Genomic DNA, 144,179 nt, shown 5'->3' with positions numbered 1-144,179 from the left:
AACCTGTTTGAACCACAAGGAGAGGCAGGTAAGAAAAAATATCACCATCGTCATCATCATCATTATTATTATCTAGGGAGTTCGAGGTGATACATTATAACAATGCCAATAAAACAACTACTTTAAAATGCCCTCACAATTGACAACATTAAGGAAAAATATAAAGAAAAGCACAACAGCCATCAAAAATATTTTATCAAAAATATACACTTTTCCTTTTATGACACCCTAATTTCAATTCTGTGTGCTCCCAGGTGAAAAGTTCCCCAGATTGAAAAATGTATTTGTCTGAGTACTTGAAGACTTGACATGAGTCACCATAGATTATACTGTGCTGGGGAAAATATTTGTCTTGGCAACACTGGGATGGTGGTGGCATATTCCCATATTGGCCAATGGGGATTTCCTCCCCATATAATTTGCAGCATGTAAGGACAAATTTCAAGCATCAGGAAGATTTTGTTTTTTCCTCCATATTTGTTGTGATCCCCACCTACCCACAGAGCTAATGTAGACTAGATGTATATTAGATATAAGAGCACATTTAAAGGTCAAGTGACACAGCCATTCATGAAAATAGAGAACACATTTCAATTGGCAGATGCCAGTTCCTCCTGAATGCCCATTGCTAGTGGAAAGAGCTGTCCAAGGAACCTTTTACACATGCAGCTAAAATACTTTGATTCACTTTAACTATTTATGGCCTTATCCTATGGAATTCTAGGATCTGCAGTTTAGAGAGGGTCATTTAAAATTCTGAGCCAGAGAGCTCATGAGACTACAAACTCCACAATTTCATAGGCAACTAAAGTGAAATTATTGCCACTGTGCTATTAGTCACAGTGAAAGGTGTAGTTTTATCAGCAGCAGCCAAGTAAGATTTAGTTGGGGTGTCCCATCAGGATCTGTATCTGGAATACAGGTAAGTTTTGTTCTTTCAGTCACCAAAATGTCTCCGGACAGCTCTGATTTAAGAGAGTGTACAGCTTGGCTCCAAGGTAGTTCTGAAGGCAAGCCTGCAACACAGAGTTTAGGAGAAATCAAAAGTCTGACTGTGGCCCAAGTCACGAGTCTCTCAGGGCAGTTTAGATGTGATCAAGGTTGGTGCCCTATAATAGAGTTTCTTGAATTTTATCCACTTCACTTTAGACACCTGATCTCGGATATACAGGTTCAAAAGCAAAAACTTATAATAAATCAGCATTTGCAAGGCCTGCAAAACAGGTTGATTTTCCTTTTTATTACTTATAGCAGTAAACATTGCACATATTGCTAGCAGATTTGTGTAAATGTCTAAGGACCTCATCAAAAAGGCCCATGGATTTGCCCCATATCAGGGACAAATCATAGAGAAGGGGCTGTAGTCAGTGCTTCAAACTATAGTTCTGATTTTTTGCAGAGCTGATAACTCTAAAGTTGAGTAAATCCTCGCCCCTCTACCTTCTTTTTCTTCAAAATGAACTTGGGTCATGAAACCGGTGCTTCTATGCAGCCCTTCCCTTTTCCATCTACACTGATGGTGTCAAATCAATCAATCCATACAGTAGGAACCAAAGGAGCCCTGATCAAAAATATGCCACTGAAAATCCAAGTCATGTGTCAACTCTGTTCCTGAAGGACATCAGAGGAATTGTGTTTTATCAACACCTTTTAATTCAATAACAATCCTAGCCATTTATGGTTAAAGAAAGCAGCCTGACAAAACCAGCTCAGCTGGATAACTGAGGGCATAAAATCCTCTTTTGAAAGTTTATTCACCTGTCTCTTTATGTCTCCTCTGGAAACCTCAAGTTGTCAGGTTTTTGCACCATGTCTTCCCTGAACATTGAAATGGAAATGCTGAGAATTATAATTGGTGACAAAGAGTTCTTCCGATCAGTCCCAGCCCTTTTATTAGGCTGCAAGGGCAGACAGGCTCTTTCTGTCCCAAGCAGCACCTTTAACAATGCTTTTAAAGTTCAGGTTAAAGTCAAGAATGTCTTCCACTTATAAGGAAGCCACCAACAGCCACCAACACTAGCGCTTTTGTTCTTCCTCTGTGACTTCAAGTCACTTCCAAATTACGGCAATCCTACCACAGTGTTTTGTTCGCATTTTTTTTCAGAGGAGGTCTTCCCTTTGCCTACCTTTAAGGCTGAGAGAGTTTGAGTTGTTCAAAGTCACCCACTGGGTTTCCATGGCCAACGGGTGCTGGGTACAGGGAGCACACCACTCCGCTGTTACACAGCTCCACTGGCTGCCAATTAGCTTTTGAGCACAATTCAAAGTGCTGGTGTTAACCTATAAAGCCCTAAACGACTCCGGCCCTGTTTACCTCTCTGAACGTATTCTCCCCTATGAACCATCAAGATTATTAAGATCGTCTGGAGAGGCCCTGCTCTTGGTCCCACCGGCTTCACAAGCGCGTCTGGTGGGGACAAGGGACAGGGCCTTCTCGGTAGTGGCCCCGCGACTCTGGAACTCTCTCCCACCAGAGGTCAGAACTGCCCCGTCTATCCTGACATTCAGGAAACAGGTGAAGACCTATGGAGACAAGCTTTCGATGAATGAGATAACACCCTAAGATTTGGATGGAAGATGATGTATATTTGATTTTAGTATGATGACTGACCACTGTAGTTTTAAATATATTTGTTATTTTAATGTGTTACTGTAATTGTGAACTATGACATTTTTACTGATTGTATGTGTTTTTATGGTTGGAAACAGGGCTGAGTCCCTCAAAGAGGTGAGAAGGTCGGTATAAAAAACTTTGAAATAAATAAATAAATAAATAAATAAGTGGGAATTTGAACTCTGGTCTCCAGAGTCACAGATCGATACACAAACCACTATACCACACTGGTTCTATATATGGCTTCAAGTCTCATGATATTAAATTCATGGTGTTTTCTTATGCAAACAGTACTCAAAGGTACTAGTTTCCCCAGTTTCTCACTCTAAAATACAGGCTACAGCACCTGTTTCGTTGGCGGTCTCTTTTCAAACAACGAATTAAGCCTGATCCTGCTTAGCTTCCAGGATCAGATGTGATCTGGTGCCTACAAATATCAGGGTTCCAAAGGAGGCAGCTATGGTAGTGAAATTGGAATCATAATGCTACAGTATAATTGTCCAGTGTGAATGTGCTTGCATTTGTCCCAATGTGATATAGGATGATAAGTTGCTACTTTTTGGACAACCTGTGCAAGTTAATTTGTAGGTACTGGGAATGCAATCTTAGTAAAGTTATAGCAGGAATAAGCAATGCAGCTTGTGGCCCTCCACATGTTGTTAGACTACATCTCTCATCACCACTGGATATTCCACTTAGGGCTGATGGGTGTTTCAGGCCCCTTGAACACTGCCATATAATCCAGTTCAAATAAGATAATCTGGATTTTATACGGCAGTGCAGAAGGGGCCTCAGTTGTCCACCTCAGAAGTCTAGAATGAAAGGATATATATATGGAAATCGTGTCCTGAAGGGAAAGACATATATACCATAAGGTCCCTTTTTTCTGAAGATATTCCTCAAAACAAAAAAAGCAGGGAGATGATATGCATACATTCACATTCCATCTTATTTCCAAGGAGTTTAAGGTAGTATATGTTAGCAGTGTGTCACAACAAATCTGAGAGGAGGGTTAGGATTAAAAGTGGCTGCAGGCTAAAGTGAACTCCCTGCTTCATGTCTGGAACAACTCACAGCCCACTCACTCATATTGCACTCATAAGTGATGTGTCTCAGATTCTGCATGAATTAATAGTAAGGATGGTTAAATCATCCCAGGCTCCCCCTGTTTGTCTTAAGTTCCTTCCCATCTCTACTGGGGTGTGTGTGTGAAAGAAACAGGAAAAGACATAGGGACTGATAGATGAATTAAGTTGAAAATTTGTTAAAGGAGAAGGCAATGTAATTAAAATAATTTTTTAATAAAAGGGATTGAGTGTCAGAATTTCAGCATCTTTTCTTCATAATTACATTATAAATTAATTCAATGAGACACAATGCTAAGGAGTAAACAAATGTTTGCTTGCCTATTTGGTTTGTTTACCCAAAGCTTTGCTTGCATGGAGTTTTGTAAAGCAACTTCTGCCTTTAAAAAGCCCTTAAGGGTTGGAGAATACAGTGTTCGGGTCAGAAACATTAAGGGCAGATTGGAAGGGCCATTGGCCTTTTCTTCATCCAAATGCTACTCCTGCCTTCTACAGCGGTCACAGCTAAGAAGGTTCTTATCTGTCCCAGAAGACTAAATTCTGAAGCCTTTTGTTGATGTGTGCCTTCAAGGTTTTTTTTTTACCTAGGATGACCCAATCATGGGGTTTTCTGAGATTGTGTGACTTATTATTTATTTATTTATTTTTATTTTTTGCATTTATTGACCGCCCCTCTCAGCCCGAGGGCGACTCGGGGCGGTGAACAGCAACAAAAAAGGACAGAATACAATAAATCTAGACAATACATACCAGACAATACAACATAACATATACCTATACTAAAAATCCGCTTCGTCGTGTCCTGGGGTCATAGCCAATTTCATAATCCTAGTCCATTCCAGTGTCGTTCAAGATACTCTCAGTTGAAGGCCTGCTCGAAGAGCCATGTTTTCAGGCCTCTCCGAAAGGCCAGCAAGGAGGGCGCCTGTCTAACTTCAACAGGGAGGGTGTTCCACAGCCGGGGGGCCACCACCGAGAAGGCCCGCTCTCTCGTCCCCGCCAGACGTGCCTGTGAGGCAGGCGGGACCGAGAGAAGGGCCTCCCCGGATGATCTCAAGGCCCTCGTGGGCTCGTAGGCCGAGATGCGGTCTGCAAGGTATTTTGGGCCAGAACCGTTTAGGGCTTTGTAGGATAATACCAGCACCTTGAATTGGGTCCGGTAGCGAATCGGCAGCCAGTGGAGCTGGGACAGCAGGGGCGTTGTATGCTCTCTGCGTCCTGCTCCCGTTAACACCATGGCTGCCGCACGTTGGACTAGTTGTAGCTTCCGGGCCGTCTTCAAGGGCAGCCCCACGTAGAGAGCGTTGCAGTAGTCAAGGCGGGATGTGACCAAAGCGTGTACCACCGTGGCCAAGTCAGACTTCCCAAGATACGGGCGCAGCTGGCGCACAAGCCTAAGCTGTGCAAATGCTCCCCTGGTCACCGCTGAAACCTGAGGCTCCAGGCTCAGCGATGAGTCCAGGGTCACACCCAAGCTGCGAACCTGCGCCTTCAAGGGGAGTGCGACCCCGTCCAGCACAGGCTGTAACCCTATACCCTGTTCGGCCTTGCGACTGACCAGGAGTACCTCTGTCTTGTCTGGATTTAATTTCAGTTTGTTCGCCCTCATCCAGACCGTTACAGCGGCCAGGCACCGGTTCAGGACTTCGACGGCCTCCTTAGTAGCAGGTGGGAAGGAGTGACAGAGTTGGACATCATCTGCGTACAGGTGACACCGCACCCCGAAACTCCGGATGATCTCACCCAGCGGCTTCATGTAGATGTTAAACAGCAAGGGGGACAAGATGGAGCCCTGAGGAACGCCACAGATCAACGGCTGTGGCGCTGAACAGGAGTCCCCCAGCAACACCTTCTGAGTACGACCCTCCAGAAATGACCGGAGCCACTGCAAAGCAGTGCCCCCAAGACCCATCTCTGCAAGGCGCCCCAGAAGAATACCGTGGTCGACGGTATCGAAGGCCGCTGAGAGGTCCAGGAGCACCAACAGGGACACACTCCCCCTGTCTAGCTCCCGGCGCAGATCATCCACTAAGGCGACCAAGACCGTCTCGGTACCATGTCCCGGTCTGAAACCAGACTGCGCCGGATCCAGAATATCCGTGTCTCTCAAGAATACCTGGAGTTGTGAGGCCACCACGCTTTCCATGACTTTGCCCAAGAAGGGAAGATTGGAAACAGGCCGAAAGTTGTCCAATTTAGTGGGGTCGAGTGATGGTTTCTTCAACAGCGGCTTTACAACAGCCTGTTTTAGGCTCGCTGGAATCTTGCCTTCCCGAAGGGAGGCATTAACCACCACCGTTACCCACTCGGCCAATCCCCCTCTGGCCTCTTTCAGAAGCCAGGATGGGCAGGGGTCTAGGATGGACGTGGTGGGTCTCATTCCTCCAAGTATCTTGTCCACATCCTCGGGTTTCACAAACTGAAAAGAATCCAACAAAATCGGACAAGCAGGTGCTTGTGTCACATTCACAGAGACTGCATCTAATGCGGTGTCCAGCCCAGCGCGGATCAAAGCGACTTTGTCTGCAAAGAACCGAGCAAATGCTTCACAGCGTGCTGCCGAGTTGTCAGGGCTCCCACCTGAAGTTGGGGGAGTTAAAAGACCTCTGACAACCCGAAACAGCTCCGCCGGACGGTTTTTTGCAGACGCAATAGTGGCCGCAAAGAAAGTTTTCTTTGCTGCTTTTATTGCCGCGGCATATGCCCTTAAAAAGGACACAAACCGTGTTCAGTTTGACTCGCTTGGGTCTGAGCGCCACACGCTCTCTAGAACCCTCTTCTTTCGCTTCATCGCTGCCAGCTCCTCAGTAAACCAAGGGGCTGGTTTAGCTCGGTTACTCGAGAGGGGACGTTCCGGAGCGATCTTGTCAATGGCCCTGGTCATCTCCCCATTCCAGAGAGCAACCAAGGCCTCGACATGATCACCTACCGCGGCGGCGGGAAACTCCCCAAGAGCCATCAGGAATCCACTCGGATCCATTAGCCTCCTGGGGCGGACCATCCTAATGGGTCCTCCACCCTTGCGGAGGTTAGGGGGCGCAGTGAGTCTAAATCTAATCAGGAAGTGGTCGGACCATGGCAACGGAGAGCTAGACAACTCCTCCACACCGCCACCTTGCTCCCATCCCTGACAGAATACCAAGTCCAATGTGTGTCCAGCACAGTGGGTGGGGCCAGTTATTCGTTGGGACAGCCCCATGGTTGCCATGGCGGACATGAAGTCCTGAGCCGCACCTGTGAGGGTTGCCTCGGCGTGGATGTTGAAGTCCCCCAGCACAAGGAGCCGTTGGGACTCCACCGCCAGGCTCGAGACCACCCCCGCTAGCTCAGGTAGGGAGACTGTAGTGCAGCGAGGTGGACGGTACACTAGCAGAATCCCTATTCTGTCCCGGTCACCCACCCTCAGGTGGACGCATTCAAAATTTGTGGTCTGCGGGATGGGGCTCCTGGTTAGATGGATGGAATCTCTATAGACCACTGCGACACCGCCTCCCCGTCCTCCGGCTCTTGGTTGGTGTTGCACGGAGAAACCTGGAGGACAAAGCTGGGAGAGGTTTACGCCCCCCGCTTCATCCAACCAGGTCTCCGTGATGCACGCCAGATCTGCCCGCTCCTCCAGGATTAAGTCCTGGATCCAAGATGTTTTTCCGTTGACAGACCTGGCGTTCAACAACACCACCTTCAAGCCAGAGGGCCCGCTCACCTGGTTACACCAATTTACCTTCGGAGACCGATTGGGAATAGTTAATTTGGGTAAGCGGTCCGAATTAGGCCGAATTCGAGGTCTCCGTCTCCCGCATCTCCTCCTTCCCACCACGACCTCTATGGGGGCCCCACGTAGTCGCCAACTAGATTTCCATGGCCAAATGGATAATTGAACCCTGGTCACCAGAGTTATGGTTCAATACTCAAACCAAAGCACCTGGAATTTTGCCAGAATGCACCAGAAATCAGTGAGTTAAAAGGATGGGAACGAGAAAGAGGAAGCAAGAGAAAGTATTTAAAGTATTTAGAGAAATGGGATTTTGAAAAATTCATGAATCCATTTTCTTCTTGTCATATTTAAGTGCCAATTTAATATTAACTTGCCATTTTAAAGGTTTCTCTTTTGAATTTATCATCAAATATGCCATTGATTTGTACTTTTCTAGTATATTAAGAATTAGTTTAACAGGTTAACTCTTTGCCATGAATGTTGCTGTTTCTGCTCAGAAAATGACCTGAACCAATCCAAGTGGATCAGAAGAATCAGCTAGCCTGTCTCAGCTAATCTAACCACTCTCTCAAGCTAATCCTGCTATGTCAACCCTTAAAGATTCAAGTGAAGAATGGGGAAAGCTATAGTGGCAGTGACTGAGGAAATGAGAACAAGGAATCTGGTCCTGTCTTCTTGTTTTTCTCCATTTCTTTTAAGCCCTCCACACTGAATGCAGACGCAGTACTTAATCAGACAAAGTTTTTTCCCCGTTCTAGGATGCTGCTGAGGCGCAGCCAAGACGGTGTAATTGTGTATTTTACAGAATGTTTCCTATTATTATGTGCTTTTAGCAATGTTGTAACCTGCCTCAAGCTATGAGGAAAGGCAGGTAAGAAAGAAGAAGAAGAAGAAGAAGAAGAAGAAGAAGAAGAAGAAGAAGAAGAAGAAGAAGAGACACACAAAAATACGGTGGGACTTTCGAATCCAGACTGACAAAGTTTTGGAACACAATACACCAGACATCACGATTGTGGAAAATAAAAAAGTTTGGATAATTGATGTTGCCATATCAGGTGACAGTCGAATTGACAGAAAACAACAGTAAAAACTCAGCTGTTATCAGGACCTCAAAATTGAACTGCAAATGCTCTGGCATAAACCAGTACAGGTAGTCCCAGTGGTAATTGGCACAATGGGTGCCATGCCAAAAGATCTCGACCGGCATTTGGAAACAATAAACATTGACAAAACCATGATCTGTCAACTGCAAAAAGCCAACTTACTTGGATCTGCATTCATCATTCGAAAATACATCACAGAGTCCTAAATGCTTGGGAAATGTTCGGCTTGTGATTTTGTAATATGAAATTCAGCATATATTTCTCATTTGCTGTGTCATGCTTTGTTTTGTGTCAGTAAAATAATAATAATGGAAATAATAATAATAATAATAATAATTATTATTATTATTATTATTATGGAAAAAATCTCAAAAGTGAACAGAATGTAACAGAACTCTTCCTTCCTCAATTATCTACATGTTTCATGTTGTACCACCACTAACTTGATACCATCCACCTTTGTTAGGAAACACTCAAAATGAAAACGTTCTGGAACCTCTGTTGCTGTGGAGGGCAAACACAAACTCACCTTTGCATGTTAATCAGATTTCTGCTGTGAAATTGTTACGAGGTCAAGGTTGCTCAGTGTGGAACATTATTTTAAAAGCTAATAAAAAAGCCGTGATTGCTCATTCATCTGTAATCATTAGTTTCCTATGTCAAAAGAACAAATAGCAAGGTACAGCTTGCCAAAAGCCAGGACTAACCTTGAAAGGATTTTCCGGAGGAACAGAGACCAAAAGCAGGCAAGTTATACTTTGCTTTTCCTCCTTTTCCCATTACTCTCCATCTCTGTCCACACACACTTTCTGGATAGTGACCTGCTATAAAAAAAGACAAATGACTCTTATGAGATAGCTGACTTGACTAATTGCTGAAGGCATATTAAATTAAACAGAGAGCTGGACAAGATGAGGCCAGAATCTAGGGCCATGGGGCGCCCAAACTGGTCTACCTCCACATTCTTTTAAAAAATCCATTTGAAAGGATAGAACCTAAAACAAGCAAGAAATACCAATTTCAATTAACAGGCCATTGATTAGTCTGCTTCCTTGGGGAGAAATGCCTTGCTCAATATGAAACCCAATATAGGCCACCAAAGGCAAATATTTGACAGAAAACACAGGAAGAACACCAGCTCTCCAGAGCTTTGACCTCATCAGGTCTTTCTCAGTTCTTATCTCCGCCTCCTCACTGGGGGAAATGCTATGTATAGAACCTGACACCTACTACATTCAAAGCTGTTTTGCGATGGCCCTTCCTATTTAATGTTTCTCAGACTTCTCAAGAGAGCTGGTCTAACAGATGCACCTGGGATGTTATAAGAGAGATAGCAGCAGAGGTCTGTCTCTGAATTAAAAAATGGGACTGAATTTTGTAGCCTTCACAAAACTATCAGTCCTAGTGCAATTTAGTGTTAGGTTAGAATTAATCATAGTCAATATATATCCTAAAGGCTCCATATCTTGGAAGCTAAGTAAAGTCAGTCCAGCTTACTACATGGATTAGACAGCCAGTGAATACCAGGTGCTGGGGGTATATTTTAGGCAGGCCTCCACAACTTGTGACCTTCCAGGTGTTAGGGACTCCAACTCCCAGAATTCCTCACCAGCTGGTCCAATGGTCAGGAAGTCCAAAACACCTGGAGGGCCACAGGTTGTACAAGTCTGTTTTAGAGGAAGGGACTAGCAAAGAATTCCTTGCTTAAGAAAATTCTATGAAATTGATGGAGTTGAAATAAGTTAATAGGACTTAAAGGAATTCCTGAAAGCACATGCTGAAATAACAAACTGAAAGGTATTATAAGACTCCTACACATTAAAAACTAATTTATTTTAGCATTGACTTTTTGGTGACTCCAGAAATGGAGTTCCTGAAAACACATGTTGAAATAATAAACTAAAAGATACCATAAGACTCCTTCCTTCTTTTCACTGGGATGAGCACTCTTACAACCAGCACATCACTGACAAGTATTTTTGTAAAACAATAAAGAAATAAGCTCATACAAAAAATACACTTCCTTTTGTTTACTCTTCCCAACACCAGTGCGACACGTATATATGTAAATAGAAATGTCATCTGATATATTTTTTTCTGCTTTGTTGTAAAGATTGCCCTCAAGGGAAGTAATCTTGTTGTTCTCCCTGTGCTTGGTCAATAGCATTCATCAACAATAAAACAATTACCTTAATATAAAAGGCTTGTGTGGAAGACACAATACAATTGAAAGGTTTGGCAGATATTCTCCAGCAAACATTGTTAATCACCAAAAGCAAGGATTAGTCCCTTCTTCTTACAAGCCTTGACATAAAGCAAGCATGTTATTAAACTAATCCTCACTTATGGGATAACTATTGCATCCTCTGGGAAATTAAACAGTGTCTTCAGCCTCTCCAGTTGCATGCCAACAAACTGCGACCGTTGTGCCTGACAGCCTCAGAAGAATGACAGTAATGTATGATGGGTATTTTCAGATGCAGAGTAGCACAAAATAACAAAATGATAAATCAGACCTAGATTACTAGGAGTTCATTTAGACTGTAGCATTAATGCAGTTTGACCCTACTTTAACTGTTAGGGCGCGATGCTATGGAATCGTGATAGCGGAAGGGTTTTAGCTTCTTGGTCAAGTAGTACTGGTGTCTCCCAGGATTCCATAGCATTGATTCATGGCAGTTAAACTGGGCCCAAACTGCATTAACTCTTTTACGTGGGTGCACTCTCTAAGAGTCAAACTACATGTATATCATCTGTGTTTAATCTTTTCCCCATCGACAATGTAATTTGTTCTGAGGTGCATGCTTCAGCTACCAGACTGTTAATTAAATACCTGTTCACTTCTAAATGACCAATCACAAAGTATGCAATGTGTACAGCACAAAGAGATGCCTTGCACCACTTGAGGGGCATGTCTTCCAAATGCTCATCTGTTTAACACTGAGAGTTATGACAATGGGAGAATATCTCTTAGGTCCCTTCTACACTGCTGCATAAATCCACATTGAAGTGAACTATATGGCAGCGTGGACTCAGATAACCCAATTCAAAGCAGATATTGTGGATTACCTAGCTTGATATTCTGGATTATATGGCTGCATGGAAAGGCCCTTAGTCAGCAGGATGATAGTTACTGACAACACTAGTGATTGTGCACAGAGGTCTCCATTAATTTTATTTGTGTTAGATTTATTACCTGCCATGTGTCCAGAATGATTAAGGTGATATATGTGGCTTCCCTCCTCTTCGTGCACTTTTTATCCTCATAAGAGCCCCATGAGATTGTCACACTAAGAGAGGAAAGGTGGTCCATGGTCATCCTATGATCTCCATTGTTCAGTGAGTACTTGAACCTGGACTTCCCAATTCCCTGTCAAACATTTATCCTAAATGCTTTTAGTGAGTTTTTGCTCACATGGTCAATGTTTTATAATAAAGAGTGGACAAAAGATGGGATTGTCTTACTCCTGGAAATATATACCAAAAACCCAGATTGCTTCTAATAAAAAAATTAATGTATCATGGCTAAATATGCAAATTTTATGAAGGTCCGCAAGGACAGAATTGTCCATATCATGTTTTCCCACTACTTCTCCCATCTTTTTTTCTTAGTACAGAACATCTGTTAGGGAGATAATAGCAAAGCAACACAATTTGTTTTGCAACAATGGCTAGAAAGTATAGTGGGAAGAGGTTGCTCTACACTGTTATCTTGATGGGTGGTCTTCCTTTCTTCATGGCTTGACTTCCATTTTCAATTGCACAGCCAATGTAGCCCCATTCACTGGGCTGGAAAGGACATTGTAGGATGTGTCCACTGTTTCTTCAGCAGTCAACACAGCCCCACAGCTATCCTGCTCACTGATCCTGTGGAAAAACATTGACTGAAGAGAAGGGTAAGTGTTTCCCTCATTTGTAAAGTCTCAGAGCTAAATCAGATCTGATCACAAGGGTGGGGGTGAAAAATTATTTTGCCACAAATATAAAATAATACACACAAAACAGCACACATACAGAGATAACAGAAAACTAGGTTGGAAAATTTTTAGGAGAAAGCTAGTATCCCACAGTATTGTGTGGATTCATGGTGGCAGAACAGAGACATGCACATTCACTGTAGACCTAATTGCGTGCTCAACAACTAAAGACATAGGCAATGAAGGGAAGCAATAGTATCCGGGAGGATAGGAAAAGTGTGGTTGAATTCCAACTTCACTTTGTTATTTTCCCCAGAACAGAGTGGCATTTGACTGCATATTTTTCCAAACTGTATGGAGAGTCCACAGTAATACTACTTGTGATTCATTGTGGCAGATGATTGGTGGAGCTAGTACAATCCTCCATTTGGAGGCAACAACTGGCCCCCCATTGCAATGTCACTGATGCTATGTGGCTAATCAGATGCAGTTTATGGCTGGGGACCATAATTGCCCAAGTCTCATATTATATTGTCCAAGTCTTTGCTGTACAGCGTGTTTTTTAAAATGTCAAAACACTGGTTTTGTAGGAGGTACCAATAAATATGTTTATTTTATCAATGAGTTATTTTTATTCTTGTGAGTGGTTGTGTAGGCAGAGGCTAGTGCACTGCTTTGCTTGAGGCCCTATAATGCTGTTAAGATGGCCCTAGTTGGAAGAGGCCTCAAGGGCCATCCAGTCTAACCCCATTCTGCCATGCAAGAATCAAAGCATCCCCAACAGATGGCCATCCAACTTTTCCTTTAAAACCTCCAGAGAAGGAGACTCTGCCACACTTCAAGGCAGCCTACTACACTGCCAAAGGCTTTTACCACCAGGAAGTTCTTCCTAAGGTTTCGGTAGAATATCTTTTCCAGTAGTTTGAATCTGTTTTTTCAAGCACTTCTCCTCATCTGAACACATAAAATAAAAAGGTCTTCATGTTGTTTTTCTACAGCAGCAATTTGTTATGGTCTCCATAGTTTTATGTATGCATTTCTGACAAAGTGTTGCCTCTCCAGGCATTTTCTAGGTCCTCCAATACAGCCCTGTTGGTATTCCTGGGCTGGAAATCCTTCCTTTCAATGGGTTTAACGGTTATTAATAGTTTCAGGTATCAATGTGAAATCCACTAAAGTATGCCCCATGTACAGTACAATTATGAATATTTTTAAAACCTGAGATACATTGATTGATGAAAGGAAAATAGCAAAAAGCAGATCACGCACACCTGACTCACACAGGCACACACACTGTTAGCCCCTACTGTGCTAGGAACTTTGGTCATAAACAATATATACACATATGATTATGCACAAAGACACACAATGTTTATGTTTGGCATGCCTTAGTTTTTCTTGAATCAATTATTCTTTTGTTGTTTGATAGTGACATGTTTACTTCTGTATTGTTTCTAGCTGATGCCTGAAAAAGACTGATTTTTATAAAAAAACAAAGAATAAGGCTATCATTATTGAAATACATTTTGCAAGAAAGCAAATTTCAGGGGGAGGTGTTAAAATATCAGACATGAGGAGGAACCATGAGTAGGTTTTCAAACAAGTTTAAGTGTGAGGAATAGTGCATATTTATGGAATTTGCTGTCACAAGATGTGTTGATGACCATCTGCTTCAATAGTTTAAGAACAAAAATAGACATATTCAAGGAAGACAGGTCTACTCATAAATTGTAGTCATTGCTATGGCTATATGGAATCATGGAAGATCAGCAACAGAAGGCTATTGCCTCTAAGCCCTGTCTGTGGGTTACTGGGATGAGGGGCATGTGATATTTTCCAGTTTCCAGTTATTTTCAACTTTCTATTTTTTCCAATTTTAAATTTGTTTCATTATGCTTCCACAGCAGTTTGAATATTTCTTTAAGGGACCTTTATTATGAGCCCTACATGCAATCCCTTGTGGGACTAAATGGCAATTTAAAGGGAGCAATTTAAATTAGGAAAATGGAACGCTTTCCCAGTGTGGCATGTTCCTGGTTTTGTTTGAAGTCATGGGTGGTGGAACTGTTTTCAGTTATAAACAATTGCGGGAGATACTAAGCACAAAACCTCTATTTTTGAATCTTAGTAACTGAAGCTCAGAAGTAACTATGTTGCCTTACTTTTTGGAGTAACCAGGGGCATAACGAGAGTGACCAAAAGGATTTGAATAATTCGGCAATGTATGTATCTTTTTTATAAGTATAAGGGGTAATGCTAAGTTTTTACTTCTAAAATATTGTTGCTGGCCATTGTTATGTGATTTCAGCTTCTGCAAGAACTCGGGGTTCAGGGGCCTGGCATGTCTAGCTTCCCAAAAGGCTGAATTAAACACTGATGGGTTGAAGGCAAAATCAGATATTAATTACACAATAACCAGAGAGGATGTCAGTGAAGACAGCACTAAAAAAAAAAAAAACCTTGTACCATAATTATGAATACAGAGCATATTTATTACATTATGATAGCTATTCAATATTCCTGCACTTGCTTTTGATTGGCTTAAAAAGTGTCCAGCTAGAATCTGCTGCTTTATGGTTGGTCTAGGATTCTCTGTGATGTCATTGCTGGTTGGTCTCCTCTGTGGTGGGAAACTTAAATGAACTTTTATTGATCTGCCTCTGAAGTCTATGATGCAGTTAGGCAACATTCCTGGAGAAATTTATGAAAAGGTTACTATAGAACAAGCAGAGAATGTAGTGTGCTAGAACTCTACCTGAGGGGGACCAATAGTTTATAATTCTGTTTTATTGTGGCCAGTTTTATTGTGTCCTGGTGTACTGTTTTATTGCTTGTTGTTTAATATTGCTTTAACTGTTTTAATTTGCTTTAGGTTATGTATTGTTATGTTGTGTTTTGAGGCCTTGGCATTTGTAAGCCGCATCGAGTCCTTCGGGAGATGCTAGCGGGGTACAAATGAAGATAATAATAATAATAATAATAATAATAATAATAATAATAGGGTGTCCAAGGGTTCAATTATAACACCACTGTGGATTTGGATAAAGTTATGGAAGCAATCTAAATTAGGAAAATGAAATTAAAAGGAATTTATCTCTTATTTTTTAAAAGAAAGGAGAGAAATCTAATAGGACCTTTGAGACTAACTGATATTTGAGCTTGAGCTTTCATGGATATCAATCCAGCTCTTCAGATGGCCTGACAGAATGAAGCAGTCTTCAGGGCCTGGTTCGCATCTGGTACACAGGTTTTCCAAAGTGTTGATTCATTTGCTCCTGTCCTTGATAAGAAGTTGGTTGTGAAAAGGTTATTTCTTTGCCATTTCCTTTCTTGGCCCATAGATCAGACAAGGTCACTTCCGCAGCTGGTCACTGATTAGACTTTATTTCTGTATCTCATGGAAAATGATTACCTAAATAGTCAATCATTAGTGGAAATCACTAACTGGCTTCCATAAGTGATTGAGTAGATCTTACATGGTTCCCTGAGGAGAAAGAAAAACTTTGTGCCAAGCAGCTGTGCATTTAACAAGCTAAAGGCCAAGAAAAATAATAATAATAATAATAATAATAATAATAATAATAAAGATGTGACTCAGTAGAGTTCTTATTTCTTATCAGTCCTGAACTTGAAACTTTGGCTTTTGGTCTTTGGTGCTACACTTGAGAAGGTCCAACAAAATAAGGAAACAGGGAAAAAAAGACCATTCCGGGGGGGGGGGGGGGGGGTTGATCCATGGCATTGCTCTGCAAGGAAGTTTTTTTTTTTACTGTGGAATGATCTGGCTGTAAGAAACTTCATTTCCTCACAAGGGAAAAGTTTGGCCTGACCCGGGTTTAAAAGTCCAATCTGACCTGGGTTTAAAAACTTCTGTCCCCACCCCGGGCAGAAAACATACACTTTCCTGAGGGAGGGTGTCCACCTAGACAGCAAGAAAATCCCCCCAGAAAAGCCTTAAAAACCTAAAAATTACTTACCTGACCATCATTACCCTGCTGCTGGCCCTCTCCTGGTGTGTAGAAATAACACATCAGGAGAAGGGGGTGGCAGGAGGAAAATTGCTCCTTACCCTCCCCACTTCTCCTGGTGCACCATTTCTACGTGCTAGCAGAAGGACAGCAGCAGAATAATAGTGGCTGGGTAGGTACTTTTTAGTTTTTAAGATTTTTAAGGGGTTTTGGGGAGGGGATGGGAGTTGTCTTGGGTTTTCTGTGTGGATTGGGACTGGAAGTCACATGCCACAATCCTCGGGTTCAGTCGACACAGGGCCCATAGCTGGAAAGCCCTCGGCCTTCCGAAAGACCTGTGTATTTCCACGTGCTGAATTAATTTGCTTTTACCCAAGGCATCGTTTAGATGCCCCAGGTAAAAATGCGGGAGCTCACACATTCTGCAAGCTTTCTGGATGTCCCCTCGGACAGAAAACATGTCTCTAAACTGCTTTAAAAATCAATTGATGGAAGCTAGGCACCCTGCTCTTTTATCAGTTTTACACTAGATGTGAAATAGCAGATTCTGGATTTATGTAAAGGCAGCAAATTCCTTATCGTTCCAAGAGTCATTGAAAATACATATCTATTAAAAACATCTCCGAAGAAGCTCCTTTTTACAAAGTATTTTCACAATTGCCCATCCCCATCTTCATATTTTAGTCTTCTATCTTGCTGGATCTATTTAGCAGTTACTGCATTAGGAGGATAGTGAAGTAGAACTGGATAAACAGACTTCCGGTATCTGGTTCTAGCTGTGTATCTGCTTGACCAGAGAAAGAATGGGATACTGCTCTAACCAATCCTACCATGGGTTTGTGTACCTTGACTACAATAGGCAAGGTTAACAGCAGCTGCCTCAGACTCCCTTGCTGAACATGCAGGAACAGACAGTGTTGTGACTCAGGATAGATTCACCTTGCTCAAGACACCACCACACACCAAGGCTGTAGGTTTTGTAGCTGATTCAAGAAAAAGCAAAATCAAAAACATAGAAGTAAAGTTGCAAAAGTTCAAAAGCCCAAACAGAGTCTTAAATGCAAAGGCAAAATTCCCAAGATCCAGAGCCAAATAACATGAAATATATTCCTTTAGCATTGGTTAAACAGGAATCCATGGCATCATGACAAAGTCTCCAAGAAATCAAGAGCAAAACTAAAGTCCCAAAGAGCTAGAAGCTTTCCCCAAAAGCCGAGGAATTTCAGAGAAGTTAACAGGGTATAAGCAACATTGCACTGACAACAGACAGACTTCAATCAGATCATTAAATATGTTTCCCCAACATGAAAGCATTACATTGACCTCGAATTTCATGTTTGTTGGCAAGGAGCCCACCTTGGCGAACCCTTAATTGCAAACGGTCTTCCCTAATCAAATCTCCATCTTCAAGGCCAGCTACCTCATTATCCTGGGACTGGTCACCCTGGGAACCGAGAGGCCCTGAACTCCCAGATGAGGCCGACTCATCCACCTACAGCTGTGAAGTTTCACTATCTTTATCTAAAACAACATTCCTTTCCCTGGGAACAGAAATGCCGTCTCTTCTTCAGAATCAACACTGTCTGCCTCAACAACAGGAACAGTTTCAGAAATCTGTAACCCATCATTCTCCTCATCCCGAGGAAACTCAGGCTCAGAAAGCTCAGGCTCAAAGTGAGCCACAACAGACAGAAAGGAGAAATCAGCCTGTTTCACCACGTACTCCCACGTGTTAAAAAAAAAAAAACCCACAGAAATTTGTGGTTGGCTACCAAAACAGAAATATTAAGAAAATCTGAAGTTGGTGGAAAAAAGTCATCTCTGACCTTAATTTGGGGCAATGAAGTGCAATGAAGTGCAATTTCTTGCTAAGACTCTGAAGCAAGATGTCTTGGTGTTGTCCAATGAGAATAGCAAATGTGGTTAGGAAATCTGACTTACTCTAAACCACCTGCAACAAATAAATTTGCCAAATCTCAGGGCCTGATGGCTCATCTGCAATACTCAGAAAGAGGAGGAGAAATCTCAGGGTGAGAATACTGCTTTCAAAGTATGTGTATTGCTTATTTGTTATACTTGCAATTTAAAAAAATTGCGTGACAAACTCCCTGCAGTTGTGAAGTTTGTTTCCAAAAGGTACCAAATCCATCTGAAGCAATTTTACAGGAACTGAAAAAAACATGTGGAGGATATGTATTCTCTTGCTGTAAAATGCCATTTTCCAAGCCCTGTGCCAAAGTGATTTGCTACATGTTTTGATCTGAACATAATATTCTACTCCTAGCCAACAATGTACTGCTGCCTATAACTTATTTTTCAGTTTTGGGGATTTGATAAGAATCTTCCTCCTTTAGACTGCTTTCCTCTATTGAGTTTATTGAGTGCACACTGCTTTGGCATTCGGAATTCATTCTGTACTAATTGAAGTAAGACTAGGACAAAGGGAGAAGAGAAGAATCTGGTACATTTTAAAAGCAACTGAAAAGTGGGATGCCAGAGGATTAATGGAGACTGTCTGCCAAATTGGGACAGTTGGCAGGCATGAAATTATTAAATTACATTATTACATCGTTAATGGGGTGATTAATGCTTAATATTTCAACTTGGGAAATTCTTTTGAGGGCAGTTAGTCATTTGGGGGCGTTTTTAGTCTTTTTTATTGATAATTTAAAATTTAAAATTAATGTGGTGCTAACACAATATTAATAATTAATACAACAACAATAATTCTTTACTGAAATGTTTAAACATTAATGATTTCATTTCGACATTAGTGCCAACACTAACAAATTAGCTTTCACATTAATGTTTTCAAGAACTGTGTAGTTTCAGAGTCTGGGAATTTATTCTAAAGTATTTGGTGTATGCTCAAGACATGATGCTGTGGGAATGGGATAGTGCCTGGGCTCCCCAGTTTAGGTGGAACCCTTTACAAAGTGTATATTCTTGGCACACTCCCTAGTTTTGAGCATACAGGAAACAGCCCGTGTGCTCGATAGACATGCCAAAGGCAGATACCCCTTTACTTAAGAATCAAAAGGGGGACGCTGTTAAATGATAATAAACACAGAAATGCTATATGTGTTTTATAAAAAGTTAACCATAATCAAGATTGTTGGTTTGTTTGTATGTTTTGTTGTTTTCTGTCTTACAGATAAGACACTGCCAGGTATAACATCTCTCTTAACCTTTCTGCCCAAAGAAGCATGAAACTGATTTTGTTTCCACTCCCAAAGCAAGTCTCGACTCATGCTGAGCACAAAGTTCCTGTAAATGCATGGCTTTCAGGGCAGCTCCTCCGCTCCCTGAAATTAGACCCAAATCCTTCACATGGAAATTCTGCTATGATAACTAGTTATATAAATAGGCCATCATCTGACCTGCTGAGAAGCATCAGGCAAAGTAAACCTCTGCCATATATGCCAATACTGAGTAATAGTCCTGAAACAGTGCCAAAGAAGTGACTCTAGGCTTAATACCAGTGAGAAAGAATTGGTTATTATGTTCATTTGGTACTATTTGTATATGTTGGAATATTATTTCAAGGTCAATTCACTAGGCAACAATTTTAGCACAATTCCTGTTTATTTTGATTTTTCAACTGTTTTAGACTTAAATAGGCATGATAATTTCAAAAGTGCAGTTTGTTTTCTTCTATCACATCAAGTTTTTTTCTCTACAGCTTATCTTAATGGCAATGGCACGACCTTTCCATGGTGGTGTGATTGTTTGCTCCTGTGAGGCAAGGGCTATGTTGCTGGTAGTGCTGCTTCTGTATAACATGGAGTCATACCCAATGTGCCAAAAAAGCTACTGGGCATCAGCAGTGGGTAGAAGGAAAACATTAGTGGAGAATCTCTCAGACCACAGCATTGACATCACAGCTAACATTTGTTCATACTGCATAGAAGGAGGACAGCACATGCTTTTTGAATGTCTTTTCCTACAAAAATTCTAAAATGAAACAGGAAACTGCGCCAAAAAATGAAGCTCCCAGATTGAATGGCATTCAGTGAGCTACTGGGAGGTCAACTATGACTAGGTCCTGAATGGACTGCTATGAAGGAACTAGACAAGATTCTGAAGTGTAAAGCTATATCATTCAGTATTAAAGTTAGAATTTTTGGGCCATTTGTATGTAGAGTTGTGAAAACTGGGTAGTAAAAAGAGCTATAAGAAGAAAATTTAAAATGTGGTGCTGGAGAAGTGTTCTATGGAGACTGGGAACTGCTAAGAAGACCAATAAATGGGTCATAGAACAAAATCAAGCCTGAACTCAACCTAGAAGTCAAGATGACTGAACTGTTGTTCTTGGCCATATAATGAGAAGACATGACTCATTAGAAAAGACAATAATGCTTTGTAAGATAGGAAAAGGAGTACTGCATTCCAGATGGATGGACTTAACCAAGGGAGCCACAGCCCTGACTGCAAGACCTGAGCAGTGCTATGAATGACGGAGTGTCTTGAAGTTCTCTTGTTTATATTTAGCTAGATGGCAGTTAACAACAATATGTGGAAAGTCTATACAGTCCTTCCCTTTTCAGGTTTATTCATTAGTATTTAAAACATCTTGCTATTTCTCTGGATGGTGTTTTAAATTTGGGCCTCGATATTTCTGGTCAAAGTGTCTCAAGAGAAGGAAGGCCATCTCCACAAGGTTCTGTAGAATTGTGGTTGGCAGCAGTAGACATTACTTAAGTTAATGGGATACTGGTCTTCAGTACAAGACAATTTCTTGTATCAGGCTCCCTTCTGATTATATATCTGAGAAAGCACTGTATTTTTAGCACTCCAGATGGTGCTGATACCGACAGTGGAACAATAACATTACTTGGAAATGTTAAGTGGTCTGTGTATTTTAAATGCAACCAAAAATGTCTCTGAAAATAGGATTGATGTTATATCTTTAAACTGGAATAAAAACTGGAAAACGTGAGTGTGAGCAATAGTGAGAAGAGGGTGAAATGAAACATCAGTGAAACCATTCATTTGTTTGACTTATGCAGGTTGATAACTATTGTTGATTGATTAAAGAACAGGAAATGCAAATTTCAAAATCTTTCCATATGAAACTACTCATTTTAAAAGATCCTGTCTATAGTGAAAGAAACAAAATTAGCAGACATTTGGGTGCAATTCAAAAAGACATTGTGTTTCACACAACATTCATTTCAAAAGACACTGCATGGAAATACTTCCCCTGGAATAGATACTTTTTTAGCCAGCCACTTAAGTGTAAGATGGCACAAAGATCATTTTTGTGTATTTATATTGCTGTTGGTGATGTTAGCTTTACTATATCTACCTAGTTTATTTCTATGTTCATTCCAAATCCTGAAATCAGCCAGGACAGAGAAACAAGCTTCCCAGGTTGAAGGCAAAGCCACAGAGGTTTATTATGATTTGGCCAATAAAAGAAAGCAAGTGCAAGCTCCTGCTGGAGGTGATTTCCATGGTGGGAAGAAAAACTCCTGATGGAGGTGATTTCCATGGTGGGAAGAACAGTAGTTGGTAGTTGGTCAGTTCAAGGAATCAATCCATTGCAGTGATGCCCCGGGAAAGCCCAGGCCATGAGAAAATGGTGGTGTGGATATGCTGAGGAGTCCTTGATTAATTAAAGTGTACTGTTCAATGCAAAACAAAGGTGTAATACTCAAAAGGCAGTGGTGAAGATTTTAGACAATCAAGGCTGCCAGCATAGAAAGTTTATAAGTTCATAGCTACTAAGCTTCCTCTTCTGTAGGGGCAGCAGACTCTCAGCCTCAAGTTAAATGGACAAACATCCTGAGTGTATTTTGTTAAAAAAAAGGATCCTTTATCTACTTACATATACAAAGAATCTGATAGCTATCTGGATTGGGAAATTGCTGGAGGGATCCTGGCCATCATCTTCTTCCCAAGGCATTATGTAAACTGGGGGCACGGAAAGGTGGCTGCCTTCAAAAGACATTTTGATACATGCATTTGATACAATTCATACTGTTTATACTTTTAGGAATTGACACACTACACAAAAGATACAAATTATACAGAAATAATCAAATTGATACATTTTATTAAAGAGTAGATAGAGTTTGGAGGGTACAACTGCTGCTAGGTCCGTTCTGGAACTTCTAGTGCTCCGGCATTTCACAACTCTGGGTCCATAGAGAACTGTTTTAATAAAAAAGGAAAAATCATATTATTTTCTTGAAGTCTCGTGATGGACTATAAATCTTTATTTTTGGAGGGAAGGTAGAATGGATCAAGAACAATATGAGAAGAGAGGATCTTTCAGATATTTTCACCCCAAGTCATTTAGGGTTTGTAGGCTAACATCACCTTGAATTGAGCTTGGAGGCAAGTTGTAAATATGTAACCTCCAGTTTCCCTGATGTACAGAAATTGTAACATCATGTGTTTGCACACACACAAAGTAGAGCTTAAAAACTCATGACTATTTCAACTTACAACATGATTAAAAATTAAGGGGTATCCTGGAGAGTAAGAATGCTAAAACACACTTTGTGGAACAAGGTGCAGCTTTGCCACTCCTTAGAATAAAGATCTCTCATAGCCTTCAAAACAGTTGTGGGGGAAGTGTGGCCCTCTATATGTTGTTGTACCTCAGGTCCCAATATCCCTGACAATTGACTGTCCTGCCTGAGGCTGATGAGTGCTGGAATCCAACAACACCTAAAGAGCCACAGATTCCTCATCTCCACCTTATATGTCAAGGACAGTAAAGACTGTCTGAAATGCCTAGCTACAGTCTTGAAATCCAACTGACTCTCTCTCTCTCTCTCCCCCCCCCCCCCCAAATAATTAAACATGCCCAACCAAAAGTTTCATTTGTTTGGAAAAGAACTGTGGAGAATAAAATATTTAGCTTACTTCATTATTTCGCTTTCCCATAAACTTTGAAACAATAGGAGGTAAGGGGGAACCTGTCAAAATACAGAATAATTGTGTGGGGGAGGTTTCAGCAAAATAATTGGTCAATTTTAAAATATGCCAGGGCAGTAAAGTAGCAGATCATTTAAATTTCTGTTATATCTTTTCTACTCTTACAGTTTAATCACAAACCACTTGAATTATTGTGCCACAGCATGAATAACTTTGCATATAATACTAGAATCTACATGATCACAACAGAAAAAAATCCTTGTTGTATTACAACCAGTGCCATTTTGTGGCTTTCTAGATAGCACTGGTTGTAATGGGAAGCTGAATCCAGGCTTTTGTCTGAATTTTAAAGCAGCTATCTAAATGGTGGGTCGCACTTGTAAGTTCAGACTGAGGCTGGATCTACACTGTCATGTAATCCAGTTTCTGAATTCATATTGCATGCTTTGAACTGAATTATATTAGTCTACACTGCCATATAATCCAGTTCAAAGCAGATAATCTGGATTTCAGAAACTGGATTATATGGCAGTGTAGATGGGGCCTCAGGATGCATCTGTGGGTCCTGTTGCATAATGTAAAATAAACCACGTGTAGTTCACGTTTGATCAGCCCACACACTGCCTTGCCAGAGAAAGAAAATATGCCACACAGATGAACAATGAATAAAAAGTAGTTTACTCTTCATAGTTTAGAACAACAGATGTACAATGTGATCAGTTGTATCAACTCATTTAATGTCATTTTATGAGAGATTTAAAATGGTCTTTGTCCATGTAGAATAATTTGAAGTTGCAACTGTTTTTGACCTTTCTTTTACTCCATGGTTCTGTTTTTACTTTTGCTTTATTTTTGAAATGATTACTTTGCCTGTGCTCTTGGTATATTGTTCTTGTATCTGAAAGGATGGAGGCTAGTTCAAAAACTGAGATAGATGTGTGGATTGGGTCCAAGAATCATGTGACGTGGTCTCTGGATCGAATTCTCACAGGGTCCACACTTGGTAAGACCTGGATCTTACCTTAAGATCTGGATCTTACCAGGTATTTAATTAATTCATTTAATTAGTTCTGAATGAATGCATTGTTACTGGAGGCATCGTTTGCATACCTCTGGTAAAAACCAAGACAGGCCACAGGATATGAACCTGTCTGGATGGGCCTTAGGTCTTCCAATGTAACTTCTGCTAGAGGTTGCACATAAAGGTTCCTAGAGATTCTTAGAGAGACCACATTAATCAAACTGGCAAATGATTAAACCCACAAAGGTTAAACTTGCAAATGCAGAGGACCAACTTTACTTATGGAAATTTTTGCATAATTGATTATGTGATTTTGTACTATTTGGTATCATCTATTCTGGTTCTGTGGAAGCACTGAGGTATAATCTATTCTGGTTCTGTAGGCACACACAAATACACCTTTCCCCTCCTGGAAACAAATGAAATCCTGTTCAACTATCTTTCCATGTTCTGAAACTGCAGGCTCTTTGTCCACAATTATAAGGGCTGGGACCTGATCCTTTTAAAGATACAAAAATGGAAACTCTCCTTATGATCATTCCTCTTGACTGCATGCAGTTCACATGCCACACTCCCATAAAATCATAACTTACTGACAGCTATGATGCAAATTCAGCTGCTACATAAACCCTGTAGGTAGTCATGAAATGGTTACATTAAGCTAATACTTTGAAACAATGCAACCTAGTGTGAAGTGTTTCCTCCCCTTTTTTTCTAATCCAAGCTACCAGTTGGAGAGGATGAGAAATATGTAAACGTAGGAAGTATGAAAGGAGAGGAGATGGCCAACTTCTCGAGCTTCACGCTGTAAACAAATCTCGGATACACACATTTCTATGGCTTCTTTAATGCTCTTCCTGCTATGGACTGCTCATTTTGGATGCAGTGCCAGAACTGCAAATTGCTTTAACACAACTTTGCAAGGAAATGTTCTCCCACACAACCTTGCAAGATCCAAATTCATCTGGCACTATAAATATTTCAGATATGTCACATTAGGGTGATTTTTTGTTTTTTGTTTTACTTTGTTTTATTTTAAAAGAAACACTGCTGAAAGAGTTTGTGGGTGAGAAAGAGAAGGACACAAAGTAAAGAGCACAATTAGCTTTACATATATTTCTGTGATTTGCAATCTGAACAAGAAATTAACCCCAGTAATAAGGAAAGGTTGCTCATGTTTGTTGACTACATCGGTATAAAAATGGTACAGGAAAGGCAGTAGTGATATTATATTTTACAGAAGAAGGGTCACAGATGTTAAGCATAAATTGAATACCAAATGGTTGTTCTTAAGCTGAGAAAAATGAACCAGGAGTTAATTGGTTATATTTCCATTTTACTCTCCCTCACAATGCTAAAATCAATTTTTGAGCCAGGGAGAGAGCAAACTAATATAGTCAGGTGAGCTTCATGAATTTGGCAAGTATTTTGACAATGGTTGTCTCAATGTTGTTTTTAATAGTATGCCCCTATCCCTTCCACCAAATCCACTCCTTCACACAGAACAAAGTCTTTCTTCCCCTCTCCTGTTTATACTCTTTTTATACCCTACACACACACTTAAATATACCACATCTCCCTATGGGTCAAGGTGGTGAACAAAAACAGATTAAAATTCAACAATTGATTAGACAAATATAGCACCAGTTCAAATTAGAAAACACTAGTTAAAAGAACATAAACATCTTAGGACTTCCTCACATGTGCCACCAGAATCACTGAGGATCGCAGTGGATTATTGCTCTGGCGCCTACCCAGGCGGCATGGAGACCTGTTGCCCCTTGCCCCACAACATCCCAGTTTCCTCCCTACCTCAGCACACATGGGGAAGTGTCAAGCAGCTGAAAATCTCAGTAGTTTTCTATGGAAATATGGAATGCTTTCCATCTTTTTGCTGCTGTCTATTTTTCAGTGGCAGCAGGAATTTTTTTGGCTATTTCTCAATGGAGCCACCCCAGAAATACTCCTACCAGGTTCCGCGACAAAACCACTAAAAACCTGTCACTGCTGCCAAAAAAATAGCCCATGTGAAGAGGTCCTTAAAGTGGCATACCATAAGAAAATAAAAGAAATCAGTGGGGATGATGATAATGACGACGACAATCATGTTGATAACAACCTACAAGAAACACAGTATAAAGAAACAAAATCAGCAACAACCTAACAGAAGTTCAACAGAAACATTCAGCAATTCAATGATGCAACTATTCAAATCACAGAAAGGGAGATTCTGACTAAAAAGTAACAATATGGTTCAGATAATATTTGCCTATAATTTGATGGGCATTTGGGATGAATCCCTGTTTGAAATAAAAAAAACTACTTACAAACTTGGCATTTTCCCCTTGCTTTTTTTTTTTTTTTTGGTTTACTGTGCTGGCGGTGCTTAGGGACTTGTCTTAATAGTGAAATGAAGCATTTGTGTGCTTATAACTCACTGACAAATGTATCCAATTTTGAAGCACTACAGGGTCCTCACCCAAAGGTAAGAAAGCAGCCTTGAAATACGTAAGATGATCTTCTAGACAAAGGTATGGGACACAACATGATGAGAATAATTTCCTTTTCATACAGGATGGTGATAAACGAGGAAACAGGATCTGTACCCTTTCCATTTTTGCAGTTAGCCGGCTGTCCTTTCTGTCTCTGCCACCCTCACAGATGGTTCCCAAAATGCACAGCTGGTTTATATATTTTCACAGTCTTTGTGATATTTATTCTTATGTCTCCACAATTTAGCAACCCATAAGAATGTACATTTTTCGGTTCGTATACAGACAAACAGAGGTGTGTCTATTAATATGACAGCTGTTTTTCTTGGGGCATCACCGGAGGAGATATTAACTAATTTCTTGATCAAGGGGCCACCTGTTCTTCAGTTCCTTAATTTTCTCTGGCACTCAATTGAGTTGTTAACTATTTTATATAAGGGATGTCATTTTACTATGTACTTGTAGATAATGGGACCTGAGCGTCCGGTATCCACAGGAGTTCTGGGACAAGATCCTAGTGGATATTGAGGGCCCACTGTACATGTAACATTTGTCAGTTGAGGGCAGGCTGGGTTAATATTACTCAGCATAGAGGCATAACAACAGGATATTCCTGAGGACTAATTCCAGATGGCCCCCTCCCTCTCTCTATATCTGAAGTCAGGGGAGAGATTGAGGCATCTGGTACACCAGCATTTGATGCCAACAACTCAGTTTCAGTGCTTTTCCAGACCCCATGACTGAAAATTTTCCCAAAGTAAATAAGCTCTGTGGTTTTCATGAAAGAAAATTCTGGAGAGCAAAGCTTTCATAATTTCTGGTGCATTGTTATGTAGAGTATATATTAGGATTTGACATCAGAATCTAATGACAAAATATGATACAGGAAGCAGTTCTCAGAACTGTGGTGAACACACTTCTGTTTTAGTCATCGTCATGGGAACAGACCATATCTTCACGGTTATGATGCCCTTATCAAAATGCATAAGAGAGACAATCATCCTCCTGGAAGTTCACTCAAAGGTCTCTGAAATTATCAGCTAGATCACACTGTGTGCCATGTCCCATTACTGGAGGAAAGGTACAACATGTATGTAGAACATCACTCATTTTCTATAAGTTTAACACATGCTTTTTATTAGAGTGCATTCAACTGTTAGTGATCTTGCTTTAAGGAGCAAATGGCTTGGAGAAAGAAACAAAGAACTCAATTTTTACACTGGAAAGTTACTCAAGGTGCTGATCTAACCTAGCTACATCTTGGAAGGTCAAGGGAGGACTCAGAAGAAGGAGGAGAGGTAGAGAACAATCCTTAAAAGTATCTGTTTACATCACAGACATGTCAGGATAAGTAGACGTGGAAGGATCACTCAACTTGCCTAACCTTATTACTACTGCCCACTGTGAGGCTTCCGTTACTCTTCAGTGCTGTTGCATTTCTAACACTTTTGATGCATGGAGTAGGGATGAGATGATGGATTTGGTCCCATCTCTCAATGTTCACATATTATTGGCTCATTCAGTTTAAATCATTTGTGTGTACAATAGGAATGATGCATTGTTTTCCAACAGCTCAAAAAAAACTACAAAAAGGACTTGATAAAATTTTCTGTACGCAAATATGTTGATTCCCACACCTCAGTATATTACTTGCACAGTAAGCCTGAGAGTCTTTTTATACTGTAAATGTGTTTTCTGTGCAGGAGACAATGTGTTTTCCACAGATGATGGTTTTCTGCACACCGAGAAAAGGATCTATACAGAAAAACAATTGTGTACAGTATGGCTCCTGTATCTGCAGAACCAATATAGTTTCATTTATTCATTTCTGACTAAATAGACTCTCTCTAGGCATTTTCTAGACCTTCCAGTGCATTGCTCTGGTATTCTTGGGCCAGAAACTTTTTGATAGGGTTTGCTTTCATTTGTGGGTTCATGTATCCACACAAAGTCCAGAAATGTATCTTCTGCAGATACTTTATCTACATAAAATAATTTCCTAAAGACTCTGCAAGATGCCAATGCACCCTGAGAAATCAGTGAATGTTTTCTGCAGTGGGGAGAATACCATGGGGAATAGTCATCCTTCCATACAACGTTTGAAAAACGAGAGTTGAATCCCTCTATTGCCTTATTGAGGTGTTTGAATGCAGACTCCTAGAATGTGGAGGTGGTAGCAAAAGAGCACACTAGCTCCACCTCATTGTTATCACTTCATGAAAACTGATTATAGAAGAGACTACCTATATGTGACTTAGAATTTTAAAATTCCAGTATTCAGAACTGCATGGCGAATATTCATGCATGGAGAAAACTTTTTTCTTTAGACAAGAGTAGATAGAAATGAAGGCAGGAAGGTTCAGAATACCAGACTAACTTTCTTGGAATGCTTATTTATCCTGTTTATAGAACAATAAGGCTGATTATATATCACATTTGTTCCATGCAGTTGGGCAGTCTACTTTTCAGGTTTTCCAGTCACATGGTAAGAGACCCATGTATGTAAATGCATAAATGATTGTACATGCATTGGCTCTGTTTCAATCTTACAGTGACAATGGGTGAAGGCTGGAAATTATGTTGGTGAATGATGTCTGAAAGAACATCTGGGCTCTTTCTGTCTTCTAGCTGCCAGGCTGTAGGACTCATCCCTAAAATTCATCTGAGCCCTTTCCATACAGCAGTTGTTCTCAACCTGTGGGTCCCCAGATGTTTTGGCCTTCAACTCCCAGAAATCCCAACAGCTGGCAAACTGGCTGGGATTTCTGGGAGTTGTAGGCCAAAATACCTGGGGGCCCACAGGTTGAGAACCACTGCTATAGAGCTTGTAGAACATTTTGGACTTCAACTTACAGTATGCCCTGGCCATCATAACCAAAATGTCAGAAGTTGATTGAGTTTTCCTGTTGTTCTGACAGGCCTTTGCCCTGAGAAATGCTTGGACTTGTTACTTGACTCTGCCAGGATGATTCTGTCTCTGAGTAATTGCTTTTATAATATTGATATTTTAATTGATTACTGATTAGCCCCATCGGAATGGAAAGACAAAATTGAACTTGAAATTGAAAGAGCGGATAGACATGTTTTAAATAAGTGGATGACAAACAAACAAATAATAAATAAATAAATTCTAGGTGATGATAAGTGTATCTAAGGTCTTGTTAGATCAATAAGACAGGATGTGTGTGACTTGACCTACAGAAAGCTTTGAGTTGACCCACCACTCATTCAATAGCAAAACCTCAAAATTCAGCCAACCTTCTTATACTTGAGAAGGAGATGCCAGAAACACACATGCAGCTCACTTATGTGCTTTATGTGCATGTATACATGTTGTCTTTTTTTTGTCTTGTTTCCTGTCTTTGCCCTGTGAGCACACACACAAATAGCCTTCAAATTAGGATGCTTTGCAAAAGAAACATCATTGTGATTGTAATATTTTTACAGATGGGAAGAGATAATTATGGGATTTCTTGCCTTATGTCCTGAAAAAAAACACTGCTGACTTCAGTTCTTCTTATGGATGAGTAGATAACACTATTTTGTGTTCTGCTTCAGATGGCAAATCATCTCTGAGGAGCCCACCACTTATCCAGGCACAGAAAAAGGGAGATAGTTTTGAAAACAACTGCTTTTCACTTATTTAAGAATATGTTGTATTCATTTTCTTTTTCTTTTTCACTCATAACAGTCAAAATAAGTTGAGACAGTGTGTTTCTAGAAGTTGTGGGAAAATGGCCAAAGTATTTTTTTAAGAAATGTGAATCTTCTTCTATGTTTGAAATCTTTTCAGGATCTTTTTACAAAGCAAGCACAGAGTTAAAGCTTAATCCATTCTACTGCCTGATCAAACATTAACCTGCCATTCTAAAAGTGGAAAAATGAAGCGGCTGCCAAGGCTGAGCTGGTTAGTGCAGGTTCCATGAATCATCCAACCAACTCATAGGCTCATTATCCAAAGAAAGCCTTCAGCAAACTGACACAGAAAAGGGGGTCAGGGATGCAGGAAAGGCGGAAGGGGGAAACGTGACTCATTTCTCGGGTAGTTACCTTCAGGTTATGGAAACTCTGGTCAGGGAGAGCCAGAGGAGGCCAAAATGCATTCACTGGAGTGAAGAAAACAACCAAACATGGAATGTGTGAACAAACACACAGGGAGAGATGCTCCAGTTATGTGCCAGGTCCAGTCTTGTTCATTGTTCTCTTTCATGTCTGATCTCTTCTTTCTCCTTTAGCTGAGAGGAGGAAATGAATTAATTGGGGTTGGAGGGGGGTTCATTGTTTTCAAATTGAATTGCGACTGAATATCATGAACCCCCTGCCAGCTGTGCTAAGACTGATTTCAAATTATGTTTGTATTTATATATCTAGCTTAAGCACAGAGACAATTTCCAGATAGCAACATACGGCAGTGGACTAGCTTTCCATTTTTTTCCTTAGATAATTTAGTACTGGCATTTTATGATAACAAAGCAGGAAAGCCATACAAATGAACTAGTATCTCACTCTAGGAGTGCACCTACACTATAGAATTAATGAAGTTTGTGCGATGGAAAAATATGAACTAGATGATGTAGAATTCAAGAGCTGTCCAGAATCAGATGAGTAGCATCAAATACATGAGGACGCACCTTGAAGCATTCCAAGAATCAAAGGAGTATCTAAAAGGCAAAACGAGCAGTGGCAACTTTTCTTCCACCTCTCAACTCCATGAGAGAGGAGGAAAACTTAGGGTAAATCTACCTTCTAGAATTAATGCAGTTTGACACCACATTTACTGCCAAGGTGAAATGCTACGGAATCCTGAGATCTGTAGTTTGGTGAGGCACTGGCCATCTTTGTAAAACTAAAATTAAGATGATTCCCCTGAAAATCAGTATAGACAGCATAAAGGCAGATGTAATGGAGCCTCCACTCAATCTAAGGCAGCTTCCTCTGGTTCTATGGTAGCTACTAGCTGTGGAGTTCTATGAACCACAGCCATATTAGGTTGGCTCTTGCTGTGAAAATTAATACAAAATGAATGAAATAAAAGGCTTTACATATGGATGCAAAACAGAGTAGAGTGAACTGTTCAAGATGTTTTTGTTTTGATTTATTAAGTGGCCCAAAATATCATCAACATGCTCCATTGAGGGGGCACTCCAGTCTTTTCAAAGGGGGTACAAAAGGTCACACCTAACGGCCATGTGTTACAATGAGTAATGTTCCAGATGCAGCATGGCAGAAGTGGACAGGGCAAAAGCCAAAAAACCCCAAAAAAACAGTTTACTATTGTATTTGTGCCATCACTTTATGTCCCCTTCATTAACCACCGGGAAACCAGGAACATGCAACTGACAGGCTAGGAATAAAAATGAACTGGACTGATGAAAGAAAGACTGATGGATTGCCAACCAGGGAAGACAACTAAAAGGTTTTCTTCTGCAATCCTTGCCACAGAAGTAAGAAGGGGACGCGTATAACCTTGTCCCAGTGGCTCTGGTGGCCCTTGCTCTCTAAAAGAGGAAGAGCTCGCCCACTTTGTCTTGCCCTCTTTCTGTGAATGCTGAGAAAAGGGGGTGTGCCTGTACCAGTGCATTCACAGTGTTTGTTAATCAGTTCAGTGAATGCTTCTTGTAAATGAGCAGCCCTCCCCCACTCCCCCTGGGACAGTGGGGACAGCAGGGAAACAGTATCATTTCTACTATTTACCCCTAGACACCTCATGAAACTAAGAAACCTCTTAGTTTCATGCTGAGGTAGGTGTTTTAGATGATCCTGCTGAGCTCTTCTTAAGTCCTTAGGATGTGTTCGTCTCTTCCTCTGTTAACTTTTTGCATTAAGACATCAGCTGTATGGTAAAAGGTCAGAGAAATGATCGGTGTCAAAAGCAAATTCTTCCATGGTAATCCCAGATGGATAAACAATTGATCACCAAGCTATAATATACCACTTGATAAAGAGAAGCAAGGTTTTTCTGGCTGCCTGGGTTAGCAAAACCTTAATATCATGATGAATGTAGTGATCCTGAGCCACGAAGAAACCACACTCATAGTATCGCAGAATCTTGAGTTGGAAGAGATCACAAGGGCCATCCAGTCCAATTCCCTGCAGTGCAGGATCACACAATCAAAGCATTCCCAATGGATAGCCATCCAGCCACTCTTTAAACTCGACCACACTCCAGTGTTGAACAGCTCTTACCTCCAGGAAGGTCTTCATAATGTCTAGGTTAAATCTCTTTTCTTGTACTATGAATCTATTGATCCATTTCCTAGTCTCTGGAGCAGCAGAAAACAAAATGGTTTCATCTTAAATATGACATCCGTTCGGCTAATTAAACATGGCTATCATGTCCCCTATCAGCCTTCTCTTCTCCAAATTAAACATATCCAATTCTCTAAACCGCTCCTCATGGTATATAGTTTTACCATTTTGGCTGGCCTTCTCTGGAGACGTTTGAGCTTGTCAATATCTTTTTTAATTGTGATGTCCAAAATTGGACACAGTATTCCAGGCAAGGTCTGATCAAAGCAGAATAAAGTGGTGTTTCATTTTTACTTCCCTTGATACAGACACTATACTCCTATTGTTTTATGTTTGAGTTATATATTTAAATTTCTAATTTTGTTATTTTTGAGTTGTTCTATAAGTACACCTGATGTTGTTTATTTTACTGTTTATGATTTAATCTGTTTGTTATGTTATGCTGGCATTGAATGCTTGCTAATTTTCTGTTGTAAACTGCCTGGTGATAAAAATAAAGATTATTATTATTATTATTGACATAGCTTAGAATTGCATTGCCCTGTTTAGCTGCCACATCACACTGTTGACTCATGTTCAGCTTGTACTCTACTAAGAACTACAAATCCCTTTCATAAGTACTGTTGTCAAAGCAGGTGTCACCAATCCTACATCAATTAAGAGCCCATATGGTCACTTATTCTGCTTCTCGGCTACAAGCATAAATCCAGACTCCTAGTCAATGTGTAACTTAACATAGTTCTGTTCTTTGTGCACTTCTTCACCCTTTCTCTACATCTGCTGTAAGTCAAAAGTAGGCCTAATGAATATTTTGAGTGTCTGTGGCTTGGTGTGCGGCCAACCTTAATTTCACAGTCTTTTATTGATGAGGCTGTTCAAAGGCTACATTCTGATTTATGTCCTTCCTCGCTGATTAGCAGACCCCTCATGTATCTCACATGATGCATTTGTAATTTGCTGTATGATCTTTTATTCTTTGATGCTTCTGGAGCCTTGCGGGTAAATTCTGTGGTCTCAAAAGAACAAGGGAAATCCAGGAAAATGTGGACAACTTCTGTCTTAATGACTTTTATCTTTAGTTGCTAACATCTGCTGCTCCTATGGTGTTGTTTCTATGCTTACACAAACTCATTTCAGAAGTTATTTCTTCATATGTTGTTGATACCATCACAGCATCCTGAACCCAACCAACCTGATTTGATTTTGAGAGCTAAGTATGGTCAGATCTGATTAGTACTTGGAAGCAAGACTGCCAGTGAATACCATACATTTCCAGATAGGACCATCAAACAATTCTGCCTGGGACCCTAGGAACTACAGCCAATCAGTGTTGGCAATCCTGGGCTAAATATACCAACAGATTGACATGAAACAAGGCAACTTCCTATATTCCTTCCTACCTTTCATGACCAAAGAATGCATGGAGGAAGAGTGGAGCTGTAGTATCTCCAAAATCCCTTCTTCTGGCTATTTGTTGAAGAGAAAGATCTACAGGATAACATTTTGTGTTTTTCATTGAATGCACTTAGAATTCTATATATCATAAGGCTTCTCAGGATAACTAGAGCAAAGACCAGCCTGTTCCACTCAACATGTCAAAGACAGGGATGGAGTCATAGAAGATCATGTTATGCAGATGACAGCTGAATTTTGTAGCACCTCTTGAACTCCACAGATTTTCTGGACATATGAGAAGAATGACTTGTGAAAGAAGCACAGTAGAAGTTGAACATTTTATAGACTCCTTTTATAGAATGGCTGAAGGAAAATAAAATAAAATAATTAATTAAAAAAAGAGAAGGGAAGATAGAAGATACCATCGCTAGGAAAGCAGAAAGCAGAGGCAAAACAAAGGACTATAATGAACTTTATGGCACCACTATAGAGAAGAACGGAAGCACAAATTCCCTTTTCCAACCCCATTACCCTACTCTTACCTTCCCTACTACATTTAAAGTTTTTTTAGTTCTGCCCTCCCTCCCTTCCCCTTCTATCACTCCTAACACTCCTAACACCCCTTTCCCCTCTTTCCCTATCTTTCCCCTATAATTCTGCTCAATTGTTCTATCCCTATTTTATGTAAACTTGCCCATTTGAAAATTACAATAACATTATCTTTAAAAAAAAGAAGTTGAACATCTTCACAGTGGGGAAATTCACCTTAAATTTCATGTCTACTTAATAAAATTCCAATTTTCACCTGACAGTTCCAGTGAAGTAGACCTGTCTCCCAGTTTGTGTGATTACTCAATTTATTCTTTCACAGATACATATTAGAAACACATCACTAACTTGGATCACAATGAAAGGCGAGGCAAATCTTTAGAAAATGTAAAAATCAATGGCATTTTTCTTGTAGTACATTATTTTTAATGAAGGACAGAGGGACTGAACTGCAAAATAGCATAAAGAGCAGCTATTTTTTTTCCTATGCAGGTTATTCAGTTCATAAAAATTCTAGGAACTATTTTTCCTGAGGCACCGTGATGACTTTTCTTTACAACACACCCATGTTTGTCTAAAGCTGTGTCACCCTTAAGTGCCACTTATGTGTTTCAAAGGTTCTGTTTGTGCTCAGTGCTTCTCAGCTTTCAAACCCTGAATCAGCCTTGACCATACCTTGTTAGACAGATTATTCTGCTGTCAGAAATGATAGGGAAAGTCCAAGTGTGAAGAAAAAGAAAATGGGTTGTTTTCCTGAAACTGAAGCTTCAGATGACTGTTCAAAAGACTATTGAGAAAAATCACTTCCTTGATGAATCATTTGTGATTCCTACACAATAGTTATTGGAAGTCATGTCTCAATCGTATAATCTTTCGCTTTACAAAAAAAGCCCCACATATTTCAAAATAGAAAATACATGTTGCTCATTTTACCAACTTATTTTTTTCAGTGGAACTTGCACAAAGAAATTAGGCATATCTTAATTAATTGTAGCCACAGGGCATACATTTTCTAAATACAACAATATTCTATACAAATGGTATATAATATACCATTTAGGTGAAATTACCAACGTATCAATGCATTAGAAAAAACACTAAAACACTGTAAAATATATCTAGTCTTTAAATAACACAATTTCTTAATATATCTTATATTCATTACATTCCCATGCTATTTCTGATTCATAAATGTAAAACAGTTTCCAATTACTGGAAGATTTACTCCCTTCTTCTTTTTTTCTCTTGTTTACATATATTTTGTTGACATTGCCATTTTCAACATAGTTCCTATACTTTCAGTATTCAGTTTTTAATAGTGGGCACGTTGTTCCATTTGGAAGCTATACATGTTTTGGCTCTCTGAAATAAATTCCAAGCTAATTCTACCAAAGCTTAGAAATAACATATTTCAAGTAATATTACCTGCAACACAGTATTTTCATGGAAAATAAGTTCACAAGGCCTCCCATACAGTAATACCCCTTAAAACTGGCTATTGCAAATCCCCTATCCAGGCCTTGCAGTTCCAATGTTGGGCTCCTATCACCCACCATTTCCCCTTATCCTTAAGATTCCTTGATGGATCTGCTTCTCTGACCTCACTGTTACCATTATACAGAGGATCCGTTTGTTGTTGGGCTCAGTCAAGTAAAGCATGACAAGTCTTCTCTGTTAACTATTACATTATTGAAATCCTGATTTGACAGGGACAATTCGCATTAGCTCTAGTTGTCCCACTTTTTCAACTACTTTCAAAATGTACCCTTTTCTCTCTCTTTTACCCATTTTGCTCATTTATTCTCAACTTATTTCAGTTCACAGTCTAAAATCAATCTGTACTCAGTTAATTTTGCAGGCCAGAGAGGAGAACACAGCTCCCCAAAACAGAATCCGATTTCCTTAATTCTCCTTTTTCTACCTCAGCTTACCCTTATCTCGATTCACACCTAGACATGTCTCTATTTCTCACTGGCACTATCTAACCGTTTTACAGACTGCTTTTGGCTTTCATAGTTGGCACTATCTAACCGTTTTACAGACTGCTTTTGGCTTTCACAGTTGTCTCTCCATATCTTTCTCCTTCCCAGCATTCCATGAGCTGTGTTTGATTGGCTTTATCCAGGCTTGCCCAGTTTTTCATGTCACAATGCCCTTCCCTTTGTTCTTGGTGTGTGCCTTCAAGTAGTTCCTGACCCATGGTGACACTAAGGGAACCTTATCATGGGGTTTTCTTGCAAGATTTGCCTGTATGGACTCTCTTATTTTTTCCCCATTAACCTAAATTCAGACAGTCAGTCAAACCATGTGGATGCACATGACTTCTCAGAAAGGTTTCAGGTATTCTGGGAAGTCTCCTGAAAATGCCAATAATTTAATTTCCTCATGGATCCCTTATAGAGCTATAGTTCAAGAGTATTCTAGCAATATAGATTGTTCTATTATTTTGTTACAGTAAGTTTTAACAGGATCAAGTATGTGTGTGTGTTAAAGAAAACCTTATACTGTTGATTATTATGTGCAGCTGCTAATGTAGGTCAACTAGTAAGTTTGGTCCACACCCAGTGGGGTATAACTGTATGGGTTTTAGAATACAGTTCAGGTTTTGCTCTGAGGAGCCTTTACTCGGGCATTTTGCTCAACCATTTCTACTGCTCTCTCATTTGGATGAAGATGAAGAAGCCTTATTCTGTACTGCTTACAAGGACTATGTTAGTTTGTTGCACTGTTTATTTTTGTTTGCAACATTAAAAGTTTATGTTTTAACCCTGCTGATAAGAGTAAAGTTTTTCTGTTCTTTTCCCTCTTGCCTGGGTGCAATGTTAATGTGTCTTCTGCACTGGACCTGACTGAAACACGCTATGTGCAACATTTTTGTGTTATGGCTTTAATATGCTCTACAGCAGTGGTTCTCAGCCTGTGGGTCCCCAGGTGTTTTGGCCTACAACTCCCAGAAATCCCAACCAGTTTACCAGGTGTTAGGATTTCTGTGAGTTAAAGGCCAAAACATCTGGGGACCCACAGGTTGAGAACCACTGCTCTACAGCTATGTCTTTGTAAACTTTTCTAGAAGAAATTATATCATTATAGTTTCAGAGGAACTTCCTGGAGGCTTTCTAGAGCATCAGTAGCTTATTAGGGAAATATGCCCCACAGAGCATGGATATTAGAAAAAGAAAGAGACAAGGGAAGGGGTGGGGGGAGGAAGAAATTAAAAGCAAGAACCATTTTTAGTTGAGGATCCAGCCTCCATTATGTTTTGAGGAAAGCAGAGAGAGATATTTCTAAATTATGAAATGTTATGTTATTGTTATGTTATGAATTACAGTTGACATGGAGGCAAAGATAATGGCAATGATATCTTACAATGGTACTGACTAATGTTTGAGAATGGCAATAAATCTTATCTGTTGTATAGTCATTTTCATTGTGATGCCTGGTAGTCAAAATACATGGCAATACCTTTGAAAGGGGTAAGTTCCAACATTAGATGCTATAAATCAGAGCTTAAAAACATTCCTTTGGGGGACTACAAACCCCAATGGTCATGCTGGTTTTGGATTCTGGGAATTTGTGATTGAAAATATTTTTTTTCTCAAGCTCTCTTTTAAAGCTGGAACTTTTGGGCATGCTTTATCTGTATATACAAACTACAGCTCAACTGGTTGAGACAGGACTAACCTTTGCAGGACCAGTGCCCAGCCTTTTAGTCCCGACGGGGTCAGGGCTGCCAGAAACAGCAATGGCCCAAATCACAAACAGCCCCCTGCCTGTTGAAAGGGCTTGGCGGGGTGAGCCAACATCAGAGTCTGGGAACCATTTCAAGTGCAACATTCTCCGTTGACTGGGCAGCTTTTGGAACAGTTCCTTTGGAGATCCACACATGGCAATGTAATACCAGAATGGGTCATTCATGCAACTTGTTCAGGGACAAAACTATAAGATGAGGCAAGCTTCACTGCAATCGAAAATCCAGGCCATTGGGGTAGTCTCGGTAGAGCAAGAAGAATGAATACCATATTCAGATGAAGAGATTTTAGTCTTTTAAAAATCTGTTTGAATAAATTGAAAACACAGTTGATGCGTATATATTAGATAACATTATATCAAAACTAGTCCTAGAGCAGATTGTAGGACTTTCACAGAATGAAGAAAGCTTTGTGTAACTATAATCTGAAGAAAACTGTAGGACTCTAGGAAGGCAGGCATATAAATAGACAGGAGCCTTGGTGGGAACAGGGTAGCATGAAAATACAAATGTCACTTGATGCATGTGAGCGTTTGTCACACTGATGAGATTAGCAATGAACCAATCTGTTATCATAAATATTGTGCAAAAAATGATCTCAACCATGAACTAATTGAGTGAGTGTTGGTCAATCTGTGGCTGAAATGTAACAAAGGAGGACAAAATGTCAGTTGCATATGTCCACACCTGGTTATGCAGTCTCCATTATGCTCCAATAATCTACCCCATCTCATTTGGATATGGTGGCAGCAATGTGGAGGCATTTTTCTTAATACAAATAATCCTGGAAGGTTTGTATACAAGACACGCACTCCCTGCACCCTTGTTTTGTGCAGGCAACGTCTTTGGAGATGGGACACTGCTAAAAAAAATGTAAAGGAGACAGACATCCAACACAGATTCATTTTGTTTAGGTCCACATATTTAGTGCAATTAAATATATTTAAGCCTACATTCAGGTTCAAAGGGGCAATGTTTCCACCTCATTCAGATAAGAGAATTTCCCATTCCTGAATGTAGGCTTAAATATATTTAATTGCACTAAATAAGTGGACCTAAACAAATTAAATCTGTGTTGGATGGTGGCTACTGTTTCTCAGCCTCTGCAAAGTACAAACATTTTGAAAATTATTTTAAAAAAAAAAGACAAATATATTGTTCTTTCAAAATGTGAACCAGACTGTCAGAGTACATCTGGATGTAACTTGAAAGGCTGATTGTTCTCTGTGTAACCACTGTAAGTATGAAAGGAAGGGTTTTTAGTGGTAATTCCAGACCATGGAAATTCTTCTCTTTGGAAGACCCACTGTTGTAGTCAAATCTCTTGGGAAGACAGGTGGACAAATGTCAGCGTGCTGGAAGAAGACCACCAGCACTGAAGCAATACTCCTACGCCAGCAGCTCTGCTGGACTGGACATATTGTCCAAACGCCTGATTACCATCTCCCAAAGCGGTTTCTATACTCCCAACTCAAGACGGAAAACAGAATATTGGTAGACAGGAAAATATATTTAAAGTTGGGCTTAAAGCTAACCTTAACAATTGTGGCATATACACTGAGAACTGGAAAGCCCTGGCCCTTGAGCGCTCCACCTGGAGGTAAGCTGTGACAAGTAGTGCTGTGGAATTTGAAGAGGCATGAATGGAGGGCAAAAGGGAGAAATGTGACGAAAGGAAGGTGAATCAAGCTAACTCTGACAAGGATTACCTTCCACCTGGAAACTGATGTCCTCACTGTGGAAGAATGGGGCTCCACAGTCACTTACGTATCCACCACCAAGAAACTACACTTGAAAGGCCATCATACTTGGACAATGAGGGATTGCCTAAGTAAGTTGTAGCCATTGAGTCATTTGCAATACTCTTCGGGGAAGTGAGGAGAGCTTGTATTTGTGGCTTTCCTTATTCAGCGTATCAGAAAGGATTGGCGAACTGGAGCAAATGATTTCATTGACATACACACAGTTGGGCACAGTGACTCAGTGATGATTTTTCCCCTGTGAAATTTGGATTGTCATTGTTTTAATAATATAGAGAGGTTGATATTGAAGGCTTTATTGAAACGGATGTTTGCTGGTTACCTGTCACTCTTCTGACAACAAGGAAGAACAGGAAGAAGGGAAAGGCAAATGACTGTCTTATGAAATATCCCTCTGTAGAGAATGATCAACTGTTGGAGAAGCTTTGAAGGACCATAAATAAATTCAGTGCTTGGAAAAGTTACTTTTCAGATGATATCTCCTGGAACACATCCCTTTTCCATGGCCAGCACACACTTGAGTGAATGTGCAAAACTTCTGTGGGATAGAAAGATACTTGTCAGGACTATAAGCAGGAGGAGGAGCTAATGGTTTAAGGAAGAACAGGACATTGTCCCAAAATGTTTAAGATGAAGCAGCAGCAGCCCCTGAGCAGATCATGGGCAGCTGGTAACCTAGAGACCAGGCATGGGATAGGATTGTTGTGTTTGTTGTTGTTGTTGTTGTTGTTGTTGTTGTTGTTGTTGTGTGCTTTCAAGTAATTTCAGTCTTAGGTTGATCCTGAGTGAGGGCCAGATAAATGACCTTGGAGGGCCATATCCAGTGGCGGGTTATAAAAAATATTATTATTATTATTATTATTATTATTATTATTATTAGTGTTCTGTTAAGCCACTCTGAGTCCCCGTGAGGATGAGAAGGGTGGGATATAAATACTGTAAGCAAATAAATAAATACATAAATAAATACATAAATTTTGTGCCAGTGTGGCCCCAGAAGTATTTTTCCAGGGTGTGATGGGAGCCATTGGGCTCCGTGGGTAAACAACCAAAAACCCAAATTTGGGCCTGTGTGCAGAGGTCCCATGATGCAAATGTGTGATAGAGCATCAGCTGTCAGCTACCCTCATGAGACTGGCTGGAGTGGATTTCAAACAAAATTACACAACATAAAGGACTAGTGTGATCAGGCCCTTAACTATAAAAGTCACTTTCATTCACATTAAAGATGATGTATTGCAGTCTTATACTGCTTAGATTGTGTATTTGAAGATCAATCAACAAGCCAAATGTCATTAGAACTGACAGAATAAATATACACCAGGGAACTGGAGTGACTGGTAGCATCTGCTCTGCTACATCTGAGCTGTTCTGTGTCCATTTACTCCTGGAGGTGTTCTTACATTATGACAAAAGGAAGATAGCCCCTCTAGTAAGAGATCACTCAACTAATAGCTGTGTCATTATTGTAAAATTCAGGGTGTCCTGTCTTTTTCACATACAGTCCTTGTTTCTCATACTAGTAAATCCAGAGGTGCACCTATACTTTGCCCAGTAGATAGCACGTCTGGTTTCAACAGCATCCCACATCCTTTACCCTTCAAGGTACATCTTTCCCCCACTTTCCCCAATTTTCCTCAATTTAGAGTCAGGTAGCATAAATGAAAACATATTTTGGACTCCATTTCCATGCATTGCAGAAATGGAGTCCCACTGGAAGTGTCCATATATCATATCTCTGTGAGACTCCCATGGGATCCCATTTCAGCAGCGCATGAAAACAAATCTCTCAATCTCTCAATCCATGGGATGAGGTCCTTTAGCTCCATGTTCTAGAAGATAAAAAGCAGTAGGCATGAATACTTCAAAGCAAGTCCTACTATAAAAATAAGACTACCCCTCTTCCAACACACACCTAATAAAATTTTTAAAAGCATCAGATTTGATTTCAATATGGTAATTTTCCTATTACTGTACCTCCTTCTCCACCTCGCAGATCTCGCACATGCACACCTGCACCTCTTCACTGCAGTCTTCAGGAGTGAGATCTGAAAGGCAGAGGAGGAGGTACAGTAATAGGATACAAGGACGGGCCAGACAGGTAAAAAAGTTGTGTTTTTCTTGGCCCAGAGCCACTCTATCTCTTTTTTCCATTCCCCCGGTGCCCCGGACGCCTGCAGCTTGCTCCGCCCTTCACTTACACCTTCCTGGTGAGGCGCCCCTTCACCTCACCATTGGGACCACATTAAGTCCACTAATCCTGATGAAAGGATTTTCTTCTACCGTACTTGTACAGCATCTCCCTTAATGCTTTCATACAGTCATTGAATATGGCAGGGACCCAGCCACTGCCATTTTTGAGCTCCCTCCACAATATGGAGCAACCACAGATTCTCCAATCCAGATTGGAAGTTTCAGCACCCACTCTATAAGAGGACTCCCGTCGTATAAGACGACTCCCGCATAAAAGATGACTCCCTTGTATAAGGCTACTTCAGTGGATAAGACGACCCCCGTGAATAAGACATATAAGACGACCCCTGACTTTTGAGAAGATTTTCTGGGGTTAGAAAGTTGTCTTATACCCCAGGATATACGCTAATTTAAGTATATTAATTTTCTTTCTATGCAAGGCACCTTCTCAGCTAGACAGCAGCATGAGCTGAAGAGAACAGTTGAGGGAAGGAGACAGGATGCAATGGGAGTGAGGCACCAAGTTCTTCTCCCCCCTCCAGTCATGCAGTCAAAATCAGTCATCCAAGCATACCTATCAAGCCTGTGTGCATCCCCCCACTTTTCCTCAAATGTTTTTCTCAGTCTAGGCCTGTGCTTAGTCAAAATGTTCTCTCACATAGAATATATATCTACTGAGGGTAAAGGTAAAGGTTTTCCCCTGACCTGAAGTCCAGTCATGTCTGACTTTGGGATGTAGTGCTCATCTCCATTTCTAAGCCGAAGAGCCGGCATGGTCTGTAGACACCTCCAAGGTCATGTGGCCGGCACGACTGCATGGAGCGCCGTTACCTTCCTGCTGAAGCGGTACCTATTGATCTACTCACATTTGCATGTTTTCGAACTGCTAGGTTGGCAGAAGCTGGGGCTGACAGCAGAAGCTCACACTGTTCCCCAGATTCAAACCTGCAACTTTCTGTCAACAAGCTCAGCATCTCAGTGCTTTATATATTCTTTAAAACTATTTTTGCATTTGAGCTCAGTTTGCAGCAACTGATAGAAGCCAAGCACAAAGGTTGGGAGGAGGGAGAGACAGAAGGAGAAACTGGGACATTTTTAAAGTATCTAAAAGAGAGAGATGGTAGAGGATTAAGCAGGACTGCCCCAGCCAAATTGGGACAGCTGGAAAGTATGCTAGATGAAGGTATGCTAGATAATCACTAGATAGGGCTTTGCTGTTTGAGTCATGTAAGTACAACCTGACCCTGGAGAAGTCATTCATACAGTACACCCAAACATACTTTCTCATTCATTTCATAGGAGAGCACAGATGTAATGCCATATGGAAAGAGGAGTGGGTGGGATGGGTAGGTGGGTGTGTGAATACATCCATGTGCACACACAACAGATTTAACAATTTTTGCATTCTGTCCAGAATACAACATTTCCTAGTCTGTTCTCTGCTGATGAGAGCTCTGACAACAACCATCTGCTTTTCCTTGAATCCACCCAGTAGGAGGTTCTGAAAGTTTTAAAACCTTTGGAATCTGTTTCTAAATGTGCCTGTTATCTGCCACATGCTGAGTCAGCTCTGAGTCATATCTGTCAGGGTTAAGTAACATCAGTATAATCCTGCCGCAGGCTTGTTCTGTTTGGAATTCCTTATTTGTTGAGAGGGTTTGAATTTCCCTTTTAAAATGAAGTGCACATAAACTTCGTTTTATTGTTTAATTTCTCTAAATCCACAGCAATGCATGTTTATTCCTTTGACTTTGCTAGAGAGAGAGAGAGAGAGAGAGAGAGAGATGTATATGAATGTTCTGTAACACATGGATCTTTGTTTTCTACTTTGATCATCCATCACTCCAAGTTGAGAGAACCTCTGGGGAAAGTATGTTGATCAATCTGTGGAGTGGAACTATGGGATCCCATAAAAGACAAATGCTATGCCCCCGATGGCTGAGTGAGTTCAACCGCTGAGCTGCTGAACTTGCTGACCAAAAGGTCGCAGGTTTGAATCTGGGGAACAGCATGAGCTCCTGCTGTTAGCCCCAGTTTCTTTAGAATTCTCCCATTTCTATACACTTTAAAGATGGAGTCCCATGGGCAGCCCATTGAAGACTCTTGCATTATTTAATGGGCTCCTTGGGACTCCATTTTTAAAGTGTATAGAAATTGAGAGGACCCTGCATCTGGGTCATGCCAATTTTTTGAGCTATGGTTCCCATTTGCCAGTCAGGCTGGTGATTTCTGGAAGCTATAGTTCTAAAAAGGTAATGTGCTCTCAAGTTCTGATCTGTTCTTTGAAAAAAGTAGGAAACCATTAGCTCCTTGTCCTAGCACAGTGGTTCTCAGCCTGTGGGTCCCCGGGTGTTTTGGCCTACAGCTCCCAGAAATCCCAGCCAGTTTACCAGTTGTTAGGATTTTTGGGAGTTGAAGGCCAAAACACCTGGGGACCCACAGGTTAAGAACCACTGTGACCTAGCACAAAGCATAGGGATAAGAGCTGATCTAACAAACAACATAATCCAATTTTGGATCCACTCCCTTTGTTGTTTGATTGCATTGTGCAGAAAGCACAGCAATTATTATGAGATATATGGACAACCTTATGCATGTTTCAACATGATCACAAAAAGCACTGAGCTGCCATCCTTATATGTTGACTTTAGTGGGGATGCTCCAATATGGAACTGCTGTCTTTCTTTATGATTTGCTGCATAGAAATACAAAAGTGGTCAGAGCTATTCTCCTTGAGGGCATACATGAATGTTTTTATTATGTCATCTGTTGAATGGCCTCCTTGCAAAAACAGAGGTCAGTTTGTCTTAGATCCCAGGAAATATTAGCAAAGGGTCAAATAGAGTCTCTAGGTCAACCAAGCCACTTGATTCCAAAACTCGAGACAAAACATGTTAGCTGATGTTACAGGAAGCATGAACATCTTCCCAGATGTTTGCTGTGAAGGAACTCAGTTATGACTCTGGGTACAACAGAAAAGACCTGCAGGGAATGTTGATGGGGATTCTGTAACATCATTAAAAGACCACAAATGAAAACTCTCTTGGAGCAAAATGTAAATACAGAAAAGACCAACACAAGGCAATCTGACTTTAAAAGGAGAGGAAAAAATTTCTCTCTAGCAAAGTCAGACAAAGTTTGTACCCATAGATGTCAACAGGCTGGTTTGTGAAGGCCGGCGAGGGGAAGTTCTTTTATACAAACTAGGGCCTGGTGCTCATCAGAAGTCAGTTTGGAACAGCTTGCCTTTTCCCGGCAGTTCTTCTCTTAAAATATGCTATCTACATTTCTTGTCTGCTTAACTGTACTTCATATGTTAACTGCACTTCATATGTTATCTCCATGAGATTACAGGAATCTGTCTTATACTCACTTGTCAACATAGATTGTTTTTTTCCCCCTTAAACAAAAATAATTTTTAAACAATTGGGGAAACTTCTCAGCCTTTATAGGGGTCTCATACATGTGTGCGTGTGCCTTTTAGTCAGGTATGAAATTATGATGACCCATGATTTTATTAGGGCTTTCTTATGCAATAAATATGCAGAGGTGTTTTTGCCTGTTTGTCCCTTTTGAAATATAGCATATTCATTGTAAGTCCCCCATCTAAGTACTACTAAGGGTTGCCTCTGCTTAGGACCCTTCTACACGGGCCCAAAACATGAGGATGGATTGTGGCTTTACCTGAGGCTTCCAAACAATACCTAAGATTAATCTGAATTAATTCAGATTAAACGGGGATTTCCCAATTTAGTCTGGATTAATAAAACATCTGGAAAGATCTGGACCTTACTGTAAGATCCAGATCTTTCCAGGTGCTGGGTCTGAAGGGATTGACTCCAGGGACCACCTTCCACTATCCTGGGAATCAATTCCCATTGCCATCCTGGTTCTTCAGGCTCTAAGAGCACGAAGGAACAGGACGGCATTCCCGCCCTCCTCTCCCAGCCCACCATTTACCCCCAAAAAGTGCATACCAGAAGCTTCCTCTGAGGGGCCTGAAGATGTAGTCAGGTAGAGATTTGGGGGGGGGGGGGTTGGGGTTGGCTAGATGCCCTCCCATGTTGATCTCTGGTCGACCAAGGATGGCAAGTTTTCACCACCCCAGCAAAATCCTGGGGTTTGGGGCTGGTGTGGGGCCTCAATCCCGAGAGGAACTGGGATATAAAATTCCAATTCCTCCAGATTTGGGCCTGTGTGAAAGGGCCCCTAGTTTGCAAGATCAGATGGGATCTGCCTTACAGAGTAACTAGGATATATTACCAGTATTATAATGGAAAATTTGGGGCTGCAAGTTGCAAGTCCCATAGCCATGGCCTCAAGGACAGTCCAAGAAGGCAGGCAGCTATCTTGATCCTTATTAGTGTCATATACTCCACCAGGATTTCAGCAGGAATAGGTTATTTGCAAAATGGTTGCCTATTGAAGACCCAGCCACATCAAATACATTGGAATGCAACAGTGGTAGGAGGGATAACACTGTTGCAAAAAAGTCCACCTCACTCCCTGCTACTGTAGACTGTTGAGTCCAGAAGGAACAGGGAAGAGATGAAACACATCTTCATTTCTTCTAATAAAAAAGCAGCCCACTTTCACCCTGAAAATCCCACCTCCACAACACTATGGTACATTATGCAGTGAGAACTAAAGCTGGGAGATGCCATTTAGTTTAAGGATACCATCTGAATTTGTAGGTCATTTCAGATTTTTACCTGAAGATTTCTTGGCTCACAGCTATGATGGTGCTGCACTCTCCTTCATTAGAGTGCGTGTATGTATTTTCTGTGAGCTGGGAATGCTACCAATAACATAAGTGAGTAAAGCCAAGAGACTGACATGCAGAGAAGTATGTTTGACTTCTTGCGGTCATCCTACCCACCAGGTAGGGCTGTTTAGGTTTGTTTCAATGACATCTGACTATCCTTAATTGCTTTGCTAGAACACTGTGTCCATGAGAGACCTTATTTAGAAAGAGGTAGGGAAGTGTTGCCGCGGCTTTTGCGGTGCACTCTGGGAGACAGCAAAACATTTACTTGTTTTCAGTGTACCGTGCATACATTTATTTACAAAAAGCCTGTTGTAATTTGATTTTATAAACAGTTGAAATCAACCAGCTGTTATTAATGAACTCTTCCACACATCCTTGGCCTGCTGCAGACTGCGCAGAGTGAGCTCCCATTTCCCTTTTTCTATAAAAGTAGGCTAATTTCATTTTCTTTCTTTTCTTCCTTGTGAAAGCTTCCCTCCCTTCCATGAACAGTAGCTAATTCTTTCAATTACAGTTCAAAATTCAGGATACAAAGTGATATCTAAAGTGATATCTAGTTTAACAGAACAACATTGTAACTGAGAATATGACATAAAACGTTTATGCATGTTGTTTATTTATTTAATTTATTTCTCACTTTATCCACAGAATTTCTTGGAAAGAATTAAAAGCAAAGTTGCAAGCTTTCAATAAAAATACCTATAAAAAGTCTTCAAGACACACAGCTACACAAGACAGAAATTAGAAGTCTCCAAAATGGAACACTTTTTGGTGTTTGGAAACAGAGCTTAGAAGAGTTATGAGCATGATATTTACCCATAACTTTGAGTGGACTGAGGACTTGTGTACACCAGTCAATTATTTCTGGGGCAGATGTTTCTACAGTTCATGTCCAGTGCACAGAAGTGTCTGGATGGAGTCTACATGGTCGAGACAGGCCAAAACTGATTCGGCCTGGCTTGACCATCATTGTACCTTCTCTGTCACCATTGCTTTGCTACCGTTGGACGGTTGCAGAGCTCCAGGAGAGTTCCTGGCTGTCATGCATGCCCTGTTTTTGCATCAGCAAAGACATCAGAGAGAAGGAGAGGGTACTTTACCTGTTAACCGCACAAAACAACCCATTACTACAAGTTCAACCATTTTAATGTGGGGGGAGGGGGGCAAAATGGTGACCCTTTCCTGTCTTATGTAGAAATTTAAATTGGATTACACAGTTGAATCATTCAAGCATCACCATTTAATTTGGTCTCTGTGTGTCTATCGCAGGCTCAGCCTTCAGGAACAGGCAACAAGGCTGTGGTCAGATTGCAATGGATAAATTAGATCAAGGACCACATGGCCCTTTTGGGTTGTGCCGTTGGGCCGGCAATTGCCGGTGAAAGAGAAGGTGTGTGGGGCGGCTCGTGGTGCCTTAGGCACCCTCTCTCCTCCCCTCATCACATGAAGGGAACTGGAGAGGGTGCTTTGGCAATCTTCTGCAATAATGGTCGAATGACTGGGGAAAACTGGAGATGGTTCTATGAATCAGAGGAGTGGAACTATAAGAACGATGAAATCGATACATTGATTACGGGCCGGGTTAATGATATTCTATATAACAGTGCAATGCTAGACTGTCGGGATTTGAAGAATTTAGGGGTGGGGGGAGAGTTCCAGTCCTCGGGGGGGGGGGCATAGAGGTGATGATGGGGAGGGGGAGATACGGGAAAGGGAGAGTTAAGAAACTAATTCGGACAATTCGTGAACAAACTTTGAGGAAAATTCCAAAATGTTCTCCTGACCTGGTAAACATGGGTTCCAAGGTAGACGGTCCTCCTGGATTGAAGGTGGTGCTGTTGAATGCCAGATCTGTCAATGGGAAAACATCAACCATTCAGGATTTAATACTTGATGAAAAGGCAGATCTGGCGTGCATCACGGAGACCTGGTTGGACGAAGCTGGAGGGGTTAATCTCACCCAGCTTTGCCCTCCAGGTTATGCTGTGCAGCACCAACCGAGTCCGGGGGGTGGAGTTGCAATAGCCTATAAAGATTCCATCTCCTTGATCAGGTGCCCGGCCTTGCAGTCAACTCTGTTTGAATGTGTCCACCTGAGGTTAGGAGACCGGGACAGAATAGGGCTGTTGTTGGTGTACCGACCACCCCGCTGCACCACGGCCGCCCTACCTGAGCTTGCAGAGTTGGTCTCGGGCCTGGCATTGGAGTCCTGGTGGCTTGTAGTGCTGGGGGACTTCAATGTCCATGCAGAGTCCACTCTTTCAGGAGCGGCTCAGGACTTCATGGCCGCCATGGCCGCCATGGCAACTATGGGGCTGTCTCAGTTAGTATCTGGCCCTACCCCCTGTGCTGGACACACACTTGACTTGGTCTTCTGTCAGAGTTGGGAAGAATTTTAATGTTTTTAATATGACGACTGACCACCGTAGTTTTAAATATAGTTGTTATTTTAAATGTGTTATTGTAATTATGAACTATGATATTTTACTGATTGTATGTTTTTATGGTTGTAAACCGGGCTGAGTCCCTCTAAGAGGTGAGAAGCTGGGTATAGAAAACTTTGAAATAAATAATAAATAAATTTTACTCTTATCATCAGATGGCAGAAAGGGCGGCAACACATTGCCAAATACACAGTTCACCTACAAGATGATGAAGGTTAAAACAGGAGCAACCTTCTTTGTGTCCCACAACCTTAACAGGCCTTCTCGGTCTCTGAAATTCTCTTTCAAGTGAAGTTAGATTACCACTATCTCTAAGTTTTTTCCATAACAAGTAAAGACTTCTATTATTTTCTATTGATGAATGACTATGTAATGACACCAGAATAATATGCTGGATCTTGCAAACTGTTATGCTGCAGTCTGTGTGTATGTTTCACATTCCGGTCCCAATTCAAGGTGCAGGTCATAAACCGCTTTGAGTCCCCCTCGGGGTGAGAAAAGCGGTATACAAATATTGTAAATAAATAAAATCACCTATAAAGCTCTGAACAGTTTGGGACCCGCCTACCTTTGTGACCGCATCTCCTACCATAAACCTGCACGATCTCTTCAATCTTCTGGAGAGGCTCTCCTCTCGCCCCTTCCCCTTTCACAAGCATGACTTGTGGGCACAAGGGAGAGACCCTTCTCCGCTGTGGCCCACCGACTCTGGAACTCATTACCAGGTGAGATTAGGCAGGCTCCCACCCTAGAAGCTTTTAAGAAAGTGTTAAAAACTTGTCTTTTCTGATGTGCCTCCGGAGAGTGACCACCCAACCCTTTTGTTAGTTTCCATCTACAGTTTGTTTACACTATGCACTTTCCCCCACCCCAATGAAGCCCATAATCCCACTGCTCCCCTGTCTTGGGCTTCTCCTTTACAAATACACTTCCTCTACTTCCTACCTCACCTAGGGTTTTAATGTTTTAAACATTTTATCCTGTACATTTGGCCCACCCTCTGTGGTTGATTGTATTATGTTATTTTGTATTGTTTATTTCATTTTGTTGCATTGTGTATTTTGTTTGTGTTTAATTTTTAATTTTTTAATTGTTTTGTATTGTTCTGGTGTATTATTCTTGGGCTTGGCCTCATGTTATCCGCCTCGAGTCCCCATTGGGGAGATGGTGGTGGAGTATAAATAAAGTTTATTATTATTTTATTATTATGTTTAAATATGTTATTTTTTTAATTATTTAAACAGTTGTATCTTGTAGATTTTAGCAGTACGTTTTTCAATTTGTTATAAACGCTTTGAGTCCCAAACTAAAGGGAAAGCAAGACAGAAATAAGAATAAAGTGAGCAGCATAGTGGTGACTGGCATGGCCTTGATCATCCCGCAGTCTGACCATAGCGGTGTTTCTTCAATAATGGTGATGCTTCATTAGGGTTCTCAAGGCATAACTGGGAGATGGCCTTTCTGCCATCTCCCAGTATCTGTTCCCTGAGAGGTTCTCACTCCTTCTAAAGATAGGGCGAGCCCCACCAGCTCTGGAAAAAAATCATTACATTTTGAAAAATGAACTCCTATTCAGTTAGTAAGAAAATGCTTTCTTACACACTGGACAAAACATTCTGGAAAGATTATTACATTATGTTCAGTAATAAAGTCCTCTCCCTACCCCATCCTGGTGCCTCCAACAAAGGCAAAGTCATCTAGGCATGATGGTAGTTACATCACAATTCAAACAAAGAATGGGTGTATCATGTTTGTGCATCAATACCAGCTCTTTGGAGCAAGTCATCTCTGTTGTTTGTGCTGTAAGAAAGTTAGCAAGCCATTCTTTCCTGAATGATAAATTCCTCAAGTGTTCACCCTTCGAGACAAGTCATGCCATTGCTGCAAACTCTGGGTGGAGCATTCCTGATGTGCACCTGAATCCTTCTGTCACTGTCCATCATAACAGCTCGTTGATTTCTGCCTAGGGCTCATCTAATATTGGGTGGCAGATGAAAAAGTGAAGTGGAAGAAAGCAATCTCAGGGTTAAAATCAGGCACAAGGCACAATAGGTTGGCTTTTAGTTGGCAACACAAGCACTGCACGCTTGACCTCTCCCAGGCTGTTCTTTGCTGACTGGAGGCACACCTTGTTTGGTCATGCTCTGCAAACAGCCCAGCAGTGTACAAACACCAGGAGGCATGCCGAGCAGGACTCCTGACCCTCCAGCAGTGACCGTCCCTAGTGTCACTTCCTCTTGCGGACTGGTATAAGCCAAATTTCAGGTTGTGACATCGGATTCTTCAGAGCTAATCTTCTGAAATGAAGCTTTAGCAAGCACTAACTCATCCGTTTTCTTTAGACACAGCATGCTTTCCTGCTGAGAGATTGTGGAGCTGGCAGGACATCACTGTCTGCAAGGAATGGCTTCCATTTGGGCTCTTAGCCAGATCAGAGAGGAATCCAAACTATTTGCTCTTTGGCATGTATTGGGGCAGCAAATCTTAAATTGTTTCCCCCTGTTTCTCCCTCCCTCCCTCCCTCTCTCTCAGAGAGGGGACAGCTTGAACAAATTTATAGATGGGTGGATGGCAAACCAGGGAAAACAAATCACCACATAATCCATCCTCATTCTCAAGATTAATTATTGTTTGTGTTGCAGCAGCTCCTACAGGCAGTAGGCCCCACCATGTTAGGCACTGAGTGGATTTATAGGGAGAAACCCAGGCTGTGCTCCTCCAAGACATTTATAACAGATAGAAAATGGAGTGAGATGGGAGTCAGGGAATAAAAGCAAATCTAGGGAAAAGAATCAGTCTTAACTACCAGGTCATGTCTGACTGCTGCCCTTGGTAATGTTCAGTTTTATTGTATTATTTTCCTTTGCTTTGGTTTTCTCATATAGCAGCTCCCTGAAGAACATGCTGTTATTTTAGTTCAATTCAATACTGTTCCCATTCAGGATTGTTCCTTTCCAAGAGCATAATGAGCACTACTCAGATTGTCCTCCTACATCACCCTATATACTTTTCTGTTGCTCATAGCAATCATCTTATCTTCCTGGGTCATTGGCAGTCTGATCTAAAAAAAAATGTTGGTAAATTCTGGCTGATCTTGGAAGCTAAGCAGGATCAGACATGGTTAATGCTTGGAGACTGCGAATAAATATCAGGGGCTGCAGGCTATATTTCAGAGGAAGGAAAAATTGCCTAGAAAACTCAAAATTCCTGGGATTACCATAGGTTGACAAGTGGCTTGAAGGCATATACACATACATTGCATAACTATTTTTTGTTGTGTCCAAATATAAAATAACACCTTAGGCCCTTCTAGGGTGTGTTTTTGGCATCTCACTATTTGCCACCCCCCTCCACTCTCCACACATTCAAAGACTTTTTAAGACATCTAAAACGGTTCCTTCAGTGTATATTTTTTTCTTCAAAACAGGATGTGCCCAGAGCAACAAGTCTGGCTTGAGCAAAAGCCAAAGGAAGCCTTCTAGCAGCCTAAAAAAAGATGAGGAGGCCACAAGAACATCTCAAACAAGGCACAATGGCCAACAGTGCCCCACAGAACCTTAGGGCACTACTGACTATTTGGCATCAAATAAATGCCCCCTCAAATTTTGGGATGTGTGTGGGAGACTGCAGAAATAGCTTTGGGGTCCACATGCAGCCTATACCATCCGTGATACAAAAAGTAGTGTGGACTAATTCCAATTTATCAGATTTTTCAGTGCCACACATTCCAGGTTCAGAGATAAGAGACAAGATTATAAATTGCCCACAATTCTCTTAAATGTCACCAAGCTATAGTAGCCAGGCAAGCATTTAAAGAAACCTACAGATGGAGCATGGGGTTGCAAATATGATGTCTCCTGATATTGTTCAACTATATTTCCCATCATCTTTCAACACTAACTAGGTACCTCTTCACATGGCGTGCTGTTTCACTGGCTGTCCCTATCCACATCAGAAGGGTGAAAGGATGGCAATGCGAGTTGCCCCACTGCCCTTTCTCCCATTACATGGGGAAAAGGAAAGTGCGGGTAGCTCCATTGGAGCTACCGGAAAAATTTTCCTCTCTGTTGTGAGAAATGTGGGTGGGGCCAAGCCAGCGTTGTCTGATGAAGCTTGGCAGGCCCCATCAACAAATGAAAAAAGAGGCCGAAAATCCCCTTGTGAAGAGGTCTCAAGCGATTTAAGAGTTGCAACCCAACAAACTCTGATGGGGTACATCACCTTACTACTGATGTGGAGCTATGTCCCAGTGCATTGTCTGTATTTTCCCTAAAGGTAAGATCACTGAGATTTAAAAAATCCTTGTCTTCTTTATAGAATTCCATTTCTATAGGAGGGCAAATTATGGTTAGAGTAGATTAAGTAGATGAAAGCAGTGTCAAGGAGATTTGGCTTTTAAAAAAAAGCTTTTCAAAGGAAATGGTTAAAAATGATGTAGAATAAACATATATTTATATAAAATGAGACTCCTGGAAGCATCCCTATAGTTTCTAGCCACATAGCAGATATTTAGCTGTCTATGATAATGTACTCAAGACTGGGAGGTATGTTAGTAGTTGCTCAAGATGAAGTGGATTCCAGGCTTTTGGAAGAACTAAAGGAGGCACTCAACCTGGATTAAACTTCTGTTGATGTCATGTTGGTAGAAGACAACTCCACATTATACCCCGATGTATATCTCTTCCAAGGGGTGTGTGATGGTGTAGTTAGAGAAAGGAAGCTTTCAGTTTTGCAAGAGGAAGGAAACTTTCAAGGGAGGTTAATTTTGCTTTCACAGTAACAGAGAGTTCTCTCTGAGACTGAGATTTACAGAAAAAGAAATTTACAGAGAAAGAAATCCAGAGTAATGGGGTTGCAGAGCAGGTTAAATTGAAGTATTGTTTTTTTCTTTATTTATTTTTCTCCCGTTTTTCTCCCATGGCTGGGACTCAAAGCGGCAAACAAATGGTTAAAACATATAAACTACATAATACAAGAGCACAACATCATCCCACAACCCAAACAAGTAAACAATGAACAAAACACATTGCATAAACACATTACATAAGCCATATCAATTAGGCATAATAAATAATAACATTTATCATTATCATTCAAAATCCCAAATGCTGGGAGTTTACTGGATATGCCTATCAGTAATAAAAGTGCAGAAATACCAGGAAACAAGCAAATATTAAAGACTGAAACATCTTCTTATCTCTTGTTATCTTTGCATTGGAAAATTTTAAACATGGGTGGACTGCAAATGAAGAAAACTCTGAACTGTAAATAGTACAAAGGACCATAATGTACAGTATGTTTTGCAAACATATTTTCCCTGCACTAAAGAGCTCTCAACCCATTATGGAAAAAGATTGAAAATAATATGCAGAAACTGCAGGGGAAAAGAAACCTTGATGTCGGTTGACTCAAACCTAACTAATTCAGTTATGCCTAGTTGACTAGCTGGGGCAAAATGTAGATGAAGATGCACGTAAGAAAGGGAAATTTTGCACATGGATTCAATGTGCATATGTGCATTTGAATACACATACCCATTTGTACCAATCAATTCCATGAGCATCTAGTCATATCATTAATATGTGAGGCTTGAGTAGAATCTCCTTCTTTCCTTCCCTCCCTTCTTACCTGAAATATATATTTTTACTCTGTTTAAAACTATTTGAAAATTTGAATAAACAGACCACAAGCATATTAAATAAATTAATGCAAGGCTAAGTAGTTAAAGCTGTGTGCCTGTACAAATTGGTTAAAAAGGCTTTAATAGAAAGTAATGAAGAGATAATGAGTTGCTGTGTTTTCTTTTTTCCAACTACTCAAGGGTGTTTTTCTGGCTTCACCTCATGGAGAAATCCTACATTTTCAGGTGGGCTAGTATAGTTTTATCCACCAGACCAGGGATATAGTAAAAACAAACAGACAAAAAAATGAAACAGAAGATTGTGACCAACCCTATAAAGTTGACTGGAACTTGCCACTCTTTGAATATTTTTTTAGATATATCCAAAAGATGCAGCATAAGAATCAGATGAAGGACTTAAGAATCACTCCTGGTAGCCAAAACATTTCTTCTGCATTTAATTAGAATTGTGAAAAGTTATTCACTAATGCAGGAATTTGACTCAAATTTGGAATGAAACCAGATATATGAATGTAGGCTGTTTCTCACAGTACATGTTTTTTAAACAACTTAACACAGCAGGAAAAATTCTCAAAAGATTTAATGAAAATCAGAAATGATTCTTACATGGCTTCTAAACTGGAAGGGAATAATTACCTTTCACTGATCCGAGAGAAACTGGAGAAGTGAAAGGGCTTTGCCTCTTCCTCCCAAGGAAGTAAACTGCCCAAAGTAGTTCCTGCTGGAACTACTTTGGGGGGCGGAGCCTGGAGGGAAATAGCCTCCCTCCGGCTGAGTCCTTTCCTGACGGCAACCCACCTCACCCGCCCATTAACAGTATAATGATTGGTTGCTTTAGAGAGCCGGGTAGGAATTTTTTCCCCCTCTATGTTCTAGAAGGGTTTTTTCGCCTACCCTATACTGTTGCTAGGAGGCAGATTGGGTTTTGGTGGTTTAAATAGGTTTGCGGAAAAACAGCTAGAAAGAAATACATTTGGTGTTCACCCGAAGCAGCCCCCCTTTTGGGAAAAGCCATTAACATTAACATCACCGGTTGTTACCTTGAACGAGATAACTACTGGATAAATGGCTTACAAATGGGGAGGGTCTTACCTCAATATCCTTGAGGAAGATTCCTCCAACATTGGCTAAAAGGTTACCCTGGTTTAGGTCACCCGGGAACCGGGTGCTTCGCCCTATTTCGCCGAGGGGTAGGCCGGGAAGGGACACCACCTCGGCTTTATTTACTACATATTCATGCTAGTCTGATTAAGAGATTCTGTGGCTGAGTTAATTAGGTAACAATAAAGTTGCCCAGTTTTAAATCCATAACTGTTGTCTGGTGTCTTCTTTTGGGGGGTTAGCAGGCAAATGACTTTTATGTTCTTTCCCTTCAGGGATGGGTTTCTTGTTTTGCTTCATGTTGATTTTAGATGTCCATATGATATTATTTGTTGCTATTGGAGGGTGCGCATCCTTTGTTTTCTTTTCCTTTCTAATTGGACTCCTATTTTTTACTCTTGGTTTAGGTGGGAGAATAGTAAATTATTGAAACTCTGGCCAACTTCAGGCAGACAGTTGCTGCTTTGTTATGATCCATAGGAAATTGTACCCGGCAGCCACTAGAATTGGTGGATTACTGGAAATTCCTGCATTTCTGCTCTACATTTTAAAGTATTGGTATAAAACATGAAATCTGCTTGACCTTGCAGTTTGCTATTAGAGGCAATAGGAATCAAGAAGAACTATATATTAACTAAATATTATTGTATATGTATTATTAATCAAGACAATGTTGACAGTGAATTTCTCTGAAGAGTCGCACATTTCTGCATACAGAAAAATATGTAAGGAAACTTTACAGAACAGTAACTTTGCTGAGTTTGTCACTAGAAATGTGCCTTTGAGCACATACTGCCGGGGAAAGGAGGGAAGGAGCTCATCAAGGAAGTTCCACAGGTGTGGCTTTTTTTGATTGCATACATCATTGTTACAGTGATAGTTACAATGTCCTGTGGCAAAGACACATCTAGGGGTCAAATCTGACCCAATTAACCCTATAGTGCTCTTTCACTGTAACACTATGATTGCAATTTAATGGGCTGCATCGTGTGGAATACTGGGATTGGTAGTTTGGTTGGAGTCACTGGAGGAGTGTGCAGTCTGATAATTCCAAATGCTTCTCTCTAAACACAAACCCAGGATTCTATAGGACTCTTGGTACTATGTGTCGTGCAAAAGATCCTTGGTCGTCCAGAATAGACATAGCCCTTTCCCAACATCCTGTGCTTTTGCCTTTGTTCTTCATTCTTTGCTGCTTACCCATATTGTATTCTTTTTCTTAAGATATCTTTGTGGCTCATTCTTTTTCTTAAGATATCTTTGCTGGCTCATTCCAATAATTTGGAAATTTCATGCATTTCAGATGACCCACAGTAAGTTGGAACACATGGAGGAAAAAACAAACCATGTTCCCATCATATCACTCTTTGGTTAGGTCTTTCTGGACTGCTCCAGCCATTTCTAGCTCAGCAGAAGGCTATTTGGAGCTTTCTTCTACCTATCGAGTCATGGCTAAGGCCGCTTCTACCCGGCCCTATATTCCAGGATCTGATCCCAAATTATCTGCATATCCCAGATTATTGGGTAGTGGAGGCTCAGATAATCTTGGATCAGATCCTAAGATTTAGGATAGTTTAGATCCAGCCTAAGTATAACTAAAGAAAGAGATGTTCTGAGTAAAACTAGGGGAGCTAGAATGTGATCTTACTTGCAGGTCTAACTTCTAGTGAACCAGTCTAATCTGGTGAAATTAGAGGGAGTAAAGACATCCCTACATCAACTGGAGTTCAAAGGCCACAACATTTTTTACTGATATATGGTGTAGGCCTGACATGAAGCATGTACTATCTAGATATTGGATAAACTGCCTCTTATCTGATGGACATACTCCCTCATACTTCTTGATGGAGGGATTTCGGAATAGGCCCATATGGAATCCATGCATCCACAAAGTAACTGATTCCTGTCCTTCTTGGAACATCAACTCTCATGCTATGCCCAACAGAGCCAGTTGTACTCTAATCCTAACCCCCAAGGTACAAGAGGATTGAAGGACCTGCAGATCCTGGTACCTCATCTAGATTAAGTACCATGCTATGTTGCCAAAGTTGTAACAGACTTCTTAGAGCCCATGTAAGCACATGAGTTTCTAGGAAGGAGTTTGGCATGAGGAGGGAAAAAGAGGTAGCTCCCTACTGTGCATCCCTGTGCATCAGGACTTGCAAATCAGCCTTCCCAGTTAAGTCTAGGAACAAAGCTTCTTCAGCTTGTTGAGCATAACTAAAGTTCTGTAAAGCTTTATGAAACTCTGTAACTTTTAAGATGAAGAGAGAAGGGTGGTTTCCTATCTGTTTTTCCCTTTGTCTACTTGGGCTTTTGAAATGTTGAGTTGGGTCACTAAAAAGTTGCTTCTGCATAGACTGTCTGATTTATTGGTTCTACCCCAGGTTACTGCTTCAAAAATGATCATTTGCTCAGTCCTCAGATATGATCAGCTTCAGTTAGAGTTCCAAATGCAAGTGAAGATTTCAAAATCCAAAGAATAATGACTATTTTCTGTTTCTCTCTCAGAATGGGATAGTATAGCAAGCAAGCATAGTAGTCTATTAGGAGTTGATTATATCTGCAAAGTTTTATAGAGTGGGTGCTTTTGTGCTACCTGCTGTGTGTTTTACTTGTGAACAAACAAGGACTGTTAATTCTACTGGGGCGGTGAATCTGAGTTTTAGTCTAAATTTGGAAAGAGCTAACCAAAGTGCTGAATCCCATCCTCCCAGAAATTCAGGCTCAAACTCAGAGCAGATTTACTACCCTATTGACACAGGAGCCACTTTCCTTCAGTGATGCATGCTACTGAGCTACACTTTGTACAGCTGCCTGCTTTTATTTGTGCCCCGCAACAAGGTTTGTTTTTGCAAAGATATGCATGGCACTGAGAATAACTTGCTGTGGTGTATTGGAATATGTATATCCTGTCCTGTGTACTGAGTGATGTCAGGTTTTTCTAGTAATGGAGTATTTATTGAAGAAGATGGAGAAGGAAAAGACCTCAAACAAAGTCTCCACCTCCCTACTCCATAATATGGGTATTTGTGATTGCAGTCCTTTAAGTAAAAATATAAAAGCCAAGGAAGCTCTGGATCTTCTGCTTCCTTTGACCCCCCCCCCCTTTTTTTTTTTTTGCCAATGTAAAATCTGACCAGTTAAATCTTGAGTGGGAAAAGTAGCACCAAAAATAACATTAGCGTGAATCTGAAATGTTATTCCCTGTGGCAGTATTAACATCGTGTTGGAGACTGGGGAAAATAATAACAAATAATGTATTCATTCAGAGAGAGATGCCAGGCAGCATTTTGCAAGTGGACAATTTTGCACAAAGGACTCAAACAACATGTATTCATATAATTTCAACTCAGGGTGAATGGGTGCACTTAACATTCTTGTTTGGACTAGTTTTCTCGTGTCTAAAATTGGTGAATATATCATGCCAAGAAGTGTGTCAACCTCCTCTCACGACTTTTCCACATTCAGTTTCAGGGAGCAATCTCTAATGAAAAGAGTTGTTACCAGCATTGTCTTTTTTGTCATTTTAAAGTCTCAGCTGTGCTGCAGACTGAACTTTTCCTTCCAGCACTTCAAGGCCTCTGGCAATGTGTTTGAAACAGTTACTGATGGAAGCCCACCTTGCCATTGTTCTGTACAATCCACCTTGCCATTGTTATTTACAATGCATGAAGGTGGAGGAGAGAGATGTGTGGACATCTTTGGCAAGGCTTGTATCTAATACATACAGCATTATTTCCCCCTTACCTATATGCACATTAACAATAATAAATAAACTTTGGAGTTTCTGACTTCCCAGAAACCTGTTTTTCAATCTGAGAATGAATAGTGAATATTCTGTCCATCCCTATTCCATCACCCCCACTTCCATGTCAAGCAGGTGACATCTAGTGAACCGCCTGTGGGGCCATTGATTCTCACAATGGTGAATGAGCCAAAAGAGATAATTCATTTCTGATCCATTCTGGAGAGACATTAATTGGAAAATGGGTCTGAGTTTGGCCCCTGAAATAGGAGGAGGACACCCTGGCTCCCTTGAGCAGCAGCTGGTTCATATCTTTCAAGTGTCAACCTAAACATTCTGCTAGTAGAAAAAAAAATAGAAATAAGCAAAGAAAGAAATAGTGCATGTAGTAGCAGGGGAAGGGATTGCTTAAAAATGGCCCATTTGGCAATGTGTCAGACTTATTAATAGCACCGACAGTGCCAGTTCAGTAGATATCTTTAAAAAGTAATGAGAGTGACAAGGAGACACTTTAGAGTCATTCATCTTTTTGGTGATCATGTCATAGCCTGAGAATAAGCTATGCTGGCCTTCTGGTTCCACTGGGAAACACCACATAACCATATTATTATGGCTTTATACTTGTTGTACATGATGCTCGACTCCTGATCTCTGCTTGTGGCACATTGTAATCTGCTTTTTTCATTCTCCTGGAGTAATGTCTAGAAGAAACTGCTTCAAGATAAGTTGCTTGACATTTTGGTCATGCAGTTTTGCCCAGCATTTTAAGGATTCTGATCTAAATGTAATTGTTAGTCCCAAATAAAAGAGACCCAATGAATCAACTGCATAATGGGATATCTACACTTAATTCCAAGCCATTCCTATTGATCCAAAGTGTTTACTCAAACTTTAACTAGCAATTAGATTTAGACTTCTGTGTTTTCTACTTCCCTTTTAGTTGTTCATTGCTGAGTAATAGGGACGGGTTTTTTTTTTTTTAAAAAAAAATGTGAATCCAGTAGTTCTGTGTAATGTTTTAACAATACTGGATGATTTCATTGGGATAATTTTGTATTTGCAAATAAGCAGATATCTTTTTTTATCTGAAATCAATCTGCTCCAGCATAAGTCAGTGTCCCCTTGTATATGTACAATATGCCCGTGTAAAAGTAAGTGGTGAGTTGTTGGTGGTTTTTTTGTGCATTCATTTATTTACTTATTTTTAACAATCTCTACCCCACTTCATTTTTATGGTTTCTGAGTGGCTTATAGTAAAATCATTTCAAACTATTTAAACAATCAAAAAATTCAAAAGAAGTAAACATTCTAAAACAGATTAAATAATTTAATCATTTTTAAAAGCCATCAAAACAATTTACAACCACATTTATGTATATATCTAAAATCTTTCTAGTGTTGGATGTATCCACAGATTTTAAGTTTGCAAAACCCATCATTTCTCTGAGTGCAAGCTTGCATTGGTCTGTGCTCATATTGGTATGTAAACATGGCAAAATGTTGTCTACATAAATCTTGTTTGAAAATATGCAGTTTTCTTAATATGCACATTGCTGTATTGTGTATACTTTTTAAAGCATCTTTTCCTAAACATTTTAAAGTATTTATTTTCTCTATATATGTTTGTTCATTAAAATATGTACATTTCTTTTTGTCTGCATATTATTCTTTGCTTTTTAAATTCTGAACTCAAAATTTTGGAATTTTAGATTTGCTGTACCCAACTTATTAAAAAAAAATGACAGGTCCAAATCCAGTTCAGACAACTCCTCTTACATCCTGTGTGTATCTATCATTAACGTCTCCCAGCAATTTGGTACATCCTAAAATTCTATATGCTAACAGCAGAGGGTAATTTAGTTAAAGCTTCATGGAACATGTTTCCCAATAGAAACAGGCTCTCAGCAGTCAATTGAGGCTCAAGTCCTACATGGTTATTCTGTGACTGATAGGCTATGCCCCTATCTCGAAATGCAGACCAAGGACATCCTCTGCTTAGATTCCACTGAGATTCTTGATCTGCAGCTGGAAAATGCCATTCATTTTCCGAGCCCAATTCAAGGTGCAGGTGCTCACCTACAAAGCCCTGAACGGTTTGGGACCACCCTACCTGCGTGACTGCATCTCCATCTACGAACCCACACGCTCGCTCCGGTCATCTGGGGAGGCCCTGCTCGTGATCCCACCCACGTCGCAAGCGCGCTTGGTGGGGACACGGGACAGGGCCTTTTCTGTGGCGGCCCCCCGACTTTGGAATGCCCTTCCAAAAGATCTTCGACAGGCCCCTACTTTAGCAGCTTTCAGAAAGAACCTAAAAACTTGGCTGTTCCGATGTGCCTTCTCAGATTAGGAATCCCCCATCCCAAGTCCTAAGCACTTTAGTACAATTAATATTACTGCATACTGCACTATTTTAATCCTACGTTCCTCCTGCCATTCCAGCACTTTTAACCCTGTACCCCATTGCGCTGGCCGGCCCAGTTTTAAAGTGTCTTGATGTATTGTTACTGTTGTTGTTATCTTGCTTAACTATTTGATTTGCTTTGTTTATTGTTGTGTTATGTTTTTTACTGTATTGTGTTCTGAGGCTTCGGGCTGTGTAAGCCGCATCGAGTCCCTCGGGAGATGCTAGCGGGGTACAAATAAAGTTAATAATAATAATAATAATTATGAGGACATAGCCAGATACTCCACTAATTCATTAACACCCCCCCCCACACACACACACACAACACACAACCACATACACACAATCCACCAGCAACAGAATGGCAGGGAGGACTATCCCAATTCAACTATGAGATAGAGGGGAGGATTCTACTGAAGTGGAGAATGGAAGAGCATAACAAACTCTGCCATGACCAAACCAAAAATAAAAAAAGAAAAGAAATATGCAGGTGTAAGCTGGGGTAAGACCTGCATTTTGTCAGTAACAGGATGCCAGCCATTGGTCAGTAAAAGGATGCCAATCAATATGACATTTTTCTCAACAGAATCAATGGTAGCCGAGAAACTAAGATGGACATGTTGCCACAACCCATCTGCCACCACCCCCATGCAAGTTCCATTTATTGATATACAAGAATATGATTAACCTAGTCAGCATAGCCAATGAAGAATAATTATCATAGAATCATAGTATTAAAGAGTTGGAAAGAGACCACATGAGCCATCTAGTCCAACCCCCTCCCATGCAGGAAATACACAAAGCACCCCCGACAGATGATCATCCAACCTCTCTTTAAAGGTTTCCAAGGAAGGAGCATTCTACTGTTAAACAACTCATACTGTCAATAAGTTCTTCCAAATGTTCAGGTGGAATTTCCTTTCCTGTAATTTGAACCCATTATTCTGAGTCCTGGTTTCAAGGGCACCAGAAAACAAACCTGCTCCCTCTTCCTCATGATACCCTTTTACACATTTATACATGGCTATCATGTCTCCTCCCAACTTTCTCTTCTGCAGGCTAAACCTACATGGTTCTTTAAGATGCTCCTCATAGGGCATGGTCTCTAGACCTTTGATCATTTTAGTTGCCCTTCTCTGGACACCTTCCAGCTTGTCAATAACTCTTTTGTACTGTGGTGCCCAGATTTGGACACAGTATTCCAGGTGAGGTCTAACCAAAGCAGAATACAAAGGCACCATGACTTCCTTTGATCTAGACCAGTGGTTCTCAACCTGTGGTTCACCAGATGTTTTGGCCTTCAACTCCCAGAAATCCTAACTGTTGGTAAACTGGCTGGGATTTCAGGGAGTTGTAGGACAAAACACCTGGGGACCCATAGGTTGAGAACCACTGATCTAGACACTATACTCCTTTTGATGCAGCCCAAAATCCCATTAGTGTTTTTAGATGCTGCATCACACTGTTGGCTCATATTCAACTTGCTGTTCTGGTACTGAAAAATCAGTTTCCAAGCAGATAAGCAAGCATATTAATTTTTTTGCACAAAGCTAAAACAACACCCACCTCAAATTAAAAGGCCATCAATTCATTTTGCTCTTTTTTCCTTCCCATCTAATGCACTCTTGACTTGAAATGCTTCTGCCAGCTCTATAGTACAAGTAATGCATGTGATATAGAAAATAATCACAGATGTACAAGTAGCTTCATCCTTCACAACAAAGTACTTCATTGTCTTTCACAACAAAGAGCACAGTAAATGGAAGTCATTACTGTTGCCATTAGTGTTGTCAACTGTAAAGGGAATATTTATTATTGGGAGAAATTTGAGTTTAGTCTTTGCTGAATGGGAAAGTGAAATGAAAAGCATGGTTTATCCAGCCTCTCCTCAGACTCAAATGCACCTGTCGAGATGAGCATAGCTCCAATCTGATGTAGCATTCCATCTTTGGATGGAAGACAGAACATCCTTTCTATAAGCCTGAAACAGCCTGTCTCCCCATTACATTCCACAGATTCAGGTTACCTTGCTTGTCAGCCTCATCCCAAAGTACATGAAATTACAGCAGGAAAAAGAAGTCCTGACAGAGACTTTTTGTTCTCTTTTGGCTTACATTAAGCATGTTTCCTCAGAACGCTCAGCCATTTGGAAGCTACTGCCAATAAGCACTGAAAGAACTCCAGAGGCTTCATTTTGACTCATTATTAGCTAGTGTCATGATTGAGAGAAATGAATAAAACAACAATAACAATATATTGTCGAAGGCTTTCATGGCCGGAATCACTGGGTTGTTGTAGGTTTTTTCAGGCTATATGGCCATGGTCTAGAGGCATTCTCTCCTGATGTTTCGCCTGCATCTATGGCAAGCATCCTCAGAGGTAGTGAAGTCTGTTGGAACTAGGAAAAAGGGTTTATATATCTGTGGAATGACCAGGGTGGGACAAAGGACTGTTGTCTGCTGGAGGTAGGTGTGAATGTTTCAACTGACCCTCTTGATTAGCATATAATGGCCTGACAGTGCCTGGAGCAAACTTTTGTTGAGGGGTGATTAGATGTCCTTGCTTGTTTCCTCTCTGTTGTTGTGTTGTTGTAATTTTAGAGTTTTTAAATACTGGTAGCCAGATTTTGTTCATTTTCATGGTTTCCTCCTTTTTGTTGAAATTGTCCACATGCTTGTGTATTTCAATGGCTTCTCTGTGTAGTCTGACATGGTGGTTGTGAGAGTGGTCCAGCATTTCTGTGTTCTCAAATAATATGCTGCGTCCAGGTCTGCTATGCCTGAATCTGCTATGCCTGATTTCTCTGGTTGAAGTAGTCTGCAGTGCCTTTCATGTTCCTTGATTCATGTTTGGGCGCTGCGTTTGGTGGTCCCTATGTAGACTTGTCCACAGCTGGTACATGGTAGACTCCTGCAGAAGTGAGAGGATCCCTCTTGTCCTTTGCTGAATGTAGCATTTGTTGGATTTTCTTGGTGGGTCTGTAGATAGAAAAGAGTTAGTTATAGTTAGCATGTAACCCCCTTGTTGAAACAGCTTAGCTTGCTTCTGGTTAGTTTCTATAAAGCCCTAAAGGCTTAGGTCCAGACTATATGAAAAAGACTTTATCTTCTGATACAAACCTTCCAGATCTCTATGATCTTCAAGTGAAGGCTTTTTCTTGGTCTCATCACAAATGAGGACACAAGAGAGGTCATCTCATACCTTCTGGAACACTGTTCTGCAGTAGGCTAAACTGCCCCTCTCCCTGCTTTCTTTTCACATTTTTGTTTAAGTAGACTTGTAATGCATAAACAGGGAAGCTTTACATTTATTTCATTGGGCTGCATTATCAGGAGGCTTTTAGGGGCTTCTGGTAGGCTACAAAAGTAGGAATTGTAGGGCCATTGTGTCCCACAGATGATACTTTCCTCACATTCACAAAGAGGAACATGTCTAATATCTTAATGTCGAAGAAAGGTGCACGGGGAACCAGAAGACCCAAGCTATTAAGGTCTTTCAGTGTGAGACGAGAATTGTGAAGTAATTTGAATTATATATAGTGAGCAAAGGGGGAAGAAACACAGAAACAGGCAGTCTCAATCTTTAACTGAACCTAACTCCTTTTGTAGTTTTTCTAACAAACAACAGATTTTTCTCTGTTTGCTGGCAATGAAGTTGCAGAAGCTAAGAGAGGAAGCGAGAGCTTCTAACTTGCTGGGAAGCATGTTTACCACACTATTTAGTGTTCCTCCAGGAAATACTTTCAATTCAGACCTGCACCTTGCTGTGATCTCAATCAGGAAATTAAATTGTTGTATTGTAAAACACACAGAGCAAAGTCGTTTTCCTTTTAAATGTCACACAAGTCATTCAATATGGATTTGAAATTTTGTTTCTGCAACATAAATCCAACCATTTTAAAAAGAATAATATATCAGTAAAGGAAATCAGAATATATTAGTTGGAAGGAGAATGCATTTTCATAATCCAAATCAAAAGTGCTCAGGTCCTGTGTAATCATAAGTGTGAGTGTGTGGATGGTTCTATATTGAAGTAGAAGCCATCTTTACACAATTTTTTCACCCATTGGGGTAATGCTGCCAGTACAGCTCCTAATAAAATGTAACTCCTATCTCTTGTCTTTGGACCAGGAAATCAAACATTTGACTATACTAACCTTTTGTAAGATAATTCCCATTGTTTCCTCCCTATTGTGGGAGCAAATGAAGATTTCTGCACAACGTTCTCCTGGTATTTGCTTCCTAGAAAGCAGTCCAGAACTGAATTTTTGCTTTTATAATGTTGGAAACCACTTTGGATTCCCTAAGGGGGAGAAAAGTGGTATATAAATGTAGTAAATAATAATAATAACAAATTATCTACACTAAAATATAAATTGTTTCCTTCATGTAGAAAATACTTTTTCTGCTCAAAACATTTTCTTTTTTTATCCTCAGTAAGCAGTGCATTTTGTATGCAGAAACATGCCCATTTCCATAAAGAATGGTTCCACAGGACAAAGCTCAAAGTATGAACACTATACACACATCTCATTGCTGTGTTATTCTTCCCAAAAGGTATTATATTATCCTCTGCATAGAACAAAAAACCCTTTAATACTATTTCCATCAACAGTTTGGATATTTATGGAGCTTCATCCTGCAGTTGTCAATGGTCACTACATGGATATCTTCCATTTCAAAATGTGCAAAGGTCTTTAGTTGGATTCACCTACGTGGCTTGGCAAAGTCACTTTTTTTGCATTACAGTTCCAATAAAACTCAAACCAACAGAGTTAAGGAAAGAGTTTTGGAGCTGTAATTCAAAAAGTAACTTTTGCTAGTTCTGCCCCTGCCATATAAGCTGTGGTACATCAGATGGTTGTTAATTGTAGCTTCTTGACTATGGACTCACATTCTATGACCGCATCATTCAGGCTTCTCGTATTGCAGAGGAAACAATGAGCAGAAGCCAGTTGACTACACTTCCCACCATGGGATGAAGTGAAGGGCAAGGCGGGTGATGTAGGGCATGGAGCAACGGGTTCCCTACACCCTGCAGCGGACCCTCTCAGATTTGCCACTATGTGTGGCATATCCTGGCTTCAATGACATGAGGTCCCTAGTCTTCCACCAGGGACCCTTGAAATATTTGGTTCCTACTTGGATATCAAATACCATAAAGGCACCAGATCCCAAATGCAGTACGCTATATTTAAGAGGAAAGAAATGGAAAAACTACCTGTTAGTATTCCTTGCCTAAGAACTTCATAGAATTGCCAAAGTTGTCAGGTGCATGTACACACACACACACACACTTTAATTTCAGTGCAAGACAGGTTGATTTTTCTAAAATTTCCCTGTACCTTTTAATCTCACTCTTTAACTTCCTCACTGATTTTATGAAACTTTTTTAAGTTGTGTTGTTTTTGAAGTGTTTTCAGTTTTCAGTTGCTAGTTGATGTACAAATCTGATCTGTAAATCTAACCTGCAAGCTACTTGGAAACATATTGAAGGGTGTAGTAGAAATTCCTACACTGATGTAAAAAAATGAATGGAATTATCAATTTGGAATGGTACTCAAAGCTTTTCTATGCCAGCTCCATATTGATTCAGGAAATCCACCACTATCAAATCCCTGGGAAGTGTCCCATATAATCTCTATATGAGAACTTCTGACCAAGGAAATCCACCACTTTCTGAGGCTGTCAGCTACGTTGCCTAATGGTTCATAACATTACAATTTATTTTCATGACAAACATTCAAAATCTTCTTTCTTTTAATATAAATATTTACAGTAAATGACTTCTCTGAAACTTTGTACTTCTCGGGAAAGTTGAAAGTTGCAAGTGTGTCTGTTACAACTCTTTTAAAAAAAATCATTTTATTCTGGGCATGTGGCCTGCCCATTGTCACTGTGATTGTGTTATTGTAATTTTATATTGCTAATGTATTCATATGTTTTTATATAATTATGATGTTGTTGTTTGTTGCTTGTGCTTTTGGTTTTATTTTGCTGTAATTTGTTGCTTGGGCTTGGCTTCATGTAAGCCGCCCCGAGTTGGGGCAAGATCGTGGGGGGTATAAATAAAGATTATTATTATTATTATTATTATTATTATTATTATTATTATTATTTCTCTATAATAGTATTTTGCTCCTTTGGACTAGACTTGAAGATGTTTTTATGGAAAACATAAAAGAGTAAAGCATAGAAAAAAACCAGAACTTTGTGGTCAATGGGCCAGTGATCACAAAAAGGTAACTTATCTAAACTCTTGGTAAGTCCTAACCAAGTTCAACTGAATGATCAATCCCTAGGACAAATGGTCAGTATTAGATAATCATTTTGTAAGCTGGCTATAGCAGTTGTAGATTAAAATCAAGAATACATTGTTTTATCATACTAAGTAAAAGGAATGAGATCTGATACCTCCTTCTGGGTTGTGTTGAAAGTTCAAGGAGGAAAAGGATCATGATGAATTGACTCCTGACACCTAAACAAGCCTCTTGAATGAGGTGACGTGGCCTACAACCAAGCAATGCCTCCCAAGTCATGTATAGCCCTGTGGCTCCTGCTGACATTCTTACAGGGTTGTTTGCATGTGGGGTGGGTTTGTTTTGTTCAGTCTGAGAGGAGGATTTGTGTATTCAGGGAAGGAATGTACAATGCATGTGTGTGTGTGTACATATCCACAACCAGAAAGTAAACAGGAGGAAGCAGGGAGGATGATGGGTAGAGCAATGAGATAGCTTAGATGGAATGTTAACAAGGTGCATATCTCAAGAGTAGTCATGGTCTGAAGTCATTAGTAACAGTTGTTCTTTTTCTCTTTGGTTTCCACATTCTTTATGTTCCCCAAACATTAGGCAAGAACTTGGACATATGTTCTTAAGAAGAATTAAAACTAGCCATAACGGAACAGGGCTGGGATGGATCCCAGAGCATTCTCCTACTATTCCTGCTCTGTTATGGATGGGTTCAAGATGACCTTATATTCATTCTTTTTAAAAGGAGTTTCCCATGGTTTGTATTAAAGAAATTATTCTCTTCAAAGTTGGACAACTTACAGAGGAATAAATAAAATGCATTTGTGGCAGAAGAGGTGGTGAAAAGGACCTTGAAAGCTAAACCTGGTTTGAAAATAGCTAACACACCATCTGGCCAGAGAAGATGAGATACGTCTTTAAAATGAGTTCAATCTAATATATTGTTCAGACATGGTCCTATGCTAAGGCATAGTTTGCATCTCAGTACTTACCCATTCACATGCTGGTTTTCTCCTTCACTCATACTCTCCCTCTCCCTCCCCCCCCCCCCCTCTCTCACACACACGCACACATACAGAGTCCCATTGGAACAGTGGCTTTGGATTATTATTGTCTTTTTCTAGTGGATGATTCTTCTTTTAATAACTAAGTGGTAGGCAAAAATTCAACAGCAGAGTCAGATGCCATTGTACAGTTGTAACTGTAAAGCTTCATTTTCTGCTTTTATCACATAATGCTGAAATTACTGTGGATCTACTCAGAGAAAAAGTTGATAAATGCAGAGTTGTTTGTTTAGGTGTATCTATGGCGTGATAATGTAAAAACAGTCTTTGCTGAATTGTTTGCCCAGAAAGTAATGTCTCTAAAGCACCTTGTGAAAAGGAGTTCCAGCATCTGCCCTGCAGTCCTGCTGGGTTTGAAATCCATCCCTTCCATCGTATTTTAAAAGCAGAGAGCAAATTGTCTGCAATTTGTTGTCCTTTTCTCTCAAGTGCTTCTGTTCTTAATGATTGAATGATTTCTGCTGCACAGATTGTCTTGCTGTTTGGGTCTATAGAGAGAGGCAGATTGGGGACATGTGAGGTGGAGAGGTGACTGTCAGGGATAACTTCATTAGTAATTTATAATGGGAAATCATCTCTTCTTGGTTTCACAGAGGGCACCAAGTCATGGTGAAAGAAAATAACAAATCTGGGACATTTCAGTGACTGTTGCCAAGGTTATTGGTCCAAAAACTACCACAGAAAGGCTTTCACCATAATTGGCAGAACCATTTTATCTCAGCTGGAGGGTAGAGTGCTATCTTTTGAGGGGGAAAAGGGCCTACCTGTATTGTAGATTAGCTCATTTAACTCAAATGTAAATTCTAATTATATTTGTCTTTGACCACATGTTCCGCTCCTGCTTATCAATCTGACAGTAACTTGATTTTATAAATTTTTGGTATTCTGAGAAAGCTGAAAAATAAATATTGAATTATTGAGTTCTGAAGAAAATAATTTTGAAGATAACTAAAATTGACTTGGGAGAGGCACCTGTTTCCATATGTGTGTGTATTCTTTTTGATATACCTTTTCCTTTGATGAAACAAGTTTTGCAAGATTGTGGTAGGGTTTTTTTTTCAAAGCGCATGCATGCACACACACACAACTGCAAAATGATAATAATCTCCTTACTGGAACAAATGAGAGATGTGTTCAGGATACAAGTAGCAATTTTCTTTTCCCACTCACTGCCAGCTATCAGGGTTTAGCTGTTTTTAGTTGGCCTGCCCTCTAAGCTCAATTGCCCTTTCTTCCTCATAGTCTCTTCTCCTTTCTGATGGAGAACTAACACAACCAGACAATTTTGGAACCATCAATTTCTTCAACAAGAAACTTTTTAATTTTGATGCCACCTTAGATATGAATTAAAATCTATGGTAACACATGTCTTTAAATGGTTCTCTGGATATATTAGACATCTCCTAGCAAACATTGTTTCTCAGCTAGTTCCTAGCCTAAGAAATTTGGTACCGAAGAGAACTTAAATAATATTTTAAAACTCTCAAAAAGGTCTTTGATAAAACTCAATTTCTCCTGTACTCAACGGTAAGGCACTAGAGCTAATTAGCAGAGAAGTATAAACACCCCTGCCTAAACTACAAATCCTAGGATTAAATCTTAATGGAATCATTGCATTATAATTGTGTGCATAGCATCAAAGAATCACAGGGTGGAAAGAGACTACAAGGTCTTCCAGTCCAACCACCTGTCATGAATGGCCACTAAGCCTCGGTTTCAAAACTTCTAGAGAATGAGACTCCATAATGCTCTGATGCAGCATATTCCACTGTCAAACAATTCTTATCATCAGGAAGTTTTTCCTAAATTTTAGGTGGAATCTATTTTCCTGTAGTTTGCATACATTGTTCTGTGTCTAAGGGCAGATCCAGACAGGCACATATCCCAGGAGAATCCACTTTTTAAAAAAGAGGATTTTCCTGGGTGCCTGTCCACATCCACCCCAGAAAGCGCACACTTTCTGGGGTGGGTGTCCAGATGTTCTCTTGGGACTAGCCTGAGAGAATGTCCGGAGGCCCTAACCCTTCCCCCCGAGCCCCCTCCCCCTCCCCCCAAGCCCCCAGAGCCCTTCAAAAAGTAATGTAAACTTATGCAGTGTCCACCACCCCCACCACCCCGCTCTCCTGGCGCATCATTTCTATGTGTTGGGAGAACCAGCTGAGGCTTCTAATGGACACTGCGTAAGTTTACATTGCTTTTCTAAGGGCTCTGGGGGCTTGGGGGGAGGAGGTGGGTATTTCCACAACAGTAAGAACTGACCACGGAACAACAGACTGGTTCAAGATTGGGAAAGGCGTACGGCAAGGCTGCATACTCTCACCCAACCTTTTTAACTTGTATGCAGAACACATCATGCGATGTGCGGGGCTTGAGGAATGCAAAGCTGGGGTGAAAATTGCTGGAAGAAACATTAACAACCTCAGATATGCAGGTGACACCACTCTGATGGCCGAAAGCGAGGAGGAACCGAGGAGCCTTCTAATCAAGGTGAAAGAAGAAAGCGCAAAAGCTGGGTTGCAGCTAAACATCAAAAAAACCAAGATTATGGCAACAAGAATGATTGACAACTGGAAAATTGAGGGAGAAAATGTGGAGGCCGTGACAGACTTTGTATTTCTAGGTGCAAAGATTACTGCAGATGCAGACTGTGGCTAGGTAATCAGAAGACGCTTACTTCTTGGGAGGAGAGCAATGTCCAATCTCGATAAAATAGTGAAGAGTAGAGACATCAGACTGGCAACAAAGATCCACCTAGTCAAAGCCATGGTATTCCCTGTAGTAACCTACGGATGTGAGAGCTGGACCTTAGGGAAGGCTGGGCGAAGAAAGATGGATGCTTTTGAGCTGTGGTGTTGGAGGAAAGTTCTGAGAGTGCCTTGGACTGCGAGAAGATCCAACCAGTCCATCCTCCAGGAAATAAAGCCCGACTGCTCACTGGAGGGAAAGATACTAGAGACAAAGTTGAAGTACTTTGGCCACATCATGAGGAGACAGCAAAGCCTAGAGAAGACAATTATGCTGGGGAAAGTGGAAGGTAAAAGGAAGAGGGGCCGACCAAGGACAAGATGGATGGATGGCATCCTTGAGGTGACTGGACTGACCTTGAAGGAGCTGGGGGTGGTGATGGCCGACAGGGAGCTCTGGTGTGGGCTGGTCCATGAGGTCACGAAGAGTCGGAAACGACTGAATGAATGAACAACAAGGGAATTAATTTAGGACTGTCCCCTCCTTTATTGCAGGAGTTCCCGCAATAAAGGTCCTGTCTGGATGGGCCTCAATCTCTGAAGCAGCAGAAAAAAAGCTGGTTCCCTCCTTAATATAACACCCTTTCAAATATTTAAACATGGTTATCATGTCACTTCTCTTCTCCAAACTAAACATATGCAGCTCTCTAATTCGCTCTTCATAGGAATCTAGCTAATCGTTTTATTTTGCATATTGGATCAAAGCATCTGATGAACGTATTTTGGATGGGGCTTGGTCAGTCCTAGGAGTGCTAGGTCAAAAATGTAATTAGCCATCAACATTGGATTCATCTTGCTTTATCTCCAAGAAAAACAATAAACCTTTCACCACTGAGCAAATTGCTGCAGAGTCAGAAGTATATGAATTCATGTTTCCTTTTGCCAAGTTAGATTTCCCCTCAATTTGTTTAAACATTCACAGAAGAACTCGTTGTCTCCACTTGCACCCTGAGGACAGCTATGACAAAGGTAAGAAATTACCATGTGTCCCAGCAACTGAAAATTATTGTATAATTATCTGTAGAGAAAGAGTTTTAATTGTGGAAAATCACTCTATGCAATAGTTCAGCATGACGCCAGGCAATTTCTAGAACATCCTGTACAGACAAGACAAAGAACACCATTGCCAACTGTAAGGCACTTTAAAAAATCAAAACTGATCAAACTATTTGCTGATTTGGTGATCGGCATTATACAAGGGAGGAAAAACCTTGTTTAGTACGATCGTCTAAATATTATGATCAAATGCAACAGATACATACATTTTCTTGCAAAAGTATTAAATACCGTAGTCTAACTCACTAAAATTGCAAGATGTCTTTGAGAATAATAGCATTGGAAAGGTGCATTTTCAAAGTATTTGACAAATTAATATGGAAAAGGTGATAGAATCACAGTGTTCAGAGGCTACCTAGTCCCACCCCATCTTCTGACACAGACAATTCCATTTCCAAACAGGTTATTCCATCATCAAGTTCCTGGTGACCAGAATAAAGAATAATTCAAATGAGTTGATTTTCTTCTTATCCATTTTCTTCACAGGATTTGATTATTTCAGTCCAAGTACCATATTGATTTTGTTAAACAATAAGGGGTTGGTTAATTTATGCTTTTAAATAAACAGGAAATAAGGCTACGGACCCACGTGATCCCTTCGATCTTCTTTTGCTCCCGCCCGCTTCACAGGTGCGACTTGCAGGGACGAGAGAGAGGGCCTTCTCTGTGGTGGCCCCCCAGCTCTGGAACTCACTCCCCAGAGACATGAGACAAGCCCCCACACTGGCAATCTTTAGGAGGAATTTGGAAACCTGGTTATTCCAATGTGCCTTCAGTGATTGAATGTAAGATTCTCCCTGACTTTGCACAAAATGTCCTTACATGCACTTTATTTTATGGGTTGTGCAATGAAATCCGTCCTCATTCTTGGAGCCTCCTCCTTATAAGTTACACTGTCCTATCTCCCAATGTTTTTTTAAAAAAATTATAATTTTATCCATGCATCTGGCCCTGCCTAATGAAATGTCCTATGTTTTTAATGTTTGATTTTATATTGTTGTGTTGTACATTATTTTGATTTTGCATTTTTATGTATTTTGCTCGTTTTATTGTGTTTTGTGTTATATTGCTTGTATTGTATCGATGGGCGTGTGGCCTCATGTAAGCCGGACCGAGTCCCCCTGCGGGAGATGGAGCGGGGTATAAATAAAGTGTATTATTATTATTATTATTATTATTATTATTACTATTATTATTATAGTTTTATATTATCCAGCTAAAAAATCTATCTTTCATAAAAATATATAAGTATTTCATATGTAAAATCGGTTATAATATAAAAAGCAGACATTGAAATGGTATAGGAGAGCAGAGTGATGGCAGGAGAAGTGAAGTGATCTCTGCCTCTCTTGAAGAAAGACTTGGCCACAAATGGAATTACTCAGTTAGTCGTCCTTGCCCTCAAGCAACTGTAATTAACATGTACCTATTAAATTAAAATCATTGAACCTATTGTTTGTTCAGTATCTATATCTAACTTGCTTTTAATTGGATTGGATATACAGCAAGGTTGAAGTGATACTTAAAAGTAAGTGGGGGGAAGTTTTAATGTTCTCCCAGACCATTTAGATTTCACTTGGTTATCATTCTGTTATTGGTTCTGATGGTGATATTGTGTGAGTGCATTGCTGACAATATTTGAAACTGTGTATGTTTATCACATTTGTACTTCATGAAAGGTCTGTAAATGGTGCTGGATTAGTTATGTATACAGGCAGTCCCCAAGCTACAAACATTTGACTTACAAATGACTAATAGTTAAAAAAAGGGGGAGGCAAGTGAGAGAATTCTACTCATAGGAAGAGAAATTCACTCCTGAAAGAGTTATTATGGGAAACTAATATCTCCACTGAACCTGTATAATAAATAATAATAATAATAATAATAATAATAATAATAATAATAATGTATTTATACCCTGCAACCATTTCCCAATAGGGACTCAGGGCGGCTTACAAGGTAGCACATGATGGTGCCACACAACACATAAAATACAATACATCAGCATATATAAAATCACCAATCATTGTTTCCACAACAAGCCAAATATTTTAACTGTATTGTCCTAAGCATGGAGGAAGGCAAAGTGTCTTGGGTTAGCTTTGCTGATTATGGATTACTTTTTTCTACTTCTAATGGCAGGTTGCACTGGCCACTTCGAGTGCCTCTGGTGTTGCTGTGAGAAGGTCCTCCATTGTGCATGTGGCAGGGCTCATACCATGTGTGTGCTCATATGTGCTCTCTCAATTGTTCATGCTCTCTCAAATGCTTCACAATAAGCACAGCTCCGTGTTATTTATAGTTTTTTTTTTCTAATCTTGGCAGGAAAAATATACCGTATGCCTGGTTATCCTCTGAAAAAAGAGGAAATCCATAGTTTTTCTTTAAGCTGCAAAGAGTCTTTTTTCATATCTTGCCCTGTTTTTAACCTGCTTCCCTTGCCTTTGTCAGGGAAGCAAGAAAGCCCTGACTTGCAGGAGCTCTCTTTGATGTAAACAGCTGTCTGTGTTCATTTGTAATGCAGTTTACCATAATCAAGATCTGATCTCTTTGTTTAAAAATGGTTTCATGGCTTCATTTTATAGTTGTTGTTCAGCCTAGCTGTGCTGTCTCTCTCTCCCCCCTCTCAAGAAGCGATATGTCATATTTAAAAACAGGAGGGAATTCCCCTCCCTTTATTCATAAATATACAACAAATCCAGAGGAGCGACATTGCTCATTGATTCTTCAGGCACCGATGAGAATGAAAAATTGCTGGCAGAACACAGTCAAGAGGGATCCCCTCCTCCTTCATTCCTTTTTATTCAAGAAAACAAGAAATAGTTTGATATGAATGAGGAGCAGAGTCTCATTCACAGGATGAGTGGATAACAGACACGGCAGATAATACCAAGAATTTGCTTTCTTGCTTCAGAGAAGCCTGGCAAGCCCCAAGGAGGATTTTTCAGCCTGTGGATGATGCAGAGACTACATTGCTAAAATATTATGATATTAGGGAGCCAAATAAGCATGCCAGAAACAAAGGCAGTGTGATCTCTTTTGACCAGTCTGCCCCTCTGAAATGCCGTCATGGGAAGGCTGAGTGTACAAGGTTGCTAGTGCAATGATGTGCATAATTCTGCATGTGCTTGACTTTGTGCCTCTCCCTTATGGCTTCTGAAACACCCTGAATGCTAACCAGGCGAGAGAGGCCTTCAGGTGTCAACTGCTAGAAAGTGTGTGCGCCCAAGTGCTTTGTTGAAGGGGGCCGAAGGGAGGGAATCCAAGGGGTTGTGTCAGTGACTCTCACAGCCCTCTGTCAAGTTTGGGCTCACACGTAAGACAAAAGAGGGATAGCAACTGTGCTTAATGTTGTAATTATTCATTTAGAATATGTGCAGCTCATATCCCCCCCCCCCCAATAAAAGCACTGTCAGATTGTATAAATACAACACCAACCTCTCCTCCTTTATGCACATATGCAATGGTATCAGTCACTACAGATCCCACAATTCCCAACAGCTGATAAGCTGGCTGGAATTTCTGGGAGTTGAAGTCCAAAACAATTGCAGTACCTATATAGCCCTAAATGGTTCAGGACCTGCCTATCTGAGTGACTGCATCTTCCCCTATGAACCAGCACATACTCTAAGTTCATCTGGAGAGGCTCTTCTCTCACTTCCACTACCATCGCAAGGGTGGTTGGTGGGAACAAGGGAAAAGGCCTTCTCTGTGGTGGCCTCTCAGCTCTGGAATTATCTCCTGAGGGAGATCAAACAGGGCCCCACTCTCTCCATTTTCTGCAAGGAATTAAAAACCTGGTTGTTCCATTGTGCCTTCGATTAGACAACTCATCAAAGAAGTTCCTGACTTTATCTAAGCTCTTGCACTTTGGTTTGGTCCCTTCTAGCACTTCTAACACTTTAATAATGTAAGGGCATTTGCCTCTTAGCCAAGCCCTCCATTTGCCACACTTGCCCTTGCCGCTACATAGGAATAACCGCATCTAGGAATCATGACCCCGAAACCATTAATTGTTTGTTCAGCCATGATATTGTTTTATGATGTTCGTCTTATTATGATGCTTTATTGTTTTTAGATGTTGACTGTATTTCTGTGCTTGCATTTAATCTGTATTTGCTGGGCATGTCCCTTGTAAGCTGCCCCGAGTCCCTTTGAGGAGATGGAAGCGGGATAAAAAAATAAAATTGTTGTTGTTGTTGTTATTTCTGTACTACATCAGAGACAGTTATTGGATCATATCCTGAAGGAAGAGAATATGGGCAGTGGGGTGGCAATGAAGCCTTCAAAGCACCTTTCTCTCCAGCCCCAGGTCACAAGGCCCAGGTGGGCCATTTCATCTCTCTGGTTTTTGCTGGCAAAAGGGAAGGCACATGGGGCAACTCATGGCACCCCAAACACCCTCCCTCTACCCCATCACATGACAGAAAGAGTGGAAATGTGTGGTAATGTGCAGCAATGCGTGTTGCCCTGCCACCCTTTCTGCCATCACATGGGCTTTTGGGGCCAAAAGTGCAGGTAGCTCTATCAGAGCTACCCACACAACGCTTTCCTCCCCCTAGTGATGATGTTTTGCCTCCATTTTGGGAGGAAAGTGGGAGGAGCCTGCCATGTGTCTTGTGATGCCACACAGCAGACTCCATCAAAGCCGTGCACTGGGCATTTTGACCCCATATGTAGAGGTCCTATGTGTCCTGTGAGAAGGGTCTTCATACTAATTTAATGCATTTCTGTTCTAGTTTACCTTCTATGAACCTAAGGTGGAATATAGAGTGTTCTTCCTTCTTAGCAACAATGCTGTGAAATAGGCCAGGCTCAGGCTGAAGGAAAGAGGGTTGTCTGAATTTCTTGGCTGTGACTGTGAACTTGAACATAGCTCTCTGAAGTCACACCCTAATAGTCTATCCAATCAGAGTGATATCTTATTATGTTGTGATATTGTATACTTGCAGTGGATTTCTTGGCTTGTTCTTCTTCTTCTTGTTAGAACTGCTTTCAGACATCTTGGATGGATTTATAATCTGAAAGGCATGTCAGTAATTATAATTTAAATAAACAACTGTTTTGCAATTATCAATCTCTTAAATAACACTGTGGTACTATTGATTAAGTTGTCCCCTGATCACTCCCCCAATTAAATTGTATGAAACTTTTTCCTATTCTTCGTAGAACAATGGGAAATTGATATATGCTTATCATCAAACCAGCACGAGGTAAGTTACAAGAAGTGAAGATTCATCTCTTTTCTTCTACCCTTCCTTGAGCATAGAAGGTTTCCATTTCCTTGTCATAAAAGGAAATGTAATACTATCGCTGGCCTTACTCCAGTGGCATAAGTAATGGGTGCATATGTATCTATGTATGTATTTTTCAAGATGGTTCCCCCTCCCAGAGAGCCCTGTGACTCCCACAAACAACGGATCTGGACCAAACTTAGCACACAGACCCCCATACATGACCAACAGAAAATATTGGAAGATATGAGGGGAGGAATGACCCAGAGTGATGGAAATTACAGTGCACTATGCATGCAGGAAGAATTTCCAGAGTACTGTAAACCTCACTGATGATGAATCTGGACCACACTTGACACACATGCTCATCATTACCAACTTTAAGTCTTGACAGTGTTTGGAGGGGATGGACCAGTGAAGATGTGAGTGGTAATTTACTTATATACTTATGCATTTTCTAATGGGACCATTCATAAAATCCAAAAACAAACAATAACTTTTTCTAATAAATAGCATTACAAATTACCTAACCCAGAAATCGCTGGGTACCAAAGCTACTATATGGATAAAGTTTAAACTGTATGCTAATTCACTTTCTCAGACTACCTTGGTGCTGGATCACATATGACAAGGATTTACAATATGATCCTTTTATTCACAGGCACAATATTAATTGTTTCATCTATCCATGCTGCAAACAATATTTGCTCCTGGAAGTATTTGTGGGTTTCTCAAAGTCCTCCAGTGCTATTCTGTGGTTAGCCTCCAGCTCAAGTATAGTTAAGGTTTCAGGTGCCCATGCATCTGAAACTTAGAGGGTTGGAATGAATCCCCAATTAATAAAGGGATTATACTGTATTGTTTGTGTTGGATTTTTCAAGGTTTCAATCTATATCTACTTCAAAGCAGACTGTTTTCAAAGCCTAGATGAAAACAGATTCAACAGGCACCGTGTGAATAAGCATGGTTAATACACATTGTACAGACCCGTCTCAAGAGTCTAAGAGGGAAACAACACAGTGCCTGAGTTCACAATATAACACACCACATAAAGGTTGAAGCAGCCTGCTTCCAGACCTTTTCTTTGAAAGTATTGGTTGTGTCATCTGGAAACATCATGCCTAGCTTGCCTGAAATGTCACAAGTCTCATTCTCAGAAGCCTTTGGTGCTGATCAGGTTGCAAGTAATCTGCACCAACTTTATCAAATGTTAAATGTTAACAAAAATTCAAACAATACTACCCTGATCTCAAAAGTTTCAAAACTTTACTGTTCCCCATTTTACCCCCCCCCCCCTCCCCAAATCTTGATTTCTTTCTATAAAAACCCCGTGGTTCTTTTCTCTTAAACCAAATGACTACAGAGGGAATGTGGGGGCGAGCAAGAGGAACAGATAATGACAAGAGTAGAAGGAAAAAGAGGCAGAAGAGAGAATAGCAGGTGGCAAAAAATAGAGCTGTCATACCAGCCCTGATTCTGTCCACTTCTGATTCTGTCGGACTGTCACCTTGCCGTGGTGAGGGGGCTTGCGTGTTCCGATGAACCTGTAGGCACAGCAACTGGAGTCGTGCACTCCCAGGAGTGGCTGCGGGGGAGGTCCCAGACCAAGAACAGTCCGAAGACCCAAAGACCTCAACGGCGGAGCAGGCGGAGGATAACATGGCACATGTTACAACGGCTGCGAAGGCGGAAGAAGGCTGCAACAGACTGAGAAGCCACGGTCATTGTGTTAAACTACATCACCAGTGGAACCTCATCTGTGAAGACTGTGTGTTGATCAGTTGTGCACTGACCTCCACACATTAAAAAAACCCACGCACAGGCGTCTTCCAAAGAAAATAAAAACCAACCAACCAAAGTCCCATGGCGATTAGCGAGTGGCGACGGGGGCAGGACTGTGAAATCTGGAAGCCCCTAGTCACAGACTGGCACATGGGCGGTGGGTATGGACTCAGTCGTTCTACCTCAAGGACCGAGGCAGTTGAGTAGTTCGGCAGCTGTATCCGCGACTGAGCAGCCCTTTTGAGGATCCACTCTGCTCACCCCACATGGGGAGGGGGCTAGAAAAGGTGCCCTAAACATAGTCTGCCTCTCTCATCCCTGACTGGACTGCCGCGTCCAGTGGGGTCACCACCCTGCGGCCAAAAAAGAAAAATGAACTTTGGTACGTGGAACGTACGGACTCTGATGGACAACAGTGGCAGTGAACGCCCCGAACGCAGAACTGCCATCATTGCAAGGGAGCTGGGACGCTTCAACATCGACATAGCAGCCCTTCAGGAGACCCGGAGAGCAGGAGAGGGACAGCTGAAGGAAGAAAAAGGAGGCTACACCTTCTTCTGGAAGGGACTGCCTGAAGAAGACCAAAGAATGCACGGAGTCGGCTTTGCCATCAGAAATGATCTGGTGAAACATCTGTCCGAAGCACCCACTGGCATCAACGAACGTCTCTCAACCCTCCGAATCAATCTTGCCAAAAACCAACGGGCAACCATCATAAGTGCCTATGCACCAACACTAGATGCTGACAAAGACATCAAGGAGAAATTCTACTGTCAGCTGGACACCGTCCTATCGGGGATACCTAAGGAGGACAAAATCATCCTCCTGGGGGACTTTAATGCAAGAGTCGGGCGAGACTTCGACCTGTGGCCAGGGACCATCGGAAAAGACGGGGTTGGAAACAGCAACCCGAATGGCATCCTGCTTCTCACCAAATGTGCGGAGCACAACCTTGTCATCACCAACACGCTCTTCCGCCAGAAAAACAAGTTCAAGACATCATGGAAGCACCCCCGGTCAAAGCATTGGCACCTCTTAGACTATGTAATCACACGTGCCAGAGACCGCCGTGACGTGCTCCTCACAAGAGCCATGACAGGTGCTGACGACTGCTGGACTGACCACAGGCTAATCCGATCCTCGATGGCCATCAAGATCGCCCCCAAGCGCAGACTCCAAGGCAGAAAGACAAGGCGCAAAATGAACACCCAAGCCCTTCAGGAGCCCTCCAGACGAGCCCATCTCCAAACAGCACTCAAGAACCATCTACCCACAGAACACCCCGAAAATGTTGAGGAACATTGGAACAAACTGAAGACCTCCATCATCCAAGCCTGCGAAGAAACTATTGGATACCAAGCCAAGAAACATCAAGACTGGTTTGATGAAAATGACATCGAGATCCAACAGCTAATTGACAAGAAAAGGAAAGCCTTCCAAACATGGCAGAGAAACATCAACTGTGCTGCTAAGAAAAAGATCTACGCTAGTGCAAAAGCCGAGGTCCAAAGAAGGACAAGAGAACTCAAGAACATCTGGTGGACAAAGAAGGCTGAAGAAATCCAACACCTGGCAGATACCCATAATGCTCAAGGATTTTTCAAAGCCACAAAGGTCATCTATGGGCCAAGAAACCATGGCATACAGCCTCTACGCTCATCAGACGGAACCAAACTCCTGAAGGACCAAAACTCAATTGCACTACGTTGGAAAGAACACTACCAAAGCCTCCTGAACCGCAGCTCCAATGTGGCCGAGGAGGTCCTCTCACAAATCCCGCAACAACAAACCAGGGATGAGCTTGCAGCACCGCCTAGTTTGGAAGAAGTCAGCAATGCCATCAGCCAGCAGAAGAATAACAAAGCCAGCGGACCGGATGGGATCCCTGCTGAAATCTTCAAAGAGGGAGGACCTGAGCTGACACACCAACTCCACCAGCTCATAGAAAAAGTGTGGGTGACCGAGAAAATCCCAGCAGACTTCAAGGATGCCACCATCATCACCCTCTTCAAAAAAGGGGAAAGAACAGACTGCGGAAACTATCGAGGTATCTCCCTTCTAACCTCCGCTGGGAAAATCCTCGCAAGGATCCTTGCAAACCGCCTCCTGCCCCTCTCAGAAGACACCCTCCCAGAATCCCAGAACGGCTTCCGCCCCTCCAGAGGAACCGTGGACATGATCTTCACTGCACGACAGCTCCAAGAAAAATGCAGGGAACAAAACCAACCTCTGTACATGGCATTCATCGACCTTGCCAAGGCATTCGACACAGTGAACCGCAGTGCTCTCTGGACCATCCTCCACAAAATCGGATGCCCTAACAAATTTGTGAACATCCTGCGGCTCCTCCACGATGACATGATGGCAACAGTCTTGGACAGCAATGGCTCCCAAAGTGACCCATTTAAGGTGGAATCGGGTGTCAAACAGGGATGTGTTATTGCCCCAACTCTATTCTCCATCTTCATCGCAATGATACTTCACCTTGTTGATGGGAAGCTTCCCACCGGAGTGGAAATCATCTATCGGACAGATGGCAAGCTGTTTAACCTCAGCAGACTGAAAGCCAAAACCAAAGTTACAACAACATCTGTTATAGAACTCCAGTATGCTGATGACAATGTCGTCTGTGCGCATACAGAAGAAGATCTACAAGCCACTCTAAACACCTTCGCAGAAGCATACACGAAGCTTGGCCTGTCACTGAACATTGAGAAAACCAAAGTGCTCTTCCAGCAGCCACCAGCCAACTCCTCCCCAATGCCAGAGATACAGCTTAATGGTGTAACATTAGAAAATGTTGACCATTTCCGCTACCTTGGCAGCCACCTCTCCACCAAAGTCAACATCGACGCTGAAATACAACACCGCCTGAGCTCCGCAAGTGCAGCATTTTCCCGAATGAAGCAGAGAGTGTTTGAGGACCGGGACATCCGTAGGGAGACCAAGGTGCTTGTCTATAAAGCTATTGTCCTCCCAACCCTGCTATACGCCTGTGAGACGTGGACTGTCTACAGACGTCACATGCAACTCCTGGAACGATTCCATCAGCGCTGCCTCCGGAAAATCCTGCAAATCTCCTGGGAAGACAAGCGGACAAACGTCAGTGTGCTGGAAGAAGCAAAGACCACCAGCATTGAAGCGATGGTCCTCCAACATCAACTCCGCTGGGCTGGCCACGTTGTCCGGATGCCTGACCACCGTCTCCCAAAGCAGTTGCTCTATTCCGAACTTATCAACGGAAAACGGAATGTCGGTGGACAGGAAAAGAGATTTAAAGATGGGCTCAAAGCCAACCTTAAAAACTCTGGCATAGACACTGAGAACTGGGAAGCCCTGGCCCTTGAGCGCTCCAGCTGGAGGTCGGCTGTGACCAGCAGTGCTGCAGAATTCGAGGAGGCACGAGTGGAGGGTGAAAGAGAGAAACGTGCCAGGAGGAAGGCGCGTCAAGCCAACCCCGACCGGGACCGCCTTCCACCTGGAAACCAATGCCCTCACTGCGGAAGAAGGTGCAGAGCAAGAGTAGGGCTCCACAGCCACTTACGGACCCACAAGAACATTGGAGGACCATCATACTCGGAAAACGAGGGATCGCCTAAGTAAGTAAGTAAGTGTCCACTTCTGACTTTGGTCTTACTCTGGCTTCACATATCCCTGATGTGAAACACCCAGAAAACCATTGTTCAGGAAATGTGGCATTTACCATAAAAATGTTGGATTCTGACCACTGCTGCTGCACACCTACAGACATAGGCTAAATTTAACTGTTAATGCCAAGAAAAGCAAAACCCTTGAATTTTTGGAATTTATATAGGTGGAAAGATCGGGTTTCCTTCATTTTTCTGGAAAGCTGATTTTTTTTCATAACTATGATTCATTCACCTAACTAACGAAAGCCCATATCCAGCATCTGAAACCCTGTTAGAACCATCATGTAGGTCAACCACATGCACTGAAATGAAGATCTCTTTTGACAACATACTTCTTAATTATTTTTCATTTGAGATCCAAATTTACTTCTGCTTTCCAGAAACTGGTTATTATATCAATTTTATGTCCCTAAGTTACAGACTGAAGTAACTGTAAGCAGGTGGGCATAATTATGAGCATATTAGGGTATCATGGAACTAGGTTCTTGTGGGTTTTTTCGGGCTATAGGGCCATGTTCTAGAGGCATTTCTCCTGACGTTTCGCCTGCATCTATGGCAAGCTTCCTCAGAGGTGAGGTCTGCTGGAACTGGGAAAAAAGGGGTTTATATATCTGTGGAATGACCAGGGTGAGACAAAAGGCTTTTGTAAGTTGGGTTGGGTGTGAATCTTTCAACTGACCACCTTGATTAGCATACAATGGGCTGACTGTGCCTGGAGCAAACTCTTCTTGAAGGGTGATTAGATGTCCCTGCCTGTTTTTCTCCCTGCTGTTTTTGCTGTTGCAATTTTAGAACTTTTTAATACTGGTAGCCAGATTTTGTTCATTTTCATGGTCTCTTCCTTTCTGTTGAAATTGTCCACATGCTTGTGGATTTCAATGGCTTCTCTGTGTAGTCTGACATGGTGGTTGTTGGTGTGGTCCAGCATTTCTGTGTTCTCAAATAATATGCTGTGTCCAGGCTGGTTCATCAGGTGCTCTGCTATGGCTGACTTCTCTGGTTGAAGTAGTCTGCAGTGCCTTTCATGTTCCTTGATTTGTGTTTGGACAATGCTGTGTTTGGTGGTCCCTATGTAGACTTGTCCACAGCTGCATGGTATACGGTAGACTCCTACAGTGGTGAGAGGATCCCTCTTGTCCTTTGCTGAACGTAGCATTTGTTGGATTTTCTTGGTGGGTTTGTAGATTGTTTGTATGTTGTGTTTCCTCATCAGCTTCCCTATGCGGTCAGTGGTTCCCTTGATGTATGGCAGGAACACTTTTCCTCTGGGTGGATCTTCATCTTTACTCTCGTGGCTTGTTCTTGGTCTTGCAGCTCTTCTGATGTCTGAGGTGGAGTATCCATTGGCCTGGAGAGCCCAGATGAGGTGGTTCAGTTCATCTTGGAGGAGGTGGGGTTCGCAGATTCTTTTTGCACGGTCTGCCAAGGCTTTAATGGTGCTTCTTTTTTGACTTGGATGATGGTTGGAGTTTTTATGTAGATATCTGTCTGTGTGTGTGGGTTTTCTGTAGACAGTGTGACCCAATTGCTGATCTGGTTTGCAGATAACTAGGACATCTAGCAAAGGCAGTCTTCCTTCATTTTCTTTTTCCATTGTGAATTTGATTTTTGGGTGGATGCTGTTAAGATGGTCCAGGAACCTGTTGAGTTCTTCTTCTCCATAGCTCCAAATGGTGAAGGTGTCATCCACATATCTGAACCATATCATGGGCTTTTTGGTTGCTGTCTCTAGGGCTTGTTTTTCAAAGTGTTCCATGTAGAAGTTAGCTATGACTGGGCTGAGAGGGCTCCCCATAGCTAATCCATCTTTCTGTTCATAGAATTCATTGTCCCACTGAAAGTAACTGGTGGTGAGGCAATGGTGAAACAGAGCCGTGATGTCTTCTGGGAACCTCTGGTTGATGAGTGCCATGGTGTCTGCTACCGGGACCATGGTAAATAGAGATACCACATCGAAGCTATCATGGCAATGTTTTGTGGTTGGTAAAATATCCCTCAAGACCTTGGATGTTATAGAAGAAGGGAGAACATTTCATTATACAGTATATGTGTGGGGAGATATCCCTCCCTCCAGGCCCGTAGCCAGGATTTTGTTTCGGGGGGGGGGGTGAGTTTTTTTCAGGGGGGGTTTCGGGGGGGCTGAGTTTTTTGGGGGGCTGAGTCTGAGTGAAAGAGGGTCTACCCTAGCAAACCTTTTGTATCATTACCTCAATACCCCCATGCATATGGGATATATTGAGTATGGTGATCAGATCATGATATGAATAAACATAACAGTTTAAATAATGCACCAGTAAGGCCTTTTCGCGAACCACCATGATAATTTCGAGGGGGGGGCTGAAGCCCCTCTAGCCCCCTCCCTGGCTACATGCCTGCCTCCCTCCCTCCCTCCCTTTCTTCCTTCCTCCCTCTCTTCCTTCCTTCTTTCCTTCACAAGACTTGGAACTATTTATGTTTGTAGGAATTTATGTTATTATAGAATTTTGTCTGATTACATGTAGTTTAAATTATTGAGGTCAGATTTAAATTCTTCATTTGATGTTAGGTTTTAATGTTAAGTTTATAAGTGGGTGGTTTCTGGGATTTTATGTTAGTATCATGTGTGTTATGTAGGCATTGAATGTTTGCCATTGTTATGCTGGAATTCGCCCTGAGTCCCCTTGGAGAGATAGAGCAGAATACAAATAAAGTTTTTTTTTTATCTTAGGCTATAAGACTATGGGGAATCTTCATTCATACATATTCCCAGGGCTAACACCAGACATTTTAACTGTTGTGGTATGTTTTAAGGCACCATGGAGGTGCGATTGTAAGCCACTTTGAGCCCCCCTTGGGGTAAAGAAAGGTGGGATATAAATAAGGTAAATAAACAATAAATGAATAAATTTTATTGTCTAAAGTGGGATAGCAAATTATGTCTTCCCGGTCAGTAAAATAGCAATAAAACCAAAGTTCACAACTAACAATTTGTTGTCTTTTCATTCTGCCAATCAGATGTTTAAAATATCCATCTCATTCTCCCTTATGGTAGGGACAGCCCTGTCCATTCATTCTCTCCCTCACTGCCTTGTTCTCTTTAGGACCACATCAGATAGCCCTTTGTAAACCAGGGAACAACAGGGGAAATCATGGGGCAGGCTAGGGAATTGTCATGATGTCTTCCATATTGTTGGGGTCCATGGCATCCCTTCCCACGTCTCCCTACTTCCCCTGCTTCCTCTTCAGCTTGTCTGCATTTTTTCTATGAGGAACTGAGTGTACCCCTGACTCCTCTGGGCTCTGCTGCCACAATGCTGCCAGCCTCAAACCTCACAGAGTCCCACCAGAAGCATCATGTGTTGGGCTCTGGGTGACTCCATGCTGGCAGACAGGAGAAGTGGGGAGAAAATTCCTCTCTCCCTGCATGTGATGAAGTGGTAAAAGAGATATACAAACTGTGACACAATAATTGTATTCTTCTTCCCACTTTTCTTTATAAAGTCGTGATTTGCTTCTTAGAGGACACTGACAATTTTCTTCATGTTGTCTTCAGTCTGTGATTTGGTGTTTTCTACGTAGAACTAGAGTAAATCAACAATAAAATTAGTGGCCCCTGCGAATGCTGCCATAATGTTAGAAATTACTTGCCTTTATTATCTTTCTCATCAGATCAAGATCTTACCTCAAAAGTAACTGGATTATGTATTTATATGATTTGTATATGAAATTGAAGTAAAATAGTTCAACAATATATTTCACTATGGTTGAACTCTATTGAAACCTACCTGCCCTAAAATTTTAGGGGTAAAACCAAGAAACTTGAAGCAATTTTAAAACCACTTTTAAAAAACCATATTGTATATTCTAAAATAATTGCTATACAGTCACTGAGGGCATAATTCTAAAAGCCACATACACGAGTGCCAAAGAGTGCAACACATCACTTGTGTTGACTAAATTAAAGCTTGTTCTGTAATTAGCCATGGGCATTTTATCTTGTTAATCCTTTAACTGGTGGAGCCACAATTATTTGTAATGATATGATGCCAGTTCCAGGAGAATAGATTTTGTTCTCCTATTGACGCCTCTTTTTTGGAATGTTCCTTGGGTGTACTTGTGAGCACACCTGCAGCTAGCTGTAGAAAAGATAAATATTGTCTCATGAAGTTCATTGATATTGTTTCGGACCCTGTTGACCAGAACTCTGGAGCACCAAAAATGTAGGTATGTCCACAAAGATGTATCAATATTCTCCTCCCCCACACCCTCTTTTAAGAAAAACAACAGCATCAAATTCTTGATCTGCCCACCATATTCCTGGCTCTGGTTATTGAGGTTTGCTTTGATTCATTTTAATGATTTTATTTATTTTAATGCTTTTAATTGTTTAATTAGATTGCTATATGTTTTTTATATCTTTAAATGTATTTTTAGTTGATTAACTCTGTTGATGGGCTTGGTCCTGTTTGTAAGCCGCCCCATTTCCCTTTGGGAAGATGGTAGCGGAATATAAAAATAAAGTTGTTGTTGTTGCTGCTGCTGCTGCTGCTGCTATTACTACTATTACTACTACTACAATGTGTATTTCTTGCCTGCCTCTCCCTAGAGATTGAAATAGGGAACAATAACAGATTAAATGTGACAGATTAAATGTGACATTAAATGTGTAAGATATAAACATATGACATCATTTAAAAGGGCACCTAAAACCAACTCTTACTAAAACAATCAATCCATACTTTAAAATCAATAATTTTAAAATTAATGAATTAAAAATCACCTTGATTGGCCTGCTAGAAGAAACCAGTTTTTAGTGGTGTTTTCAATTTAGACATTTTTTTTTGTAGCTAATTGCCATCAAATCGACTTTCTTATGGCAATCCATATGTGGAAAGTGGATTGGTTTGGATTAGAGACGGTCCAGCTGTTCACACTAAACCCAAACTGCAGGGTTGCTTCAGACTTTTGCCAGAACATTCCCAGACCTTTTATAATACATGGTAAAAACAATTTAGCCAGTTTTGCCTCATATTATGGACATCCAGGATCAACTTCTGGTCTGATGTGAGGTATTGGGGCAGTGTAGATAAGCCCTCTATGAAGAATTACATCTTTCTTTAAACATCTCACTATACCTCCACATCTACCCCTGTAAATGTAGGCAGCTGCCATTGATCCAAAGTTGCCTGTGGAAGAGTTTATTTCTGACATGAACATAGTTCAGAACAGGCCAAGACATAATAATATAGGAAAGGGTTCTGCTGTAATTTATGTGATTACTCTTGGCTTACTTCTTCTTTTTTCTAGAAAGTTCTGGGACTGTAGCAACAATTTGGGGGCATGGATTCATCACTTTGGCAGAAGGAGAACTCTTACCTAAAGATAAATTGTATGCTCTTATCTCCAGAGTTTCACTCAATCAATCATGCATTTGTTGTGACTTAGTTCATTTGCCACTCCTAGCTGTCATGGTGTCAGTCAATGCTGGCATACCTGGGTGTGCTCTATTCAGTTGCCTAGACTATTGGCAATTTCTGAAAGTACTTTATAAGCTCAAATAAAAGGACGGAGTGTTAATAAACAGTCGCGGCAAGAAGGAAGAGAGGGAGGACATTTGCACTGAAACCAGGAATGGAGGGGATCAGTGAATTCTATCCCCCAACCTACTTCAGCAATAAAGGCATCTCTTTCCTCATGGCATCAAGGAAGGGAAACATCATGAAGAAATTTACTATGATAAGGCTAAGCTGGCTGAGGGATTCTGGAGATGTAGTCAAAGAACAATACGTATGAAAGAAACGAAGAGGGGATAGCAGAACAATAAGGAGTCAAGAAAGGATAATGTAAACTACAGTGGATAAGATTGGAAGTCAGTTTGTTTGTATATTCTTCCCTTTCATAGCTCCCTTTCCTTTCCCAGATCTACCCCTTAGGATTTTGTGTGTGGGTTTTTTTTTTTACATGTGCACTTGCGAAGTAGTGTGGGGACAAGTGTACATAGTTACCCTTCCAGACTCCTCCTGATTATCCCCATCTATTTTAATCTTTTTTATATTGTAAAAATAGAACTCTATGTTTGTAATCAATACAAAATATTGAAAAAAAGTACAATACGAATGAAAGTGGGGGTGGGAATTGGCACCAAGTTATATGTACACCTTTGAGAGCATGCTGAAATTCTACAGCCCTAGCACTGTGCCTCTCTGAACACACCTTTTGGAAGCTAAGCATGCTTACAGATGGGAAATTATGTAACATATCACAGATGACAACCTGGGTGCATGTGACATAATCACAAGCAACACCAGAGTGTGGTCAAAATGGCAAAGATCACTCATGAGGAAGGACCCACAAGTTAGTAGAGGCTACAACCATTTTTATTTTGCTTGGAGATACAGGGACGGGTGAGATCTGTCCTCTTTGAGCTCAGTTAGCAGCAACTGGAGGAAGCTATGGACTAAAGGGGAAAATGGCAGGAGAAGAGGAAAAACTGGGACACTTTAAAGGAAGCTGAAAAAGGGGGCAACAGAAGATTAATCATGATTACCTCAACAAAATTGGGATAGTTGGAGAGTCTGAGACTAGCGACGTTGTCACATGGCCACCGGAATCATCACGCATTGTGGCAAATCTGGTGACCCTCGTTGTGGGACATGGGGAACCTGCCGCCCCATGTCCCACATTGCCTGATTCAGTTGATCCCATGGGTGGAAGCATCGACCTCACATCATTTGATGGGATCTGGCAGACTCTGTGGATGGCCTAGGGCTTAACCAGTGTATGACGTCAGAATTAGGCCTCTATAGTGAGGTGGCTGTAAAGTCTGCCAGAGATCACCAGTTAGAGCTAGGAGAGAACACTGATGGAATTGTGGAGAGTCAACTATTGACAGAGTTGGCAATACTGGAGCTGATTTCAGTAAAAGTCTGATTTCATAATAGACAGCTTCCCTTGTCCCTGCGATCCAAGTCTCATCCCAGCAACTACCTCTTCCTAGACTATATCACCAGTGCAGATATATCTTCTTTCTTGCTATTTCATTGGTTGTTCTGGTAAAGATGAAAAGTTCTGCTTTCATTTTTATTGAAAACTCTATATTGCACTCTTATAATTTCCATAGTATTTCCCTCAGGCAAAACAGGCCAATATCTTCAATTATCTGAATATATTTTAAGCCCTTCATAATCTATTTGTTCACCTCTGAATCTGGTTAAGTTTGCTTATATCCTGAAGAGAGAGATAGCAGGTTTCTAAAAGAGAAAATTGATTCCTTTGGTTAGAGGGAAATTGCTCACACACAACAGAGCGAAACAGCAGATCCAAGCAGTGTGCAGCTTTTCTTCCCTTCAGCTCTACCTTCCTGAGATTTAAAGCTGAATTTTATCTGAGAATCTGGATGCTTGTCTGGTCATGGCCACTAACCCATATACCAAGTAATCATTAGAGCACAGCAGCGGTTTTATCAGGCTGAATTTAAATGCATTAGTCTCTGAAAGGAGACATACCCTAGGCAACTGCAGAGTGTATCAAAGGGGAAAATAGTAGTGATTCAAGTAATGTTGAACTATGCATGGGAGATCTCTTCCTAAAGGGGGAATCAGCTGCAGGGTTTCCCTACCTCCCACAAGCTTATTCTGCTATTCTTTCCCACAAGCAATGAATAAAGTATCTAGAGAGATTTAAACATCAATACTCTGCAGAAGTGGGTTTTACATCACAGGCAGGAAAGCTGTTGCACAGACACTTATTTCTAAGAAGACACAAAGATTTGGGTGAAGTTTTATGTGTTTGATAGGAGAAAGTTCAAATTGTAAGTATTCCCTCTAGTGTCGTATACTGTATTTTATCACATAATAGTCACACTTCCCCCTTTCCCCTTCAAAAAAGAGGGATGCAACTATCATGTGGTGAAAAACTAGAGGTCTATGGGGCTTCGTCCAGCTGGCAGTGGAAGGAGACCCTATAGGCCTCCTCCATAAGCAGCCGAGAGAGGCTATATAGTTCTCCCCAGGAGGCATGTGGGTGGATGAAGGCCCACCTACCCATTCACCTGCTGGGCAGAGCTAGGAGGCTTTTCTTGGCTGGTGGAAGCTGAAAGAAGCCTCCTAACTCTCACACCCTTCACCTGCTCATGTGTGTGCCCTCAGAGCTATGGGGCTGCTCCAAGGGACAAATGCATGGGCAGAGGAGTGAGATTATTATATTACGCAAGGAATCCTTAAATCCCCAATTTGGAACCCCAAAAGCAGGGTGCAACTATTATGCATGGCAACTATTATGAGATGAAATATGGGTATTTTGTTCCGTGCCTCCTGGCAGTGTCATTTCTTCAATGGTATACACTTAGTCCCCTTCACTGCTGGAATGCAGCCTCCAAGACCCTTCTGAAAACAGAATTCAGCTCCTAAACCAACAAATGATCTCCAGACCTGGCCTAAATGATGGTTTGATGCCATCTGATGCTGTTTCTACACTGTAAAATTATAGCGGTTTGATACCCCATTGCCATGGTTCAGTGCTATGAAATTCTGGGATTTGCAGTTATGTGAGCTGTTAATCCTCTGCCAGAGAGCTCTGGTACCATAACAAACTACAAATCTTAGTATTCCATAAGATGAAGCTATGGCCATTGAAGTGGCTTCAAACTTGGTGACTATGACGAATTACACAATCTCAACCTCAGAAGAAGACAATAGCACCCACCCCACCACCAAAACAAATCTTATCAGGCAAATTTTGTGATACGGAAACCTTAAGGTGGCCATAAGTTGGAAATGACTTGAAGGCACACAATAACCAACCAACCAATAGCAATACTATGGAATTTGGTCAGTGCAGATGGATGAGAATTGGCTCATTTTTTAGAGAAACTTAACAAAAATCACACATTTTCTCAAAAAAGACTTGATGGAAAGAAATTAAGATATAAAACACAGCTGTATACAGCTCTGGCTGTACAATTAGGAAAAGGGGAAACAAAAACCACACATTTCTGCCACACATTTCAGCCACTGCTTGAGAAAAATTCAAAACAAAAAATTGTTTTGGACAATCAGATGGGCTACAAGGTTACCATACTGAAACTTAAGAGAACTTAAGAGATTGGAGCCCCCGGTGGTGCAATGGGTTGAACCCTTGTGCTGGCAGGACTGAAGACCAACAGAACAGCTGACCGATAGATCAGTGGTTCAAATCCTGGGAGAGTGAGTTGAGCTCCCTCTGTCAGCTCCAGCTCCCCATATGGGGACATGAGAGAAGCCTCCCACAATAATGGTAAAACATCAAAAAAAAATCCAGGCATCCCCTGGGCAACGCCCTTGCAGGCAGCCAATTCTCACACACCAGAAGCGATTTGCAATTTCTCAAGTTGCTTCTGACACAAAAAAATCCTTGAGGGATACTTTCGAGTAAGCCATCCCTTGTGTGTGTGTTTTTTTTTAAAAAAAACACACAAAACCTTTTTTATAGTGTTACATTTTCACAGTAGATGCTTTTGTTATGTATCCAGCATTCCTTGACAAAAAAAATCTTTAGGACTTTGTAGATTGTTGTTAAAATGAAATAAAAAGAGGAACTAGATGGTTTAGAAGGAAGGCTTAGAAACTCATGCCCATCCCTATTTTATAATACAACTATTTTTATTACAGTGGAAGAAATTTGTATCTCCAAGACAATGTGTTATTATGTGTCTGAAGCCCAGTACTAGCTGACAAGATTATCTCGTACATTCATAGGCACATCAATGATGAGTACTTCATTTTCAGGCTCTAAATATACGGTGTTTCAAAAGCCAACACAACTTTTGAATAAACTATATCCATCTAAAGTTTGGAATCCTACCAACGGCGAATTGCAAGGGGCAGGTATTGTGAGAGGCAGTGGAAAAGTGGTGGCTTCGATTATCCTGTCTTGCAGTTGAGATCAGAAGGGAAGACATATGCTGTACAAAAAAAGTGCTAAGCCCAATTAAAATCAATGGAAAAGCAATGATCTCTACTGTATCAAATAGTAGCTAATTTTTACATGTGTACGCACCCTTCGTTAGTTCAGTGCTTACTCATTTGTGAAATCTTTGAAACTCTCAACCCAACTGTCAACACTTGTCTCTTATCAACCCATCTGGCCTTTCTCAGCTCACACGGCTGCTATTGACATATTGCACCATAATGCACTTCCAGAACTTGAAGAAGCTGGTGGTCTTTCATAAACCCTTTATCATTTCTCTACAATGTTCTTTGAGTTTCTAAATTTGAAACTTGTCTTCCTGGAAAGCTAGAGGGAGGCGGGATGGCTCATGAGCCCTGGCATGCCATCCCAGCAGCCTCTTCCAAGCCACAACAGACAGCCACTTCAGCCAGATGAAATTGACAAAAGCAATAGAAAGATATTTTTCCCCACTCGATTTGAGAGGCTGCACATTTGCTAGCAAATCAGCAAAGTAATGTGTATCTTTATGTGTTGCCTTGCAAATTAGCATAAGGAAATCAACAGATATCATTTGTGGTTGTGAAATAGTGTGGGGGGGGGGGGGTAAAAAAGGGGGAGGGGACAATCCCCATGTCTGCATAATCTCTTGCATTTGGTATGCAATAAACATTCCACATGTTAAAGGGAACCTCCTACATAGCTCTAGGAGGGACATTCTTAGAATGCAAGAGTTTCCTGCCAAAATAATGGTGATGTAAACAGGCTGGTGTGTGCACACTTCTATGACAACCATTGAACTGCACTCCCCCTGCCCCATAACTTCTACACTGATTTTCATCATCAGAGATGATGGACATACTTAGCCACTGCACCATCTAGAGTTGTTCTCCCTCCTCATTATCTGCAACCCAACACAGTGCACATACTATTCCCCTACATGCTGGGCCATTTTTGCATTAACAAAAAGTTCCTGGTAACTAATTGAAGAGGAATAACAGCATTAGAGAGGTCATTTTGAACAAACTGGCAAACATATTAGTGTTTATCCATTTGTTCAAAATTAATATGTGCCCTCCACTGAAAATCCTTGCCTTTTACGCTGATTTTAATTTAAATACATAAATACATTATGGCTTCAGTAGACACATCTGCTGGTAATTAGTTGCCTCATCAGAATGCAGTAGAGCAGATATGTTTGCAGTATAGAAAATAGTATACATTTAGTAATTAATAAATAATTCAAACTTCTGAAAATTATGTTGCCAAGCTTGGCATACTGGGTTATTTGTCAAAACCCACAGAGGTGTCAGTACCCTGACAGGGCTCACCTTGGCCGAGGCCTCACCCTATATGGCAGTGGTTCTCAACCTGTAGGTCCCCAGATGTTTTGACCTTCAACTCCCAGAAATCCTAACAGTTGGTAAACTGGCTGTGATTTCTGGGAGTTGTAGGCCAAAACACCTGGGGACCTACAGGTTGAGAACCACTGCTATATCCAGATTACCTGCAGGATTGCCTTCTCCCATACAATCTGCCCTATGCACTTAAGTCCTCAGGAGAATGGTTGCTTCGACTAGCAACTATCACCCAGAGGAAATTTTCCTCAACTGCCCCTAGGCTGCGGAATGACCTCCTGGCAGAGGTTTGACAGCTAAATAGGCTATCAGAATGTAAAGCAGCATAGATGACCTGTCTCTTCTGGCAGGACTACCCAGTCAGTTTTACAATATTAATTTTAAGTTGATATTTTATTGGTTTGAATGATTTTAATGTGTGTTTTAATCTTATGTCTATGTGTTTTAATCCATGCACCTTAAAGTGTTTTTGTTTTGTTTTTATCTATATTTTATCTGTATTTTAGCTATGTGGTATCCTGCCTTGAGGTAGGTAAGATATTTTTATTAATATAATAATATAATAATATAATATTTTATTAATATATTATTATTATTATTATTATTATTATTATTATTATTATTCACCTGGTCTTATCCAGCATTATTTTTAAAATTTTAACTATTACATTTGGCCCAGCCATTGGTTTTTAAATGTTATTGTGTTATTGTCGATGTTTACTGCCTATTTTTTGTTTATGAGCTTTATTTTATTGTTTTGTATTACTGCTGTTGTTGTTTTTTGCTGATGTATTGTGGGCTTGGCCTCATGTAAGCCGCACCGAGTCTCTTGGGGAGATGGTAGCGGGGTATAAATAAAGTATTATTATTATTATTATTATTATTATTATTATTATTATTATTATAGTACTTTACAGAGGACAGATCTCTCTTGTCCACGATAGATCTCTCTTGTTTACGATAAAGGGTGGGGGGGATGTCAAGAAGAGTTCTATCAAAGGTTAAGCAGAATAAGAAGCTTGATATAAACATAAGTTCGTTGTTTGTAATCTTCTTCACTGCAATGATAAACGCAAGCCTTCAAGTCACCTGTTCACTTATCAAAACCCCATGAATTTCATAAGGTTTTTAAAGCAACAAATACTCAGAGGTAGTTTCGCTAGTTTCTTCCCCTGAAATATAGCCTGCAGCCTTGATATTCCTTTGGGGTCTCCTGGCAAAGTAGTAACCCGGGCTGTCTTGCTAGTTTCCTAGATCAGGCAGGATCTGTTGCCTTTAGTCCTCTTTAAATTACAGGAATTACAGGAATTATTCCTCCATTTGTCAATTTACATACAGATTAGCATGTAGATGATTGCTCATTTTGTTCTTGGTTTTGATGGTGTGAATTTTCCGTTTCAGTGGTACGTAAGTGACCCTATGAATATCAACAGCCTGCCACATGTGGAAGATTCTGCAATGTGTCATGAGGAATTGAAAGTGAATATTATCAATGTTTTAAATTTTATATATTATATTATCTGCATCAGTCAATGGACAAATAGATATCCCTTTGGAGGCAAGATTTCTTGGTTAGTGTAACGTGTTGTTTGGACAATACTTCTTAAGCAATGAGTTAGCCAAACTCCCGTCCACACCCTAAGCTGTTTCAGGACACATTCAGCCATGTCTCTTTCTATTGGAGCTCACCATCTGAAGTTGACTTCAGATCTTGGTTATGGGCTACTATGATAAAGAAGCTCATCCCTAGGAATGTAAAGAATATTTGAAGAATAAAATGAGGTGAGACATCTTATCTAGAAAGCCTTATGAAAACAATATTTCTCAAGCCAGCTCCACTGGCTGCCAATTAGCTTCCGAGCACAATTCAAAGTGCTGGTGTTAACCTATAAAGCCCTAAATGACTCCGGCCCTATTTACCTCTCCGAACATATTCTCCCCTATGAACCATCAAGATTATTAAGATCGTCTGGAGAGGCCCTGCTCTTGGTCCCACCGGCCTCGCAAGCGCGTCTGGTGGGGACAAGGGACAGGGCCTTCTCGGTGGTGGCCCCTCGACTCTGGAACTCTCTCCCACTGGAGAACTGCCCCTTCTATCCTGACATTTAGGAAACAGGTGAAGACATGGTTATGGAGACAGGCATTCAACGAGTGAGCCAATACCCTGAGATATGGATGGAGGATGATGAACAATGATTTTAGTGTGACGATTGACCATTGTAGTTATTGAATGTAATTGTTGTTTTAATGTTTTACTGTATGATGTTTTATTTTACTTATTTTACTTATTTTACTGTATGATGTTTTATTGACTGTATGTGATATTATGGTTGGAAACCGGTCTGAGTCCCTCAAGAGAGGTGAGAAGGTCGGTATACAAAACTTTTAAATAAAATAAATAAATAAATAAGCCTCTTTCTCATTTACCACAGTCCTTGATTTTAGACTCAAGTACTACATTTGTGCACATAAGATGTCTTTAAATGCTGCAGTTTTCAAACATGTTCATGCAATGGGGCAACAGCTGTTGAAATTACTCATTCTCCTCTACAAGAATTCATAATTTTAAAAAGCACATCGTTCCTCAATTTTAGACAACTTGTGGTGATAAGGAAAAGCCATGTCTTCCCACTTACTCATCTCCCAGAAAGACTGACTTCTGTCCTGTATTGACCATCAGTCTGTCACAACACAAAAGGGTCAATTGTTCTGATTCATATTTACTCATACATACAACTTCCTTTTATCAGCAGACTTGCATCATGAGGCTGTCCCAGTTATCTCCTAATGTGCAACACAATTTATGAAGTGTCCAAGACAAGTCAGGTGCTTGTATCATGTCTGAAAATCTTGATGCAGAATAAAGGAAATATACAGAGATCACTTTGCATGAATGATTGTGGTCTAGAGGGATTATATGAAAAATGCCGGCAAGACCGCCCAAGTTGCAGCTTGTTTCATGACTAACCATGCAGTGCAAGGTCTCCAGATTCTTCCATCATTGCAAACTGAGGTATGCTGCTGTTTTTTTTAAAAAAGAAAGAAAGAAAGTGGAAAGTGGTTTGTAAGAAAACTGTCTTGATCTAAAACTCCTTGAAGGTAAGATGGAGCTTAAGTGCAACTAATAAATACATATGGGAAAGCACATTAAAGCCATTATGTTTCCTACATGTTTGCTGTCATTTTGAATTAATATTCCAGTTTGGCCTTTTATGCTCCAGAATATTTATCTTTAGTTATTAATTGCATTCATATCTCACCTTTCTTCCAATGTACATAGGAGAGTACATAGGAGAGTACATTTTTCCTCTTCATAGAGGAAAAAAGATAAAGTCTGCTTCAACTGTCATAAAATTATCTTGTAATGACAACTGTTCCCTGTTCAGAAAGCAAACTTTCTGATTGTCTTGGTAATTAATTTCCAATTTGTAACCTCTGTCTTTCTAAGCATATTTAGTGGTATCTTGGAATATAGGACAACATTTAGGTAGCACAACTTCAAGAGTAATTAGACAGTTTTCTCCAGAATCAGCATATCTGGTCTTTTGAGCAATGTCCTTATTTGTGGACACACCACCATTTCAAGGTGTGCATATTTGTATGTGCACATCAGAATGAATGGGCCTTTAAGCAGGGTACACATTGAAAGGGAAAGCATATCCCTTGCAATATGTTCACTGTGGATTTTGCTTGGAGATATATGCTTCAGCGATCAAGCATGCAAATTAAATCCATGCAAGATATACAGCTATGGGTAACCATGAGCTATAATAAACAGATATATTTTACTATTTGAGGAATGATACATACTGTATTTCATCTCATAATAGTCACACCCTTCTTCCCAGTTTTGATCTTTTAAAATTCACCAAATAGTCGCACCCCCGCCCACATGCCTGTCCTTTGGAGCAGCCCCCATAGCACCGAGGAGCAGATAAATGGGCGGGTGAAGGCACGAGAGCTTCCCTCTACTGCTGCCAGCCAAGAAAGGCCTCCTCCAAATATATTCTAAAGTATAACCTGGAAGATAACCAAACAAATCAGCAATGATCTCCTGGGCTAGAGACCTAGGGGAAAACATTGATTTGGATAATTGGGAATACCTAGAGAATAAAGGATTTAAATTTTTAGTAGCGGGGTCTATTAGAGAAAACATGTAAAAAAATGTTCTACAGAATTTACATAATGCCTGAATTAATGGCCAAAATTGATAAAACCCAACGTGGGGGAATGTTGGAGGTGTAAAATGCAGAATGGCACCTTCTTCCATGTTTGGTGGATATGTAAGGAGGTTAAAAAAATGGGAAAATGTGACAAAGAAACTAATAATGATTTCTAAAAAGATCAAGAAAAACCCAGAAAGATGTCTGTTGGGCTTGTTTCAAGTGCCAATATAGTTTTGTGGCTGCAAGAATTACAATAGCAAAGTATTGGAAAGGGGAAAAGAACTACTAATTAAGGATTGAAGAATGGCCAAGCTCTCCAATGACTTAAAGGGATAAAACAATAAAGAGCTTGTAAGAAAATGGGGACATTCCTTTGGGTATTTAAACAGTTCGGGTCCTGTTTATCTTTGTGATTGTATCCTCCCCTATGAACCAGCGTGGGCTCTAAAATCTGCTGGGGAGGCACTTCTATTACTCCCACCTCTGTCACAGGCACAGTTGGTGGGGATGAGAGAGAGGGCCTTCTCGGTGGTGGCCCCCCAACTCTGGAACTTTCTCCCTAGAGAGATTACCTCCCACACTGTCCACCTTCCATAAAAATTTGAAAACTTGGATGTTCCGATGTGCCTTTAAACAATTAATTTGGCTCCCGATCAGATCTGCCCAGCCCTAATTTATGGTTTTATTGGTTTGCAGCACTTTTTCCAGCACTTTATTCCCAGCCCTATCCCTGTAATCTGCATATTGCACAAGCCCCTGCCATGCCCTCCCCCCAAACAGGTCTGAACATGCCCACTTTTTCTGGCTTCTGGTTGTTGATGTCAGTTGATGTATTTTTATGGTGTTTTATTTTTCTGGATTTAATTGTTTTACTTGTTTTTCTGTTATATGTTTTTAATTGTGTTTACTTTGTAATTTTGCCTATGTTGGGCTTGGTCCCCATGTAAGCCGCCCCATCTCCCTCTGGGGAGATGGTGGTGGGGTATAAGAATAAAGTTGTTGTTGTTGTTGTTTTTGTTGTTAAAAAAGAAGAGAAAAATAGATTTTGAAATAACCGCATGAGGAATTTATTAATGTAATGATAAAGGGGAAAAGAGGGAGGGTGAAAAGGGGGAAATGTGAGTATTATGCAGTGAAATATGGCATATTTTCTAGTTTCCCTCAAATGTCCTGGTTCTGTTATTGCTAGTAACATAGCTGATCTTTCTTTATGTTGCTGGCCTGGCTGAACCGGCAACACTGCAGGGCCAATATCCTGAAATTATCATGGAATGCAGTGATGGCAAGAGCAGCAAGTTGGCTCAGCTCCGTCAGTAAGACTAAAGATTATCTGCTGCTAATAAATCCATAGCACATAAACAGATATCATTCTGTTTTTCTTCATACCCCCCTGTGGAGGCAACAAAGTCAGATCTAATGAATTGCAGGTTGATGAATTGGGGTTCTTCTTTGTTTAAAACAGTAATTTTTCTCACACTCTTTCTGAACATACTGGCCATTCTTCAACAAAGAGAAACAGCCAGGAGTTGATTTCTGTACATCACTTAATATTTGTCACTCAAGGTGACTATCATACCCACCCTAATGTAAGGGCTGGATTTCAGAGACATCAGACAACAGAGATTAGAAAAATAAGAGTGCTTTTAATTACAATTTGCTATTTAGATCATGTGCATCCACTGTGGTTGGTATCCATTAGGCGGGGGGGGGGGGTGTGTGTTAACGATTCAACCCCTCCCCCCAATGTGTCAGGTTTAAAAAAAACCTGGTTTACTCATGAATTTTAACTGGTTAATCAATTCACAATTAAACCAGTTGTTTTTTTTAACGTGACACATTTTGGGGGAGAGGGAGTTGAACCCTTAACCCCCTCCCCCCCCCCCCCCCCGACTGCAGGCCTGCCACTGGGGTTTGTCTCCTGGATTATGTGGATATAAAAATCCATTAATGCTCAAGTCCTTTTATATATGATGGTGTGGAAAAATGATGTCCCTAATATAAAATGCCAAAATCAAGATTTGCCTTTATGATTTGGGGGGGGGGGGGGGGTCACAACAGTGAGATTTGTTGCTTCATAGGGGAATATTTAAAAGTCATGGATGGTTGAATCCATGGATGCAGAAAGCTGGATTCAAAGGGCCAACTGTAAATGTAATTGTGTGGTCCTGTCGGAAATATATTCAATGAAATTCAATTGAACTTACTCACAGGTAAATATGTTAATGATTACAGTGTAATTTACCGCCGTAAGGATGGATCTGTGCAAAACAATGGCACTGTAATCCAAAACACTGCAAAGCTCTCTCCTATTTTTTCCAGTGTGGATAATAACATGTTATGAACACAATTTCAGTCCAGAGTAGTCCATGATTAATGGCTGCCCACTGTAGCGAGTGCACACACAGAAGGGCTATTCAGAGAAGGCAGTCCTATTATTGTGTTCCACCTACTGCTTCTAAAAGAAAGTGATCAGGAGAACAATGACCCGTTTTGACAGGAGAGCAAAACGCACACAATCAACATTCACTACTTCAATCAGGGAACATTGTGTCACTTCCAGATGCTGTAGCTGCCCCAAAAGCCAAAGCATAAGTTATAGTTAGGGGACAAAAGCAACTCTTCATGTTTACTGATTAGCCTGAAGTCCTCCTGTCCCCCACACACAAAACCGATGCTATAATAGTCAATCAATCCTGCTCCATTCAAAAATAATGGGGCTATTGCAGTGTAATCTGTCTGGAGAACAAAATAGGGCCAATGAAAGCTAAGCCATTGGTCACTCACCAATAGATCAACTTCAATATTTTTCTCCAGGAAGCTGCTGTGATGTTACTAAATTTCTTGATGTAACTTTATATACTTCTGTTAACACCTCAGAAGGAAGGAAACACCGAATCTTTGAGGGAAAAGTCAACAAGGCTTGAAATATCGACTCATATCCTGCAACATTTTTCTGGGATACATGCCAAGTAATATCAGAGTGTGATCAAAATGACAAAGGTTATTTGGGAAGACAATCACACAAACTAGGAGAGGCTACTATAGAATAGCTCTAATTCTGATGTTATGGTTATGCCCGCCCCAATAACAGCATTTGGGGGGGGGGGGGGGACTTTGCTGAAATGTGCTTGGAAGAACATTTGTTGTGAATGATGCTGACATCCGCTCTCTCCACTTACAATAGATTGATAAATATTGGTCAGAATTTTCACCTATAAATGCTGGATGTGAATAATGGGATGCCGGTGAACTATAAATGACAGGTATAGTCCAAGGAATATCCAGCTTCTTGGACCCAGCCAAAAAAAGCCCAACAACCTTGACACATTTTATCAGAGAACGTGCAAGTCCAGATGAACTATCTACTTATTGTCCGCATCTCCATCCAATCTGGACAAGCCCTCAGGTATTATGTACCATGGATAGTCTATCATTTAACTTAGAAAGGTTAGCAGTTCCACTGCCTCATCTAATGAAATGAAAAACAGAAATAAGCATCTGTCCCGTAAACATATTAGGGACTAGGAGCCAATCACCCACCATTTCTAGTAGCACTGGTATAGAGATTAAAGAATAGGAGGGAGTAGTCTGTATAATGAGGGACATCATAGTGTAAAATGCCTAGGAGTCAAGTACTGGTCCCTAGCACCACCTGGTGGAATCAATCATCCAGGTAAGAAAAATTGAACCCTCATTAAGGCAGGGCTTCCAATTTCCACTGGAATGCCAGCTCCAGAAGAATATCATGGTCCTTTGAATGGAAAACAGCTGCATAGGACAACCACACGGCAACCCATTTTCTATCAGTCCAACAACTTAAGGCTGTGTCAAATGAAGCCTAAAATTCTATCAAAATTGATTAAAATGAATCAGTCTCACTCAAGACTGCTTGTAGTTGTACAACCACTATATACTCAAGCCCAGGAAGGGGATATAGAAGCTGGCTGTTAGCTATGTAATACTTCTGATACCCTGCAAGAGAAGCCATCTTCTTAAAGTGCCCTGGATTGTTTCCATTTGCAAGAAGGTATTTGCCACCTCTTCCTTGAGCTAGCCATTAAGACCCATTTGACTTAATTTAATGAGCCATGAAAGTAATGCCCAAACATACATGTGGTAGCTCCTTTTCAAAGTCTCAGCATCCAAGATTCATCCATGAGTGTAGGTTTTGATACGGTTGACCCTTTGTATTCACAAATTCTGCATGCATAAATTCAACCACCCATGGTTTAAAATATTTCTAAAACTCGTAAAAGCAAACCTTGATTTTGCCATGTTATGTATGGAACACAATTTTATTACACCATGGGACTGATGGTGTAATAAAACTGATGGTGTAATAAAATCATCCATGGCTTTTGGTTTTCACATGGGGTCCTGGAACAAAGGTCCACTGTAGTTAGCCAGCCAATCATTTGATGTCATCCCATGTTTGGTCCGGAATGTGAAAGCACATGAAAGTCTCCTTCAGACACCTCCCCTTTGAGGCATGGGCCAACTCCTAAATTGGCCTGATCCATTTACCTCTACTAGATCTTGATTCAGCCAACAGAGGCAAGAATCATGCTAAAACTGGGTGGATGGTCTGAATCAAGCATCTTTCAGTGTACCTTGTGGTTTAAGAGCTCTAATTCGATGATGAGCCCCTTTGTCTTGTAATGACTTGCCCATGCAGTGCCTTCCTTGAACAGCCGACTCTTATTTACTCCTGAGCTTTTCAAATTCACTGTAATGCAAACAATGGTAATGGACTCATTATAATTCCCAGTGGGCTTGAGTGTGCATTAGCTACTAATTGGCAGCTGGATAATAGTCTTAGCACAGAAGCTAGGGTTTCAGCAGCTATAGAAAAAGTGAAGTAGCTTCTCCAAGCTCGGAAGAGTATTAAAGTACACTGTATAGGCAGGTCTGGTCTGAAACTAATGCTGGATCCCAGCTATAAGACAAAAGCACTTCAACATTCCTGCTTGGCACACAACCATGTCATTCCCTTTGGGTGGTTTCTCTTGGACAGAAACAAATAAAGGTCCATGTCCTGGTGAAAAAAAAACATACTATTCTAAACATCATGTTAAGTAGACCTTCTGAACATGGTTTGCTATTGCTTGTATCTCACTCACTGCAGAGTTTGCCATTCCCTCCCTCCCATCCTCCAACAACCAAGCCCCACCCAGATTTATAGAATCACTGTGTGCGTGCGCACACATACACACACACACGGCCACTCCATGGCTGGTTTGGAATTGGGGGGATGAATCAGAGAAGCACATAGTTATGTCCCTAAAGCTAGATGCAAAATGATTGTATCATCAAGTGAGACCTCTGGGGGACCCCCTGAAGACCTCATGAGATATTATTATCATTTTCCTTCTGTCTTCAAGGACAGCTGCTATTGGAAATTCCATAACCTATTGGAAATAACTGCACGATAACCTTATTGAAAAAGTAAAAATGATGTCACATCAATTTGGCAAATGTGAATCTCCATGAATATGTGGAAGCCACCTTTTGAAAACAACTAGACAAGAAAAACATGACCGTGTTAGAAGTTAGCCCTTTGAACCAGTGATATTCAATAGCATTCATGTAATGGCAAATAGGTAACTCAGCTGTTAAACTGAAGAACCATGTATTTAAACTGCCAAGGATAAAGACATGCCACTACAAAAATATATTTGGTTACCAGAGGATGGTTTTTTTAAAGATGAAATTGCAGTTGCCCAAAAGATATACACTCCCTTGAAACCTCTTAGTCAAAATATGCACTCAGAGATGTAAAAAAAAAAACCAAGGTCTTCTTTGAAACACAACATCTTGTTTACTCTCAAAAAACTTGTATTAATTCACCAAACAGGCATATTTCTTACTAAAGTTCAGTTATAAATAGGATATAGGTCTCTCTGTGTTGAGTACACAGGATATCATTCTTAATCAATTGTCCATAGTCTTTTAAGTATAGTACTCACTGAAGCCCGTAAGCCATATTTCTCTACTAAAGTCCAAACAGCAACATGTATCCATCCCCACTGAGGTGTAAAGCAGACTCTGCTAACATTGAAGTCCAAACAGGTACATCCACCTCCAATGAGGTGGAAAGCAAATGGAATACAAAATGGAGTCCTGAGTCTAAATGTGCTCACTACAATCACATGCCTATAACCCCTCCCACACCAAAGTGGTCAGTCAAACTGGCAAATCAACATACACATAGAATACAGGTTATTCCTAGTCCTTGGTTACTTGAATCTTGCACTTTCCATTGGCCCCATTTAGGAAGCTTTGCACTCTCTTGAATCTGAACCCATCGTCAACTTAATCTAAGCCATATGATTGTTTTAATGATGATATTTGTAACTGTTTTATGTTTTTAATTGATTGATTTTACTGTGTTTTGTTTATACTCTGTATTTTGGTCTTGTCCCTTTGTAAGCCCGAGTCTCTTTAGGTGGCGAGGTATAAAAATAAAGTTGTTGTTGTTATTGTTGTTGTTGTTGTTGTTGTTGTTACAAGTTAGCAAAAAAATACATTAACAAATAAATAGTTAAAGGCTTGGGAGGTTGCTATTTCCAATAGCCACACACTTCTTCAGAATCTATGTGGGACCAGGGAGGACTCCAGTGGCTCTATGGTTACTCCCAGAGTTGTTGAAAGGCTATCTATGATGTAGAACTACTATGCTATACCAACCAATTAGTCTAATCTGCACATTATGAAAATATGCATTATTACACTTATTGTGCATATCAAACAATTTTGAATGACATAGAAATGATGATAAAATTTTGCATGAAACAGGATTGGTATATGCCAAAGCTAATCCTCATCACATTTGACTCTGAGGGTAACAAGATGAAGAGAAGGGCTTGTCATGAATATCTTAAAATTGGGGGAAATATAGTCCTTTTAAAAATCCTGATGAATCAGAAGATTGTCAAGAAGGGAGCAGGATGAGAATATAAACCTACTTGTCCAGAACTTGATCCCAATCCAGAAGCACAGGTATTTACTGATTAGTAGGGGGAAAGTAGGGCGTAGTTGCAGTACCTTTACTGTAACACCCAGTTTTACTCTCACAGTGTAATTTGAAGATTTTATAAATGTGGAACTATGTATTCTGTGAATAGCTGCAAAGTATAAGGGCAATCATTTGGGAAGTATCTCTCAGATAGGAACATTAAAGTGATTTGGCAAAACAATAAAGACTGAGAATGATACTCCAAAAAGAAAAACCAAATTGTTTTTCTTGCCTTTCTGAAAGGAGGATGGAAAACCTATTGCTTCAGTAATTTAACACAGGGCTGAGCAAAACAGTGGAGAGAATCCACTGGGGAGATGGAATTTGGGGGGGGGGGGGGGGCATTGGAAAGCTAAAGGGCTAAATAGGTACAGCCCAAAAAGTTTCTTTGTCTAGCTTTTTATGGCTTTTGTCAAAGGAAATGAGGGATTTGCTATAATGGGGAAATCATATGGCCAAATTCTGCAGGCTGTATTAATACCAGAAATCCACATGAAAAGAAAAAAGAGATATACAAGAAAGCAACTGAGCTTAAATCTTCAATGTGTGCACTGTGTGTGTATGCACACACAAACACAATGAGCCACTGCAGGTCCACAGTGGACCTTCAAAGGAAGCTGTTTTAAAAACAGCCATTCATGATAGGCAGACTTTACTGTCTGCTTTTTCTCTTTGAACAATTGTTTGAAATGTGTAGATTACACAGAGGTGGAGAGGACAATACTTTCGGTCTGGTCTTTTAAGCGAACCTACCTCATTTACACTTCCAAACCTAGCATGCAAATCACTTTATCCTTCAAACTGTGCGCTGTTCCACTTTCAGTGGCAGAAATCTCTGCGGAGAAATTACATTTAAAAAGCTTTGCATTTGAAAAAGTTGGTTGCAAAAATGCACATGTTAAGAAATGTTGCATCACATAAACTAAGGTTGTGCTTGGAATTTTTTAAAAAATGTGGGGAAAATATACATGCAAAGGATTACTAGAAACTGTACATATTTTTACAGATGAAAAATCCTTCAGGAAATTAAATAGGACAGACTAATCTAATATCTTCCAACATTTCATTGTAAAAACCAGAACATGAGTGGCAAGATAATATCACTGTGTGGTCATGATGGGAAGGTTTATTAATGAGGAATAACATAAAAGCCAGGATTAGCTGCAGCAGTTTGCTTTGGCCTGAATCTACAAGGAAGGGCAAGATTGCACCTCCTCCTCTCTCCCCTATTGAGTAAATTGAGTGAAAACTCCTTTTGCATCTTCGACTCAGTTTGCTGCAACTGAGAGAAAATGTGAGAAAGAGAGAGAAACTAGGATGTTTTAAAAGCAAGTGAAAAAGTGAGAAGACATTGCATGTTTCTTTGATTTACCATGCCTACCCCCCCCCCCCTCTCTGTCTGTCTATCTATCTATCTATCTATCTATCTATGTATCTATCTATCATCTATCCATCGATCTATCTAAGTGAAAACATGCATGTTGCTTCTGCAAAGGCTTGATGGATCCGGGCCAAACATGATACACATCCCCTTCATTATCCAACTTGGAAGAGGACTAGAGCATCAGCAGGCCCCTGAGGCCATGCCATTTTGCCAGCAGGGTAGCTTAGTGCCCTCTTGCTGTCCCCATCATATGGGAGAAAGGGCGGCAGTGTGCGTTGCTCCATTTCCTAATATTATATTTACACAGAAAAATCCACACTCTAGAATAATAACTGCTGTACCCCCACTTTAATTGCCATATATCTATCCTATGGACTCCTGGGATTTGTAGTTTGTTGTGACACCAGAGATCTCTCACAAAACTATAAATCCAGAATTCCACAGTACTGAGGCAAGGCAGTTAATGTATTGTAGTGACTGCATCTCCATATATGAACCCACACAATCCCTTCAATCATCTGGAGAGGCCCTGCTCACAATCCCACCTGTGTCGCAACTGCGTCGCAAGTGGGGAAGAGGGACAGGGCCTTCTCTGTGGTGGCCCCCTGACTCTGAAACGCTCTCCCCAAGGACATCAGACAAGCCCCAAAGTTGGCAGTCTTTAGGAAGAGCCTGAAGACCTGGCTGTTCCAGTGTGCCTTTCCAGAATAGGAAACTCCTAGCATCATGTCCCAAATGCACTTTGTTAGAGATTTCGGATTGTCTGCACATTGCACCTACCTCCAAAAAAAAACCCTCTACATAACACCTGTCAAGTCCAGCACTTTTTAAATTTTGTCCATTACATTGGCCCGGCCTTGGGTCATGGTGTCATTGTTTTTAGTGTTTTGTTGTTTTGCTTGATGTTTTATTATTTGCTTTATGAGTTTTACTGTTGTATTTGTATGCTGTTGTTTTGTTGGTGGCCTTGGCCTTTGTAAGCCGCATTGAGTCCTTCGGGAGATTTTAACGGGGTATAAATAAAGTTAATAATAATAATAATAATAATAATAGTGTTCTGCAGTATGGACACAGCCATACTCTAGCACCAATTTGTGATGCAAAAAACCTATACAAGGACACCACAACTGCTAAAGTGCATAGTTTTGACACTGAATAGCTTATTCAGAGGTCCCTAATTAGTAACCAAGATGCTGGCTTGAAAATGTTCTCAGTAGTGGAATTAATGACTACACTTGGTGTTCCAGCTGGTAGGCTTGTTTAAGCACACAACAAAACCAAACAAAAAACCTCAAGATAAATCCTATACATTCCAATGACAAGAAAAAACAGATTTAGATCACTTCCCATTACTTACTACTTGTCATTCTAAAACATGGTGCTTTAGAGCACATTACCTGCCACTGTGTCTACAGTAAGTGGAAATAAAGAGAACGAAGGGGGACTGCCAGAACCTAAAGGAAAGTGCCACACATAAGTTCACCCTGCTAGTACTCTGCAAACAATACAAAAGGAATTTTGTCTGTTTAACTATTCTTCCAGATGGGACTTATTTAGTCTGAAAAACCAATTCACTGACTATTCCAATTCAGAGAACCACAAAATCTTAGAGCGAGAAGGGTCCACAAGAGCCATTTTATCTAACCCTCTCCCATGCATGAATCTACAGTACCTCCAAACCAATTCAAACCACATTTAAAGACTTCCAAAGATGGAGAGTGCATCACACTCGGATAGAAAGTGATGAAGCCAACACAAATATTGTACAAAGACTAAGAACATTGTTCTCATGTTAAAAAGATAAAGATATGGAGGAAAATGTGGTAAGGGTATGAGGTAGGGGTGGAGGGGAGGGGGAAAGAGGAAAAAAGTGAAAAGAATAATAACTTTCTAAAGACATTAATAGATAACATAGAAACATCCCATTATATATAATATGTATGTGAAATAGCTTTCTATTACATAGCCACAGATTGTGTTATTATGTACTTAATAAAATACTTTTTGAAAAAAAGAGAATCCATCACACTCAGGACAATCTTTTCTGCTGTCAAATAGTTGTTATGGTAGATAGCTTTTCCCCCCTTTAATGTTTAGGTGGAATCTCTTTTCTTTAATCAAAGGCACAAAATGTTATTCTCAATTGGCAAGCACAGAAAAGTGTCAAAGCAGGAACAGAAAAAGTTGGGGTAACAATGGCAATAGAATTAAAAAAGGATACTGTGATCATTGAATTAAATGTGTGCACAATAGGCACAGTGGCCATTCTCAAGAACACTCACGGGTTCTGTGACAGGCAGTCAGCATGGCTGAGTCCATCAGCACCTGTAGTGGGACATTATCTCTCATTCAGAACAAAAAGAGCAGGCATGAAGCTTTGCTGTTAGTTCCAATTCAGCCTTTGAAACCTCCAATTCAGTTTCAGTTCAGCCTTTGAAATTTTACTCCCGAACAGTGACAATTTGAGGATGAGTGATAAATGTCCAGGGAGACTGAAATGTTGGTTTCACACATAGAATCATAGTGTTGGAAAATACCACTCGGGCCATCCAGGTCAACCCCCTTACATGCAGGAAGACACAATCAAAGCACTCTCAACAGATGGTTATCTATCTAGCCAATAATAATAATAATATAACATTATTTTTATATCCCGTCTCCATTTCCCCGACAGGACTTGGGGCAGCTTACATGGGGACCAGCCCAATCAACATAGTTAAAATGAACACACTAGAATTGATCAAACAACATCATAAAACAATAAAAAACAAACAACATTATAACATAGTATAAAAACAACCATTAAGCAACCAACCAATGACCTGGAATAGTAAACGGTTTCTGGGCTCAGGCAAGCTGATACAAATCAGTTATAAGGACAGGGCTGATGGATAAAGTGCGAAAGCCAGATGACAAAATAAGGAATGGAGAGCAATATGAAATAGAGCACTATATCTCTGGGCAGGGAATAGTAGTAAAGTACAAGAACTAGGTTTTGAGTCATTGAAAACCTCTATTTAAAAACTTCCAGAGAAAGAGACTTCTCCTCACTCCACAGAAATAAATACCCTCATGCTCATGTTTAATTGTCAAATGGGAATAAAATCTCATGCATTAAACGAAGTAGAGTCTAATCCAAAAAAGGGTAAAAGGTAAAGGTAAAGGTAGTCCCCTGACATGTTCAGTCATGTCTGGGGTGTGGTGCTCATCTCCATTTCTAAGCCGAAGTGCCAGCGTTGTCCGTAGACACCTCCAAGGTCATGTGGCCGGCATGACTGCATGGAGCGCCGTTACCTTCCCGCCGGAGCGGTACCTATTGATCTACTCACATTTGCATGTTTTCGAACTGCTAGGTTGGCAGAAGCTAGGGCTGACAGCGGAAGCTCACGCTGCTCCCCGGAATCAAACCTGCGACCTTTTGATCAACAAGCTCAGCAGCTCGGTGCTTTAACCCACTGCGCCACTGGGGGCTCTGAGGGTATTCCCTAATAAATGCATTTGTCTTTAAGGTGTCACAAAATACTTCAGTGCTTTTGCAAGTTACGGCTCTTCTGCTGCAAATTGTTTGCTTGTCTATGAATTTACCTACTGGTATCACCTTGGAGACTCAAATTGGTTGAGTGGTTCTAGACAAAAAAAAACTCTATCAATCCAATTAGACAGACAAAGCATAAATTCTGATCAGTCTTCTCTGTGGGCAGATTATGTGCATTATGACATTTTAAACCGCAGTGGAGTGAAATGCTAAAAGGTTTGAGAAAGCTAGGTTCTAGTCACCACTTGCCTATGAAACTGACTGGCAACCTTCTGGTGAGTCACTCTCTGCCAGTCTAATCTGTCTCCCTACACCAGTGGTTCCCAACCTGTGGTCCATGGACAACCAGTGGTCTACAAGAACCCTAGGAATTAGCCTAAAACCCTAGGAAGTAGCCTAAAAACCAAGACAGCAAGAAAAATATTTTCTGTTGGGCTGTGTAATCACAGAACTATCCACAAAGAAAGAACATTTCAACATAAAGTCTCACCAGCACAATTGTGGTGGCAAGAGAGAATAAAATAGCATAAGTGGCATCACTAAAAGCATGCTAAGTATCTAAAATACAGTGGAACCATATCTTTTCAAAGTTGTGTCCTGTAATAACTGAAACTTCTGATTACTGTCATGTGAATTAAGCTCTTCTAAAGGTAGTAGTTGTCATGAGTCAAGCACATGAACAGGTTTGCATGGTAATCATGCCAAAGAGAATGTTAATGGATGTGCTGGCTCTATTCCAAATGCTCAGTTACATCTATGTGGACTAAACCCGAGAAATTTCAGCACTTTGTAACAAAATCCAGACTTTATCAACAAAAACTTAAGATGACGCAAAGAAAGAAGGCACTATGAGTCTAATGAGTTTTTAAAGCCTGTCCACCAAGCAGCAACATGATACTTGCTCACCAAGCAAATCTATTTTGAAATAGGAGTTTAACTCTTAATAAGATGTCCCATGTTCCAGAGTTCAAGGCTGCTTCTACACAACCACATAATCCCGATCAGAATGTGGATTAAAGAAATCTAATTCCTCTCCGAAGAGTCTCCACACACACACCGGGAATGGAGTAAAGGCTCCTGTAGCATCCACAAGGTTCTCTTCATGCCAAAATGATCCAATAGACTAACTTTTTTCTTATCCCATCTGGAGAAATTTGCTAAACTGCAGGAGTCCAACAGATGAGAATCAGCAGTGGAACTTATTTTCCAACTCTGTGCAGTGTGCATTACAGGGGATATGGCGCATTAAAAACATCACAGGAAAGTCCAAATTAAGCCATAAAATGGGCTGCAACAAATCCCAGTATATCCCAGATCCAGGGCAAAATTGGCTTCAAAATGTGGAGTGTATCGTAGATGCCCGCCCCTACTGAAGTGCATTATAGAATCTAGAATGGAGACAGCAAAAAGCACCTCAAGGGCATGGATAGACAGCAGGGAGCTAATTGACGTCCTGGGGTAATAATTAATTCTGCTCTTACCTATCAGTTTCCTTTTTTAAAACCCCTTATCCCTTCTGAGTGCTGATGCATATCTCTCCTGGAAATGAAAATAATAATCTGGACAGTGGTTTGAGGCCATGTTCCATGTTCAATGTCATCACCGGCCTGGCCTCAAGCTAGTTCCATGCATGGCAACCTAATCACCTGTGCAGCAAAACCCGTTTCTTCCAAACCAGTTCCAAGATCCATTATAGTGCCAGTATAGATATGTCCCATGTTGAGATTGTCCTTCAGAAAGCCTCCGAAACATTTCTGACTTTGTAGCTTTTGAGATCACTTTGAATTATATAGGCACAGAACCAAAAGCCTGGACCAATATACAAGGGTCTTGCAATGCAAGTTACAAGTTTTGCATTGCTTATATTATCTTTAAATATGAGCATATGAGATACTCTTAAGTAAAGAACTATTTTGCAATATGTTAGAGCAGGTTTTGAAAGGCTGCTTTTCAGTACCCATGGGAGATACATATCAGCATCAGGTAATATAACCCCAGAGGATCACTAACACTGTGCTTATGCAAGGGAGGCAGAGTGGAAATATTTTTTATGCTCTCACAGTCATAGGGTATTACTAAATGGATGCCAATACACATTCGGTTGTATTCAGCCTGTATTTTTTCACCATTGCTGATCTAATTGTCTACTGAGGCATTTGACTGCCACATGCACCCCAGAAAACCAAACAGCCCATGCTCCACATCCCAAGAGGAGGCATTAAGAAGTTGTAGGAAGGAGTTGTGTTAAGGTCTGTGAGTCAACTCTCCTTTTCACATATCAGCAAGTTTTTGGAAAGAGTAACAGCTTCAGAAAAACTACCAGAGTATCCAGGACCCACCAGTTTCCAGTGATAGGGTACTATAATGGGTTTCCTACTCTTGTGAGGATTGTGAGTCCCTTAAAATGGTGATCTGCACATGGCAATAGAATTATTTTCCTCCCAGACACCTATTAATTTGCATGTTGTATAATCAGTCACTTCTCTCCTCCCTGCCTGGTATTCATGCTATTGGTGTACCTCGAATACAATGGATATAATTTGGCCAGATTGATTCCACCATCCTTCCGTAACCTAATTTCAACAACATAAACCTAATCAGCTTTTTAATCCAGAATGATCTGATGCAACATCAGAAGCACTGTCAGGAACTGAATCAGAAGAAAGAATAAGTACAGCCTGCAAGACCTGGTTTTTATGTCATGGGAAAGTGATACCATTCATTTCCTCATTAGTAGGTTCACCATTTTGTTTGTGTGGGCCCAATAACTGCCTTGAGCCCTAATAACTATAGGAAAAAGGTGGAATATAAGTGAGTAAATAGGTTCATTCAGGTTTTAGCCCTTCTGAGACTGAAGGCACTGGCTACTGCTAGAAGCAATAATGGATTATATGTTTTCTCTTTCAAAATATATGTTTTGAAAGAGAAAATATTGTCACCCTAACTTCTTAGTTTCTAAATGCTCTAAACTAGGCTTTCAGCAATCTGTGGATAAGCAGAATTGCTCAGTTCTCGGCCTCTTTCCAGAGACACAAGAGAGGGTCTTTGTGACCATCTCTATTCTAATGGCAACCTTCTTTCAGCCTTCATCCTTGGAGCAGTATTTCAAGCCTTGGTACTTAGCTTAGAACATTTTCAATTCATTTCCACCTTTGCATCTTCACTCTATAATATTTTTGAGACAGAAGTTCTTAACAACTAGTCCATGGACTCCAGGACCAGGGACCATTGGGCATCTAGTGTGTGCACTTTGTGAGAGATGTTAATTAGACACAAAAAAGAGGTCCATCTTCCTTCCTTCCTGTACTTTCAAAATTGTGCTTAAGTGCACTTTTTTCAGGGAAGTTATATACTCCTAATCAGAATGACAACTGGGATCACAGGCAAGCATGGTCTGGGAGAACAAAATGAAGCGGGACGCAGGCTGATAGAATTTTGCCAGGAAAACTCACTGTGTATAATGAATACTCTCTTCCAAAAACCTAAAAGATGGCTTTATACATGGACCTCACCTTGAAGGAGCTGGGGGTGGTGACAGCCGACAGGGAGCTCTGGCGTGGGCTGGTCACGAAGAGTCGGAGACGACTGAACGAATGAACAACAAATCAGAATATCAAAGTGGACTATGCCCCCTCCACACACACACACACACTCATGCAGGAAACATACTAATTCTGGTAACACAAGCCAGAATTTGCATCCTCCTACCTGGAATTTGGAAGGAAACATTTATAACCTTGATGAGGGCACCATAACCGTAATATGGTCACAGCGCACCTTCCTCCTGCCAAGATTTTCTGGGTATTATTTGCAGCTAATCACATCTGGTTATAATTGCCACTCTTATAAAATTCTAATGCCACTGATTTTATCACTTTAGTAGCTATCAGGTGGCCATCTGTTCTCCTCGTGTGCCTTGAGGTTGTCTTGTCTTTTGCATCCCTTTATGATTAAATCAGAAAAGAAAAATAACATGATTATCATGGCAAGTTCCTCCTAAAGAAAAAAACCCAGATTTATGTCTTTAGACATAGGCTGCAGGAAAAGCAATTTGGCTGAGGATGTGGAATATTTATTCAGAGCGATCACCATGACAATCCTCTTTTCTCCAGGTCTGGTAGGTGGGATTCCTGCCTGGATTTTTGGGCATTGCTTTGCATCTGCACACATAAATGAGATAACTAAGAAAACATTGCATTTTATGTTAGATAATTTTTTCCAATGCCAAAGAAAGAGAAAGCTAGAAAGTAAAGAGAGAATATGCATCATTGATAACCTGCCCATGAATTCAGTAAATTCTTTTAACAAAAATCAAATTCCTTGGGGCTCATTCCCACTTCAGATTGAAAGCACTATTATTCCACTTTAACTACCATGCTTCCATTCGATGGCATTCTGAGACTGACAATTTAGGGATAAGTATTCAGAATTCTCAACCAAAATGTGTAGAGCAAACTATTGAGATGGCTTAAACAATTGATTGTTAAAGTGGAGATGACTGGTTTTAATATTTATGTATGCTTATAGTTTATTGTATGTTCCAGCATTGAATGTTTGCCATATATATGTTGTGCTCCACCCTGAGTCCCCTGCAGAGTGAGAAGGGAGGAATGTAAATGCCATAAATAAATAAATAAATAAATAAATAAATGGCCAAACATTTCTTGTTGATGACAGACTTTTTAGACATGCATCATTTTACGACACTGTGATTCGGGGTTTTTTTAAATGTTTTTTTAAATGAATTTTATTGAATATTTTAAACACTGTGATTCGGTTTTACTAGCAAATGTATTGCTTATTTTATATACACTCAGAAGTTTTTTTGTTACATCCATGCGATATACCTACACACTGAAGCTGACACACTAATCATAGAATCATAGAGTTGGTAGAGACCACATGGACCATCCAGACTAACCAACACAGTTTGTTGTGACACACAGTTTTGAAAGTTCTGCCATAGAGGTGAACATCTTAAACTACAACTCCCATGATTTCATAGGATGGAATCCTAGGAAACCTCTGAGTTGCCCCCTGAAGTTAGGCCATTCGTAATTCTTTCCATCACAATCCCTCCATTGCAAGTTGTTCTAATTTATTCATGCCTAATTCCTTTTAAAGATTGCTGTAAGGGCTGATGAAATAGTTCTTGTGGAACCTTGAAGTGCTATATGGGGCAGCTAATTTTTTATAAAAATGTCAGCTTCACAAGGGAAATCCATATGCTATGAGTCACTGTCATGGGAAATCTTACACATATTCTGTCAAGATGAATGGAAAAGTTTGTTACGAGTTTGGGGTTTTTTTGCATGATGATCAGTGTTAGGACAAAAAGAGATAGCAATAGATGAAAGGCTGTTGGGTCATAAAATCAGCAGACTATGTATACCATGTGCTCAGGAAAATTTACAACATTTAGCAGGAAGCTTTACTAGGCAGTTCATAGCAATTGGACATGAGCTGCCTCTGATAGCAGTCATTTCTGTACAATTCTTCACTGCATGGCTGGGTCTTTTCTAGCTCTTTGCTACCCTCCTCAGTTGTATACAGTGATGGGTTTTCTATGTCAGTCTTTATTCCAAACCAAATATAGTCTGTCCTCCACATTTGCTAGGGTTAGACGCAAAGGACCCCTGCAAAAGTAGGGAAAACACTAGTTTTTTTTTACCTGAGGGAACACATATCTAAGAATCTTTGGGTTTTCCAACACTAGAGTCAACTTCTGCTGTGGAGGATCTAGAGATTCTTAGAAAGAACATGTGTGAATCAACAGAAATCAAACCTGCACATGTGAAGAGCCAAGTGTACCCTAAAGTTGGGAAAGAACATGATTTCATCCCATGGCACTCTGCAGATTTCAGAAAACTCTTGTGTATCTCACCACTATTGCCAAAGATTTGCTTTATTATAATGATAAATGTGTGGTGGTGTGTTTGCCACTGCTTTTTTCTTCACATGCATTCACATGTAAATGCATATTACTGACTAAAATACTTTTAGTCAGTAAACTTTACTATTCTTTAATCCCAGACTAAGAAGTTAAATGGTTGTGATATCTAATGTGAGGTCTCAGTACTAACTGAGAGCAAATTCTGGTGCACATTTAACTGAGTGTAAGGCTCACTGAAGATAGCAACTGCCATTTCTGAGTCTCAGTACATTTACACTGTAGGATTAATATATTTTGACACAACTTTAACTGCCATGGCTCAATCCTATGGCATCCTGGAAATTGTAGTTTTACAAGGTCTTCAGCCTTCTTTGCCAAAGGGTGCTGGGCATCTCACAAAACCAAAAACCCCAGGATTCCATAGCATTGAGCAATGGAAGTTAAGGTGGTGTCACGTTGTATTAATTCTATATTGTAGAACAGTGGTTCCCAACCTTTTTTTGACCAGGGACTACTCAACCAGGGACCACTTTCACCAGGGACCACTCATAGAATCATAGAATCAAAGAGTTGGAAGAGACCTCATGGGCCATCCAGTCCAACCCCCTGCCAAGAATCAGGAATATTGCATTCAAATCACCCCTGACAGATGGCCATCCAGCGTCTGTTTAAAAGCTTCCAAAGAAGGAGCCTCCACCACACTCTGGGGCAGAGAGTTCAACTGCTGAACAGCTCTCACAGTCAGGAAGTTCTTCCTCATGTTCAGATGGAATCTCTTCTCTTGTAGTTTGAAGCCATTGTTCCGTGTCCTAGTCTCCAGGGAAGCAGAAAACAAGCTTGCTCCCTCCTCCCTGTGGCTTCCTCTCACATATTTATACATGGCTATCATATCCCCTCTCATCCTTCTCTTCTTCAGGCTAAACATGCCCAGCTCCTTAAGCCTCTCCTCATAGGGCTTGTTCTCCAGACCTTTTATCATTTTAGTCGCTCTCCTCTGGACACCTTCCAGCTTGTCAATATCTCTCTTGAATTGTGGTGCCCAGAACTGGACACAATATTCCAGATGTGGTCTAACCAAAGCAGAATAGAGGGGTAGGATTACTTCCCTAGATCTAGACACTATGCTCCTATTGATGCAGGCCAAAATCCCATTGGCTTTTTTTGCCACCACATCACATTGTTGGCTCATGTTTAACTTGTTGTCCACGAGGACTCCAAGATCTTTTTCACACGTACTGCTCTCGAGCCAGGCATCCCCCATTCTGTATCTTTGCATTTCGTTTTTCCTGCCAAAGTGGAGTATCTCCAACATTAGTGCCAAAAGAGTTACAAATAAGTTTTTTGTCAACTTTAGATTCAGTTTGGTTATTTGGGGCACTGATTCAGAAAAATGCATTGGATAGACCACATCGACTCTAGTTTCTGATACAGAACATATGCCGTCCAGTAGTCTCCACCTGCTCATCCACAGAAAACCATATTTAATAAGCCTCAGCACTATAAGAGGATTTTGTGAGACCAGTCGCTCTCTTTGCAACGATGTAGTAACAGTGAGGCCACGGACCATATTTTAATTCTTGTGGACCACTGGTGGTTCACAGGCCATAGGCTGGGAACCACTGTTGTAGAGGCATCCTAGAATTTCTCTGCATTTCCTTCAGCTGATTATTAAATATCATCTTCAAACATCACTAAGTGACAATACTGCCCCACATAACGGCTACATGTTTATAATAAGGAACACAAATACACTTTGTATGGTCAAGTGCTATCCTTGTTTCCATAATTTACTGCCAAATGTTCCAATTTACTAAAATAAATTAGCAGAGGTCCAAAAAGAAACCCCTCTCTTATGGTTCTCTAATTTATAACATTTAAAATGTTAATTTTTAAAACAATACCAAGAAACCTCAAAATATGTTTTTATTTCATCTTGATCTCCAATTTTTATGAGAAAACCTCTGAATCTACCAGGTGGGAGTGCCTGGACTGGTCTATTCCTGGATGGATACCGGTTATGTTCTCCTGGAAATATATCTCCTATCAATGTTGTGTTTTCATTTGATATGTATTTTTCATTGTTTTGAAAATGTTTCTCTTTGCATTTGGCCCCAGTGTTGAGGCTGTTTAAAAAGAACAAATGACGCAAGGTTTGGCGCTTCCTCAGCCACCCTAGCCACCAGTGTTGGCCTCTTTTGTTTCTCTCTGCTCTTCTGCTGTCAGTCCATGGTGCAATCCCAGAAATAACATGAGCAAATTCCTGGTTTGCTATTTTTGGCATTGCCTCCCAGCAAGGAGAGGGAGAGCTTATTACACTATAAGCTATTCAAGCAAATTGGCAGGCAAGCCCCTAGAAACTTCCGAGCCCATATGGTTTTAATGATAACTGCTGGCCATGTTTAGCAGAGAAAGTCTCAGCTTCAGAATCTGGGTTGCTGTTGTGGCTGCGCCCAAACATCCAGAAGGTAGTATTTGTCAGCTGGCTGAACAAAAAGAAATAACACAGTGTGGTGGTGGTGAGGGCTGTGTGCCTAGTGACTCAGATAGGAAGGGGCGCTGTAGTTTCCAAGCCTCATAACAGTTTATATATTGGGATCTGATTTGTTTTCCTGCCAGAGATCCATAGCTGGATAGGTTTGTTTTTATTAATCAAGATGCAATTAAAAGAGACTACATTAGAACACAGATCTGCCAATTCCATGAAGTGAGAAGCTATCTGCAGAAAACATACCATGAATCCCATCATGCTTCTAATGTGGAATATCTTCCAAATACACATTGGAGGCCTAACAAAGAAAACACCATCCTTTAGGAGAAGCTTCATCTGTTAATATCTCACAGTCTATCTTGGTTCAAATGATGTATTTTGACATTTGTTCCTAAGGGAATTAGGATCTTTTAAAGTAAAAAATACACTTATGACGAAGGCACACAACAACTATAATCCCCAGAATTCCACAGACTGTTTCTCTGGCAGTTAAAGTCGAATCATACTGGAAACATTCACCTTTTGAAGCTGAATATACCACTTTAATGGTCACAGCTCACTCCTATGCAATGTTGAGATTGCTGATTTGGTGAGGCACTGGAGCACAATTTTGTTATAGAATTGTAAATATTGGTATACATCAGTTAACAAAGCCTCAAACAATATCCTTTTCACAAAGTATTTGTGTTTTCCACCCAGCCTTGTTTTCTCACTTGTCCGATGTTTAGTAGGAAGGTTTTTTTAAAGCAGTGTCAGCATTGAAAGAATAGTGAAGGAAGTGTTGAAAAAACACAAAACTGCAGCAACATGTCTGCAGCATACAAAGCAAATAATCTTGACCTAGGATTCTACTCTAGGAAATCATACTGCCTAAAAGGACAGTAAACCACACTTACTTACTTAGGTGATCCCCATTGTCAGAGTAGGATAGTCTTCCAAGATCAATGTACTGGTGGATCTGGAGGTGACTGTGGAGCCCTATTCTTGATCTGCATCTTCAACTGTAGTGAGGGTATTGGTTGTGCATTTAAGTAAAGTGATCAGATCTAATTTGCCAAATAGTCACTGTTGTATGTTTTTATGTTGAATGTTTTTATATTGTGTAAATGCTGTTTTAAATTGTAAGTCGCTCGGAGCACCTTGGTGGAGAGCAACTAATTAAGAAATAAAGTGAAGTGAAGTGAAGTGAAGTGAAGTGAAGTGAAGTTTCCAGGTGGAAGGTGGTCTCAGTCGGGGTTGGCTTGACGCACCTTCCTCTTGGCACGTTTCTGTCTTTCACCCTCTATCCGTGCCTCTTCAAATTCTACAGCACTGCTGGTCACAGCTGACCTCCATCTGGAGCACTCAATGTCCAGGGCTTCCCAGTTCTCAGTATCTATGGCAGAGCTTTTAAGGTTGGCTTTGAGCCCATCTTTAAATCTCTTTTCCTGTAAACCACAAGGTCAATAGTGAAAACCTTCTTGTGGTGTTTGGTGAGACATCAACATTCTTTAGCAGAGAAGGCTGAAGACCTTGTAAAATTACAATTCCCATGATTCCATAACATGCCAGTTAAAGTGGTATCAAATTTCATTAATTATACAGTGTAGGTGCACCCCTTTTTACTCCTATTCATCTCTTATTATTTCTGCCTCTAGTTCCAAATTTTCATTAAAAAAGTAATGCCCTTTCTTAACTAAGGTACACCTGTAGTTCACAAAACTACAGTTCTGAAAATGCCATAGATTGAAGTCATTGTCATAACTATTTAATATGAAAGAGACTCGGTTCTGCTACATAAGGCAATAAACTAGTACTAATCAACAGTTTGGAAAGGGGAAAAGAAACATTGAATTTCATTCTCCCACACATCATCTGACCTTTCCACAAAACAACTAATTGGCATGACATCCAATTCTTTGGCAGTGTTATATGCAGTCTGCTCACTTAGCTGTAGGGTGGGCAATGCTTAGAAAAGTTTCTATTTGCCGGAATTTGTCAACTTATATGACTAAGAGCTGGATCATTTTGAGAGATATAATCTAAAAACCAAGAGAGGTTCATGGCTCTGACACCAGTAAGGCAGTGAATTTGCTCTGGTGTTTAATCAGAATTTTAAACGAACTGTCTGAAGCGCTGAACCTATGTTAGGGATAAACTTCAAGAAATTGGAGTGCTTCTTTAATGCACAGTAGAGCACAACCTGCATACCCGTGGGACCCTTACCCATAGTTTCACATTCTCAGGTGTCATCTCTAGGAATGTTCTAGGTCCTCAAATGTGACTCTATGAAAGCTTGACATAAAGTTAATTTGAATAGGGTTCATGATTGAAATTTCTGTAAGTTCAGAAGTGTATCTCCCATGTATATGGGGCATGTGTCATATTTGCTGCATCAAAACTGGCACAGATTCAATGTTTTGAAAGTCTTTATTACCAGAAATGTAACTGTCCCATGTGCTGGTGGAAGCCAGAAATGATGAGGTGGTGCTGCTGGCCTCATTATGACTTTTAAACTAATACGGAATCTACTTAGTGCTTTTCTGATCAAGATGGTTGTCCAGCAACAGGGGAGTGCTGGTGCTGCATGCTATTTTTGTAAGCCCCTCCAAGACACCAGGCTGGACACCGGTAAAACGAGATGTCAGATTTGGAAGATTGGAGTGCATAATACTGGATCTTTAGGACAGAAGTGGGCAACTGTCAGCTTTCATCTTAATTACAAAACTGTTGTGCAAGCAATTAGAAGAGCCACCTCTGGCAAAAGCAGTTTCTTCACATATACCCCCTGGGGAATATAACTTTAGAAACTTTACTATCAGACCCATCTTGTAATTCCTGATGAGAGATGGGGCTTCTTCTGCAGTGCTGTCAGTATGTGAATGATTTTTACAAATGAAATCCATGAAATTCCATCTTTGTGTTTTTTGTCAGAAAGAGAGAACGTTTGCTTATTTAGTGCCTACTTTGCTGTTTTAGCCAGAGTAGACCCATTCAATCAGTTGGTATATGTGAGTCAACAGTTCTCTAAATGCCATTAATTCAATAGGTCTACCAATGTGGTGTAGTGGTTTGATTGTTGGACTGGGAAAATGGGGGAATTTGGTTTGAATCCACACTTGGCCATGGAAACGGGTAGGGTGGCATTGGGCAAATCACATGCTGTCAGGCTTAATGAAAGGCAAAGGCAAAAACCTCTATCTATAAACCTTGTCAAGAAATGTCTGTGATAGGCTTGCCTTAGAGTAGTCATACTTTAGAAATGACTTGAAATCAGCAGCACCAACAGAGTTCAAAATTGTATGCATCAGTTAAGCAAGATTAGGTAAAATGAAATGAAACCCAATTGCTGAATAGAACCCTCTATCGTATATTTTAAAGAATGGTCCCAAAGTAATGTTATTCTGGAGAAAAATCACTGTGTTTTTATTGAAAATATAATTGAGAAAATATCTATTATATTTATCATGAAACAAAGACTGCCTTTGATCAGATTATCTGAATGAAACTGAAAGGACTATGAAATACTGCTAAAATGCTTTCCTTGGCTAGAAAATGCACAGTACCTATCTGGAAGTCAGTTCTAGCACCTTTGTTTGAGAGCCATATCATGAAGCACATGCTACAAAACAAATATTAACATTTCATGAATTGGAAAGCGGTCATGATTTCTATCACTGAAACTGTGTTTAGAATGGACTATTCAGAGTTGCACTAGGTATGTATTTTTTTAACTTATCATAGTTAAATAGAGTATGCACACAACTACTGTTGGCCCTCCATAACCACAGGTTCTGAATCTAGGGATTCAACCATCCACAGTTTGAAAATGTCCCAAAAACAAGCATTCAAAGGCCAAGCTTAATTTTGCCATTTTATATAAGGAAACCAATTTTACAATGCCATTGTGGGATTGAGCATCTATGGTTTTGGCCCTGGTGGATACTAAGGACCCACTGTACAAGGGTTTTAATGAATAAACTAACAATTATAATTTTGGAATATATGTATTTGGGTCTGTCAGTGACTCCGTGCTGATCAGTGTACAAGCCATCCCCCAAAACTGTCTGTATTACACAAAGGAAATAAAACAGAAGATGGAGTGACTCATACAAAGGATAATCACGCACACACAGAGAGTGAGAATTTGTTATCATTGCCTGCATCTGTCAAAGCTTATGCTTTTGGATTCATCTCTAGATAAAGTCTCTTTACAGGATCAAAACAAATGGGAATGTATGAGTCATTTGATCTAGTTCTTCTTCCCAAGCATTCCTTCCAGGCGTACATTATTTCACTTTTGCTTGAATGCTACCATGGGAGGGGATTCTATAGTTGCTTCCCCTTAACTTGATGGTTTGCTGAAAAGTTTTGATTAATGGTGGAGAGACAGATGTCAAGGAGGCAGCAAAAGTAATCCCACACATTTCAAGAGAAATGTTTCACAGCTTGTCAAGCCTTCTGAGTCCTTTTTCTTTCTGACTTCCAGCCTGTGGTGCATTAGGGCTGCTTTTGTACACATGTAGTTATTACTATTTTGAACTCTTTCTGACAGAATTAGAGTCTGAAAAAAGACAGGTGAAAATTGTGGGGAAAAAATAGTTTAAAATATGCAAATGATCCATATTATTTGCAGAAAATTGCAAAGATTTAGAATGACTCCTGATAAAAATTAAGATGGAAAAGACAAAAGTGGGGTTACAGTTGAATATTAAGAATGTAGGTATTAAGAATATTAGGAATGTGAATGTGAATATTAAGCCAAAAATAATGGCCAAGAATGAGTTATGTTACTTCAGCATGGGTAGCAGAGATAATTAAATTGTTAAAGACTTTCTGTACCTTGTCTCAGTCATTAAACAAAATGGAGGCTATAGTCAAGATGATATTATTGTTGTTGTTATTATTGTTATTGGATACACAACAAGATTACTACAAAACAAACAGGATCACTATGCTAGTTTTTGTAATGGATCACACATCGAACAATTCCCAAATATTGGGAATAATGCATGCAGATCCGAATTGCTATTATTATTTTACTGACACAAATACACAGTATGTCACAGCCAATGAGATCTATATGCTGGATTTCGTATCACAAAATCACAAGTCAAACACTTCCCAAGTGTCTAGGACTGTGTGATGTATCTTCGAATGATGTGCATGAATCCAAGATCTGCAATTGACAGATCATGATTTTGTCAATCTTTCTTGTTTCCAAATGCCAGCTGAGATATTTTGGCACGGCACCCAGTATGCCGATTACCACTGCGACCACCTGTACTGGATTATGCCAGAGCCTTTGAAGTTGACGTCCTGATAATGGCTGAGTTTTACTTGTTTTTTCTCATTGCAACTGTTGCCTGGTATCGTGACATCAATAATCCAGACTTTTTTCTTTTCCACAGTCGTGATGTTTGGTTTATTGTGTTCCAAAACTTTGTCACACAAAGTCTGGATTCAAATGTCAGTCTGGATTCAAATGTCCCACAGTATTTTTACATGTTCATTTTCCACTACCTTTGCAGGTTTATGATCCTACCAGTACTTTACTACTGGCAGGTGGTACTTGTGACATAAGTTCCAATGAATCATTTGGGCCACAGAGTTGGGCCTCTGTTTGTAGTCCATCTGTGCAATTTTCTTGCTGCAGCTGAGGATATTATCAATGGTTTCATTATTATAGTTGTTGTTGTTATTGTTATTATGTTTATTCACATCTCACTTTTTCTCTCCACAAAGGAGACTCAAGATATCTGGAAAAGACTATGGGAACATCTACACTGTAGTTTGACACCACTTTCACTGGCACGGCTCAATACTATGGAATCATAGTTTTACATTATTTTTATCACCAGTATTGTTTAGGAGAGAAGCATTTCTGTGTCAATGGCATATGTGCTCATATGTGTATTTGGATGTCCATTCATTCACACTGCATTATTTTCACTTCAATATGTTTTACTTGTACATACGTATACATGTGTTAATCACTACACTGTCCCTTACTACTCCCTTAGATATAACTGAATATAGTAACAGAGTGAGGAGGGAGATATTTTCCTTTTTACAGTCTCAGAACTTGATGGAAAAGTCCAATAGTCCCACACTCAGAAGAAAGGGCAGATTTCATGGAGGATCAAAAATTATTTCAAAATTGTGGCACAATACTATGGAGATAATTTTGTTGTTTTGTGCCTTCAATGTGTTTCTGACTTTATGGCAACCCTATAACAAGGTTTTCTGGGGCTGAGAGTATGCGACCTGCCCAGGGTTGAGTGAGGATTTGATTGCTGGTCTCGAGTCATAGTCCATACCTTTATAACTGTTTTAAAAACTAGAGCCAAGTAGGATCTTTTAAAAAATATGTATTATTTATTTAGACTTCTTCAGACGGTCTCTGGCATTATTCCACTTTGTGGCAGGGGGGCTGGGGAATCCAGCACCCCACATCCCGCATTGCCCTGCTCCAGTCGAAGGTGATAGATGGGGGGGGGGGGGGAGCATGAGCATGTGTGGTGTGCGCAGCTTCCCCCCATGGCTTTTATGGCAACATGGGAGCATGTGCCGGCTCACCCTTCTTCACCAGGGAACCATGCTAGCATAGTTTGATGAGAGCCGGGCGGCTCCATGGGTGACCTGGGCTAAAATCGGCACATGCCACCGATTTTAGCCCTTTGTGATGAGGTTGTAAGTTTTGTTAGAACAGTCCTAGCAGTGATGCTGTAAGATTAAATTATTTTCATTACAGATGACATACCCTCGGAAAAGTGGTTTATTATATTTCTTAATAACTAATTTCGACTTTCAGTTAAACAACTAGAACTCTTCAATAAAGTGCATCAGCAGTTACTTATGCTTCTGAACCCAAGTAGCATATTAGTGTCAAGAGAATATGTGCTCCTAAAAATTATTTTCTTGCTGTATAGCTCTTAGCAAAGCACCTATTTTTGCTTTCAGGAAAGATCATAAACAATTCAATCTGCTCCAGATTTCCAATGATATGCTTTGAATCAAAGCAAGTCATTTTAAAATGAGGTTGTTCCAGGGTCATTTAAGAAAATAGTGTCCCTAAAAAGGGATGTGATTTGAGTATAAAATCTGGGACAAGCATTACAGAATACCAACTTATAACCATTTTCTCAAATAGGTAGAATTTTAGGCAGCTACAAAAGTATTATTATTGTTATTATTATTATTATTATTATTATTATTATTATTATTATTATTATATGTATTTATTTATTTACAGTTCTTATATTCCGCCCTTCTCACCCCGCAGGGGACTCAGGGTGGATTACAGTAAACACATATATGGCAAACATTCAATGCCAGTTTGACAAACAACATTTAACAGACAAAGGCTATTTAACTTTTTTTTTTTTCTGGCCGCCAGGGGAGCTGCTGCTTTTCATCGTCCATCAACGACACCGATGAAGTTCTTCCGCATTCCATATTCCCCGGAGTCTTCTTTCTTTATGGCCTCATAAATTAGTTAAATTTAGCCTCCCACACAAGGTGGTGCCTTATTTTCCTACTTGACAGATGCAACTGTCTTTCGGGTTGCAAAGGTCGACAACGGGCTACACAATGGCTGGACACCCACTCCAGCCCGGGCTGGCTTCGAACTCATGACCTTTTGGTCAGAGTGATCTTAATGCAGCTGACACTCAGCCAGCTGCGCCACAATCCCGGTGCTTATGTCTTTCTTTTTTCCTGTTTAATATAGAGAGTTTGTAGGGTAGAGGGGCCTTCAACAACAGCATTGCTGAATATGGTACAGCCCATGAAAAGGTAGGTAAGTGTGCTGATTATTTAGGTTCAGAATTAATTTAATGATTTTAGTGAGTAAAGCACAACTGCAAGTTCTGATGAATAAAGGTCTTATGTTCGTTTAAGACCATTAGGTCTTAAACGAACAGACTGCTGCTTCTGCTGCCACAGGGGTCCTGAATCCTTCCATCCAGCTTGGCTGTTCCTTGGGCTACTTGTGAGTAGGAGAAGCCCCAGGCCCTTTCCAACTGGGTGTGACTCAGCAATCCTCCAAGGAGGGAGTGACTATAAAGCTGTGTTGCACCTGCCTTGGCCTAGCCTCAGACTGCTGCTTCTGCTGCCACAGGGGTCCTGAATCCTTCCATCCAGCTTGGCTGATCCTTGGGCTACTTGTGAGTAGGAGAAGCCCCAGGCCCCTTCCAACTGGGTGTGGATCGCGGGGATCACCTGAGCCGGGCCCTGGCGGTTTCAGCCTTGCTGCCCTCTCCATCGGGCCTCGTTTCTCTCCTCTGCGGAGTGTGGGGAGCGAGTTGGGGCCTACTGCTGGGGCCTACTGCTGCCGTGAACGCTGCTCCAATTGGGCCTTTGCCACCTGGGCCTTACTGGGTGGGCCGCTGGGCCATAGCGTCGCAGACGCCCTCTCGGCTGGGCCTTCGCTGGGCGAGCCGCCGCGCCGTGGGTGGCTGGAGCTGGACTCTCTACCATCTGGCCAGCTCTGTCATCTGGGCCTTCTGCTCCCCGCCCCCCTGCTGGAGCTAATCCCCGGCAGCGCTGCGGTGGCCACGTGGGATTCATCCGCGCGGCCTCAGTCGCGATCCTTCCGAGCTCGGCTGGGGCTGCCTCAGCGCCCGGCTCTTCCACTCCTTTCCCACTCCCGCTGGGGGCTCCGGGGGCGGCCTGGTTGGTCTCCACGCGCACCCGGCGGGGCGACTTCTCCTCCGCGCCTCTAAGGGGCGCTACCTCCGCGCTTCCACCCTCGGCGGAGGTCCCGGAAGTGACCAGCTGGGCTCCGCAGCACATCCTGGACGACGACACCTCTGGATGACGTCACCTCTGCGCTCTAAGCAACACCACTCCCGCATTTTTACATCTGTCAGAGGTCCTAGAAGCGGCCTAGTTGGAGTCTTTGCTGCCTGAGAGAACCGACTGCCTGAGAGAACCGGCTGCCTGAGAGAACCGGCAGAGCCTGAACATCTTCCATTCCAGCTGCGATCTGTCATCAAAGAGCATCGACAGGGCTACTAGTCCATCTCCTGACTGGCTGGAATTTTTGACACAACTGCTGCTACAGGATTGTCATCAGCCGCCATCACTGAGTCGCCATCTATTTATTACCGCCCCATTGCCGGAAAGAGATGTCAACTAACTCAATATCAGATCTTGGAGCTTGTGGCAACCCTTAGTTTGCATGCCATTGATTCCCAAAGACCTGCCCCTGCTCCTGGGTCCAACGTATTGGGGGAGGGGGGCCAATACGTCTGCCCGGGACCACCTCCGGAGGCCCATCCGCTAACTTACATCAAACGTCAGCTATTTACATCTGAATCATAGCACTTTACTAACTGCCAGTCTCCTGACCACTGTGTACATTTTGCGAACACTGCACGGTATAGTCCGTCCTACCTCTGCTGCTAATGTGGTAATAAGACCATAATATAGCGCTTAGTGGCGCCTGTTCCGTAGCCAACTGTTTGCACTTTACCAACTGTTGCACTTTACCCCTCCCAACTCCTCCTGCCGCACTTCAGTAGTATAGAGGGCCAAATATTTTTTCTGTTGAGGCTGTTGCACTTTAATATCTTGTTGCACTTTAAAAACCTTGCACCTTAAGAATTACTCGGTAGCCGCGGAATTTACTTTGCACTTTGCACTTTAAGACTCTAGTATTCAAGGACCATCCTATTTCGCGGCTAACGCTTGCCTCCGGTATCCTCATCTACCGAAGTGTTCATTTCCATCCATGTGGTCCTCCACCCTCCTATGCTTACTGTCTCTGTTACTATTATCTGGTGGAAGGGGCAGGGGAGGTAGTGGGCTGGAGCCTGTGGGAAACAATGAGGGGAGGAGGGGGGATGAAGAAGGCCAGCAAAATTGGCCAACATCCCAAACAGCTGGTGAAAATGTGATTAAGACCCTAGCCAGGAATAGCGGCATGGAGGAGGGGAGGTGTTCCACTAGCCGAGGGGCCCCCATAGAGGTCGTGGTGGGAAGGAGGAGATGCGGGAAAAGGAGACCTCAAATTCGGCCAAATTCGGACCATTTATCTATAATCAAAATTCCAAATCGGTCTCCTAAGGTAAATTGGTGTAACCAGGTGAGCGGACCCTCCGGTCTGAAGGTGGTGCTGTTGAACGCCAGATCTGTCAACGGAAAAACGACCTGGATCCAGGACTTAATCCTGGACGAACGGGCAGATCTGGCGTGCATCACGGAGACCTGGTTGGATGAAGCTGGAGGAGTAAATCTGACCCAGATTTGTCCTCCGGGTTTCTCCATGCAGCACCAACCTAGATCCGGAGGGCGGGGAGGCGGGGTCGCAGTGGTCTATAGGGATTCCATCCATCTGACCAGGTGCCCCATCCCGCAGACCGCAAATTTCGAAAGCGTCTACCTGAGGGTGGGTGACCGGGACAGTATAGGGATTCTAGTAGTGTACCGTCCACCTCGCTGCACTACAGTCTCCCTACCTGAGCTAGCGGGGGTGGTCTCGAGCCTGGCATTGAAGTCTCAACGGCTTCTTGTGCTGGGAGACTTCAACGTCCATGCCGAGACGACCCTCACAGGCGCGGCTCAGGACTTCATGTCTGCCATGGCAACCATGGGGCTGTCCCAACAAATATCTGGCCCCACCCACTGTGCTGGACACACATTGGATTTGGTTTTCTGCCAGGGATGGGAACAGGGTGGCGGTGTGGAGGAGTTGTCCATCTCTCCGTTGCCATGGACCGACCACTTCCTGATCAGATTTAGGCTCACTGCGCCCCCTAACCTCTGCAAAGGTGGAGGACCCATTAAGATGGTCCGCCTCAGGAGACTGATGGATCCGAATGGCTTCCTGACGGCTCTTGGGGATTTTCCCGCCACCTCGGTAGGTGACCATGTCGAAGCCTTGGTGGCTCTCTGGAATGGGGAGATGACCAGGGCTATTGACATGATTGCTCCAGAACGTCCCCTCTCAAGTAGCCGAGCTAAACCAGCCCCTTGGTTTACTGAGGAGCTGGCAGCTATGAAGCGAAGGAAGAGGGAACTAGAGAGCGTGTGGCGTTCGGAACCGAGCGAGTCAAACCGAGCACGGTTTGTGTCCTTTCTTAGGGCATATGCCGCGGCAATAAAGACCGCAAAGAAAACTTTCTTTGCGGCCACTATTACGTCTGCAAAGAACCGTCCGGTGGAGCTGTTTCGGATTGTCAGAGGTCTTTTAACTCCCGCCTCTGCAGGTGGGAGCCCTGACAATTCGGTCGCGTGCTGTGAAGCATTTGCTCGGTTCTTCGCAGACAAAGTCGCCTTGATCCGTTCTGGGCTGGACGCCGCGTTAGATGCAGACTCTGTGGATGTAACGAGAGCACCTGCTTGTCCTATTTTGTTGGATTCTTTTCAGTTTGTGAAACCCGAGGATGTGGACAAGATACTTGGAGGAATGAGGCCCACCACGTCCATCCTAGACCCCTGCCCATCCTGGCTTCTGAGAGAGGCCAGAGGGGGATTGGCCGAGTGGGTAACAGTGGTGGTGAATGCCTCCCTTTGGGAAGGCAAGATTCCAGCGAGCCTAAAACAGGCTATTATAAAGCCGCTGTTGAAGAAGCCATCACTGGACCCCACTAAATTGGACAACTTTCGGCCTGTTTCCAATCTCCCCTTTTTGGGCAAAGTCATGGAAAGCGTGGTGGCCTCACAACTCCAGGTATTCTTGAGAGACACGGATTATCTGGATCCGGCACAGTCTGGTTTCAGACCGGGGCATGGTACCGAGACGGTCTTGGTCGCCTTAGTGGATGATCTGCACCGGGAGCTAGACAGGGGGAGTGTGTCCCTGTTGGTGCTCCTGGACCTCTCAGCGGCCTTCGATACCGTCGACCACGGTATCCTTCTGGGGCGCCTTGCGGAAATGGGTCTTGGGGGCATTGCTTTGCAGTGGCTCCGGTCATTTCTGGAGGGTCGCACCCAGAAGATGTCATTGGGGGACTCCTGTTCCGCACCACAACCGTTGACTTGTGGGGTGCCACAGGGTTCCATACTGTCCCCCATGCTGTTTAACATCTACATGAAGCCGCTGGGTGAGATCATCCGGAGTTTCGGGGTGCGGTGTCATCTGTACGCAGATGATGTCCAACTCTGTCACTCCTTCCCACCTGCTACTAAGGAGGCTGTCGAGGTCCTGAACCGGTGCCTGGCCGCTGTAACGGTCTGGATGAGGGCGAACAAACTGAAACTAAATCCAGACAAGACAGAGGTACTCCTGGTCAGTCGCAAGGCCGAACGGGATATAGGGTTACAGCCTGTGCTGGACGGGGTCGCACTCCCCTTGAAGGCGCAGGTTCGCAGCTTGGGTGTGACCCTGGACTCATCGTTGAGCCTGGACCCCCAGGTTTCAGCGGTGACCAGGGGAGCATTTGCACAGCTTAGGCTCGTGCGCCAGCTGCGCCCGTATCTCGGGAAGTCTGACTTGGCCACGGTGGTACACGCTCTTGTCACATCCCGCCTGGATTACTGCAACGCTCTCTACGTGGGGCTGCCCTTGAAGACGGCCCGGAAGCTTCAGCTGGTCCAGCGTGCGGCAGCCATGTTACTAACTGGAGCGGGTAGCAGGGAGCACACAACGCCCTTGTTGTCCCAGCTCCACTGGCTGCCGATTTGCTACCGGACCCAATTCAAGGTGCTGGTCTTGGCCTACAAAGCCCTAAACGGTTCCGGCCCAAAATACCTTTCTGACCGCATCTTGGCCTACGAGCCCACGAGGACCTTGAGATCGTCTGGGGAGGCCCTTCTCTCGATCCCGCCTGCATCACAGGCACGGCTGGCGGGGACGAGGGAGAGGGCCTTCTCGGTGGTGGCCCCCCGGCTGTGGAACACTCTCCCGGCACACATCAGACAGGCGCCCTCCCTCATGTCCTTTCGAAAAAGCCTGAAGACCTGGCTGTTCGAGAGGGCATTTAATTAAGTGCTAAACAACAACATTACGGTAATGAGAACTGGAATGGTATAAGGAAGATGAGACTGGCTATGATTCTACTAAGAGACGAAGCGGATTTTTATGTAGTTTGTATTTGTCGTATAGTTATATGTTGTTGATACTGGCCTTTGTAACTGTCTTTTTATGTGTACTGTACACCGCCATGAGTCGCCCGTAAGGGCTGAGAATGGCGGTTAATAAGTGCATCAAATAAATAAATAAATAAATAAAATAAATTAGGTTGCTTCATAAATGCATTAAGATGGACCATTATACACACTTCATATTCCCTTTCTCTCAAGCTGCAAAAGACATTTCCTTGCCTCAGGTAGAATATGTGCATATATATGTGGTGGAGGCTTCTTCTTAGGAGGCTTTTAAACAGAGGCTGGGTGGCCATCTGTCGGGGGTGCTTTGAATGCAATTTTTCTGCTTCTTGGCAGGGGGTTGGACTGGATGGCCCATGAGGTCTCTTCCAACTCTAGGATTCTATGATTCTATGGTTCCATGTCCATCCTTTCATCACCGCTTGATTTATGGCAGCCATATACATTTCATGGGGTTATCTTAGACTGGGAATATACAGTCCTTTCCTCTGAAAAAAAGCCTGCATCATTTGGTATTTGTTGGCAGTCCCACCTAAGTACTTACCAGGGCTGACCTTACTTAGCTTCAAAGATCCAAGGAAATCTGGTGCCTTTAGGTACTATTTAGGCTGTTTTGCGGTGGAATAGACATCACTTTGTACATGCATATGCATGTACACACATGTCAAGGTACATAGGACCAAAACCCAGCCACAACAGTTTGGCACAAGAGCCAAGGGCTTCTCTCCAGGCTAATGGTAGGGCTGGGGCTCCTTGGCTCTGGCTGACTGAAAGATTTAAAGAGACTTCGCAGGTAGAATTGCTAACAAGACTATTTTGAAAGATGAGGTTTTTCATAAGATTCATTTCTTTGTCACGCTCAGAAAACAGCAGTGGTAATATCCCAATAGGGGATGCAGTTGGGGGGGGGGGGGGGATCAAAAGATATTTTGAAATGAGTGATGCTCAGTTTTTAATAAATACAAAAAGACAAATTATCTGTAGCCTGGTAGTAGAGCAGGCTTTCCAATCACAAGTAATCCCATCCAGTTAAGTCTGAACCTCCACCTCCCCTCCATGGATAGCATTTTATAGCAACCAGAAAGACTTGTGACTGGTGAAAGAAGTTCAGCAACATGGAAAACTGCCATATCCAATCTGAAGAAACAACACTAAAAAGAACATCATTTAGGAAAGATAACTGAAATTAAGACTTGCAGACACCTGAAATTTTACATACATTTCAAATGTCCAAATTTGACACTTAAATTTCCAGGGAATGCTTTTGAACATGAAAGAGAAATCTGCATTTTAATGTAGAATTCTAAACTTAGAATTCACATGTTTTTAGATTGGTTGGCATTCCTTCATTCCTTCAGTTTTGGCCAGCTAAGTCTGAAATCTCACAAAGTGGCAGCTTCAAACATTAATTTGCATTATTTCTGATTTACCAGTTATTAGCACTTCATGTCATTTATTGCATAGCATACAACAAAAATGTGATAAAAATATTGTTATTATGGTTAGAGTTGCCAGGTCAGGACTATACCAGGGCCCAAACTTGAGATGTCCTGAGACATCTCAGGTGAAAGGAGTATAGCATTCAATTAAAAACAATGGATTCAATACAAAGTGCTTCCCTGAATGGCTGAGTTCCCCTGTTATGCTCCATGGCACATACATGAGCTCAGTTATCAACACTGAGAGAGAAATAAGAAAACATTCTATGCCTCCTAGAGAATCACAGAGCAACCATAGCATTACTCATAATTTCTTTTACCTACTACCAAAACAGTGATGTCAAGGAAATTAATGAAGATGGGTGAAAAGAGCCCATCAGATCGTATACTTGCTTATGTGAAGTTATGAGCAAAGTCACACTGGCTGGAATCCTGTTTTTCAGTCTCAAGTTGTGTGAACCCACTGAAACAATTCTTGAACGATGAGGCAACAGATAAGAAAATGAAAGTAATGCAATGCATCTATTGTAGTTGGAATTGACAGTGGGTTTTAGCCCACTGTGTTCTCCCTCCCCTCCTAATTTTGCACACATTCAGGAAAGCTCCTAAAACATGTTTATCCATGTGGTTCAAATGTCTGTAGAAAGAAAGTGTGTGCATATCTGTAGGCCCCCACAGGATAGTTTGTGCAGTCTGGACTCTATGGTTGCCCTACTGACATCTAGTTCTACATACACAGAGATTGTTTCTGTAGACATTAGTATTATGCACATGAATCCAGAGGGCAACTCAGTAATTTTTCAGAAATCAGAGGTTGGATAATATGGCCCAGTCTCACTCAGCTAAAAGCATATAGCTGCAAAAGTCTGCATGATCCATTTCTTTTAACCCACTAAAACTACTGCATTCTACCAAATGAGTCTTTGTTTAGTCTCAAACCAGTCAGTGAATTCACTATTTCAGAGAATCACAATATCTTAGAGATAAAAGGGTTCCCAAGGTCCATCTTATCCACCCCACTCCTATACAGGAATACACAACTAAAGCACTCTTGAAAGATAACTATCCATCCAACCAACCTCTATTTATGGACTTCCAAAGATGGAGAATCCACCAAGGCCATCTAAACCACAGACAAACTGCTCTTATAGTCAAGAAGTGCCTATTTTTAAAGAAGAATCTCTTTTCTGGTGATTTTTAACATATTGGCTTGTGTTCTGGAGGAGCAAAACGCAAGCTTGCTCTCTCTTCCACATTATTTCCTTTCAGGTATTTAAATATGGATTTGATATCACCTCTCGATCTTCTCATAGCCAAGCTAAACATAACCAGCTCCCTGTGCTGTTCCTCATAAGGCTTAGTTTTCATACTTTTCATCTTCTTGATCATTGCTCCTCTGAACACATTCCATCTTTCTCACTCCTTCCATGAACCTAGTCCTCCAAGTCTGTTGGATATATTACCTCTCCCCCCCCCCCCCCCCACTAGGACTGGTGAGATTCTTTAGGGCAGGGGTTCACAAACTGTTCTCCTCCAAGTGTTTTGGACTTCAGTTCACAGAAATCCCAGCCAACTTACCAGCTGTTAGAAATTGTGGGAGCTAAAGTCAAAAAATCCGAAAGAGCACAGTTTGAGATACACTGCTTTAGAGTATTCCTCTGAGTTAGATTTTTACCTTCCTAAAAACAGTGGACCTGAAATATTGTGATAACATTTTGAATGGCACACTAAGACAAAAATGACAATCTAGTCCCTGGTTTCTCATCTGGCCTTTAACTTGTTGGCTCCATCTCTCCTTGCCTTTGGGATTCAAATTTTCTCCCAAAGTGCACCCTGTGGACAGGAGTAACACATTTTGGGACTATTATCCATGCATTATTAAATGCCAAAAAGAGCTTTGGAACTTTGAAATATGTTCTCATTAGCTGTAATTAAATCTTAAAACATTCCTGCAGGCCTGGTTCAAACAGAAATTCTCTCAGAAAGTTTTTTTCCTCATTAAAGTTCTACTTTTCACAAAGTGCCTTATATGCAGAAAAAGTATCCAAAGTAGAAGCTTCCAGTAAGCATATATTAAAATTCATGGATATGCATACATTGCAGATTTTCTCAATTGTGGATTCCTAGACATCACGTGATAGCCCAATTTCATATTAATTAGTATATAATAGTATGATAATGGTATCGTCAGTTAATAAAAAGAGAAAGCCACAATCCTTACTAACAAATTAGCAACATCACTCCAAAACAGTGATATATCTTCACCTTTGCCTTGTCAGTTATGAAAACATTGATCAGGAAGATATGAATTGATCAAATGTTTTCAGCACCAAACTCCACATTTTTGCTAATGGATTCTTTAAATAAAAGCACTGCTACTTGTACATATATTGAAGGAAAACCAACCAGTGGCAAGTCCTCAGAACCGGGAATATGACATGCAACACCTGTTTTCCCTCTTAAAATCTCTGTCTCACACCAATATTTGGTTTGAAGTTGGTACATGTAGCTTGGCTTTTTAAATCTATCAAATCTATGCAGTCTGTTTTCTCTTGTTTTAAATTAATTAGATTTTCAGAAGAAATATATTTATGATAAGTGTCCTTCAAATCCTTTTAGTTATGAAGGTACGCAGAAGTATGATCGCAAGTCTTTGAACTGTCAAATCAGTGTAATTGCGCTGTCAATGATAGTGCAGTTTCTGTGGAATAGTAGTTTTGTATGATAAAGTCCTTAGAGCTTTCGGTTTGTGCTTCATATGAAACTCCTACCTTCAGGAATTGTTACATCAGAACAGCCCATCAATCACGGTGATACCATTGAGTTTACTTCTCAACTTCCTGCTTTTCTACATTTACAGGATACAAGGAAGGAGCTACCTCACATGTGGTCTGAAGAAGTAAAAGAGTTGTGGAGGTCAAATGGCACTGCACTGTTGATGTTTTCCCATGCCTCCGGGTATGTTTACTTCATGCTTACCAAAGAATGAAAAGAGAAAGTTGCATCAACCCAAACAGATGGATGGTGAGGCATTGCAAGAATTTTGTAATGTTTGTATCTGTGAGCAAAAGCTAAAAATGAAGAAAGAGCAGAAAAGAAATCGATGCTAAATAGAATAAAGGGAAGGATTTCAATCTGATGCTGTCTGGCATTTTCCTCTCTTCCAGTTAGAGACAAGCCAAGTGAACTGGGGAAGGGAGCAGAACAGGCATACCCACAAACCGTTCAGTTAAAGGCATCTTCAACATTGTAATAAGAAAGTGCCAGCTTCTTTTGTCAGTGGTCATGTGGCAGAAGATTAGAGGTGAGCACTGAGGACTTACCAGTGATTGAAGGACACAGAATCATAGAGTTGGAAGAGACCTTGTGGGCCATCCAGTCCAACCCCCTGCCAAGAAGCAGGAAAATTGCATCCAAAGCACCCCTGACATGTGGCCATCCAGCCTCTGTTTAAAAGCTTCCAAAGAAGGAGCCTCCACCACACTCTAGGGCAGAGAGTTCCACTGCTGAACAGCTCTCACAGTCAGGAAGTTCTTCCTAATGGTCAGATGGAATCTCCTTTCCTGTAGTTTGAAGCCATTGCTCCACATCCTAGTCTCCGGGGCAGCATAGGGAGGAAGTTTGCTCCCTCCTCCCTATGACTTTGTCTCACATGGCTATCATGTCTCTTCTCAGCCTTCTTCAGGCTAAACATGCCCAACTTTCAACTAAACCCAATGCTATTCTGGAAATCTGTGTGGATGAATGGAGCCCAGGTCTGTTGAGGACCAAGTCAGTTATCCACCCTATCAATCTTTGATCCCCCATAAAACTTGTACAATTGAAATTTAATGCTTATACTGTTTCTTAAATTAGGCCTCAAAACTGACTTTCATTTGATCTGTCCCATCTGCAGACTAAGGTCACAGCAAAAGAGAATCTTTGTTTTATGACTGAGTTCTGTTTTAAATATTTTCATTTGCTCTGTATGGATTAAGAATCCAAGAGTACATTACACAGTTGAGTGGGAGTGGATAAGCTTGGTGTGTGTGTGTGTGTCAGGTCCCTTGGTGTTATTGTTTAACCAGTTTTTTATATTATTTTTAAGAGGATTTATAGACTGCTCCTGATTCAGCAGTCTTCCCGTAAATGAACATTCCACTGTTCTTTGTGGGGGTTAAGGTGCCAACTTGGGAGAATATATGGAAAAATGAAAAACGAGTCAATTGTGGAGGGAAAGCCGCTCCCCTCCCCATCTGTTAAAATACAGTATTGTGGCAGGAAATAAGGTTTTGCAATGTTATATGAGCCAAAGTTTTCACAGTAAAATATGTGGTCTCCAGGCCTCTCCACAAACCTAGAATCAGCCAACTAAAAATGGAAAAGACATCATGAGGCCTTAACAGACAAAACTGATACCTAAAGTCCAGCCGCTGTTAGAAGAAGGAAACGTATGGCCTGCCATCAATAAGACCTTTAAGGTACACACTGTTTCCTTGGACATTAAGCAAGTCTGTGCTGCATTTTAGCCAATGTATTCCAAAATTCCCTCATTTCTCTGTTCTGTGGGTGTTTCAGATCTTTCACATCTGTGAGTAAGAACACATTATAGCTTATTATACCACAGAGCTTGCCTTTCTTTCTTTTTCATTTTCATTTTCTTTTTCCTTTTTTAAAAGAAAAACCAAGTGCAATATGCCTGTGATGTTGATAGGTTATGGACTATAGCCCAGCGGCTCAAATAAGGGGGTGGGATAGAAGTTAAATCTCCTTTTGTGAAAAATGTGCAGTTACTTTTTCAACTATTGTTGTGTTTCTTGAAACATGTTTTTATAGCACATTATATAGATTGGGCCTCTCTTTGCAATCATTTTATTGTCTTTCTTTTAATTCGATTTTGTGCGTTTGTTTTTAACATGGAGTTTTATCACATAATAAAAAGTCATATAAACATCTAAAATACTAAATAGACACTTGTACACACACTTCCTGAAGAAAAAACATGGATGCTATGATCCCATTGTCATCGCTTTCATTTCTTGCATTTCTCCCCTCTTTTTACCTTCTTCATCTGATAAAGAAGCCTGTAGGCTTCAAGGTGAGCATGATGAATACTTTAGCCTGGAGAAGAGAAGGTTAAGAGGTAACATAATAGCCATGTTTAAATATTTGAAAGGATATCATATCAAAAAAGGAGTAGATTCGTCTTCTGTTGCTCTGGAGCAGAGTTTTTCAAACTGCAATCCTCCAGGTGTTTTGGACTTCAGCTCCCAGAAATCCCAGGCAGCTTACCAGATGTTAGGAACTGTGGGAGTTGAAGTCCAAAACACCTGGAGAAACTTTGCTCTAAAGTCAAGGACATGGAGCAATGGATTCAAACTACAGGAAAAGATATGTCTCCAGAATATTAGGGGGAAAGTTGTTTGACAGTGGAATACGCTGCCTTGGAGTGTGGTAGAGACTTTTTCTTTAAAGGTTTTTAAACAAATGCTAGATGGCAATCTGTTGGGAATGCCTTGATTGTGTATTCGTTAACAGCAGGAAGTTGGATTGGATGACCCTTGTGGTCTCTTCCTGTGATTTGGTTATTCATTGTTTTAAGATAGATAGTTTTAAGAACTTTAAATGTAACTTTAATTGTATATATTGTCTTTTAATTGTATGGACCAGGAAAAAACTGTGTTTGTCAATCAGTGGCATAATCCTTGGTGAACTTGGCATTGCATTGGTCATTGTATTTAGAGCTGCAGAATATCCATGATAAAATATTTACTTGTTTTTTTATTTTTATATTTGCCGTGTCTTAAGTTTTTATTCGTCTCATGTTATTTTTAGCCTCCTTGAGACCCTATGGGGAGAAAGAGATGATAGAAATAAATTTGATAAATAAAGTACTAGATAAATAAAGATGCATTATACTTGAGTATAATGCATCACTGATTGTGATGCTCACCTTGATTTTGAAGGTGCACATTGCAAGATTTTTTTTGTCAAATGTAATGTGTGGCTTCCTCTTGCCAGTCAGTTATATTACTGGCCACTTTGGAATGACCAGCAGGCAAGGGGAATCCATGCCCCTACATCAGGCTGAGACTTGCAAACTCACCAGCCTCAGCCTGATGGACGGACAGCAACTTCCTAATGACCTTATTCATAAGGCCTTCAAAATCAAGAGAGGTTTCGAACACCTCCTGAATGAGGCCATTTGGGAATCCAGGACCCTCAGTCAGGCAGAGTCTGGAGAGTTCACCAGCCTCGGCCTGATGGAGGGGTGCAGGCAGGTTTACACACAATTCTAACCCACCATCAATTCTAATGCACACCTCATATTTGACTATGTAATTTAGCCCCCCAAAAGTTGAACCTTTGATTAGGATAAATATGGTATAAATAGTATTTCAGTCCCAAACTTTGACATAAATTTAATTTACTTATAAATGGCAAGAAATAATGCCACCTTATATATGTCTATTCAGACATAGATATTACTGAGTTCACTGGGACGTACTCCCATTTTAAGTATATATAGATAGAATTTTTTTTGCTGAAAACAAACAATATTGTGATGAAATTGTCCTCTTTCTTCATCAGTCTTTGGGCCTAATTGCATGAGAAAGGTAAAATGGAACTGAATCAGGGTAATAATAACATCTTTGGCCATGGCTCACCAGATGATTTGTGTGTGTGTGCATGCCAAACAATGAAAAGGGAAAGGATAATGTCTTCAAGACACTGCGGGCAGGCAGTCCAAAAAACCGTGTGATGTGATTTTGCCATAAATGGGCACTAAAATCCCACAATGGTTCTGAAAGTGCAGTCAAAAACAAAACAATCTTACTTGGATTGCATTTTACAGACAACAAAACTGTAGCAGGAGAAGAGGTTTGTGCAATAAGGACTTGCTATTACGCTTGCTTGCTTCCTCTCTCTCACGCTTCCTCTCTCTTCATTCTTTTCATTTTAGCCGCCTTGAGTAGTTTCAGCACCCTGGATAGCTCTTGCAATGTTCAAACTAAAACGTGATAGGGATTCTCTCCCCATGAATATGGAAACCACAAATCACCATTTGTTTTAATCTTCCCTTCCACTCCTACCAATATTTTTCTAGATATTGGTAGGAGAAGAAGGCAAGAAGGATAAATCATTTCTTTCAGAGCTTGTCTTCATCCTCCAATACCTTCTCCCCTGTGCAGCAATCAAATTAATTGGGAAAAATACAAGTACAACAAAAAACTGAGTCATCCTACATTGCATTATAACTATATTACTATTTCTACATTGCTATTCTGCAATATATAACCATTTTGCAATAAAAAGTAGGAATGAATTGTAGGAAATATAGGAATTAGAGTTCCCTTCCCTGTAGGGAATACTGTAGCTAAAGAAGACAAAATGATAGTAAATGTTATCAGAAAGCAAAAATGTCATGGAAGAAGTTTCTAATTAAAATGGCAGGAAGAACTATGATAATGCGTTTTAACACTACTTTACATATTATTAAAGATCTTGGTCCTTACCTGATAACTATGGCACTATATAAATTACTGCACAGAACCGCTGCTTCAGATTTGCTTTCACCTGATTGTATTTATTTATTTATTTTATTTACTTTATTTCTATACCGCTTTTCTCAGCCCTCAGGTGACTCAAAGCGGTTTACATACAGAATATCACAAAAGAGTACAAAAACAAGTGCTCAGCAGGCATTAAAAGCCTTCAGAATGGAAGCGGCCTGTCTATGATCAGCAATGCTTATTTATGGTTACTCATTTCTGTGCCGACAGAAGTCAATGGTCTCCAATTAGCAACCTTTGAATCTTCTTCATGATGATTTATGTACCAAAATAGTCCTTTGATCCCCAGGCAAGGGAGGTATGGAGTGATTGCTATTACTAGACTCTAATAACAGGGTAGCCACAACTAACAGCAATGTAGTACTACCTCCCTTTGCATGTTGAGTTTAATTTTCTGTGCAAGACAAATACACCACAAATCTGATTTTAAAATAACCGTGACAATGAAGAGTGAAAGTGCAGCAATGGAGATGTGTTGCAGGGACAGCATGCCTTCTCTCTGACTGCTCAAAATGACATATTTATTTTGTTTTGTTTTATTTTATTTATTTAAAGTATTTTTATCTTATCTTCCTCAGCCCAAAAGCAACTCAAGGCAGCATACAAATTGGCAACATATATAAATAGCAATTAAAATCATTTAACACAGCATAATAAAACCCATATAAAACCATTAAACTATAATCATCAATATCTTCCAGTTAAACTCATTATCCATTATCCATATTTCTATAGGACGTAATCAGTATTATCTGTGCAATGTATTATTCCAATTAATTTCCACTTCTAGGGAAATCCTTTGGCTATAGGATTCTGGTAGCTGCAGTTCTTACTCCCAAATCCTTTTTCCAATTCTGATTGTGTTGTCTAACAACCAATTGTCTCTCTTACACTCAAGTAAATGTGACAGTCAGTCCAAGAGTCCTTCCAGGTCACACAATTATAGTGCTATTATCGTACTTTGGCTGCTGTGCTTCCATCTTATTGAATCATAAAATTGAAAGTTTGGGGAGGGTTACTTGGAATTCACAGCAAGAGCACTCCTTTACCGCCTCACCAAACTACAAACTCCGGAATCCCTAGGATGCTGCAGTGAAATCGTAATACGGTACGTCTTCAGCGTGAAAGAGCTCAGAGGCATACCACATATACTGCTGTATAATTCAAGGGCAGGCTTGGGGCCAAAATTATTGGTTTTGATATGACTCATGAATATGTTGAAGATAAAAAATTTGAGACTCAGCATAGGGTAAACAGGCAAAAGAGCTATCTGCTTGCCCCCTCAATTATTTTTCTGTGCAAAAGGCCACCAGAGAGAGTAGAGAGGGTGGGTGCTCCTTTTACTTTCTCTGCAAATAATAAGCTCTTAAGGGGCAAGCATAGCTCATACATAGAAAACCTAAAAGAAGCTCCTAACCTCTTCATTCTCACTGTGTCAGCAGGGAAGAACTGAAGAGCCATTGTCAGAGAGAAAAGACAGAACATAGGAAATTGGGCTTTTTTTTTCAGCTTCTTTTGACCTGCTTGTGTTTTCTTGCCCCAGTGGGAGGCACCAAAAAATCACAACTATGGTGAAGAGAGTAAAAGAGGGACTCACTTCAGCTTCTCTTAAGATCTTCCCACTTCTGAGAAAAGCAACATAGAAGTGCACCTGTAGTAAAAGACTAGACAGGATGGGGGCTGATTTCAGTTTCTTCCAACATCCTCAAACTTCCCATCCCGGCAGAGAATCACCAAAGAGCCATGGCTCAGCAAGCGAGAGAGAGTAGAGAAGATCAGGGCTTCTTTCAAAGCAGACTAAAGTAAGAGCTTGTCCATCCAGGGAGT

The sequence above is a fragment of the Anolis sagrei genome, chromosome 2 (assembly GCF_037176765.1).
Source record: "Anolis sagrei isolate rAnoSag1 chromosome 2, rAnoSag1.mat, whole genome shotgun sequence".
Taxonomy (NCBI): domain Eukaryota; kingdom Metazoa; phylum Chordata; class Lepidosauria; order Squamata; family Dactyloidae; genus Anolis; species Anolis sagrei.
The sequence above is the reverse complement of the archived record's forward strand: the minus strand, read 5'-3'. Positions refer to the sequence as shown.